The sequence below is a fragment of the Eubalaena glacialis genome, chromosome 12, assembly GCF_028564815.1.
Source record: "Eubalaena glacialis isolate mEubGla1 chromosome 12, mEubGla1.1.hap2.+ XY, whole genome shotgun sequence".
NCBI lineage: Eukaryota > Metazoa > Chordata > Mammalia > Artiodactyla > Balaenidae > Eubalaena > Eubalaena glacialis.
The window spans coordinates 27075021-27196916 of NC_083727.1; the positions used below are offsets into that span (position 1 = coordinate 27075021).

The 121896-nt window shown below is 37.8% G+C and overlaps 2 protein-coding genes across 2 annotated transcripts; both read right to left on the reverse strand.

Moving 5' to 3' along the window:
* Positions 1-2305: 2305 nt before the first annotated feature.
* On the reverse strand, positions 2306-4594 carry SLC35D3 (solute carrier family 35 member D3). Its single transcript, XM_061207536.1, has 2 exons — positions 4156-4594; positions 2306-3135 (listed from the first exon to the last, which is right to left on the reverse strand). Exons 1-2 carry the CDS (start codon positions 4592-4594, stop codon positions 2306-2308), a joined length of 1269 nt encoding a protein of 422 aa, XP_061063519.1.
* A 7487-nt stretch (positions 4595-12081) lies between these two features.
* PEX7 (peroxisomal biogenesis factor 7) lies at positions 12082-102114 on the reverse strand. The gene is made up of 10 exons (XM_061207171.1): positions 101895-102114; positions 99915-99972; positions 98888-99038; positions 84896-84973; positions 84403-84511; positions 63687-63793; positions 61926-62039; positions 60623-60678; positions 35100-35199; positions 12082-12523 (listed from the first exon to the last, which is right to left on the reverse strand). Exons 1-10 carry the CDS (start codon positions 102022-102024, stop codon positions 12455-12457), a joined length of 972 nt encoding a protein of 323 aa, XP_061063154.1. The 5' UTR covers positions 102025-102114; the 3' UTR covers positions 12082-12454.
* Between the last annotated feature and the right edge of the window lie 19782 nt (positions 102115-121896).

Below are 121896 nucleotides of genomic sequence, written 5' to 3' on the forward strand. Positions count from 1 at the left end.
CCCCCCTCATCCCTCCTACCATAGGTGTCTGTGATGGTTACTTTTCTATGACAACTGTCTAGGCTGTGGTGTCCAGTTGTTTGGTCCAATAGTAGTCTAAATGTTGTTGTGGAGACACTTTTAAGATATAACTAGTATTTATACTCAGTAAACTTTGAGTAAAGGAGATTACCCTCCATAATGTGGGTGAGCCTCATCCAATCAGTTGAATGCCTTAAGAGCATAGACTGAGGTTTGCCGAAGAAGCAATTTTGCCTCAAGACTGCAACATAAAAGCCCTACCTGAGTTTCCCACTTGCTGGCCTGTCCTACAGATTTTAGATTTGCCAACTCCCACAGTTGCCAATTCCTTAAAGTAGATAGATAGATAGATCTTCTAGGTTCAGTATACACACACACACACACACACGCACACACACACACACCTTCTTGGTTCTGTTTCTCCGGAGAATTCTAACTGATACAGTGTCTCCACAAGTTTATTGACAGAAAAGAGTTAATCTTTTTGTAATAAATGGAAACCAACAGTTTTAACCAAAAGGAATTTTTTTTTTCAGTGAAAAACAATCATTTTATCTATTTGCCTGATAGTGGACTTAACAAAAATATATATACTTCATTCAACTTCGCTGCTTTTCACTAATAATTCTCAGCTTCACAGAGTTGCAGCAGGATGTTGCCTTCTGGCATGCTGGCATTACAATTAATGCTTATTTTGAAAGAAGTCAGTATAACTCTAGCCAACCATTTCTAACTGCAGCCAAATGAGAGCTCCTACATCTTAAATGGCTTGTAGAGGTAACTATGAAAACCATCAACTGCCATGAAAACAAGTAAACCAGAACCAATCACAAACCATTACAATGTCACTTAACCAGCTTGTGGAGACAAACTGATGCCTCTGCTTTTTGCTCTGTTTTGATTTTTGGAAAATAAAGAAAAATAAAGGATGCCACCATCTGAGAGTCTCAGAAATATGCTGGCAAATAATGTGTCTTCACCCTCCAAGAACCTCTCCGGGAGAGGGCTGACCGGAAGACTTCCCCCTCGCTGCCCGCTAATATTATGTCTCAAACTCTATGTTAACTGAAGTCGGCTGTGGATGGCTTTCATACTACAGCATGAGGCAGGACTTTATTTTACTTTACTTTTCCTTGACTGGAAAATGAGAGTGCTTTTGATGCTGTTGTTGTTTGAAACCAAACTGCCATGCTAATTTAGGAAGTTCCTGATGGGATGGGCCCTGCTTCCCAGATACTAGACACCACCATGGAAGGCAAACACAAGCCACACAACAGCCAGAGAACACAGATGTGTCTAAAACAAATTTCTAACATTATCCCTTTTAGCAGAGAGACTCATACTTTATTTTGACAAATTTAAGATAGAAAAATATCATAAAGTGAATATAGCAGTTGCTCTTTTTGTAACACGGTTTGGATGTGCAGTGCAACTTGAAAGGCCTAGCTTAACAGAACAGTCTCATTTCTGTTTGGGTTTCAGTTAATACTGAATTATACGTCAGCCGTTGCATTTACTTGAGAGAATACTGGACACAGTAAAACTGTTTTTTTAAAAAGGTTATGGCATTCAATAATAAATATTATAAAGCATGAACCAAAACAACCTCTCAAATTGTTTTTATAATTACTAAAAGCCAACTTTAAACTTCATGATTAAAGCTGAGGATTCATAGTTTCAAAATAGCTTTAACATTTTCTACCAATATATAATAGAATAATACAATAGTAGAGCACTTATATATTTTTTAAAAGTGAGGAAATATTAGAGGAAACATATTTCAGATGACTATAAACAGTAAACATCAGTTCAGTGTATTTAAAAATGTCATTTCAATAATATACTCTTCCCAGCTGGCCATAAAAACTATAGTTCTAACTATCATCAAAAAGGTGCCCCTGCATGTAATCTTTGAGTTTACTAAGCGCTGCCATCATTTCTACACTCCATCTTTGTAAGGGGTGGTTGAAGGACTCTTGGTACGTGCAGATATGTGGTTATGGTCATAATGACAAAAAATGTGCCAGGAGTCTGCAGCCAGAAACCCTGCCTTAATTTGTTAGTCACCTTCACATTCTTTTGTCTCTGTGATGCCTCGGCTAAACTCGCGCTAAATAATTCACACGCCCTTGCTAATTTTGTTGCTGTCAGGCGTTTCAGCTTCTGTCTTTGCCTCCCTTCCCCACTCCTCAAAGCAAAATATTGGGCGGCTCCTCATTAAAATATGTCATCTCTAACATAGAAAATAAGTGTATGTACATATATACATACATGCATTTCCTTTTCAAGGACTGGGTAGCTCTTCATTTTCTATCAAATAATCCTTTTTCATATACTTGGCTCCCCTAACTAACCTCCACACTTCGAGGTAAGTATCCTTTAATGACCTCTTGCTCACTTCTTCAGGGCTGTCTGAGATCTGCGAGCTCCCAGCCACCAGCGGGACTCCTCTAGGGCTGCCCCTCGCCTCTTGCCCACCCTGCTGAGTGGAGCCACCTGCTGCCTTCCCACCTTCTGACCCGCCATTTCCACCCTCCGCGGGCAGCTCCTCCAAGCCGAACGGCAGCTGGTCTCCACTTGGCTGCGCCTCCTCTCCCCCAGGCTGCGTCTCCAAGTCCTCGTAGTTGCTTTGCTTTCTGGTTTCCAAAAATTTGGCCACGCAGTAAATGATGGAGCCCAGGGTGTTCACCACGACTCCGGCAATGAATAGAGAGGTGGGCTCCACATCGCTGAAGGCCACCATACCCACCGTGATGGTGGCGATGCTCTTCACCACCCCCACGAAGCTGGTGGTCACCGCTGAGTTGATGTAGGTGCAGTGCAGCGTAGTGAAGTTCATGGCACAGCCGATCAGGATGCAGGCCACGAAGATGCACACCATGGCCGGGTCCTTCCAGCCGGGGAAGGTCCAGGCGTGGATAGAGTCGCTGCTGGCGAAGGAGAAGATGACCAGCAGCGGGGTGGCGGAGACAGCGATGACGTACTGCGCGGTGAGCGGCCCGTGCTCCGTGTCGGCGCTCGCCTTCTGGATGAGCACCAGGTAGGCGGCGTGCACCAGCACCGCCAGCACGCCCGTTACGTACCCGATGGGGTCGCCGGTCAGGTCGCCGGCTCCTGGAGCGCATCAAGAGGACGGAGGAGCCAGGGCAGGAAGGAAAAAGAGAAGACACCGGATTGGCAAGGGTGGGTACCCACAGGGGCAACGGCGTCGGTTGGAAAGTAGACAGGGTTCGCGCCCCAGCTCTACCCACGCTTATCAAAAGGAAAAGCCAAGTTCAGTCAATGCCCAGTTCGAGGCAGGAGAGGCGCGCCTTCCCTTCCTTATCCCCGGGGGTCTCCCGTCTACCTCTATCCAAGACAGAGGCCCAGGACAGCGCAGATGCCCTCGGGGTAGGCGCTGTGGCTTCCCGAGCTGGCACGGATGTCACCCAGGCACGTGGTACGCCTGTCGCCTCCGTGGGGCACCAGAGGAGCGAGCGGGTCCCGGCTAGTGGCTTCTAACCGCGGGCGGGCTGGGAACCGGGCGAAGAACGCCCTCCCCTCGACCCTCGAATGAAGGCATCCCGCTTCGCCAGCTCCCATCTCGCTCAGTCCTCCAAGCCCGACCCGCACGGGTGTCAATCCAGTTGCCTCTGCCTCGCGCCCGCAGCCCCCCGCGCGGCGCCGGAGATCCCAAGCTAGCCCCGGGGCTTCAGCTTGGCTCCCGTCGTCCCTCCCTACTCCGGCCCCGAGTGACCCAGGGAAGTTCACGGCCCCCTCCTTCCGTCTTGGTCTGGGGACTCTAGCTCCCAGGCTCAGGCGGCTCTCCCACCCCTCCCGGAGGAAGGAACGAATAAAGGGGGAAGACGGAAGGGGGAGGGCGAGAACGGAAGGGCGATACGGAGTGAGACGGGCGGGGGTCGGAAGCCAGGACGGGGGGGGAGGGGGCTCTGAAAGGGGGAGGCCGGAACCCTGGGGAAGGCTCTGCTGGGTCTCAGAAGTACCGTTTTCGAGCCGAGCGACCACGTTCAAAGCTTTCCGCCTCTCTCTGCCTCAGTCTCCCCATCTGGAAGTGAGCGCTTTGCCCTAAGTGATCTCCGCGGTCTCTGACTGCTGGGGTGGGGCGTACCGGGGGTCCGCGCGGGTCCCGCTCACCTGCCAGCGCCGCGCCGCAAGTGGTGATGAGCACGGCCGCGAGCACCCCCGGCGAGGGCGCGCCGTTCTTGAGCACCAGGACGCCGATGAGCATGGTGACCAGGGGCAGGCAGCGCTTGAAGACCACGTACATAGGCAGGCTGAGGCCGCGCAGGGACCAGAGCGTGAGGCTGGACTGCAGCGTGGAGAGCACGGTGACGCCCGCGAAGGAGCGAGCCAGGCTCAGGCCAAAGGGGGGCACAGCGATGAACCCGAGGCGCCGCAGCAGCTCCAGGCTCAGCGCCGCGGTGGAGCTGGTCAGGCACTGCACCAGGGTCAGGAAGGTGAACTGGTAGCGGCTGATGAGGAACTTGAGCAGGATGTTGAGGGAGCCCGAGAAGACCCCGTGCGCGATGGCCACCGAGATGCCCAGCACGCGGCCCCGGCACAGCTGCCGCATCGCGCCTGCCCCGCCGCACCCGGCGGTGGTGGAGCTCCGAGACCTGCGGAAGGAGAGCGGGGAAGAGAGCCGGGAGGAGCGGAGCGAGGGCGGCAGGGGTGCCCGCCCAACACCACGGCGAAGGGCAGGGGGCGCCGGCTCGGCTGAAAAGGGCAGCTCCAGCCAGGCGTCCTCGCGGCTCTGCGGCTCCGCGTCCGACTGCCCCGCAGCTCCGGGGAGGCAGTGACGGGGGCGGGGGACTCCGAAAAGTGGCAGGGGTGGGGGGCTGGTCTGAGAGGAGTGGCGGGAATCCTAGCGACAGCGATTTGTAAGTAGGTGACGAGCTGCGTTGGGTTGTGTCCCGCGCGGTTTCCCCGTCAGGGAGGACGCTCTGCGGTTGGAAGCCCCGGCAGCGGCCGCAAGCGGGACCGGACCTGCGCCCCTCGGGCACCTAGCACCCACCCGGGCGGGCTCTCAGGGCGCGGTCCGCTCTTCTCCCGCATGGCCAGCGGCTCCCGCTTGTCCTTGCTTCCCGGCTCCGAGCTGAGGGGCGCGGGCTGGGGGATCACGGGCACAGCTAAAGATTTTAGAAACAACTGCGTTCCACGGTCGGGCACCGTTCATTAGCCGCAACAAGTGACGGCTCCCTCAGGCCCCTTCCCCCTGAGCTGCAGCGGCATTTCCACCCACGGTTCCTCCCGGCGCAGCCGCGGGACCCTGTTCAGCTGCCGGCCAGGGAAGGGGGAAAAGGTCGGTGCCAGCGGGCTGCGGGGCTCCCGGACGCTCGGGCGCCAACGCCCCAACATCGAAGGAGCCCAGGGCCCCAGGCCGCCGCCGGGACGTGCTTTATTTAGAGCGGGAAGCTGGTCCCTCCCAGTCCCGGGCGACACGCTCTTCTGTCTATGCGCCTGCCGCGGAGGGACCTGGAATTACGCTCGCGGCTAGGGGCGGGGGGAGGTTCCCGGGGGCGCCGTGGCCTCGCGGGGCAGCCGAGCCTGGGGGCGGGGGCAGGGACACCTATTCCAAGTGAGGCAAAGATGTGAAATAAGCAAAACAGCAGAAACTAAGTCCAAGTAGCCTCTACTAGTTCCGGAGGATCGCCGGGGCAACGGTTCCCAGGGGCGAGCGGGGAGAGACTGGCCGCTTTGGGGAATGGGGTGTGGGCGGAGGCAGGGGAGGGAGGGCGTGGTCCCAGGGGCGGGAACCCGGACGTAGAGCCGAGACTGGGTGCAGCTTTCTCTGGATGCCCTGGAACCGACCGCCACCTGCGGAACCGTCACGGGCCGCTTTGGGGAGGACAACCCCTACCTCCTGCCTCCCCGGCCCAGGGCATGTCTGTCTCCCACAGGACTTGTGAACTGTTTACTTCTTACTTGGCTAAGAGTAAAAAGAATGAAATTCTTATTTTCTGAAGGTGCAAGACTTCTGTGTCCCTACGATCTGAATTTCGTTCCCTGGAAAGTAATGTCCGGACCCGTAAACTCGGTAGCAACAGCCGGTTCGCTCAGTAGAGGTCACCACTAAGAGTCAGCACAGTTTAGTTTTCGCGCTGCTTAAAAATTACCGGCTTGGCCAGGGTTCGGGAGCGAGGAAGAGAGAGCGAGATCGCTGCGCCCTACCTCTCTTTTCCTTCACTTCTATTACCCACCCACCCCGACTGGGATCCCAACCTTCTAAGCACCACATTGCCCTAATACACACGGTACATTTCCCTACTAATTCTTTTGTTTTCTCCTCCATATTTTCACTTCTGTGCTAAACGCAACGCTTCCAGGCCAGATGTTGAAGCCGCGATTATTATTGCCGCAGCAGCAAAATAACAGTTTACATCGGGGATTGGTAGCATCACTGCAGTCCTTCATCTGGGTCAGCTTTGTGTGTGCTGGGAGCTCACTTTGGTGGGAGAGAGCTTGGTCTCGACCAATCCTCCTGCTGGTATGCCCAGGGCCTAGTAGGGCCCCCAGAGGTGGGCACTCAAGAAAATGCTTGCGGAATGGCCCCCTGTGGCAACTGGAAAGCATTATACTGAAAACTGTGCTTCCGGTTCCCTGGGGAATTCTTGGGTTTTGTAGCTACAAGCTATGGTTACACTCTACTGGCTATTTCAGAGACTCTGTTTTTCACGTGTTGATGTTCTTCCTTTAGAAAATAATGAGGTTTGAAGCAACAGTTGAAATTTATGTTTATATGTGTGGTATAAGCATATATTCATAGTACACTCAGATAAAAACTTTGAAAATTAATTTTTTAAAGACAGCATCAGCAAATAACACATTTCTACTTCTGGGGACTGTTCCAAGTAAAGAATGGTTGTTTTAAGCCATATTAAGTGAATATAAAGAATTGTCTGCACAGACCTAGTTTTGGAATGATTCATTTCTGCCAGCAATTATAATTGCTTCCATTTGTGATACTAACATTAGGTAAAAGATTTGGGGCTGATTCAGCTACCTTGCCCTTCTCATTTAGGCAAGAATATTTAGCTTAATGTTTGAAACCTACATTGGCATGAAACAGTACATTTTATCCATTTTACTGCATATAATTTTTTCCATTAGGGCTTTCATTTAAAAAAAAATTTAATACCATCTCCCACACCAGTTACTAGATAATCTCCTAAAAGAAAAATGGGAAATCTTCTAAGGGAAAATGGGAAAAATAAGAATACTATGTTTAGCAAGGTTAATTGAACACGAATGTAGATCTGAAGGTCAAAAAGCTATTGGACCTACTGGTATCAAGGGTCAAGACTCAACCTCTATTACCTTTGGAGCTACACAATAAATTTTGATGGCATTAAATAAATCCTTTAGTTCATTCATTCAACAAACATATATAGAGCTACTATTTTGTACCAGGCGGTCTGTTAGCCACAGAGGATTCAAAGACGAGCACTCATCTTAGTCCTTAGGGATTCACAGGGGGAGGTGCGGCAACACAATGACACTCATGCAACAGTGGGGGCTTGTGGCAGAAACAGGAGTGCTGAGGAGGGCAATAACATCAGCTTGAGAAGGGTATCAGAGGAGGATTCCTGGAGAAGGAAATATGGTCTTAGTTCATTATTTTAATTGTGAAAGTAATACATGCTCATTATAGTACATAAAAGGAAAACAAACTTTGTAAGCAATAAGTGAACATGCTGTCTTCAGTATTCCCCACCCCCAGACCCACTACACGGAGCTGGATACTGTTAAGAGTTCGGCGTGAACCTTTCAGTTTTTCTTGTGCATATATGTATACATACATAATTCTCCCTTTAAAAAAAAAATAAAATTAGGATATCATACACATTTGTCTATAAAAGCATATTGTGGTAACCAGCCTCCAAGAGAGTCCCCAGAGATGGCTGGCTTCCTCATATTTACACTCCTGTTAACCCCTCCCATGTTGTACAACAGTCGGTCTGAGTAACCAGTAGAACGCAGCAGAGGTGATGGCGTCACTCCTGAGATTAGTGTGCAGAAGACCGAGGCTTCCATCTTGAATTTTCTCTTTCTCTTGTATCATTCAGTCTGGAGGAAAGCCAGATGCCATGTTGTAGGGACACTCAGCCAGCCAGTGGAGGGTTCTACACAGTGAGCATCTGAGGCCAGCTAACAATCACGTGAGTGACTTTGGAAGCTGACCCTTCAGCCCCAGTTGAGCTTCAGATGTCTGCAGACCTAGGTGACGGCTTAACTGCAATGTCATGAGAAAACGTAAGCCCAAACAATGCAGCTAAACTACTCCTGGATTCCAAACCTCTAGAAACTGTAAGATAAATAAATGTTTGTTTCTTTAAGCTGCTAAGTTTTGGGGTGATTTGTTACACAGAAATAGATAATACACATATCAGTAACAGTCTGTTTTTCCAGGTCAGCACACAGAGTTCTACCTTATTCTTTTAAATGACTGTTCTATCATATAACCTTTCTTCTCCAGACAGGCGTCTAGGTTTTACCAAACACTGATGTAATGATTACCCTTGGAAATTTGTTCTTAGACACTTCTGTAAGGATTTGGTGGGTACAGGCAGGGAATCCTAAAACTGAAACTGCTGGGTCAACGGCTAATTTAAAACCTTTATTGCCAAATTGCCTTCCAAAAAGGTGTATAACAGTACTTTTGCTTTAGCCAATATTGGATATTATCAATATTTTAAATGTCTGCCAAACTAATAAGCAAAAACATTCTTTGTCATCAATGAGACGAAGTTCAACTAAGTATCCTTTTGAAGTATATTAAATATTTGTTTTCCTATTGATATCCTTTGTTGCTTTTATGTTTGGTTGTCTTCTTAGTGATTTTTAAGAGCTCTTTATAAATTCTGGATATTAAATCATTTGTTACGTATGTTGCAAATATATTCTTCCAATATGTCTTCTTTTAGCTTTGCTAAGAGTGTGTTCTGCTATTTTAATTTTTGTGTGTTGTCAAACTTTTTCTTTAGTCATTTCACATGACTTTCAAATAAATGATGGGTAAGAATTTGCCAAGCCAAGAGCAGGGTAATGCAGGCACATGGACTACCTTAAGCTAAGATAGAAATGAAAACCTGCATTATTTACACAGGGAGTTTGTGAGCACACTGGTGTTGCTGGAGCACAAAGTTCGTGACAATGTGGAGAGAAGCAATGCTGCAGAGAGCGGCAAGGGCTAGCCCCAGAGGACTTTGGCTGCCTGGTTAGTGAGCTTGAACTTTTTCCCGTAGACGATCCTATAAGCAGAGAAAAGTTTTACACTGAAATTGATGTAGTCAGATTGCATTTCGGATCAGCTTCTGGCAGCTGTGTTGAGGAGGATGGCTCCGAGGGTACAGAACTTGAAACAGACACAGCACTGAGGAAAGCTGCTGTGATCGTCCAGAGAAAAGCTAATGATGGCCTGAACGAGGGCAGTGGTGTTTGGATTGAGGGGAAGAGACAGAATGGAGAAGTATTTAGGGTGTGAAAGGGATAGGACTTAGTGACCTATTTGATGTGCCTTGGACTTGAGAGGTGGGAATAAGGAAAGGAACAAGGATGGCATTTAGGTCTTTAGCTTGAGCGCCTGGGTGGACAGTATTGACAACAAATGAAAAAAGCATGTGCAGGAGGAGCCCATTTGGTGAGCAAGATGAATTTGGTTGAAAGAAAATGAGTGCAAAGGCTGAGGGAGACCCAAGTGGGGAAGGCAGGAGATTTGGGAGTAGTCAGTATGGAAGTCAAAAACATGTAAGCGGATTATCTCTTTCAAGAAGAGGCCAGTTAAGTAAGAAATTAATGAGTTCATTGCTGGAAGAGCCAAATTATAGCTAAGATATACAGAGAACACTCACTGCCAGAGGCAGAAGGGACAGCTGGCTCTCAGCCCGGGTCTCCCTGGGGGTGATATACCTTAGGGTCACCCCAGACCCAGGGTCAGCTTCTTAGCGCTTTAGACTTGGAAACACAATTTTGCCAGTTTTCTCAGGAACGATCAGGATCTAGTCACCAGAATGTCCCACAGCTTTACTATTTCTCAGTGGACCAATTTCTGTTATTCCTAGGAAAAGGTGGCCACACGGCAGGACCAGATCCAGTCATAGCAGATTTCAAATTCCAGCTCCATATTTCCTGGCTACTATGACTCCCGAGAGCCTTCGTTTCCTTGTCTGGAAAATGGGAGGGCTTCCTTGCAGGGACGTTATAAAGATTAAAGGGGATTAGATACAGAAAGCATCTCACGTAATGCCCAGATCACAGAAGATGCTCAGTGACCTGAGCTCCCCTTTCCTGCATCCACTCCTCAGTGCTGTGTTGTCACTGCAGGTGCAGGAGGAACTTGGGGAGGCAGGCAGGATGAAACCCAAGAACTCAGTTGCCAGGAGACAAATTCTAATTTTCCCAACTAGAAGAATGAGGACTGGTTGTCCTCTAACGTCCAGAGGCTGCTCGGTTTGTGAATTACCAAGAATTCAAAAATCGTGTGCATTCCCTTTCAGGACACAATCCAGCTCCTTTTCCTCTAGTTTGCCAATCCTAGCTCAGGGAACTCACTGAAGAAATGTTCACCCACCCTCCTTCAGATTGAGAGACTCCAAGCACCTGAGTTAAGCATTATGAAGTTAGGGTTCTAAACATCTCTAACATCCCTGAAATAGAGGGGAAATAAATCAAGAGAAATATTAGTTTTTAAATCACAAGTATTTGTTTCAAATGATACATGGTAGATTATTTTAATAAAATCTCTTGCATTCTAAAAGAAAAATAAGTAATTTCATTTCACTGTAAATATGATCTGGGTTAGGTATTTTAAAAGGTCTATTATAAATTCTGCCGATACAGAGAACATTCACTGCGAACCCACTTTTACTGAACTGCATGCAACACAAAGCAGCTCTATGAACCAACCTAATCATCGTGACACATCGCAGGATGTGTTTGAGCACCTTGTTCCTTACACGACATTCATGTAAAGCAGTGTCCTCTCTGTGGGGGCCTCTCAAAAACAATTAGCACTGATTGGTCTAAGAACTGAAAAGAGTTATACTTTCTGTGAGACCATCATTCATTTGACAAATATTCATTGAGCACTTTCTATGTGCCAGGCATGGTGCTAGGGCCAAGCCAGGGACTAGGACGAAGTCCTTGCCCTCAGGCCTTGGGCAGCATTGTGTACTTGACCAGACTTCCTCATTTATGCTGCCAGTAGCAACTTTCTAGGACTTTAAGGCATATATTTTCAAGCCCACTCCTGGCTCCACTTTATGTCTCGTTTTGTTCTTGTGGTCTTGTTTTTGTATTTTGTAAGCTGTCTTAATCTTTTTTCTGTAACAAGTAAACAGGGAAATATGTAAATTAGACAATATACATATATTTACATTTATTTTTGTTCTGATTACTACAAGTATATTTTGCTCTTTAAAAAAATCTCAAAAACTTGTTAAAAATTTAATGACAATTTTTGCCATTTATAACACATTTTATTTTAATATTATATAAAAACATAAGTGTTATGCAAGGTTGTCTATTCTACTAATTTTTCCCTTTTAACCTAATTTTTTATAGGTCATCACACCTAAAGGTTTTTCAAGACTTAGGGAGGTAGTAAGGAGGGTTTATAGCATTATTTAGGGCTTTCATTACTTAGTTTCAAGGGTAATTGCTTGAAACCTTGGTGGGACCTAAGACTTTTTGCCCAGTGACCAGTTTTTAAAAAATTTGATTGTAGAGAAATAGGAAGAGAGACATAGGGTCATGGGTATAATACCTAAAAATATTTGAATAAATGTAAAATATATGTAAGCTCTTAACTCTCTGAATCCATGTTCTTAAAGCATGACAGACACCAGTCCTTGAAAGAATCTCATTCATTCCGTGTGTCAAGCACACAGTAGATGCTCAATAAATAACTGCGGAATAAATCAGTGATTATTAGAGCCCTGTTACTGAACCACAGATATATCTATATTATATAGTGTTATATATATATACCATATTAGAAAAAGTAACCTTGTTGGGGGTGTCATAAAATCATAAATGATCAAGGGATGCAGTTTATTGTGATTTTTATCAACAGCAGTGATTATATTTTCATCAAAAATATCAAATTAAAAATGAAATATATCACTATCAATATAATCTATAGATCTCTCATATTTAATCCATTTTATACTAGAAAGGTTATATTTTAATAGACACTACAAGATATACCATAACTTCAATATTTCTTAGGATTTTAAGAAATATGGCTTATGTACCAGGCTTAAATAGTGAGCCAAAGTCTTTATCAGCTTCCTCAAAACTGATTCCAGAATAAATTTTTAAATTTTGAAATCTGAATAGTATATAAAAACATAAACTCTATGTTATCAATCATTTATTTCCTATTAAGCAGTTCTTCAGTCATATCCTTTGTTTCTGAATGGAGTAGTTTATCTCAAGCAGGCATGGTAAGACAAATAGGATCATATATCTTTATTGTTTCATCCCAAGCACAGTCAGCCACCTGAAAACAAAAAGGAAACATAATCTACAAATGTTCAAAACTGGCAGAAAAGCCTAAGTCTTTTAGAGTGTAAGTAGATCATCCACCAGGGAACATCTCTTTAAATAGGAAGTACACAGGGACACGTTTTTGAAAAAAGGTCTATTTTCCCTTTTTAAGATACACTTCGGGGATTGGTTCCAATTGATTGAAGTTGCCTGTAAGGATTTCCTGCCAGAGCTACATAATTCCCTACAGGTCCTGAGATAAATGCTGAGAAGATACATTCCTAAACTGTGAACCAAGGCACCATACTAGCTATTGTGGGGATAAAAAAGGAGGAAAAGTATAGCTCTTGCCTTCAAAGAATGGCTCATTCAAAACCAGAAGCGGAAAGTGCTCTAATAGAGAGTCTCAGGAGAGGAACTCTTTAAATCCAACTGGGGCAGTGTCAGAAGATTTCACAAATGCCGTGGCATTCACACTGGCCCTCTTTAGGGGCAGACATGGCAGATACGGACATTCAAGTCCAAAAAGTCACATAAAAACATGAAGGGAAGATAGTTCATGGTGCTCAGGAACTGTGTGTTAAAAATTTGGTGAGTGTAGCAATGTCTCAGGGTATAAGATTACTATATAAAATCAATCATATTTCTGTATACTAGCACAAAAAAATTTTTAAATTACAATCAAAAAATTCATTTACAATAGCATCAAATAACAAAATACTTAGTAACACATTTAACAAAAGATATGCAAAATGTCCACACTAAAACACGGCTGAGAGAAATTAAAGAAGGCCCAAATAAATGGAAAATATACCATGTTCATGGGTTCAGTATTTAAGAAGTTAATTCTCCCCCCAAATAATTTATAAATAATTCATAATCCCAGCAGGCTTTTTAATAGAAATGGAGAAGTGACTTTTAAAGTTTAAGTAGAAAGGCAGAGGACCTAAAATAACCACAAAAATCTTGACAAAGAACAACAAAGTTATACTACTTACACTGTCTGACTCAAGACTTATCATAAAACTACAGTAATCAAGACAATGCAATACTGGAATAAGTATATACAAGTAGGTCAAAGGAACAGAACATACTCAGGAAGAGACCCCACACTTGGACAGCTGCTTTTCAACCAATGTACCAAAACAATCCAACAGGGAAAGAAAAGTATTTTCAACAAATGATGCTAGAACTGGATGTCCATATGGAAAAAAATGAACTCAACCCCAACTTCACACCATAAACAAAAGTTCATTTGAGATGGATGGCCCACAGACTGAAATATAAAAGCTAATGGTATTAAGCTTTTAGAAGAAAACACAGGAGAATATAGTCTCAATCTGAAGGTAAGTAAAGATTTCTTAAACAGGAAGCAATAACCACAAAAATTAGATAACTTAGACTCAATCAAAAATAAAACTTTTGCTCATCAAAAGACACTGCTAAGAAACCGAATAAGCAAAACACAGAGTGGGAGAAAATGTTCACAAAACATATCTCTGGCAAAGAACTTGTATCCAGAATATATAAAGAACAACTATAACTCAATAATAAAAAGACAACACAAATAAAAAATTTTTTTATTAAAAGATAAAAAAAGATATATGAATGACCAATAAGCACATAAAAATATTCACCATCATTAGGCATCAAGGAAATGCAAATAAAAACCACCATGAGATACCACTACTTACTCATGAGAATGGCTAAAATTTTAATTTTAGATAGACAATATCATATATTAGCAGGGATGCAGAGCAGCTCCAACTCTCATACCTTGCTGGTATAACCACTCTTTGGAAAACTGCCCATTCCTTATAAAGTTAAACATATACCTAGTGATTCCATTCCTAGAGGGGTTTCCAACAGAAATGAAAACATCTTCACAAAGCAATGTATGCAAGGATGTACACAGCAACTTCATTCACAATACCGCGTAATTGGAAACAACCAAAAGACAGACAAAAGAATGGGTAACAAATTGTAGTAAATTCACGAAACAGAATGTTGCTAAGCAACACAATGGAGGGAACTACTGATGGGCACGACAACGTGGATGAATCTCACAGATAATAAGTGGAGTGAAAGAAGCCAGAAACAAAAGAGTACATTCAGGAGATTCCATCATGTAAGTTCTAAAACAGGTAAAACTAATCTAAGATGAAAAAAAAAAATTAGGGCTTTGGTTTGTTTTGTCTTTTCAGCTGGAGGGAGGGATGGAGCCAGGGAAAGTCTGGAAAGGGGTACAAGGGAATTTTGGAAATGTTTTGCAAATGTTTTGTATTGAGATGGGATGTAGATTACACGAGTGTATCTGTCAAAAACCTATATCTAAGATTTGTACATTTCACTGTATGTAAATGATACCTAGAAATAGTAAGAATAATAATGACAACCACAATAATAGCAATAATAATAATAATAATGAATGAGGAGTGAGACATGAGTAGAGGAATAAACAAGAATGTTGATAATTGTTGAAGCTGGATAATGGAAGTGCATTATCCTATTGTTTGCTTTTTATACGTTTGAAATTTTCCACAATAAAATAAGAAGAAGAAATGAAAAAATGTAGATAGTAACATGAAGGATGAAGTAGCAGGAGAGGGATTTGACCAAAGTTATTTGCACTGTATTTCCCGTCCTTTAATGGTTGCAAAGGCTGAAAGTTATATAAGTAAACTCACAGTCCTGGTCCATCTAATTACCTGGCTGTCACTACAGAACACAGGAACTGCTCAGATTAATCAGAACATACTAACTCCTTATCATTCATTAACAATACCTCAGATCAGAATCCAAGCTAGAGAAAGCATTAGAGACCTTTTAGTCAAACTTTTTTACTTTAAGCATTAAAAACCAGACTCTTCAAGATTTGGTTGCTACCCACTTCTTTTATTCTCACTGCACCAGGCTCACACACTCAAATCCTGGCATCTTGTTCATGCCTCTGTGCGCTTATCCTCTCACTGATCCCCTCCCCTGAATAACCTCTTTCTCCTTCCCTTTCCCTCTGCCCCTCACCTTGTTTTGCCTGGAGATGACACCTCTTTTGGGAAGAATCCGTTTAAGCATTACCTCCTCTGTGAAGTCATTCATTGTACCTATAATAATCAGCTGTGCTTATTTATTGACGCATATGTCTTCAGCTCTTTGAGGGCATGGACCATGTCATGGTCCATGTCATAACAATGACTCAATGAGGATTAGCTCAAAGAATGTATTTTATAGATTAAGACTGCAGAGATTAACTTTTTCTCATAACCACACTAGAGCAGCAGAGTTGGAAGCAGAACCTAAATCTGTTGAGTCTGTCCACTGAAAACAGTGCCTCACAAAAGGCCAACTGACCCTCATCTGCCTAATCCTGCAACTGTAAATTTTTATACCACGGAATACAAAGATCATTATATAAATTTATCCGTCTCATCCATGTATATTATTTTCCAAGTGCTGGGCCTTTCTGTATGTTAAGTGTCAACTATTATGGAGAAGAGAATCAGAGAAATGAGACTTAAGCTTCTAATATAAGGTATCCGTAAATTACCTTTCTGAATCCCTATTTAGCACCCTTCAATCCAGCTTCTTAATTACTCAGAACTTATAACTAACAGATGTCAAGGCCACTGAATCAGCAAATGTTCATAATTCTATACCACATTAATTGGTCATATGAGAAAGACCTAAAACTGCAATGATACAGAATTATGAATAGACTGACTCAAATTAATGCAAACACTATTTCTCCATTAACTAATTAATTAAACCCCATCTAGTGTTATAAGTTTTAAAAAGCTAACAAATAAAAAAATAATAATAAGGTAAGGAGCACTTTAGTAAACTAACAATGCAGCTCCAGATTCTCTAAGGAAGGCACTGTAGAGACTTCCTGGTAAAGAAAGGTGACCGTGTGGTCGCTGTGGGTCTGGGGTTAGGGGGCACTCGTTAATTACCATCACCACTCCAATGGCCTTAAAGGCATTCTATAACTTAGGGTAAACATGGGGCTTTTTCTTAATTTCCCATACTACCTATCTGAGGCCAGCCTAAAAGACATTTAAAAACAAAAAAAGACTTTGCTAAAACTAAGGGTTAACAAAAAGACCAAAAAATAAACAAGCAGATGACATGATGATAAAAAATCTGCTTTACTGGATGAGATCCACTCATTGTTTTAGCTTGCCAAACACAGCAAGGGATCTTTCCCAGGTCCCATCCTGCTTCTCTACAACGAGCCATCTTTCCCTCCCATCCCCGGGAATGCACTCCTGCCATGAAGACTCCTTCAAGGCCAGACTCAGCTAGAGAATGAGAAGACGATAACAGGATATCTCCTTTCTCATCTACCGAAGATCCTCTTTCTCCATTTCAGTCTCCTATATGAGGACTCATTTCTTTGCTCCTTACCTTGTTGTCAAGAAAAACTGTGAAAGATTGCAATCAGCAAAAAGATTGCTAGGTGTTCTTTCAGCAGAATGCTGGCACTGTCCTAGAGCCCCACAGGGTTACCTGATTCTATAGGGGTCTATGCCTTCCAATGTCTTTGACTGGATTATTTTACAACTCTAAAGTTATAGAAAACTGATAGTAATCAAATGATTCTCAGCCATTAAAATTGCAAATGAAGGTTGTCCTGTGGAGACGCAACCGATGCCTCATCCTGTCTCCCAAGAGATGATTCTAATCATTAAATGTTACTGCCTTATAGATACTGACCAGTTCTGCACCTATTAGTAAATTCATTTTCACATTCAGCAATTGCCTATATGTGTTTTTTCTTAGGCTCCTTTGAGCTAGTTGTAAAATCCTTCACAAGTTACATAAGGTCTTTGACACATGTTCATGCTATATTTGTATGAGAGCCATGACTGCCATTTTGAAAATTATCCTTTAACATGGCCACAGAAAAGCCATTTCATTAAAAGAACACACATGAAATGGGGATAAGGGGCCGATAATTATACTAGGAAAAAGAGGCTAAGAATAACTGCTAAAATGGGGTATGAAACTGAGCTCTATCTCCACCTTCTGACAACAAAGCTGACAAATGCAAACAATAATGTAAGATAAGCAAATAGCATAATAAATTTACCAGTTCATCAGGGGAGATAAAGTTTTTTCTAGAACTTGACTATAAGAGAAATATATAATAATATACCTCCACTACAAAAAGCATTAAATACCAAAAGAGTGGATTTACAAGAGATACACGTCATTCTTCACATGGCTGTTTTTAAAATAAACATCCCAACCCTCAATTAAGACAAAAGCATACTATTAAACTGTAGTTTCCTAGAGGCATTTCTATTGGGCAGTAGTTCTCAAGCTTTGGCGTGCATTAGAATCACCTGGAGGGCTTGGTAAGACAGATGACTGCCATCCTCATAGCACTGGTCCTCAAGGTGTGGTCCTGGGAGCAGCTTCATTGGTATCACCTAGGGCTGATCTACAGCCTGGGGTCTTTAAACCAAGGTCCACATATGGGCTTCAGAAAGTCCACAACGCAACATTTTGTGGGCATATACATTTTGAGGGCAGGGGAGGGGAGAGAAAATCAATCATTTCCTTCAGAGTCTCAACCCCTGGCCCTCCAAAAGTTAATCCAGAGCATTCTCCAGCTGAGTATTATAAATACGTAGGGAAGATTCTAATATGCAGCCAGAAATGAGAACCTCTAATATAGAACCCCTGATATACAGTCCTCCCTTAGTATCTGTAGGGGACTGGTTCCAGGACCCCAACACACACCAAAATCCATGGATGCTATAGCCCCTTATATAAAATGCTGTAGTATTTGCATGTAACCTATATACATTCTTCCATATACTTTTAAATCATCTCTAGATTACTTATAATGTCTAATACAATGTAAATGCCATGTATATAGTTGTAAATACAATGTAAACGCTACAGAAATAGTTGACAGTGTGTGGCAAATCAAGTTTTGTTCTTTGGAACTTTCTGGAATTTTTTTCCCCTAATATTCAATCTGCAGTTGGTTAAATGTGTGGATGGGGAACCCATGGGTACAGAAGGCTGACTGTATATCAATTAACAGGACTTTTGTCCTGTGCACTAACCTGGAGTTCTTTGGGAGTACTTTATGTGCAGGAATTTTTTGTTGTTGACTAAAAAGAAATTTAGCATTATTCAAATAATCTTCTAAAGGAAAATTTCTCTTCCTTTCTTGAGGAGAAAGAAGAGGTTAATTTGCCACTAATACAATGGAAAACACCTTGTGCCATATTTTCACATTTTAATTTAGAATCTAAGCTTCAAATCTGGTAGGTTGATATGTGGTAGGAAGACTGTGAATTGGGAGGAGGACTAAGAAAGAAGAAACATGACTGAACTATCTTTAAAGAAAAACACTAGTCCTACCTGAAGTGTTCTTAACCAAAAGTTTATGTAGCTTCCTGATCTTATTCTATTGATACATAAGCAAGTATCCAGAATTTCTACTTAAACGCATTAGAAAATTTTATTACCCATTTAAACTATGGTTAATAACAATATTTTTATTTTACTCATTTTATTTGAGATTTGTACCCTGGTGAGTTCTAAATGGGCTAAAACCCACAGGGCCAAATTAAGGAAATGCAGATTTTTAAAAAATCTGTTCTAAAGGGAACAAATGGAGCAAAATCTTTCGGGCATCAGAGCTGAGCACATTACCACACTTGCACAATAAATTAGGCTCTATGCTTTATGACAACTAAGAAGAAAGTGACAGTATTCTGGGCAATATAGCTTCTGTTTTCTAACAACATTCACATATGGATGTAAACACTTTTGTACAACTAAACCTAAACAGGATCTTTTTAGAGTCAGTGATTACATATCTTGAGCAAATCTGTATTCCTTGTGTTTTGTATATAATAAACCTTTAATAAATGTTTGTTGAATAAATAAATGAATGAATGAATCCATGTATGAGCAGTGATTTTCCTCCTCCAAAGATTTTCTTGAGTAGAGCCTCAAACATGGTAACGAGCACCTAATCAGGTGTGAGGTCAGAGATCTGGGTAAAGGCAAAAAGTTTTATAGGATTTGGGGGATAAATGGAATTTCTGAGCACCATGAATACAGGTATACCTCATCTTATCGTGACTCGCTTTATTGTACTTCGAAGATACTATGTTTTTTATAAATTGAAGGTGGCAACCCTGCATCAATCAAGTCTACTGACACCATTTTTCTAACATTTGCTCACTTTGTGTCTGTGTCACATTTTGGTAATTCTTGCAATATTTCAAGTGTTTTCATTATTACTATATTTGTTATGGTCATCTGTGATCAGTGATCTTTGACATTCCTATTGTAATTGTTTTGGGGTGCCACAGCTGTGCCCATACGAGACAACAAACTTCATCAATAAAATGTTGTTTGTGCTCTGACTGCTCCACCAACTGGCCGTTTGCCCCATCTCGCTCCCTCTCCTCAGGCCTCTCTACTCCTAAGACAGGTCAATTAACAACCCTACAATGGCCTCTAAGTGTCCAAGTGAAAGGAAAAGTTGCATGTCTCTAACTTTAAACCAAAAGCTAGAAATGATTAAGCTTAGTGAGGAAGGCATGTCAAAAGCCAAGACAGGCCAAAAACCAGGCCTCTTTCACCAGTTAGCCAAGTTGTGAATGCAAAAAAAAGAGTTCTTGAAGGAAATTAAAAGTGCTACTCCAGTGAGCACACGAATGATAAGGAAGTGAAACAGCTTTATTGCTGACATGGAGAAAGTTTTAGTGGTCTGGATAGAAGATCAAACCAGTCACAACATTCCCTTAAGCCAAAGCCTAATCCAGAGCAAGGCCCTAACTCTCTTCAATTCTAAGAAGAAATGAAAGTGGTGAGGAAGCTACAGAAGAAAAATTTGGAGGAGCAGAGGTTGGTTCATGAGGTTTAAGGAAAGAAGCCCTCTCTATAACATAAAAGTTGAAGCAGAGGGTGCTGATACAGAAGCTACAGCAAGTTAATCCAGAAGATCAAACTAAGATAATGAGGTGGCTACACTAAACAACAGATTCCCAACGTTTAGACTACTAAACAGGCTATTTTTGGAAGAAGATGCCATCTTGGACTTTTATAGCTCAAGAGGAGAAGTCAATACCTGGCTTCAAAGCTTCAAAGGACAGAATGACTCTCTCATCTGGGGCTAATGTAGCTGGTGACTTTAAGTTGAAGCCAATGCTCATTTACCATACTGAAAATCCTAGGGCCCTTAAGAATTACGTTAAATTGACTCTGCCTGTTCTCCAGAAATGGAACAACAAAGCCTGGATGACAGCACCTCGGCTTACAAAATGGTTTGCTGAATATTTTAAGCCCACTGTTGAAAACTACTACTCAGAAAAAAGATTCCTTTCAAAATATTACCGCTCATTGGCAATGCACTTTGGTCACCCAAGAGCTTTGATGGAGATGTACAATTAGATTAATGTTGTTTTCATGCCTGCTAACAGAACATCCATTCTGCAGCTCATGGACCAAAGAGTAATTTTGACTTTTAAGTCTTATTATTTAAGAAAAACATTTCATAAGGCTACCATAGATAGTGACTCTTCTGATAGATCTGGGCAAAGTCAACTGAAAACATTCTGGAAAGGATTCACCATTCCAGATGCCATTAAGAACATCCATGACTCATGGGGAAAGGTCAAACTATCAACAAGAATAGGAGTGTGGAAGAAGCTGATTCCAGCCCTCATGGATGACTTTGAGGGGTTGAAGACTTCAGTGGAGGAAGTAACTGCAGATGTGGTGGAAACAGCAAGAGAACTAGAATTAGAAGTGGAGCCTGATTGAATTGTGATTCAATTGAATGAACTGCTGCAATTTCATGATAAAACTTTAACGGATGAGGAGTTGCTTCTTATGGATGAGCAAAGAAAATGATTTCTTGAGATGGAATCTATTCCTGGTTGAAGATGCTGTGAAGACTGTTGAAATGACAACAAAGGATTTAGAATATTATATAAACTTAGTTGACAAAGCAGCAGCAGGGTTTAAAAGGATTGACTCCAATTTTGAAAGAAGTTCTACTGCGGGTAAAAATGCTATCCAACAGCATTACATAGTATAAGAAGTTGTTTGTGAAAGGAAGAGTCAATCAATACGGCAAATTTCACTGCTGTCTTATTTACGAAATTGTCACGGCCACCCCAGCCTTCAGCAGCCGTCACCATTGAGATAAGACCCTCCACCAGCAAAAAGATTACAACTCACTGAAGGCACAGATGATGGTTAGCATTTTTTAGCAATACAGTATTTTTAAAATTAATGTATGTACTTTTTTTTAGAGCTAATGCTATTACACACTTAACAGACTACAATAGAGGGTAAACATAACTTTTATATGCGCCAGGAAACCAAAAAATTTGTGTGACTCACTTTATTGAGATACTCGCTTTATTGTGATGGTCTGGAACCATACCCGCAATATCTCCGAGGTCTGCCTGTATTAATTAGAGGTTTCATAGGGAGCTTTCTTTTATGTCCCAGGAGCTGTTAGTAAAATACTCCTCTGCACTACGAAGCTATCTAAAATATAATTCACATATACATATATACTTATATTCATCCATTTATTCAATAAATATTTGCTGAGCACCTCTTCTGTGTCAGAAGTGTGCTGGAGATATTACAGTAAACAAGATGGTCCTCGTCTCTGTCCCCACAGATCTGGAGTCCAGCAGAGAGATGAATAAGTAAATAGACACCTACAGTGCAGAGTGATGTGAACAATGATAGAAGAATGACAGGGTCTAGTAGAAATAGGAAAAGGATCACTATAACCAAATGTGAGGAAAGTGGATGCTTTCAGGAGGACATATTATCTTAAGCTGTGGCTTAAAGAAGTATGCCTAAGCCAGAGAGCCTTTGTTTGTGGGGCAGGGATACAATGGAGAGAAGGAAAGTGTTCTAGGCAGTGGAATAAATAAGAATAAATGAAGACCAGAGAAAGAAAATACCATAGGATATCACTTACATGTGGAAACTAAAAAATACTACAAATGGGTATACATGCAACATAGAAACAGACTCACAGATATAGAAAACAAACTTATGGTTACCAAAGGGAAGAAGGAAGAGAGGAGGGACAAATTTGGAGTATGGGATTAACAGATACAAGCTACTACATATCAAACAGATAAACAACAAGGACATACTGTACAGCACAGGGAATTATACCCATTATCTTAAAATAACCTGTAATGGAATATAATCTGCCAAACTACTGAACCACTATCCTATACACCTGAAACTAACACAATATTGTAAATCAACTACACTTCAACAACATAAAAAGAATAAATGAAAAACTAAAAGTTCTAGCTTAAAGGTAACTAAATTGCATTATAAGTCCTCTGATGAAACTCTTGATCTTTTGAGAAGCTTTTTTCTGGCTCCTGTCTGACTCCCGTCTAGGGTTTCTTGAAGGCTGGCTGCCAAGGCCTATCTTGTGTGACCCTCTCCCCTTGCGGTGACTGTGCATGTGGACACCACAGGGTAGGAGCCTCCAGTCTCTACGTCTTCTGCCCAAGGATATTCAAGTAGAAAATTGATTTCTTAACCTGCAAGCCCCCACTGCAGTACATTTCATCCCTATGTCCTCTAAGTTTCCTTTAATCTGAGATCAAAACGCAAACCTTTTCAATAAAACTCAAAATGAAAATTATTGACATTACAGGAAAAATGGTTTGTCAAAAAGTTTTATACTTCTTTGTTTAGTGTAAAGTTTGAAGACAGGATCAGTCTTTTTCATTATTATTTTTAAAAGCTGCTATTTCCTAGGGTAGTGGAAAAACTGAATAGAAATTTATTATCTATCACTATAGCCTATTAATTTCTGAATACAGCTATAGCATATACATCATGACATTGTTATACATGGAATGCTTGAGAGCAACTGTATTAAACAAATATTTTACCATTTCCTATGTGCAAAGTATTGGGCTAAGTTCTACAGTAGACCCAAGGGTATTAAAGAAACAAATCCAGTCAATAAGGAGTTTATAATAAAAATTTATCACTGATGGATCAAATAAGACTTGTTATAAAACATCCTCAATAATAACGATCCTATAAATGCAAATTTTGGAAAAGGAAACATTATAATGAAAATATCAGACTTTAAATACATGTATAATTTAGAAAATGAATTTATATTCCTTAATTTATCAATTTTCTCCATTTTATTAAAATGTTTACATATGCCACTGATAAGGTAACTTACTTCAAATGATTTAATATGGCTGTTAACATAACAAAGAAGCCCTACAGACCCATTAAGAGATTTACTTTATTGACAAGTTTTCCATTTCCTATTAATCATTATACTCCTTTCTCTCAATTTTGTGGACAATTGCTTTTGCCCTTGGTAAACTTGTTCAAACTACTCTAATTACTTGTATGACATATGACCTCTTTAGCAAAAATGAACAAGAAAAATAAGCAGACGGATGTAAAGAGAATGAAAGAAATCACAGAGAGTCAACTCTAAATTTTGAAAAAGCAGCCCAGACATTATGTTGCAATGTATTAAATAACGGGCTAAAGAAAATACGTCTTATTTACTCAACCAGCTTCCGGAAGGAAGTGACTACAGAGAAGAACGTGGTTTATTATGTTAATCAGTATGGAGTTTAAGTAAAAGTAAGGAAAGTGTTGACTAATATACTAAAAAAAAGGTCTTTTCATTCATTCACTCATTCATTCATTCATTCAACATTTATTTAGTACATACATATCAGGGAGTTTGCATAAATTCACTATGTAACTCCTGACACATGGCTGGCACTCGAATATTTACTGAAGAAAGAAAAGAGAAAGGAGAGAAGGAATAGAAGACCTTGTCCAGGACTTGGAAAGGCAGAAACACTTTGCCCAGGCAGAAGTGGAGGACAGTGAGGGAAAAAGTGGCAAACACATGGAGATCACAAGTAATAAAATATAATTGGTATGAAACAGGGAGATTCCATAGGATGGTTGAGAAATAAAATTAGAAAGCAACATAGATTATATTGAGTCTTGAAAGTAAGATTAACAGTTCAGACTCTACTATGGAGGTAATAAGCTGCCTCTTGAAAGGTTTCTGAGAGGACATGATGAGGGTGACAATTTAACTATGTCGATTTGTAAATTAAAACCGGTATGTAAGCAGTATGGCAGAAAGTTAATGGTCAGACTAGTTAAAGAGCAATCACAGGAGTGACTGACCATGCGTTCCAAAAAGAGAAAGGCCTGTTAGGAGGCAAACGTAGTATCTTTATAAGATGAGAAAGGCCTAAAAAAATGACAGCCGTTAAGAAAAAAAAACGTGTTCTGTTGCAAGAACATGATATGTCTGTTCATTTATTCTAGTCTTTTTTAAAAGTCCCTTAGTGAAGGTATATAATTTTCTTTATCTAGAGTCCTGCACATTTAAAAATTTTTATTCTTCTTTGTATCATACATACACACACATAGTTGTTGCCATGTAAAAGTAATTTTTGCCATTTTATTTTCTAACTGATGATTACTGGTATCCACATGGTATTCATTTTTGTATATTTTTATTGACCTTCTTATTGAACACTTATTTTTAATAGGTTTAAAGTTGATGTTCTTGGATTATAACATTTGACAATAGTATGAAGTACAAATAATGATAAAATTTTCTACCTTTTAAAAATATTTATATTCCATTTTGTTTTCTCCTATTACTAATTGGCTACAATTTTTAGAACCATGTTGATTAACAGTAATAAGGGTGGCAAACCTCATCTTGTTGCTGCCTTTAATGGGGCCATTGATATATTTCAGGTCAAGGACTAACAAAATCAGACTTGCATTATGGAGAGCTCTCCCCATAAGCAGTGCTGAGAAATCAGTGGAATGATGGAAAGAGCTTAGAGACCAGTTAGGAGATTACTGCAGTCATCCATGGCAGAGATACTAATAAATGCTTATCTAAGGCAGTGGAGCTAGAATAGTATGGTCCACATTTCAGAGATATTGGTGAGGAAAACTTCATAAGCTTGATGCCCATTTGAATTTAGGGATGCAAAGAGAAACAAGAAAACTAGTATGGTTTCCCAGGTCTCTAGTCTGGCCCCATCATGCAATCAATTGACCACGTTAGGAATACTGAAGGATAAGTATATAATAACATCTATTGAGATCACACAGTAAAGGCAATAGGATAAATGGGTCAAGCATCACTAACATATAATTAAACGCCAGCTTCAAGAAGAAGATGCATAAAAGTTAGAGGACTAAGACTTGTATATTGGAGAATATCTGCTTTTGGAAGGATGGTAAGGAAGAAACTGGCCTAAGAGATGGAGATATTTAGCAAACAGGTAAGGAAAACTGCTTAGCATGGTTAGCATTAAAGCAATAGGAGGGGAAGAGTTTTCTTTTAAAAAAATTAACATTATATAGCTAAAAAAAGTCTGAGAAAAGGCTAACTTGGTTTTCAGGAGCTTTTACTAGTGACCTTTTGGGGCTTAACTTCAATTGAATGATGAAAGGAAGACAGATACAGGGGCTTAAAAGAGAGTGTTGACTTTGAGAAACTAAAAGCAACAGGTAAACTACTGATTCTCGATGTCTAATAATCGATGAGAAACTGAATTTACTGGTAGGGAGGTAAGACAGTGGAACCAAGTGAGTTTTGAAAATAGAGAAAAGAACTGACTGATGGTCTAAAAACAAAAAACAAAACAAAACAAAAACCGGTGGATTATTGACCTGGATGAAGAAGCCAATGAGAAAATTAGGAACCTAATGGAAAGGGGAAAAAGAGAGATGGAACATAAATATTTTGAGGTGATAGAGCTGGAAGAAGATATTCATTCTTGTCTATTTTAACAATAAGGTAGGAGGTAAGGACAAATGTCCGGAGTGTTAATGATACTGCAGAAGGTTGAGGAACGACATTGTGGAGAGTGGGTTACAAAATCAAAAAGACTTCAGAGGTAAGCTGAGTAGGACCAAGAGCCCAAATGAAGTTTTTTTGAAAAGTAGCTTGTTGTGTGTCAAGTCTGCTGTTTTTTAAGAAGCAATGCTCTATAGTCTAGAGAAAGAAAAATGAATAAGAGAGTAAATGACTGATTCAGGAATGGGAGCCCAGAGGCAGCAGAGGCTAAGGCGTCAACAATTTCAGAAGCTCTCACTGCAAGGGCAACTCATGCAGTGCAGGGGGCAGTAGACACAGGGTTACACCAAGATCCTACGGAGCTGGGCCTGGGGAAGGTTTTATGGCTGGGGGAAAACAAGCATTTGTTATACAGTTTTAAGCTAAAAATTACACAATTATGAAAGCATCAAAGAAGAAACAACAGAGACTAATGCCTGAGGACACTGGGTGCTTCTGGCATGTGTTCTTTTCAACTCCAAAGCTAGTCTGTGACAGATGCAGAAAATATCACCTCAGATTAAAGGTGAACAGGACATATATATCCTAACTACCAATAATGCTAGCCATCTTCAAAATCTGATTTTCCAACCTCATACTGAGAATTTTAAAATATTTTATCCACTGTCAACCTTTAAACCTGATATCTAAGATTGTGGGAATAGGGATTTGAATCAAAACATGAGCTGAATTTTTAAATGATACCCTAATATTTTTGTTGTTGTTTCTTTATTATTTTATTTTAATTGAGATAGAACTGCCATATTACATCAGTTCCAGGTATACAGCATAATGATTCTATGTGTGTGTGTGTGTGTGTGTGTGTATATATATATATATATATATATATATATATATATATATATATATACACACACACACACACACACACACACACACACACACACACATATTGCTAATTTTTTTTGCTAAAACATCAATAAAGTCAAATATACTTTTAAAAACACACCTACAGAACTAGTTTAAATCACAACCAAATCTAAGCATCTTCCACTGAAACAAAATGAAAAGGAGAGTACTTATCTTTGGGAAGGAGAAAGGGGTATAAGATTTGGGAGGAAACATGAGTGGGCTTTTTGGGATGCTGGTAGTGTGTTCCATACTTAACCTAAATGGTAGTTACACAGGTATAGTTACTTCTTGATAACTTACTGAGTTGCACACTTAAAATATGTGCATTTTCCAATATGGGTGTTACACTTCAAATAAAAATTCCTAAAAAAGGGCTGAAAAGAAACAAGTTAATATGGTATAATAGAGATTCTTTCTAGAGTGGCAAAACCATGGGTAATCTTTTTTCTTTCTTCTAAATATAATTTCCCAATTTCATCATGGGGAAAAAAGATAAATTTATTAAACACATAGATGAGATGTCTTGGAATGAACTAATAATGCCTACTTTAAAGGGGATTTAAAAGAGAAATAACTATCTTCCAAAAGGAATGTGTAATGATATATAAACCTGTACCCAGCTTATACATACTAAACTAAATATCCATGAGCATTCAAAAGAGCAGAGTTGATACTGCAGAGCACAAAGTCAGGGATTCTAAAAATACATTAATACAGAAAATCCCAATTATACAAATGGACATATTACAGGTCTAGAATCATAAGCCTAAAAACAGAATAAAGGTTTCCAATACAGAGATAATAAGGATAAGAAAGAAAAGAGAAAATGCCAGGACTATACAAATCAAGATCAGAGGGAAAAAATTCAAAGAAAATTTTTCTGAAGTGAAAGATGATTTCAGCCTGGTTAACAAGAGGGCACAGAGTATTTCTCAGCAATTATCCTTAAAGAATGACCCCAGACACTTATTTGTCAAGTTTTAGACCTTTAAAGACAAGATCTTACACTCTGTCAAAAAAAAAGAAGGTTATAATACAAGAATGTCTTTGGATCTCATTTTTCAGATCTCTAAGAATGGAGAAGCTAAAAAGAAAATTATAAATATAAAATTATAAATACAAGAAAAATCTATTTTAAGACAGGGAATATATTAAGACACGGGAGCCCAAAAGTAACATCAGCAAAGTCTCACAGCTGTTAAGATCACCACAAGAGATGACAAGTTTTTGAAAGCAGATGGAAAGGTACTTTCTAAGAGGTGAGAGAAAGATACTTTCTAAGAGAATAAACTATGAACAAAGAGTGAAATTAAATTAACATGCAACCAGTAAACTTGAATACATACTTGTGAGAATAAAGGATAAATATTATATGTCAAAAATAACTTAGACTACCAACTATACCAACAAAAGGTTAATGTGGTAGATTTTAAATGGCTACAAATTCTTTGCAGCTACTCCCAACAAGAGGTGGAGTCTCTCTGTCACTCTCTGAATCTGAGCTGGCCTTGTAACTTGCTTTGCCACAGAAGGAATGTTGTGTGACTTCAAAGTCTAGTCCTGAAGACACCTTGCAGCTTTTGCTCAAGGTTTTGCTTAGCAAAACCTGGAAAGCTACAACTGTTAGGTGAAGAAACCTGGACTTATCTAGAGACACATGGATCAGAAGACAACCAGTGCTACACCCTACACATCTATGTGAGGCCATCTTAGACCACCCAGTCTTGGTTAAGCCACCAGATGACTGGAGCCACATGAGACACCAACAGAGGAACTGCTTGGCTGAGTTCAGCCCAAATTGTTGACTCACAGAACTGTGAGCGAAGAAAATTGTTGTTTAAGCCACTAAATTGTGGGGGAGTTTGTTATATAGCAATAGACAACTGAGATAAAATAAGTGAGAAAAATATAGGGAGATGCACTAAGAACTTGATTCTTATTTCCCCTAGAAAGGAGTTTAATGTTACTTGGCAAAACTATACATTAATAATAAAAATAAATGTTTGGGTTAAAATGTGTTAATGTTAAATATGCTTTTTTAAAAAAAACATATTGGTTGGGATCATGATCTTAGTTTGAAAGGAAAGTTTAAAGTCCAAGACACAGTATAAATAAAATGGAGAAGAACAGGATAAACTAATCACTGAAAATGTTATACAGAAAGTAACCAAATCCTAGAACTTGGAGTCAGAAAACCTCTTCTTCAAACCCCAAATCTGATAGGTCACTAAATATTGACCTAGTCTTCTCAAAGTCCCTCACATATCTATCACTTTTCATGTCTTTTAATTTCAGTGTTTAGACCATTTACATTTAATATAATTGTTGAAATGGCTGGATTCAAAGGTTTCCACATATAAGATCATGTCATCTGAGAAAAGATATAATTTTACTTCTTTCTTTCCAATTTAGACGCCTTTTATTTCTTTTCCTTGACTAATTGCTCTGGCTAGGACTTCCAATATTATGTTGAATAGAAGTGGTAGAAGTGAACATCCTTGTCTTATCCCTGATCTTAAAGAAAACGCTTTCAGTCTTTCACCAATGAGTATGATGTTGGCTAAGGATTTTTCTATGTGGCTTTTATTATGTTGAAGTAATTGATTTTTAAAATAATCATCTCCACCGTTGGCTTATTAATGAAAGCTTTTTTAAAAATTTCTTAGAGGTTACCATAGGGTTTACAATATACATCTTGAATTTATCACAATCTACCTTCAAATAGTATTTTATAGCACTTCACATGTAGTAATGCCTTTACAACAGTATACTTCTAACTCCTCCCTCTCTTCCCTTGTTCTATTATTGTCCTACATTTTACTTTTGCATATATTAAAAACCTTACAATATATTGTACACAAACGTACTGAATACAATACTACTTTTGCTTTAGGCAGTTAATTATTTTTCAGAGTGATAAAATTAACTTAAAAAGTGTCTTGTACATTTACTTCATTTTTGCCATTTCCAGAGTTTTTTTTTTTCTCTCTCCTTCTTTCCCTCCCTTCCTTTCATCTTCCTTCCCTTTCTCTCCTTCCTTCTTCCTTCCCTCCCTTCCCTCCTCCCTCCCTTCCTCCCTCCCTCCCTCCCTTCCTTCTTTCCTTCCTTCCTTCCTCCCTCCCTCCCTCCTTTTCTCTCTTTCCATAGTTTCATGTTTTGGTCTGGGCTTATTTCTCTGCACAGAACTTCCTTTAACATTTCTTACAGCAGAGATGTGCTCTCAGCTTTCCTTTGTCTGAAAATTTCCTTATTTTCTCTTTATATTCAAATGGTACTTTCACTGGGTATAGAATTATGGGTTCACAGTTTTTTCATTCAGTACTTTAAAAAGACATTTCATCACCTTCTGGCCTATATGATTTATGACAAGAAGTCTGCTGTAATTCTTATCTCTAGTCTTCTGCATATGTTTCTTTTTTCCTCTGTCTGCCTTTAAAATTTTCTCCTTATCTTTGTTTTTTAGCAGTTTGAATATGGGTATGCCTTGATGTTTTGATTCTTTGTTTAAATCCTGCTTGGGTTTCTCTGGACTTCTTGGATCTGTGGTTTCACAACTTTTACTATTTTGGAAAATTTTCTTTTTTCTTTTTTTTGGCCATGCCACACAGCTTGCAGGATATTAGTTCCCCAACCAGGGATTGAACCCAGGTCACAGCAGTGAAATCACTGAGTCCTAACCACTGGACCGCCAGGGAATTCCCTGGAAATTTTTCTTTAAATACTTCTTCCCTATTCTCTCCTTCCTTCTGGACTCCAATCTGATATTTTCCCATAGTTCCTGGATGTTCTGTTCTCTTTTACTTCCCTCATTCTTGTTTTCTCCTATTGTTTCAGCTTGGGTAGTTTCTAGTGACCTATCTCTAAATTTACGGATGAGTATATTGAAGGACTGTATCCCTTGTACTGTACTTCTAAAGTTTTTCTATTTTCATTTGATTCTTTCTTATATTTTCATCTCTCTGCTGAAATCCCTCATTTGTTCACACGTTTTTCACTTTTTCCACTATATCCCTTTCGTATAGCAGCTGTGTCTTCTTCCTGTGCTTTGTCACAGGTAAAATAGTCCTAGTGTCCCATCTCTCCTTAGAGGAAGGGGTCTGTCTCTCTTTGGATTTCAGGCTACTTGTTTTCCCTGCCACCTCAGCTCTCTGATGGGTTCACAAAGTTCTGATTTTATAGTTTATCTGCCTTTTTTCTTATTTTTACAGTGAAAAGATTTTCATCTTTTTACATTTTAGGAAAAATCAGAACTTCTTCCATTCTATCTCTCTTTTTTTAAACAGCTTCACTGAGGTATTGGGTTGGCCAAAAAGTTCATTCAGGTTTTTCAGAAACAACTTATGGAAAAACCCAAACGAACTTTTTGGCCAACCCAATATAAATTAAATACCATAAAATTCACCCATTTTAAGTGTACAATTCAATGATTTTTAGTATCATTACACAGCTGTATAACTATTACCACAATCCAGTTTTAGAACATTTCCATCACTCCCTAAAGACCCTTTGTGTTCATCTGCAGATAATTCCCATTCTCAGCTCCTTCCCCAAGTAACCACTAATCTCCTTTCTATCTTTATAGATTTGCATTTTCTGGACATTTTATATAAACAAAATTATACAATATGTAGTCTTTTGTATCTGGCTTCTTTCACTTAGCATAATACTTTGGAGATTCATCCATGTTGTAGCATTGGTATACCACATTTCGTTTATTCATTCACCAGTTGATGGACATTTGGATTACTTCTACTTTCTGGCTATGAACATTCACATACAAGTCTTTATGTGGACATATATTTTCATTTCTTTTGAGTATATATCTAAGAGTGTAATTGCTGAGGTGTATGGTAAATTTACATTTAACTTTTTAAGAAACTGTCAAACTTTTCCAAAGTGATGGCAACATTTTATATTCCCACCAGCAGCATGTGTGATTTTCTCCTCCTTGAACTACTGTTTTCTTTGAACTTCAAGGATACCATACTTTTATAGTTTTTCTTCTACCGCACTAGTCATTCCTTCTCAATCCCCTTTGCTGGAATTCTCTTCTTTCAGGCTTCTAGCTTTTTCTGAGCCTCTTCTTCCACATATTCTCTCCAGATAATTTCACTCTGCCCCCAAACTTTTAAAGCCATTTATATGTTAAAAATTCCCATATTTGGGGCTTCCCTGGTGGTGCAGTGGTTAAGAATCTGCCTGCCAATGCAGGGGACATGGGTTCAAGCCCTGGTCTGGGAAGATCCCACATGCCGCGGAGCAACAAAGCCCGTGAGCCACAGCTACTGAGCCTGTGCGTCTGGAGCCTGTGCTCCGCAACAAGAGAGGCCACGACAGTGAGAGGCCCGCGCACCACGATGAAGAGTGGCCCCCGCTCGCCAGTTGGAGAAAGCCCTCGCACAGAAACGAAGACCCAACACAGCCAAAAATAAATAAATTAATTAATTAATTTAAAAAAAAAATCCCATATTTGTGTCTCTAGCCCTAAACTCTTCCCTGAGGTGGACAGCCTCTATCAAACTGCCTATCTCCATTTGAATGTCTAACAGGAGACATTTGAAACACAACTCTTGATTGTTCCTATTTGAAGTTCCTTCCTCTTCCCCTATCTCACCTTGTTTTTCAGATCCAAATCCAAATTGATTCTTCTGTTTTTCTCATAGCCTATTTCCAATCCAGCAGCAAATCCTACAATCACTATCTCCAAACTACTAAGTTGATCCACATGAAACATCCAGCAATTTATTCTGAATCTTTCCATCTCTACATCTCTTAGATTTTAAGTCACCATTGTCTTTTGCCTGATTACTCCAAGATATTCCAATATGACTTCCCCGCTTCCAATCATACCTATGGTCTATTCTCCCACAACAGCCAGAATGATCTTTAAAAACACAAATCACTGGACAGCCACGTGCAAAAGAATGAAACTGGACCACTATCTTACACCATACACAAAAATTAACTCTAGGACTTCCCTGGTGGCGCAGTGGTTAAGAATCCGCCTGCCAATGCAGGGTACTCGGGTTCAATCCCTGGTCTGGGAAGATTCCACATGCCACGGAGCAACTAAGCCCGTGCACCACAACTACTGAGCTTGCGCTCTAGAGCCCACGAGTCACAACTACTGAGCCCACATGGCACAACTACTGAAGCCCACATGTTCTAGGGCCTGCGTGCCACAATACTGAAGCCTGTGCGCCTAGAGCCTATGCTCCGCAACAAGAGAAGCCACTGCAAAGAGAAGCCCATGCACCGCAACAAAGTGTAGCCCCTGCTCACCAAAACTAGAGAAAGCCCGCGCACAGCAACGAAGACCCAACGCAGCCAAATAATAATAATAATAATAAGCGTTGGTGAGGATGTGGAGAAAAGGGAACCTTTATACACTGTTGGTGGGAATGCAAATTGATGTAGCCACTATGGAAAAAAATACTGGAGATTCCTCAGAAAATTAAAAATAGAACTACTATATGATCCAGGAATTACACTTCGAGGTACTTATCTGAAGAAAGTGAAAACACTAATTCGACATTTGGCTCTCTCCAAGACCTGGGTGAGGAACTGCCATGTGTCACGGAGGCACATGTGTTGCCTCAGGCCACAGTCTGGGGATCACAGAGATGGGTTAATAGAAATATACGAGAAGGAAGATATCTATTTAGGGTCATTTTTTGGGTATTGCCATATTTCAATAGGTACATTACAACTTTTTTAAACTGGGATAGCAAATGGGTATAATTATTTTATTAAAAAATCATTTATAATAAATGTTTTTCTCAGAAAAAGAACTAGTACATTTAAAGCACATTGTATACACATTAAAGATAATGCCATTTCACCCCTCACTATTTCAATTTGTTCTCTTCTTAGATGCTGTTAAGTCATTTTCAAACAATTATTCTAATGTTAATGAGAATATTCTAATGTCTAATGAAAATATTTTAAACTCAGAATTGTCTTGAACTCCTAAAATAATAAGAAACCCATGTATTCACTTAAACTTAAGAATACAGTATTGAGAAATGTAATTTGTTTTTTGTCTAACTTCTAAAATTTATCATAAATGCATAACTTCTTAGTCATACTGTAGAATTTTCACATATTACTTTGTTCCATTGATATGTTGGTGTTTTCACATAGTCTGTATTATAAAGTATCTTATCACTCAACATAGTCCAGTGTTTCTGACCTGAGTTTACAATTTTCAAAACTGAAACTGCTTTTTTAAAAAACCTGAAAAATATTTAAAATCTAAAATATTGACTCTGAAGTCCTCAAGAGAAAAAAAGGGGGGAAATATGAACTTTAGTAATTAAAACAGTTGCCACTCTCCTCTACTTTGTTCTTCATGTAAAGCCTCTCTTCCATCGTGGGGTGTGGAGATGAGGGTGACAGTCCTGACAGGGAAATGACCTGCCCGTCACCTCAAATGCTTAGTGGGACAGCTGAATCCAGGACCACACACTCTTGACTCCCACCAACCTCTGGGGACAATCCTTCCTCATTCCATTCTTCTCTTGTTACCCACTGGAAGAGGTCTACAATGTTAAGCACAATACTTTTGGGGAAGTTTCCTTTTCCTCTCAGACAAGTCAATCTCTCAAAAGGAGAGAGGTATGCCAAGTTTCTGGATACCTCTTCTTCCCTAGTATTTCAAATGCTCAAGTTTATACAGCAAAAAAAGATCAGGTTTATTAAGTAAACGTACTTTGCCCTGCCCTAAAGGCAAGACTCTTGCTCATAAAAGCAACACATGCCACATGTAGAGGTATTTGTAAACTGTATGGGTAGAAAAAACATGAGGAGATTGATCCATTACCTGAGTAGGACTCTGAAGACTTAAATCTAAACCACAAGTAAATTCTGTATGATGTTCCACTGTTTCAAGAAGAGGGTCAGGCTTTGAAAAGTTCCAGAATCTGTGAACATAAAGAAAAAGAAATAATTTAAATATTAAAACTACAAAAAATTTTATCTAAGAAAAAATAGATATTTAACATAGCAGATTTCATCAAAACAGGTTCAACCAATTCATAAATGCAGAGCCCCACTACTAATCTACATTTAAAAATCTAATAAAGAAAAGAATGTGCTCTTTTCTACTGTATATAAAAAGACAAAAACCAAATGGAATTATTAATCAATCTACCCTTGCAAAAGTTTATTATATTCCCATTAGCATACTTTGTAGGATGGAAGCTTAACAAGTTTTGGTTGTTTGTTTTTTTTATATAGTACAAGGACATTTGAGATGAGAGACACTAGAGTTTTTTAGCAACTTCTAAAAGCATTCATGGCTATAAAATAAGGATATTGGATTACATGAACTCTAACATTTTGTGTTTTTAAATAGTACTTCATTTCTCAACAACTGACATGAAAAGATTGCAGGTTTAATTTACATTTCAACAGCAATTCAAAGTCTTTAAAAAGAATCTGTTCTCTTATGAAAATCTCTGCAATTCTGAAACTACCTTTTTTCTGAGGCACAGCCTTTCTTATAGAGTCCACGTCAATGTAATTTCTAGCATAAAGAAAAACTGAAATATGTTTTCCTGGGCCAATATTAAGTATTCTATTTATCCTCTATAGACTGGGAGTGGTAATATTTATCATAATATATCTCTGATTTCTACTGTACGGAGAAGAATTTGGCCCTATTTTCAATGCACAAAATAGTACTTTATGTCTAAAGCTTTATTTGCTCATCATCTTTATTATTTGACTCTAAACACACCACAAAAATGGCATATTCAGAATCATAGAGTCATATCCAATTCAGCTTCCCTAATGATCTACGACATGGAACACACTGAAGATTTAGCAGATCTCTTTGAAAGAGAGTAAATACACAGAACCAACAGTCAGTTTGTTTAACCTGGTGGTATTATTTCCATAATAAATACAGAGTCGGTCTCATTAAGTTTGAAAAGGATTGTTGCTATGGATAATCCACTGTTGGGTACCAGAGAGACAATGAATAAATAGCTCATTTATCAGATTACTGAAATCTACACAATATGTAAAGAGAGTGATTTTACTTTTGAAAATTTTCCTGTCCAAACAAATGAGGGAACAGGCTGCAGTCTCTCTCAGAAATCATAATAGCGGTCTCCACTGTCTTTGCATATTTGTTCCTTTGGGTCTAGAGACAGTAATTGTACTGAAATCTAATGTTCCAGATTTTGAATAACCAAAAGTAAATATGTAATTGTGTAATTTCATTCCTGAAACATGGTTATTCACTGATTTGCATTATTTGAAACAATAATCAAATGATTTTGTATATACCCACTTTGTTCCAAAAAATATTCAAAATGGTTTTTAAAATATGCATTTAATATGGCAAAAATATGTAAGTTAAAGGAAAAGTAAGGATAGTAAAGTAAATTCAAACCTGCAATGAGACTGGTAAACAAAAATATATTCATGAAGTTGTATATATTTGACAGGGAGGACCTTGAGACGCTAAGCTTTCCATCAGCCAAAGAAGAAAGGGAGACACGATCAGGCCCTGAATTCATAGTGTCTACATCTAAATTGCTCTTGGAAATCTCAGAAGGAAATTCATCCTTGGGAGTTCACAGAGAAGAAACCCTATGCTTAGGTAATGAAGAGCATCCTCAACATCTCTTAAGGAAACACAGAGATGTTGTTTCATGGGCTGTTACTCATGAGTCAATGGCATCACCCCAAAGGGTAGTTTAGCAGAGTCCTTCTATGGGAAGGTCAATTTAATCCAGGTATCAGCTCTCTGACTTCATTTGGGATTTAGATTTTATTTCAGTAGAATGGGTTACTCTTTAGACAAACCATAAAGACTGGTTTCTTTTAGAATCTTTTAGGGACAATAAAAAGCAACAAGGATTCATTTATACCCTCCTGACAAGTTCCTAGAAAACAGTTTTTGTTATTTTAAGCCAGTTAAAGGATAAGGCTGCACTGAGGACAGGAGAGGTGGGCCTTATGAAAATTAGGTTACCTAATGAGGACACATGTGTGAAACCGTCCAACTTTAGCTTGAATAAGTGTGATAGGGAAAGTCACACATGCAGGAGAGCTGAAATTCTACTCAAAAAGTCAATTTGAATTTGCGCTAATACATAGCTTAATGGGCAGTCACAGCCCCACCCAGTTCCACACCACAGATTCATACCATCCTAATTTTAACATAGGAAAAACTATCAAGTATTTATCTGCATTTTGCAAAAAAAACTCATCAAACAAAATGCATGCTAAAACTCTAAGGTTAGTATTTGGTGAAGGGAGGGCTAGTCTAGTGAATGCCATAAAAGTGCTATTGGTTATGATACCATTTCATAGCTCTGATAGAAACTATGTAATATACAAAGTGTATATTATGCTGCAAAAATGATGGGAGGTTCATTCCCAGCAGAATAGCTGACTAGGTGCCTAGACCAACACTCTTACTGAAAAAAACCAAAATCCTACATAATACAGAAAAACAAACACCACAAAAACTTCACAGAAGCATCAGTGAGGAACACGCAGGTAAAATCTATGTGAACACTGAAACCCAGAGGAGGACATGGAACATGAATCCAGCTGTTGCCTTAGAGGGTGTGTGAAATAGGGAGAACCCGAGCTTCAATTTTCTCAACCTCAAAGGGAGGAGCCAGGAAAACCAGAAAAAGCAATATTAATATTAATAATTTTCAGTAAATTAAAATGTCTTATCAAAAAATATCAAGTTGAATACAGTAAATTGCATAAGCTAAATAAGTTGAGAAAACCAAAAGCTGAGCACTATGACTATAAACTATAATTTGTTTTTTAATCATAAATGGCCTTTTCAATAAATAACAAAAGAAATGTATGTCTTTCTTTCCTCATTCCCACCCTCCAAGGGCAACCACTGTTAACAGTTTGACATGTACACTGCCAGAATTTTTTAAATCTATCTCCGTTCAAGTTCCAACAGGAAGGGGTGAACTGTAAGGAGGAGGCGAGTTTTTCTCCAGGTTTTCTCACGATTGCAATTAAGGGAGTGGGCAAGGTCTCTCCTTGCAATCTTCCTCTGGACTCTAGGGCCCCAAAAGTTCTATATATCCGAGAGCCTTCATGCACCTACCACACAAGTAAAATAGGCTCCTTTTAATATGGGAGAAGTCAGGCTACATATATCATTAAGTGGTCAAATAAGGCACATTATTTTTAAGTGAAATGTTTGTTTTGGTCCAGCACATATACTACTTGGTGCCTTTTTGTCTCTTTGCTGATGAAATCACTGACTATGTAAGCTCTCTCATGGGAAGTAAATATACTGGACAGGCCTCCAATGATTAAAAATATTACAGAACTGTAGGGACATTTTTCATTTAAATTGGAGATGGAAAGAGAGAAAAATTCATCATAGTACAATGTCTTGGTTGAGTTCCTTTTTGCCTTCTGACTGCACAATTCTTGAACAAAGCAAGCATGTAGCACTGTGTCAAATAAAACACCAAAATTATTTCAAAAATTAAGCTGAAATTACTTTTTACTTGATTAAAATGTAATTTAAAATCTCTATACTAATGCTTTTGAAATTAAGCCTACAGGTGAATTCAGCAGAGGGTTTAAAATATTTTTCAAAGTTCTTCCTTTTTCTTTCCTGTTTTCAACTTGAGTTAGTTATTAACTCTTTGTGAGTCTTTCCTAACTACCAGAAAAAGATGGGAAAATGTTTTGGCAACTTTTCAATGCCTTACATGTACATTAATTTAAATCGGTTATTAATTAGTAATCAGATAGTAATTGTGAGGTTTTTGTTTTCACACTGCTCATAATTTAATTTTTTAGGGATCAGAAGGCATTTTAGGTCCTTTATTAGTAACTCATAGTCATCTAGTGTTTTTGAAATTTTAAGCAAATTGCACCATTGTAATTCCCTCTGTTTGCACTATGTGGGTCCAGCACTCTCTAGAGTGATGAGCAAAAATGTAACAACAGCTTCTTTTCTCATTATTTAATTACTTATTCATTCAACAATTTATAAGCCCTAGAATGTGTGAGGTATAAGCACCAGAAGCAAGAGAGACCTGGCCTCAGCCCTTCCACAGCTCACAGGCCAGTGGGGTAGACTGACATTTTTTTTTAATCACAAAAACACAAATGTAATTGCAATTGACAAATGCCCCAAAAGACAATGCAGAAGGATGTAAGAATGAACTCCCAAGGAAGTGACACTGAGCTGAAATCTGAAAGTTGAGGAGTTAGCCAGGTGGAAAGCAGAGAAAGCAGCTTGGATTTAAGGTGGTAACAGTGAAGATTAAGAAAGGTTCACGGATTGGAGATAAATTTAGGCAGAAGAATCCACAGGACAGAAGAAATCAAGAATGATTCCCATGTTTCTGGCTTCTATCGTAATACTTACAATGCTTCCATGCATTTATTTACTTACAGATCTATTTTCCTCTAATAGGCACTAAGCTCCTTGAATTCAGGGACAGTATCCTATTTGTATCTCTCACATGTATAAAAGTATCTGTCTGACACATGGACATCCAAAGAATATTTCATGAATGGATGAATTAAAAAATTAAGTGAGGATATTAAGGACAAGATAGATAACTAAGGCCAACCTCACAAATAAGGTAACTTTTAAATCACCTTTTGATGTGGTTCCCAAATGATGGACCAAAAACTCCTTATACCAGACATTCAGAAAATACACATTCCCCAGCTTTGCTGAGGAATTTTTTCCTGAAAATTCCAATTGACTGGGTCTGAAAGGAATCCAGAAAGCTTTTCGCAGGAAATGTTGATGCTCAACCAGCTACGTTTGGGAATCACCATCCAAAGCAGTACTTCTCAAACTTAACTTATTTCAAGATACAGATCTGATAAATTCCCATTAGAAACAGTAGTGATTTCAGGCAGAAGGTGAGGCCAATAGGGCAGTGGTTCTCAACCTTGACTATACTGGAATCAACTGAGAAACTTTAAAAAAATACTGACCTGTGACCACTATTCCTAGAAATCCTGATTTAATTGGCCTGGGGTGCACCACCGGCTTCGGGAGGTGCAAACATTCTCCAGGTGATTGTAATGTGCAGCCCAGGTTGAGAACGTCTGACCTCCATGGGGGGCATTACCCATTAATTGAGAATCACTGATCTAGACCAGTGGCTCTCAAACTTAAGTTTGCATTAGAGTCACCTGGAGGGCTTGTTAAAACCAGATTCAGAAGTTCTGGAGTGTGGCTTGAGAATTTGCTTCAGAAACAAGTTCCCAGGTGAAGCTGATATTGCTGGTCTTAAGCCCACACTTTGAGAATCACTGATCACTGGTGGTAACAAATTACTGGGAAGAATTTATTAATAACCTGTTAGTGTATTAACAGCTGTTAGTTCCAGCTTACCAATAATAAAGAACAAAGACGATCCAAAACTGACTCCTTCACTTTACCCAATCCATCCTCAGCAACAAAGACTGACACAGTTTACACAGTGCTTTCTCATTCTCTTGTACTGCTTTTGATCAGCACAAAAACTTTTCAAGGTAGATATACAGGGTATAATTATTCTCACTTCAGAGATGAGGAGAATATGGTCAAAGAAATTAAGCAATTCATGGTGACATAACTAATTAACAGCAGCCCCAAGGCACGAGACACTACTGGCTTCAAGTCCAGTACATTCTACCGAAAGATGCTCCCATTCCCTTTTTCTCTAGGCCTGGGCCATGCCAGGGAATCTGGAATATAGCTGGGAAGGATCTGGGACTCTTCAGGTGGTTTTGATTAACATCCTGAAAATTCAAATGAACTGGACCAAGTCAGGCTTCCCCCAAACTCCTCAAACTCCATAGAAAATTTCATAAACCAAAGCCCACACCAAGACTCCATTAGCCTGCCAATTTACATTCAAAACCAATACCCCAAGGAAATCATGAATTGGAATAAATCTGCATTCCCATGGCAAGAAGCATAGGAATCTTCCTTTCTCTCTTCTAATATTTTTGTATGTGCACTTACTGCATCCTCTCATCTACCTTGCTGTCTCTTCCTAACTTAGGTACCACTCAACTGATCAGCTCTTTTTGTAACCTCAGAGATTCCCATCCTTTTGAAGTCACAACCCCCTGAGTAGAACACATGAAATCATGGCCTTATTATTTTATCATCTGTATCACTTTTGGAGGGGATTAAAAAAACAGAAATTGTAGACTATCAAAACAATTTTTTAAAGAGGTAAACTTCCATTAATTAATTCAAAAATGCTTATTGAGTGCTAATGCTCATTTTATTTGAATGATTAGACTGGAGAGTTATTTGTGTTTTCTGTTTGTTTTTGGAACTGGTAATAACAAAATAAAGTTTAAAACAGAAAAATACTAATTGCCTGCTAAATGAAGAATATATGATTAATTTTGAAGAATTACTTAACAATTTTCACAGATGACTTTTCAAACACTGAATTACAGCTATCCGGAAACCATATTTACAAACTTTCAGGGTTAAATATGATAAAATTCTAGACTTAAGCTTCTTTATCTAAATGAATTAATAATAATATTTCAATTAAGACTTTAATTAGATCAGTATTTTAGATGGGCTGACTCTACTTCGTCACAATAAACATTAAGCCCAGGAACCATACAGCACAAGGCCTAGAGTACTTTGGCAAATTAAAGAAAACCATTAGCTGATGGAAGGCTTGTTCTGGAAGTATTTATGGCTGCGATCCATAGGGATGCAGATGACTTTCTGAAGAATGCCACACCTCAACAAGAGGAGATAAAGGAAAAAAGAAAAACTCACACTGGGTTTGTTTACTGCTTACGGGTATAAACTGAAGAACCATGAAATAATTTCGCAGTAAAGTTCCAAACAAATATCTGACTAAAAAAGAAACTAACTGAAAAAGAACGCTATCTACTCGTGAAGTAGTATCAGTATCTCAGGGATAAGAATAGTCTAGGTACATCTCAACTGTAACTGGTGCCAACATGTAACTACCTGGAACCGAAGAGCATTTCACAGAAGTACAGACAATGACGTGATTAACGTGATCAGGTGAGGCTCCAGTAGAACCTCACTCCACACCTCAGTGCTGAAGAACACTGAACTCACAGCAGCCGCCTGCCTGTGCTCTGGTCATTGATTAGCTCTATCACCATGAAATACTTAATGTCTTCACCTCAGCAGCTAAGCATTTGTGAATAAACCCACTTGGGTTATCAGGCTGTGAAATGTCTGCACAGATTACAAGGATCTCCTTTGTTGAACAACTCTCTCCTCAGAGGAGGATGGATACAGTGAAGGGGGTGAGGGGAAGAAGACAGACACAAATAAGGGTGGGACAGAGAAAAACAGAGACAGAGCAGACCAAGTAATTCTGTTTCTTTTCCGGTGATTGGACATGAAAGCTTAAGGGAAAAACAGGAAAAAAAAATCAGTCTGCAGAAAGAGGAGGAATGATGAAGCAGGCATTTGGAGTAAAGCAGTTTCAGTACTTTCCTTAGGTTCTGCTACACTCCTACCCTTGGACTCTGAGGGATCCCATATTTTGAGAAATATTCCCCTTTTCTACTGAAGCTAGTTCAAGATGGTTACTGTTTTACACACACATGCGCGCGCACACACACACGATCTAATTGTGAAGAAAGAAAAGGGACGCTGCTGAGTTTTGTTTAAGATGAAAACAGATTAATAATTGGTTTTTATTCTCCATATAGTTCATTCTATTAGGTCAAATCTCTAAGAATTCAGTTTTAGAACATTTAGTATTCCCACATTGTACCCTGGGGTTTCAGGACAGCCCTCAAGGGTGAATTATTTATCCCTGAGTTCTCAGGGGACAGAGTAAACTACTAACAGCTGACAGGTAGTACCCCATTGATCTAAATAAAGAGACTATGCATGCAAGTCACTAAGAGAGGAAAACACTGAGGTTCCCTGCTCTATAACTTTTTTTAAAAAACCATAACTGCACAGATTAGAGTCCATTACTTCTACAAGGTTCATGACAAAGAGCAGCCGCTTCCTGCTGTACCTCCTCAGCCCTTCACCTCAGAGGCAATCACTTTAAATTCTTTTAGCTGTTTCTTCTGATATTTTAGTCCATATTTTCTAAATAATACGCACACATAATTCATTGATTATTTTCATTTTCAGATTTTATCTTCTGACTTCCTACTATGGAAGATGAGGCAAAGCAACATTTACATTAGATGTTGTATAAATATATACAGCAAAATCCACTCAGTTGCCTTTTGACACTGCACAACAGACTTTTTAAATTATAATGCAAATTAACTGACAAAATCCATAAATTTTCTGTTGGAACTAATCAGCACAATTCAGAGTTCAAAGCGGTGACTTCTACTGCATTAAGCTAAGGCTTAACATTCCTCACTCCTTTTATTTATTTATTTATTTATTTTTACAGTTTCCCAGAGTGGCCTTTTTCTTTTTTTAAACATCTTTATTGGAGTATAATTGCTTTACAATGTTGTGTTAGTTTCTGCTGTATAACAAAGTGAATCGGCTATATGTATACATATATCCCCATATACCCTCCCTCTTGCGTCTCCCTCCCACCCTCCCTATCCCACCCCTCTAGGTCGTCACACAGCACCGAGCTGATCTCCCTGTGCTATGCAGCTGCTTCCCACTAGCTATCTATTTTACGTTTGGTAGCGTATATATGTCCATGTCAATCTCTCACTTTGTCCCAGCTTACCCTTCCCCCTCCCCGTGTCCTCAAGTCCATTCTCTACATCTGCATCTTTATTCCTGTCCTGCCCCTAGGTTCTTCAGAACCATTTTTTTTTTTTAGATTCCATATATGTGTGTTAGCATACGGTATTTGTTTTTCTCTGTCTGACTTACTTCACTCTGTATGACAGACTCTAGGTCCATCCACCTCACTACAAATAACTCAAATTCATTTCTTTTTATGGCTGAGTAATATTCCATTGCATATATGTGCCACAGCTTCTTTATCCATTCATCTGTCGATGGACACTTAGGTTGCTTCCATGTCCTGGCTATTGTAAATAGTGTTGCAATGAACATTGTGGTACATGACTCTTTTTGAATTATGGTTTTCTCAGGGTATATGCCCAGTAGTGGGATTGCTGGGTCATATGGTGGTTCTATTTTTAGTTTTTTAAGGAACCTCCATACTATTCTCCATTGCAGCTGTATCAATTTACATCCCCACTAACAGTGCAAGAGGGTTCCCTTTTCTCCACACCCTCTCCAGCATTTATTGTTTGTAGATTTTTTGATGATGGCCATTCTGACCAGCGTCCTCACTCCTTTTAGATCTATTTCTTCATGTGCTTGCATTAGGTTTTGAATTAGACATGGATTTGATGTGATTCTTAAAGAAAAATGTTAGTACTAAATAATTCTGAAAAATGTTCTGCAGTTATAAATCAAGGTATTTAAAATCCAAAGTCTTACACATTTTTTCTAATTAATGTATGTGGTTTCATTTTATAGGAAATTATTTTCATTTTTCACCTGGCATTTAACTAGCAAAGTTATGCTTCACTTCATCAAAAGATATTTCCAGTATGAGAATAATTACCTTAAGAATTTTCTAATTTAAACAAGTCAAATGGAAAAAATCTTTGCGGACGTATCAACGAACTTGGGAATTACTGGTTCATACCTACAAATATCTTAACCATTAGGAATATAAAGCTTAAAGAGATTTAACAGCAAAGTGCATATTACAATTGATTGTAGAAAAAAATAAAAATATCTTTCTGTAACTTTAGTTAACAATTAGGATACCAATAAAAGATTCCAAGTTTTGTTCAACAGTAAAATTTTACAATCTAGTCATTACTGACTTAAATACAAGAGAACAGCAAGTTTTCTCCTTGAAAAATATCATTTTATCTCAGTAGGACTTTCCGTTTTAAATTTGGTTTTATTAATTACTACTTCAAACGTAATTAAAGTGAAAACCTCATTTAAATACAATCTTTTGCAGGCCTTTAAGATCAGAGTGACCAAAGGATATCATAAATTTTCATATAATTTAAATTCACTTATATTTATAAACAATTATTTAGTATATCCATGCCCCGGATGCCAGGGACAAAACAAGGAAACAGATAAGTCCTACCCTGTAATCAGGCAACATGCTTTATTAACATATTTGGTACTAAAATATCCTTGCAAGAATTAAACAAAGGTGTGAATGCAAATGTTCTCATTGTTAAAAAAGAAACCAAAGACGACTACATTAAGATGCTTTCTTAATATCAGTGATGAGGTTTACTGAACCTTTGCTACAAAGCAAAAAATGTGATAGAGTTACAAAGACATTTGTATCTAAGATCTCTGAAAGGCATGGAACATTAAACAACTCTTGGATCATTTTAAGAATACAGTGGTAGTTCCCACAAATATTAACAGTTAGTATCATATCATTAGCCACACAATTTCTTGTGGTTTGAAGAACAAATGTAGAGGAATTAAAAGCAACTATCTTAAAAGATGAAGTAAAATGATCATTTGAAGCCTGCACAGGAGCTCACATTCAGCCACATTTCTTATCTATTTACTTTAACTGACCTTTTTTTGTGAGTAAGGGGGACTAGGTAAAGTTGAAATGAAAGGTTTGTGAGACAGAGTACATATTCAGCTATACTATCTGTTTACTTTGGCTGACCTTTTTTTATGGGGAAGGGGAAGAAAAAGAAGTATCTGCTCGTGGAAATCTCTGTGCTAATAATCATAAGGATCAAAAAAAGCCCATCATGCACACCAAAGTAAAGACACTTACTGTATAAAGGCAAATCCCACGAGAGTAAATGCGACAAAGATAAAAGGTATTTCTGTGTCTGCTGCTTTGTTAGGCTTCTAAATTTACTACAATCCACCTAAAGGCCATTTTCACACTTATGCAACATAATAAAGCTATTTATCTTATTTTACAATTAAACATTATAATTAAATATCACATTTAATAATTAATTTAAAGGTATTGATAGTAAGAAACATTTTCAGCATCTTATTTTACATGAGCAAATACAGCTTATTTTTCTCTCAAATGTTTTTATTTTAATTACCAACCCACAGAAAAATTCAAAGAATAATATACTGAACATCCATATACCCTTCATCTAGATTTACCAGTTGTTAAAATTTTGCCACATTTGCTTTATCTTTCTCTCTCTACACATACGCATATAAAATAATATCTGCTGAGCTATCTAAAAATAAACTACAGACAACATGACTTGAGTCTTTTAGTGATTCTGCTTGTTTTCAGCAATTTCGATCAGAAATATAAGAGCCCTAGGCTTACAAGATGTTTTCAGGTATCAAGTAACATAAAAAGACTGGAAATAGAAGATCTAGGTTCAAGTTGGCTCTATGTGACATCAGCCAGTCTTTCTCTCTCTCTGAGTCAACTGTCTTCTGTATAAAATGAGCACACGCCCCACAGTAGTGTTATGTGAAAATATAAGTTAGACCCAGGTAACCAAAACTAAGAAGTTAAATGTAAGAACAGATATTGATGTGGAAGGATTTTTGGCATAATAAAGACTCATCTCCTCTTGGCCCTATCCCACTCAGTGTTCCGACAGCCTGAAATCCAATCCAATCGGGGCACTTCTGACACTGGAGGAAGGGGAGCCAATTCCTAACTGTAGGGACTGTCATTGCCACTGCAGGACCTTATGCCTGGTCCCTGCCCACCAAATGCCAGTATTGTCTTCCACCATTGCCACAAAATCAAATATGTCCCCACTAAGAACTACTGAAGGTGTAACTTAAAGTGTAACTAGGAAAACATACACGTTAAGCCTTAAGCCCTTTTACCTCCATATAATTAAATGGGTAAGAATGTTCTTCTAGAAGCCCATGGAGACAATGTGAAAGTTCTAGAAATCTAAGATGCACTGAAGGGAAAAAACATTCTGCCAAGGGGGCAGAAAGCCCCTGAAAGGAGAGGAGGTAGAGAATGCTTACGTAAAGTTTACCTGGTGTATACCTTTCCTTTCCAGACATTTTTCAATGAAAATGTAGATATATGCACATATAATTACAGAAGTTTTTAAAAAATCAATAATTATTAAGATAGTAAGCATCTAGGTCTAGGGCCAGCCCCAGCAGAGTGCTGGAGCCAGCTCATTCTGGCTTGTGAGAGCTGGATGCGCACATCTCTTCCCGATCCCATGTTTACTGACATCATAACACACAGGTAGCTTGATACTGCCCTGGTGGGGGTATTGACAGCACTGAACTCCTATCTCAAACACTACACATCAGGCTCCCCCGACCCACCTAAAGAGCTGGTTGTTAAATATCTATCAGCACACCACTGGTCAGCCCTCACTGTGTTTTATGTTGAATAATAAATTGTTAATAAACTCAAATGGTGTCATTATCAGATCTACACACAAGAGAAGCATTGATAAAATACTCTTAACTTGTATTTATATTTTTAGAACTCAGAGCTAGAACTATGAATGTAAAAGTTATGTACTGGAGAACATGCTGACAACAAGTTTCACACTGTCACTAAGAAACTGAACTCCAAGGAGGCAGGGGCCAACAAAAGGCCAGGTTGAGGCTGCCTGTTTTGTTGTCGTAAAATAAAAATTATCTTACCCTTGAAGACTAGAGCTGAAATGGGCCTCAGCCCCACAGAGATGCTCTTCTGTCACCATCCATTCTGGCGATAATAATAATGACTATAGTAGCAAACACTTATATAGCATTTACTATGTGCCAGAATTTGTATATATTAACTCACCTAATCCTCACAGCAATCTTAATGCAGTAGGTACTATCGTTATCTCCATTTTACAGATGAGGACATTGAGCCACACAGTTTTAAAATAACTTGTTCAAGCTTATACAGAGAGTTACAGGCAGTCTGGCAGTCTGTGGCCCTAACTCCTGTGTTACCCGGGAATGTGCCAACCCACAGTTAGTCCCTTCAACATGTATCTTTCACTACCCCACATCTATTTTTGTGACTACATATCTCCCACTACGCCAACACAACTGACATGCTCGGGGTTCCTTTGTGTGTTTCTATTTCTCTTTAAGCCTTTGCTTTTATCATTTCCTCAGCAAGATATTCCAAACTGTCTACCACAATGGCTGACAGATAACAGCCATTCTGTAAAATATGCCTGAATTTTAAAGCAGAGTACAGCTGTACCATTTTATATCCAAAAAGGAGCTTAACAGTTGAGTTGGAAACATTAAAATTGCTGGTATGGGCAAAGAGTTTCACATCATACAAGCTGTAGATGAGTACAGTTTGAAAACATTGGAATTAAAATTCACTTCATATTTTTCTTGCCCCAAAAAAATCTGTAAGTCTAAAAAAAAAACCCTGCTATTTGGTTTATTATTACCAAAGACCACTGATTTTAAAATGTCTTAAAGGTTAGAATATTTATAAAAGTATCATGAAACAGAAGAGTGTTACTCAGCTTGAGGCTAAACTAATCGTTTTAGCTTTAGCAATTTATGAAAGTTATATCTTTATCTGAAAAATATTTGCTACAACATGGAAGAGACAAAATATTCTTCCTAATGAAGAAACATAATTATAGCAGCTTTTATTTTTGTTTGGCTGTCATATATACCTGGCTTGTCGATTTCTGCCTGTGTTTATGAAATGATCTACTTGGTATAACACCAAACACTAGCACTTAGAACTCAAATCATACTTAGGTGTGGCTGGTACAGCAAACACGGCTTGACAGAAGAAGCAGTAACCTAATGGAAAGTACATCGGAAGAAAGATAATATGCTAAAACCTATGGTGATAACATCCATAAAAGAATGGAAATAATCCACTCTGAAATATTTTAAATTTAGTACTATCTTCAGTGAAGTTTAGAAAGAACCAATGTCTATTTTTACAGAATATATTGCCCATCAGCTGAAGAGAGTTCTGGTATTTTTTCCAAAAGGTTGGAATTTTTATTTAACCTAAACCATACAAAATAATTTCAAATCTGTTTTATACATTACTTTCTAGATCTTTATTACTTACTTGATGAAGCATAATGAACTACTATACAGGTAAAGGACTTAAAGATTTTCCCTATTAGATATGATAATATATCCATGTAAAAAAATATGGAACTTGCAATTTATGAAACTAAAATATCCATCATAGTGTCGGTTTTGATATAATGCCCACCATATAAACTATTTTAAAAGCTTAAAAAACTAAACAAAATATAAATTAGCAAGTAAATGAAAACTTATATTTGAAGAGTTTACGTTACAAAAACTAGCCATACAGAATCTAGAGTGATATCTGTATAATTATCAGTGCTAAAAACTAAACAGGTTACTGTTGGTCTTACGTCTCAAATCTTTTTTGTTTTAAAATAATTTTTCTGCCACTAAAAATATCATCAATCCACTGAGATTTAAAATTCTTCAGAAGATAAATTTAACTCATATCACATGGTGTAAAAATCTACCCAAAATGCACCTTTTCTGACCTTTCTAATGAGTGGTCACCACACAAAAGTAATGAGAGACTAAACTCACACAAGGCATTAGTACAATTAAAAGTCATATTTTCAACATGTGATGAGTTACAAATATGCATACAAATACACATACATTCAAAAATTAAAGTTTTTCAAATCATTTTGTTTTCTTTTTTCTATTCATTTTCCTTTGCATAAGAAAGTCTTTGATAATCCTACATTGGAATATACGATTAGTAGCCCCAGTTACATTTAGTATGAAGGTGGAACAGTAATAGTAGCTATAATGTATGTTAAAATTAAAATCCTATTTCTGGAAGTAAAATGATGTCGCTTCTATATACTGCCAGTGAAGCAATTTGGTTTAAGTTTTCTTACTCCACTTCATACTGGGAAAATGTTTACCAATTTTGTAGGAAAAAAGGAGAACTCCAGGTTTCAGACTTGACTAGAGATACTGTTCTCATTAACTGAGACAAATAATGTAGATAAATAAGCAAGCCTTGCAGAGGGAAGGAAGGGAAGAAATAAAGAGCTCAGTGTGAGATGCTTGTTTGGACACTAGGTGCCTGCATCCAGCATAGAGCTGAATAAGCAGGCCTGAAGCTCTCAAGAGAGGTCAGAGCTGGAAAAGGCAGGTGGGCATTATCACTTAGAATGGACATGTAAAAAAGTACTAAGCCAGAGTCTGCCAAGTTTAAGGGGGAGAGAAAGAGATTCCATGATGAAGTACAAAAAGGAAGGGTCAGGGAGGATGAGAAAAAAAAAAAGAAGAAGAACATGGAATCCCTGGCGTAAGGAGTTTCAAGAAGGAAGGTGTGATCAACAATTTGAAATACAGCAGCGAGGTCCAGTACGACAGGTGCTGAGAAGTGGACTGGATGTGGTATTACTGAGGTCAATGATGGCTTTTGCCAGAACAATTTCAGTAAAGAAGTGTGGCTAAAGCCAGCTGTGGGCTTAGGAGTAAATGGACATATAGCCATAAGTGCCTAGGACTATACGCTTTCAAGGGTCTACAAAAATGTCTAAGAGCTGAAAATTAAAATCAATTTTTAATTAAATGTATATAAATTAACATTATTAACTGATAAGTTTTGTATTAAACATTTCATTCCATTTGAAAACAATTTTTAAGTAAGAGTTTTTTACTTCACAAAAATTCCTAAGTAAGCATAATAATTGCCAAGAAATCATAATCACTCATAAGTGAGCCACTCATTGCCAAATGACTTCAAAAGCCAAAGTATAAAAATCTTTTCAAGATAATTAGCCCTGTTTAATCAGTGATGTGGATCCATTTTATAGATTCAAATGATATGGGGTAAGACCTCCAAGCAGAGCACCCTAGGACTGCAGAGCTTTTATGGCCTTGGTGAATGGAGCTTAAGGCGACACTAAAAGCTTGGCTAAGAAGGAAAGAAAAGTTAAAGGAAAATACAGGATAAAGGAAGAAGTTACAGGCTGAGGAGAAAGTCAGTAGAGAGTTGGAGACTGAGGATATAACAGAGAGAAGAGGTAATTTAATGGAACAAAGTGCTGAAGGACACAGAAGTGTATGGGGTTAAGAGCACTCATGTGCAAGGCTTCTGAATAGCAGAGGAGGAACGGATAGGTATAGATTTAAATAAGTTTACAGGCTTGCAGTGAAAATAGATAATCTGTGCTTGCATCCTACAATTATTTTTTTTTAAAAGAGAGATAAGGTTGTTTGCTGAAAGTGCAGGGAATAGGGCTGGGGGGATGGTGGCTTGAGAAGAGAAGCAAAGGTTGGAAACCGAAATAAAGAATTAGCACAGTATTTTCAAGTATGTTCTCTTATGCAGTTCTTATAATCACCTTGCAAGCTTATGAGGACAGATATTACTAATTCCATTTTACATAGTAAAGAAACCTGAACTCTAAGTTATATAGAAAAATTGCCTATTTGAAGTCTTTTTCGACTATGTTTAAGATCTCATATTACCTAATTATAATCTCAATTTTTCCAAATGCTTACAAATCTAGCTGTGATGCTTTTGATCTTGTAGTATGTCATAGAACCATGACCTAAGCCATCTCTCTCTCCCCAGAAGCACTAAACATCTATCCCCCAATCTCCAGTCTTGCTCAGAATTCAGGAAAGAATCAAAGCCTAATTCTTAAAAGTGGAGAGAAAAAAATCTATAAAAATACTGAATCACTATGTTGTACACCTGAAACTAATATAATATTATAAATCAACTATACTTCAATAAAAAGTGGAGGGAATATTAAGATGCTGAGCCAAAAATTGTAATGATTTCTGAGCATAGTTAGGTACCTACAAGATTTTAGAGTACTGCAGTTTGCATTCAAAAGCCCAGTTTTAACATATTCCCGAGTTAAACCTACATCAACAAAGGTAAGGCATCTCCCAACTGGGTGTTTTAGGATACTTAAGTATATAGATAAAACAGGGAGTGGTCAGTAGAATTAAGATCATACTGACAATTCTGAAAAGAAAGAATAAGTAGTCACTAGGTTTTCCCCTTTAATTAGAAACAGAACAGTGAAATGGATTTAAGACGTCAAAAGATTAATGCTCCCACCTCAGTTGTCAAGACTTTGGCAATCAGTTTTAAACACCAGAAAAGACTTTGAAATCCGAGAACTAGATTCTATATTTGGAAATCCCTTTTGAGCCCACAGGTGACACTATGTAAGAGAGAATTCCAAGTTCACTCTTCATCTTGCTCAGCCTACCTGGAGGATCTCACATTACTGGCCATCCACATCTGGTTTACATCCTCGCCGGCAGTTTCTCTGACATACTGCAAGTTCTGGGGTCTCCTCCTGTTTTGGATGGGCTGTTCCCTTCTTCCTTCCAACATTAATTCCCTCTTGAAGATAGTTTTTTTGTTTTGTTTTGTTTTTGTTTTTTTGCTTTTCTTTCTCTAAACTTATCGCCCTTTGATTGATGCATTCCTATGGACCAAACCATCAGTAAGTTAATGGTCTTCAAAGCCATATTTACAGCCCTAACCTCCAGCCAATGATCTAGCTCCAGAGATGCACTTTGGAAAAGATTGGGGTGGGTGGTGAACAACTGATAAGTTTTCTTCCTGTCTGCCAGGTTGCCATTTTTTGGCTCCCATGCTAAAAATTCTATAATCACTCCATACTATTTTATACAGACTATTAAAGAAAAAAACTGGTTATGGTACCCTTTTAACTGAGAGCTGGAAGACAGTGTGATTATACTTCCCAGTTTGTCTGTCTGCTTGTAATGGATCAGTCAAAAAAACCAAGTTAGAGCATGTAATTTCTCCCAAGGCATTGTTGTAATTTATTGTTAGAATTACATTCTACACTAACAAAGTTACATAGCTTCTGCCATATCAAATACTGACTCAGAAGTAAAGGGGAGAGGAATTCTGGGTAGTTTGAAGCAATGAGGCCATGTACATCCAAACCTCTTAGTGTATCCTCACAAAAACCAATACAGAACAACAAAAAGAACAAATAAAACTATATAAAACTCAGGCTTCAACACATCCAAACTTGTAATTACATGTAAAAAAACAAAACAAAACAAAAAAATCCCCCAGAATCCCAATGTGCATTCTCCCATGTTCCAGATCTAAGCTTTATTAGACAGCAAGGGCAATTTAGGAAAAACTGAATAGAACAGGGAAGAGCTAGGATAAGGTCTAAAACTGATTTAGAGCCACCACCAGAAAGAAAAAGCCCATCCTATGAGTGAAAATACTGAAAAAAGCCTAGCATAGAATAGAGTACAGATTTTAAAGTACATAGGACACAAGGAGTTATTTTAGGAAGTTAATAGTTTAAGGGAAAAGAGGATTAAAAGGAAGGAAAGGTACTAATCCCAAACCATCAGTCCTGTACATGGATATGCAGAAACACATAAAGTCTTAATTTATTTTTAAAAAAACATAAAAATAAAATGGATACCATAAACTCAAACATTTCACCTGACAAAAGACCACCTCAAAAAAATAAATAGCAAAGTGTAAGAAAAACTGTAATATAACATTCTAAACTGAATTAATATCTCTAAACAAGCATCTGGGGACAGGAAGGAAAAATAATTGACCTAGATCAGTGTAGTATAATAAGAAATATATTTGATCTTGGTCCGCAGTTCCTGACACAGAGCTCCTAACACCCCTGGAAGTTCCTGAATGATAGGAATGTCTTCTGTTATTCATAAGGAGTCCCTTTGGAACACACCTGAGTTTATGCTAATGAGGTGACTTAGGATGGAGTCCTTACATAGTCTCATGTGATTAGAGGGCTGGAATTTTCAGCTCCATTCATTGAACTCCCAGAGAAGAGGGAGGGCTGGAAATTAAGCTCTATAAAAACTCTTGAACAAGATTTGATGAGCTTCAAGGTTGGTGAACTTACCCATGTGCTGGCAGGGTGGGGCACTCCAATTCCATGGAGACAGAAGCTCCTGCACTCAGGACTCTTCCAGACCTCACCCTCTGTACCTCTTCATCTGGCTGTTCATTTTTATCCTTTATAATATCTTTTACAATAAACTAGTACACACAGTGAATGTTTCCCTGAGCTTTGTGAGCTATTCTAGCAAATTATCAAACCTGAGGAGGGGCTCTTGGGAACCCCAATTTACAGCTAGTCAGTCAGAAGTACAGGTGACAATCTAGGCTTGCAATTTGCATCTGAAGTAAGGGCAGTCTAGTGGAACTGAGCTCTTAATCTGTGGGATCTGATGTTATCTCCAGGTAGATAGAATTAGAATTGAGTTTACTTTGTAGGACACACCACTGGTGTCTGCTGAGAATTGGAGAATTTCTTGGTGTGGGAAAACTCCACATACATCTGATGTCAGAAGTATAGAGCTTTCCCCTTACAATCAAGAATTCAAAAACAAAGAAAAGAAGTGGACAAAAACAGGAAAAAGTGAAATAGAGCTAACTGGACACAAGAAAGAAATAGAAGAAAAATGGCAAATTCATATCAGAAATGAAGACAAAACTACATGGTGCTCAAAGAATAAATTTACACAAAAATATAAGGACATCAAAGACAGGAGAAAAATAACCAAGGAATGAAAATGAGACTAAAAACGTGTCAGAGAGAAAGTATCTGATATAGAAGACAAGTAAGAGAGATTCAATTTATGTTTAATTGGAGTCCCTATAGGAAAGAAATGTAAATCAAGGAGTTCATATTCAGCTAAGCTATCCTTCAAGCATCGAGACTACAGAGAAATAGTTTTAAATATGCGAGAGCTCCTGAGAAGTCTGTACCCATGAGCCCTTCTTGAGGAACTTACTAGAATACAAACTTCATCAAACTAAAACATGATGAGGAAATTTTAGCAAAAAGATTGATGATGAGCATTTAATATATTTAGTTATGTATCTAAGATGAAAACAAAATTGGAAACAAGAGTGGAAGAATAATATATAATATGATATGTATTACATGTTATATGTGATATGTTCTAACAAAATATAAATAAAACAACTCAAAATTTGATGCAAAAGGGAGGGTAAAAAAAAGGAAGGTAAAATAAGCTCATCGGTTATTGTACATGCAGTAAGTAGGAGTTAAAATAAATACCATTAAAAACTCACAAACCAGATAATAAATGGTTAAATTTTTTGAAAAACAAGTGACTAATGATAAGGATAGCATTAAATCTGTATATTGCTTTGGGTTGTATGGACAATTTAACAATAGTAATTCTTCCAATCCGTGAGCACAGAACATATCTCCATTTCTTCGTGTCTTCTTTAATTTCTTTCATTAATTTCTTGTAGTTTTCAATAAACAGGTATTTCACCTTCTTTATTAAATTTACTCCTAAGTATTTTATTCTTTTTGATGCAATTGTAAATGGGGTTATTTTCTTAGTTTCTCTTTCTGATAGTTCATTATTAGTATATGGAAGTGCGACAGATTTTTGTGTACTGATTTTGTATCCTGCAACTTTACTGAATTTATTAGTTCTAACATTCTTTATGGAGTCTTTAGGGTTTTCTAGATACAATATCATGTCATCTGCAAATAATGACAATTTTACTTCTTCCTTTCCAATCTGGGTGCCTTTTATTTTTTTTTTCTTGTTTAATAGCTCTGACTAGGACTTCCAATATTATGTTGAATAAAAGTGGCAAGAGTGGGCACCTTTGTCTTGTTCCTGATTTTAGAGGAAAAATTTTTAGCTTTTTTACTATTGAGTTTGATGGCCATTCCAATGGCATTTTTCACAGAATAAAACAAACAATCCTAAAATTTGTATGGAACCACAAAAGACCCTGAATAGCCAAAGTAATCTTGAGAAAGAAGAATAAAGCTGGAGGCATCATGCTCCCTGATTTCAAACTATATTACAAAGCTATGGTAATTAAAACAGTATGGTACTGGTATTGTAAAAAGAAACAGGTAGGACTACACCAAACTGAAAAGCTTCTGCACAGTAAAGGAAACCATCAACAAAATGAAAAGGTGACCTACTGAATGGGAGGAAATATTTAAAAATCATGTATCTGATGAAGGGCTAATATCCAAAATATATAAAGAATTCACACAACTCAATAGCAAAAAACCAAACTATCCAATTTTAATATTGGACAGAAGATCAGAACAGACATTTTTCCAAAGAAGACATAGAGACAGTCAACAGGTACATGAAAAGTTGCTCAACATCATTAACCTAGGGAAATGCAAATCAAAACTACAATGGCTGTTATCAAAATGACAAGAAATAGTTACGTGTTGGAAAGGATGTGGAGAAAAGGGAACCCTTGTGCACTGTTGGTGGGAATGCAAATTGGTGAGGCCACTATGGAAAACAGTACAGATGTTCCTCAAAAATCTTAAAATAGAATACCATATGATCCAACAATTCTACTTCTGGGTATTTATCTGAAGAAAACAAAAATATTAACACAAAAAGATATATGTATCCCCATGTTCCTTGCAGCACTATTTACAATAGTCAAAATATGGAAACAACCAAAGTGTCCATCAACAGACAAATGGATAAAGAAATTGTGGCATATGTATACAATGGAATATTATTCAGTCATAATGAAAGAATGAAATTGTGCCAGTTGCAACAACATGGATGAACAAAAACAAAAACAAAACAAAACAAAAAACAAGTTCACAGATAGAACAGAAGATTGGTGGTTGCCAGAGGCAGCAGATGGGGAGAAGGAAAAGTGGGTGAACTGTTTGGGGTTTTTTTTTTTTTAAGTTTAAATAAAACAAAATAAAGGGAATAAAAGCATTACAAAATTTATAAGACCAAAGGAAACCACTGAAACAAAGAAAAAAACTTACCTAAATATAAATTTTTTAATAAAAGAGCAAAAAAAAACCCCAAAGCACAACAAAAAATACACCACACACAGAAACAATGAACAGAACATAATACACATAATAATCATAACATAAAAGAATATGACAGACTTGCTATCAAACACATTTTATCAAGAAATATGAATAGGTTAAACTTGCATATTATAATAAAAAGATTTTTGATTTAGCTTGCCAAGCAAAACCCAAATATATGCTCTATATGAAAGACATACCGGAAACAACATGGTTCAAAAAAACTAAAAATAACAGTATGGAAAAAGGTATACCTGGAAGATGGGAACAATATGAAAGCAGGGGCAATGATACTAATAAGAGATAAAGCATAATTAAAACTAAAAAGCAATTAACTGTGTCAAAGAAAGAGTCTCTTTGATGCTAAAAGTCTCAGTTCACTAAATGTATGTTGTAAATATCTATGCACCAAATAATACAGCATATGGCTTTACGAAGTCAAAACTAGAAGAGATTCAGGGAGACATAGATAGAAGCCCACTGATAATAGGAGATTTTAACATTCCATTCTCAGTACAAAATGGATTAAGTGGACCAAAAATAAGAAAGGATACAGAAGATCCAAATAACATAATCAATTAGTACAGCTTATGGTTATATATTTAACTTTACAATGTGATAACAGAGAATATACTTTCTTCTCAATTGCGTATGTAACATTCACAAAAATTGATTAGGTTTATTCATTTATTAGGTTCTCCTCCACAAAAAAATCAACATATTCCATAAAACAGAATGACTAAAAACAGTGTTCTCTGATCACAATAAAACTAGAAATTATTAACAAATTTTCAAAAATTAAAAGGCACTTTCATATGGAAATTAAATAACTTCCTACTAAACAACTTTTGGGAGAAAGATGAAATACAAATAGAAGTTACACATTTTTTTAATGATAATGAAAAAAATTATATATCAGAATTTATGAGTTACAATTGAAATGAAAACTAGAAGAAAATTCATAGCCTTAAACACTTTATTAACAAAATGAAACAATAAAAATAAGTAAATTCCCAGCTCAAAAGTTGGAAAAAGAAAGTAAGCCAAAAGAAAGTATCAAGAAGGAAATAAAGATAAAAGCAGTAATTAATGAGGTACTGAATAGAAAAACAGTAGTTTTCATTAATAAATCAAAATCTTGTATGCTGAAGAAAAAATAACAAAATAAACATGCCATTAGATAACTTAAAGTAGGAATCACATATATACAAAATCAGAAATGACAAGAGTGAAATAACCATTGAATCAGAAGAAATTAAAAAGTCATGACTCTACAGACATCCGTATAAATAAATGTGAAAACCTATAAGCAAAGGATAATTTCCTAAACTCGCATTAGAGACAGAAAGTTTAAACAGACAAATTTCCATAAAAGAAATAAAGAAAGTTACCAAGAAGTACTCCACAAAAAGAACCATTCCCGGATGGTTTCACAGGGAAAATCTACCAATGCTCCAAAAACCAAATACCCTCCATGTTGCACAAATTGTTCCAGAGCTTAGAAAATGTAGAAAAACTTCTTAATTCTTTTTTATGAAGCAATTAAAACATTGATACACAAAGCAAAAATTTTAAAAAAGAAACAGAAAAAAACCCCTATATGAACCCTGTGTGGTGTGGGATCAGAATGAGGGGTATGATTAGAGGTACACATACACATATAGGTCAATATCACCTTCAAATATTGATGTAAAAGCTCTAAACAAAATATTAGCAGACAAAATCCAAAACCACAGTGAGATAATGATACACAAAGAACAAGAGGGATTTAGTCTAAGAATGCAAGGTTGGTTCAATCCATTAATATAATACATTGTATTAATAGCTCAAAAAAAAAAATCATGATCATCTCCATAGATGCTGAAAAAGCCTTCAACAAAACTTAAGATCAATTCCTGATTCTAAAAAAAAAAAAAACACTCAAGAAAACTGGAGTTGATGCATACTTTCTTAGCATGATAAATAAATATATACACTTTGTCTTAAAGTCAGCATCTTACCTTTAACAAGGAACACCAGAGGCATTTTTACTAATACAAGAATTAAGACATCCTCTATACACTATTTAACACTGTAATATAGGTATCTGCCAATGCAATTAGATAAATCAATTAGGGGCATCAGAATTGGAATTGAAGATGTAAAACTATATTTATAGATGATATGACCACAAACTTGGAAACCCTTAAAGAATCAATGATCTTGGGGCTTCCCTGGTGGCACAACGGTTAAGAATCTGCCTGCCAATGCAGGGGTCACGGGTTCGAGCCCTGCTCTGGGAAGATCCCACATGCCACAGAGCAACTAAGCCCGTGCACCACAACTACTGAGCCTGAGCTCTAGAGCCCACGTGCCACAACTACTGAAGTCTGCATGGCAAGAGCCCGTGCTCCGCAACAAGAGAAGCCACCACAATGAGAAGCCCATGCACCGCAATGAAGAGTAGCCCCCGCTCGCCACAACTAAAAGAAAGCCCGCGTGCAGCAACGAGGACCCAACACAACCAAAAATAAAATTAATTAATTAATTAATTAATTTAAAAAAAAAGAATCAATGATCTTTAGATGGTAGAGAAACAGGGAGTCTCAAACACTGCTCCTTGGAATGGAAACTGGTATATTCCTTATGGACAGGAATTTGGTAATATCTAACAAAACTATATATATATATGTATATGTTTACCTTTTAATCCAGCAATCCCACATCTGGGAATATATTCTGAAGCTAATTCTCTAGTGATGTGAACGTATGTACTTACAAGGTTATTATTCATTGTGGCACTGTTTATTTATAAAATATTTGTAACAAGCTAAATGCCCATATGTAGGAGACTAGTTGAATAAACTATAGTACGTCTACATAATGGAGTATTATGCAGAATGAAAAAGATCTCTATGAACTGATATACAGTGATTTCTCAACTACTTTCCGAGAATTCTAGGGTAGCAAATAAGTAAATATATTGTGAATAATAAGAATCAGGAGTTTTAAATCTGGAAAAGGAGAAAAAGTAGAATGAACCCTGTGTGGTGTGGGATCAGAACTGGGGGCATGATTAGAGATACACATACACATATTAATACATAGATACACATGTGCATACACATACATACACCGTCATACATATATTCACAAACATACATACACTCATGCTGATTTTTTTCATATATAACAATCTTAGCCTTAAGATTCACATAATTAGACTGAAGAAATAAAATTTCATAATTTTTAAAGTTTAAATTTAAAAGATACTGGCTATTCAATTTATAGCATAGGAAGATATTACAAGGAACAACTGTCAGGAAAAAAGGCTTTTAAACAGAGCAATCAAGCTAACCTTTAAATAGTAAAGAATTTACTCATATATGTGGCCAGATCATAAAAACAGAAAAATATAATATTAATCTCAGTGGCAAATATTCTTATGTGCCCAGCTCAGATTATTTTTATATTAGTAAGATAACATATTATCTTTCAGAAAAGCTGCAAAGATGCAAATGGTACTTGGTATTTCACAATGAAACATATCAAAAGCCACTGTACCTTACAGTAAAATCGTAGGAGCAAGAGGCCAACACGGAAGCATGAAATGGTGAAAACTACAAAAAAAACACAAAAAACCCTTTTTGAGGTTAACTGTAATTATAACATGCTACTTCATAAGGTCATTCCCATGAACATTATAATAAATTAAAGTTCATCTAACTTAACCAATTTTGTGAATACATATTATGATTGCTATTAGCACAAGTATCAAATAAACATTTAAATATTAAAAGTTTTAAAATAATTTTTATGTTATTTGTATATCACATCTAATGAAAATGATATCAAGGTCAAAAACTGCAAATTTAAAGACAAGTAATATTTAGTAATAAACATGTTTCACCAGGCTGCCCATTGCAATTTTATTTCTTCCATGTTATTCTTACCAGTACTTTAATAGTTATATACACATAATATAATTACATCTGAATGCTCTTTATAGTTTGCAAAATACTTTCACTACATTACCCTATTTCATTCTCAGAAGCACTGTGAAATATATATAGAAAATATTTTTTAACTACTAAAATCTGTATGCCATGAAAAAAAAATCAGGGCACTGTGTCTCATACGTTGAGTTGTAACCACTAAAATTTAAAATATTAACTACAATTTAGAATTTTTTAAATAGGAATAACATAATTATCTTAATGAAAAGATCAAAAAGGTACCTTTTTATCCTTAATGTAAAAAACAAAGAATGAAATTGGGAAATGTCCCTTAATAAGATGTTTTCCACAGTGACTTAGCAAAATTTACCTAAATAAAAGCTGGGAAACTAACTTAAGTCACCTTATACCTGACAAATTTGAGGGGATCAGCAGAAAAAAGTTACCTCATCCTCTGCTGTTTACAAAGTGGAAAACTGTCTATACCCTAAACTTCTGAGAACATTCATATATACAATCATGTTAGGGAAAATAAAGAATTAACTCTCTCTCTGTGCAAGTTTCAACAAAATAAAGAAATCTTCCCACTGAATGAAAAATTGTAAAGAATATAATACTAAAAGTAAATTACTATAGTTAAAAAATATTAAAAGGAATAGTAGAATGGGGATGACAGAATGAGAAAAACATTTTATTTAATCCTAAGTACTGCTTGACTACATTATTACAATTCATTCAATAATTATTCCAGTATTTTACCCAATTTTAGCTTTCAATATTCATTATCATTCATTGGATAACAAAAACATGCATAAAAAAGAATCAATAACCCCATCCCCTAAACACCTTTTATATATACTTCATTAATTATATTTTTGTTCTATGTATAAAAAGAAAAGATAAAAACTTACTTTCACTCTCCTAATAGCATAGGTGTGACCAAGAAGTTCAAATACTGGTTGTTGTACATTCCTCAAGTCCCAGCCTCTCAAACTACAATCAACTGCCCCTGTCACCAGCAAATTCTGAAAACAATTCAGGGAAAAGTAAAGTGTGACATCTTTGCAATTAAGCAGTACCCAAGCTTTCCTACTAGAAACAGTGTCTATTTTCTGGTATTTATTTAATCTGATCCCAGGAGTCATTCTTGAAAAGTTATATAACATTATAGAAAGGAGTCAAAATATACATCAAAAAGCAAAAACTAGTAGGACTTGAGAGAAAAGGAACTCAATATGCTTTAGGCATATGATGGAACACTATACACAACAGAAAAAGGCATAGTCTCAAACAGCATTGTAGATTTTCCAATCTACTTTTAGGAATATTAATAAGAACATAAGATTTTAAAAATTATACCTGACAAATGAGCCCACCTTTCTTTTCAGCATCCTCTGAGGTTTCTACCAAGAATTAAAAGGCAAGAGGCCTGCTAATTTACAAATATATGAAAGTGCAAAGTATAAATAAAATTTTTATGTTTTTCTAATTCTAAATCAATCACTGCTCTCAACTCTCATGGGCCATGTCTTAATATAATATGTAACACTATCTGAGAATTTATGCAGAAAGTGGTAAGTCTCCTATCTAGTCAGGTTTTATAAATTCTGCTATCTAGCACCCTAGGTGAACCCAGAGTTCATGGCTGAAGAGGCCAAGAGCTGCGCCCACACTCAGCCCCATTCCACATCAACCAGGGCAGTAATCCATTGTCTGAATGTTTTCCGCTTCAATATAAGCTCATCTGAAAAAAAGCTGCAATGATTTTTAAAAAAAGTTTTAAACTACTCTGAAGTATATATCAGCAACTTTTTTAGAATTCCCAAAAGTATAACACACAGTCCACAATTTCATTTTCCTATTTGGAAAATTCATGAGAGTGATTTGAACTGTAGTCATCAGCACTGAAAATTTTATTAAAATCAAGTATTATTTTGAATATGTTCTACATTTTTTAAATCTATTTTATTTCTTTCTATTTAAAGAACTCAGCCGATAAAATGTTCTCTTAACCTTCACTGATTACTTCAAAAGTGGGAAAAACAAGGCATATGTTATACTTATTTGTCATAGTCAACAGACTACTTCAGGTACATAAATATATTTAAACAGCATATCAACACATATTTAATCCATTTCTATTTCTAATTCATATGCTCATATGGTTAGCTGAAGCTCTGCAAAAAGTTACAAATGGACACTGCTATCTTACAGAAACATGAAGCTTGGTTAGGCTTATAAGGGAAGATGAAACAGAAAATTCTAAGAACTGATGGACTGTCAAATTAAAAATCAAGTTACAAATAGTTCAGCAGCCTCACTAGCAAGATGAACAAGAAATGAAAGCAAAAGATGATACAAATTGGCAGGGTTAAGAGCAATAAAGTAAAAAGTTAGGTAACTTGTAAAGCAGTTTCCCAAATAAACAAGTAAGGCTGCACTATTGAACTTTTGAGAATTTGTTTCTTATTCAGCCTGTTTTATGTGCACTTAAATCCAATTAATGCTAATGCAGGTCACTCACAATCATCAATTAGAAACGAAAGGGGCTGAATTTAACTTAATGATCCATAAACACTATCAAAGTCCACATAAACAAAGATAAAATAAAATCTAAAACATTTCAACATTAGGAAGGGCTCAGCAGCTCAGGATAGAACCAGACAGGGTACCTCATTGTATTTACACCAGTCACAACTCAGAATTTCTGCCTGATGTGCTGGAACCACAGTTCTGACTCCTGTTGTCTTCACATCCCAAATTCTCAAAGTCTGATCGCCTGGTGAAAGAGGAAGACTTGATCACTTTCCATCACACCACTTGGATACTCGGTACCCATGACAACAAGTCAGGGGAAAACACACCACTTTCACTATCAGGATACTGCCACCTATATATCATATACACATATACACTGTTTTTGTACTATAATAATGCATAAGACCTACTAAAAGTGATGAACTACAAAAAAATAAGGCACTATGATAATGTTTTCAGCTCTACTCAAAGCAGGAAAATCTAAATCTCACACTAAGACAAACATAGCAGTGATTAAACACACATCCAGTGCATTTTTCTTCAGGATAGGAAAAGGCCCTGAAAATCTTTGTTTCTTGTAAATAAAGTTAGCACCCTATACCAGCATATTCTATAAGAAACAAAATGGTAATAGTTTTACTGTTAAATGTGTGCAAAATCTACCAAGTTGAAATGGATAATTTTCAAATCTTAGCTTTTACATTTATTACATTTTAAAGGGCCATCCGAAGGTATATTTTTCACCTTGGAAAAAACAAGTTGAGAAAATTTGTCATTATACTCTGAATTACTACAAAAATGATTATACTCTGAATTACGCTGATTACTACAGATAATACTCTGAATTACTACAAAAATGATTTATATCATATAGCTGCACGAAGTCAACCCTGATTAAATGTTTTACATGCTGTTTGCCTTCAATTGTGTAAACTATGAGGAAATAACAAAATGACCAGATGAAAAACCCTGAATATATGTATATCTACATCAAAATTAAATTACAAACAATAACTGATCATGTGAGAAAGCTAGTTCAGCTTAATGAAAAAAAAAACAATGTGATAGCAGGCATAGTCCTGATTCCATTTAGTAGTTGTGTGACCCTGCACAAGTTATATAATATCTCTGAGACTGATTCCTCATTTCTAAAAAAGAAACAGAATGACTACATGCAGGATGGTAGAAGAATTTAGTGTAATAAAGTTTCTGTAAATCGTTAGCATGGTCTCTAGCATATAGTAGATACGCTAATATGTGGTATATAAAAATGCTAAATTTTAGGACTTCCCTGGTGGCGCAGTGGTTGGGAATCCGCCTGCCAATGCAGGGGACACGGGTTCGAGCCCTGGTCTGGGAGGATCCCACATGCCGCGGAGCAACTGAGCTCGTGCGCCACAACTACTGAGCCTGTGCTCTAAGACAGCCCATGAGCCACAACTGCTGAATCCCACGCGCCTAGAGCCCGTGCTCCGCAACAAGAGAGGTCACCGCAGTGAGAAGCCCGCACACCGCGGCGAGGAGTGGCCCCTGCTCGCCGCAACTAGAGAGAGCCCGCACGCAGCAACAAAGACCCAACGCAGCCAAAAATAAATAAATAAATTTATTAAAAAAAAAAAAAAAGCTAAATTTTAAAAATTTCCTTTAGTTACCTACATACAATTTCCTATCATCCCAATTCTAAATCATATGTCATTTACCTAAGTTCAAGAGTTTTAGACCATTTTTTTCTGATTTCTTTGCAAGTTGTTTAAGAAAGATAAGAATTAAATTGCTGGTGGTAATGAAATGTAGAGGTTAAGAATGGGGGCTTTGGAGCTCCAGAGCTTGGTTCAAATCCAGCTCAGTCATTTGGTAGCTGTTGACGTTTAGTCAAGTTACTTAACATCCTGGATTCTTACTTTCCTCACCTATGATAAAATATCTGTCTTATACAGACCCACAGACGTGAAGGACAAATTAGTGGTTACCAGTGGGGTGAGAGAAGGGCAGAGGGGCAATATGGGGGTAGGGGATTAAGAGGTACAAGCTATTAGGCATAAAATAAGCTACAAGGATATATTGTACAACACAGGGAATATAGCCAATATTTTATAATAATTATAAATGGTGTATAACCTTTAAAAATCATGAATCACTATATTGTACACCTGCAACTTATATAACATTGTACCTCAACTATACTTCAAAAAAAACCAAAAAAAACAAATCTGCCTTATAAAGTTGAAACGAGATAAAGTTTTAAAAATAAAATAACAAAACATAACCATGATTAGAAGTCATTCCTGTCCCTATTAATAACATGAATAAATAATAACTAATATTTATTGAGTGCTTACTATATGCCAAATGCTGGTCAGCATTTTACATCTACAGTCAGTCCTCCATATTCGTGGGTTCCAAATCTGTGAATTCAGCAAACCATGGGCCAAAAATATTCAGGAAAAAAAAATTCCAGAAAGTTCCAAAAAGCAAAACTTGAATTTGCTGTGCTGGCAACTATTTACACAGCATTTACATTGTATTAGGTATTTTAAATAATTTGGGGATGATTTAAAGTATACAGGAGGATATGCATAGATTATATGCAAATATGACGACAATTTATATAAGGGACTTGAGCATCTAGGGATTTTGATATCCTGGGAGAGTCCTGGAGCCAATCCCCAACAGATACCAAGAGATGAATATATTAACTTTAAAAACATCACAACAAGTGAGGTAAAAATTTTGATAATATAAAAAGTAATTTTTGTAGTAATTTACAAATGAGGAAACTGAAGCACATGGAGCTGAAGTAAGTCAACGGAGAGGAAACAATGGAATCAGGGCCTAGAATCGGAACCCAGGCTGTCTGGCTTCCTAGCCTGTGTCAACTATAACTACACAACGTTGCCCCCTAATGTTGTCGGAGGAGAAGTGCCATGTGATCAATGTTGGCGAAACCTTGAGGAATTATTCTTTTAATTTATACATTAATTATTTTATAAATTGGGGAAAATTTTAATAGACACACACACATAACATTCTGTCATATTTGCCCCACAATTATTTTAGAAGTAAAAGTAACAAAACACAACAGTGTTGAAACCTCTACTGTATTTCCAACCCCATTCCCCATCCTCCTTGCCCAAGGCTACCACAATGCTGAATTCGGTGTGCATCCCTGTAGTTTGTGCTTTGGTAATACTTCTACAACATTTTTATGTATTCATAAATATGTACTATTGTTTGTGTGTGAGATTAAAATTTTTTTTATTTAAAAAGCATCATCCTCCTACTTTACAAAAGGTTGGAAACCACTCTGATAGAAGAGAGTGACTAACGTTTTTGAATCTAGCTAAGGATAGTGGGGATGAGACGGAATGATGAGTTTGAAAGTACCAAACGGAAATGGTTCAGAATTGGTATAGACTAGAGCTTCCAACATTTCAGGGGTCCTAATAATCATCACTGTCTGTGGTCTAGCCACCAGTCAGTAGAATTTCTTTCAGGAGTCTAAGTAGCTTTGATTAAATGATCTTTCATGACTTTCCCTAACCTTCAGAGTTTACAGCAGGGTGGTGTGGATGTCCAGAGTTTGGTCTGCCCAGCAACACCCTTCCAGGAACAGCACCCTCTTTTCACCATGTGATTCCAGAAAGACCTATGGCTCAACACAATCGACTGGCCAAGGCCAGTCATACTATCTCATTTTCTGTCCCTGCCACAGCTGACAGGTCAAAAGTATCTACTTGGGATTTTTCTGAAGTATAACTGAAAAAATAATGTCAGTCCCTCTCTCACAGTAGAATTTACAGCTTATAAAATTGAGAAGCTGCTGGTGGCCATGTGTTTCACTGTATGGAGAAAGCTGGCCTGCAGAGTCAAGTCAACAAGCAGAGAAAAGTCCAGGTTAGAGACAGAGAATGTGTCCGGGGGTCATTTAAGCATCCCTTCCCCTTCTGGGGTTGCTTTTCAATAAATTCTACAAAGACCTAAGATTGCTCAAGTTCTACCACCTGTAGGCAAAGGCAAGCCCTTATCATCATGCAAGCAGTGAATGGAATTCACCTGAAGCTTCAAACTCTATAAAGCCTAGCCCCAGAGAAAAAGATTTCGATTTGGCACAAGGCTTCCACTAACACATAGGAAATATCTAAATGATGTATACTAGCTTTCAAAAATTTATATGTAATATCAGGTCTGAAATCATAAAGTCTGCTATAACCATGACTAAGCTTTGTTTAAAGTTCAATGAGCTTGTGTTCATCCTAATAATTACATTCCTAATAATTACATTTTATGGGTGTATGTGAATGCTTTAAAGTACCAAAATATTACAATAAACGTGGACTAGGAGATTAAGAAACAACTAGTAATTCCAGCAACAATATGGATGAATCTCACAAAACATAATGTTGAGCAAAAGAAACTAGACATGAAAACATAAAAACAGGTAACATTAATCTATGTTATTACAAGGCAGTCAGTAGTCACCCTCGAGTGGGGGGTCGGGTAATGACGGGAAGGATGCGAGGGAGGCCTCTGGGATGCTCTGTTTCTTGATCTGGGTGCTGGTACACAGATGTGTTCATTGTGAAAATTCATCACATGCTTAAGATTATGCACTGTTCTGTATGTGTATTATATGATGTATTGTTATGTATATAATATACATTATATATGTGTATTTCAAATTACTCTGGGACAATATTTTGGTTCTTCACCATCATATTCAAGCAATGCTTTTTAAAAACACCATGGCTTAGGTTGTCCTCTCTTGCAGTTAATTTAAAGGGCACAAAAAAGTGAGAACTGCTCTGAAGGAGCTGAGAATTCCACTTCTGCTGCACACATTCGTCACTTCCTCCTCATCACTTTGTTTTCCAGGTAGGAGAGGGACCTTCTGGCCCACTGGTACCAGGACTCATTCAACTCTTTTAGCCACCAGGACATCTATATTTATATATTTTTTAGATTGCATTTTCCAGACAACCGGCCTTTCACTGTCAGCCAGACGTTTATCAGGGCCCTTGATAGTGCCATAGAACCACCTGAATTACCAGCTTCTCTTATCAGTTGCAGACTTGCCACTGGCAGCAGAACCAGTGAATTTAAGTGCATGATATGGTATAGGATGTGCTGGCTACTACTATGTCTAATTCAAGTTGCAGCGTTAAGAAATTGGGTAAGGAGAGTAAGTGTAAACAGTGAATCTGAAACTGTGAAGTGAAATGAGTAGAAAAAGGATGCATATTGGGCCCAAATAATTTATTTGAAATGCCAGATGCCTATCAGATGTAATATGACTTTTTTCTTAGAGTACAATGATTTTTTTTTAACTACTGGACTCCACATATTCAGGCATGGCTATGATTTACGCAATTATATGGAGTCTGTAATAGCAGTAATTTAGTTTTCATGGTTCAAAAGAAAGTTTACTTCATATTAATCCTCTTTACGTAAAGAGCTCAAATATTCTTCCCTTTCATCTCACATAATTTAGAAATATGAATTCTGTACTAATACAACTTTCATGAACTAAACAAAACCAATGTCCTTAGAGAACTCTGCTAAGGAAGATCTAAATCTCTACATACTCCTCCCTTTTGGTCTGTCTTAACTTAGCTAATGATATATTTAGGTCTAGATTTGCAAATACCATACAACTTTGAAGGTAACCAGATTCTTGGAAAAACTCAAATGCTATATTTGCATATATTATCTTAAAATATAAACTGTTATAAGCAGTTGAAAGACATAATTAGTTATACGTGTGCCACAGGATTCGACATAAAACTATGTCTTGACTGCCTATCATACAAGCTTCTACCATTTGTAATATTTGTGAAGACAAATATTTTACAATACTGGGTTTCTCAACCATGAATTCTGCAGTTGAAACTATTTTTATGCAAAGATTATAGTACGTTTTATAGCAAGCTCTTGTCTGTAAGCAAGAAGACAAAGTAAGAGAATTAATTGATAAAGACCATAATATAACTCAAACTATAACCGACAAAACTGAGGAAAAAAACTAAAGAGTTCTCAATCCAAGGAAACCACTTCCTCTCTGAATTCAGCACTGAAACCATTCTGTCAGTTTTTTTTTTAAAGAGATGAGTATATTTCTACTAAAACAAACATGCAATTTCCATTACATCAACAGAAATAAGCTATTTATTTAGGCATCTGAAACAGAGTGACACCATAGACTAGTACAGTGCTTTCCAAATTAGGCTGATCACTAGACTCAGCTGGGGTGATTAAAAAATATACTTCTGGGGCTTCCCTGGTGGTGCAGTGGTTAAGAATCCGCCTGCCAATGCAGGGGACACGGGTTCGAGCCCTGGTCCGGGAAGATCCCACATGTTGTGGAACAACTAAGCCCGTGCGCCACGACTAGTGAGTCTGCGAGCCACAACTACTGAAGCCCATGCACCTTGAGCCCATGCTCTGCAACAAGAGCAGCCACCGCAATGAGAAGCCCGCGCACCACAACAAAGAGTAGCCCCTGCTCGCTGCAACTAAAGAAAGCCTGTGCACAGCGAGGAAGACCCAACGCAGCCAAACATAAATAAATACATACATACATACATACACTTCTCAGAGGTGTCCGATTCAGTAGGACTAAGATGAAGGCTAGAATTCTGTTGTTTTTTCAAGCTTCCCAATGACTCTGATGGTGGGCCAGGTTTCAGGATCACTGGACTAGTACGTTATTACACAAGCATGCATTCCAGATTCTACCTGGAGGAAGTTACTCTAAAATTCTGTTCTCAGAGTTTTAGTTTCTAGATAAGCACTGACTCTTAATCCTTACAGCACATACGCATGCAAGGGCCATTCAGATCTTCCTCAAATATGCCCTGCTCTCTCCACATCCCCTCCCTCTGCTTCCCACTTCTCATCTCCTAACTCTTACTTGTTCATAAGGTAGCAGTTTAAACACTATTTCCTCAGAGAAGCTTCTCCGACCAGCCAACTTTGACAAGCTCAAGAATCCTTTGTTACGTTTCCACAGAATTCTGAGCACACAGGTTAATCATAGGAGGCACCACTCAGAGAGCCCTTACTCTGTGCCAGGCACTGTCCTAAGCCTTTTGCTCATACTAATTCACTTAATCCTCATCAAAACTCCACGACATGGGTATTATTATCACCCTTATTTTTTAAATGAGGAATGAAGAGACGGAAGTTAAGTAGCATGACCAAAGTCACGTAACAGTGGTGAAAGCAGAATTTGATCACAGCGAGCCTGGCTGCAGGGTCCATGTCCCTAACCACTGTGCTGTGCCCTCTTCCGCAAAGAACTTCATGCTCCTGATCGTTATTGTTGCTAGGTTTTTTCTTAGCATCTCTCTTTCCCACTGGACTATACACTCACTGTATCTTCAGTGCCCAGACAAAGGTGGACATTCACTAAATATATGACTGACTCACTGACAATGTCCCTGTCAACAATCAAAATTAACCTTAAATACGTTTTAAAAATTCTGGTAAGATGGTTATTCCCGTATATTATATAATAATAATCAAAAAATTTTAGTGTTTGCTTGTGTAAGGTGCTCAGCTATGTCAAAGAATATACATGCCCTATAGGAAATATACGAAAACAAGTCAAGCAAAGAAAATATGCAAAGAAGTGCATTGTACACAGCTTGGTAAGCAAATTTTCTTATCTCTCTTGAAATGGCAAAGGCACAATGAGAGCTTTAGAGCTTACCCCAACTTTTACTATGCCACAAACCCTCCTTTTGTAGAGTGGAAGAAAAACTTTAAATCTTTTCAACTTTATTAAGTAGGCTAATATTGGAAAAATCATCATGAAGAAATATTTCAGGAAAATGTCAAATGCTTGATAAATAAACCTTCCACTGAGTTTCCAAAATCATAAAATCTGGCAGAAAATGGCTTTACTGTATTCAATTTTTTTTTAAGGAACATAGGTTACAGCTCACAGGTCCAGTGCTAGGTTTTTGTCAAATCCCTTCTGATTTATTCCAAGCCTTGGATGTGCAGACAATTTAGTTCATATTGACCCCCTATCCATCTTCTTCACCTAACCAGGATTCACTCTTGCCATTCTCAGTGTATGTCGCTGGGTTCCACCCTCTCTCCCATTTCCCATTCTCAACTGCAGGAGCTGAGCCAGGCCCAAGCCAATCAACACATTACAGCCTCGTCTCCCAGGCACAGTGATTAGTTTAGGAACATCCGCACAGGCCATCAGAGCCCATGAGAGAAAATGAAACATTTTTAGATGTCTGAAAAGGAATCTCCCACTTTCTCCTACTGGACAGAAACAAGAAAGGATGCAGGGGCTAGAGCTACTGCCATCTTGCTATCACGTGGTACCTGATACTGAAACCAACTTAACAGAACACAGAACAAAAGAGAGAGCAAGAACAGTCTTTGAGCCCTACATCCAGCTGTGTGTACACAGCCAGGTGTAATTCTGGACATTTCAACTATGTGAGCAAATAAATTACCTTCTACCTTAAGGCAGTTTGGGTCAGAATTTCTTTCACTTTCAACCAAAGACGTGCTGGCTGGTATGACCACTATTTACATTCATTTTTAATATAACACATGAAGGTAATGTCATTAAACTGTCTTTTTATTCTGTTAAAGCAAATGGACATTCTGTTGATAAAAGACTCTTTTTATATACTATCTATTTACAAAGTACAGATACTTAAGTTTTGTAATTATACTGCTAACTCTCTACACAGTCTTTTTCTGCTATTCAGTCTCACACACTGAATATTCTATATATAACATCCAGAGTCAATATTATGTATACTATGCTACACAAAAGGCCAATGTAATACAAAGAAGTGTGTGTGACTCAGCCTGAATAAAGGGCTAATATGTACAATTCTGCCTGACTTTTATTTATTTTTAACATCTTTATTGGAGTATAATTGCTTTACAATGTTGTGTTAGTCTCTGCTGTATAACAAAGTGAATCAGCTATATGTATACATATATCGCCATATCCTCTCCCTCCCACCCTACCTATCCCACCCCTCTAGCTGGTAACACAGCACCGAGCTGATCTCCCTGTGCGATGCAGCTGCTTCCCACTAGCTATTTTACATTTGGTAGTGTATATATGTCAATGCTACTCTCTCACTTCGTCCCAGCTTACCCATCCCCCTCCCTGTGTCAAGTCCATTCTCTACATCTGCATCTTTATTCCTGTCCTGCCCCTAGGTTCATCAGAACCTTTTTTTTTTTTTTTTTTAGATTCCATATATATGTGTTAGCATACAGTATTTTTCTCTTTCTGACTTGCTTCACTCTGTATGACAGACTCTAGGTCCATCCACCTCACTACAAATAACTCAATTTCGTTTCTTTTTATGGCTGAGTAATATTCCATTGTATATATATGCCACATCTTCTTTATCCATTCATCTGTCGATGGACACTTCGGTTGCTTCCATGTCCTGGCTATTGTAAATAGTGCTGCAATGAACACTGTGGTACATGACTCTTTTTGAATTATGGTTTTCTCAGGGTATATGCCCAGTGGTGGGACTGTTCGGTCATATGGTAGTTCTGTCTTCAATTTTTTAAGGAACCTCCATACTGTTCTCCATAGTGGCTGTATCAATTTACATTCCCACCAACAGTACAAGAGGGTTCCCTTGTCTCCACACCCTCTCCAGCATTTATTGTTTGTAGATTTTTTGATGATGGCCATTCTGACTGGTGTGAGGTGATACCTCATTGTAGTTTTGAGTTGCATTCCTCTAATGATTAGTGATGCTGAGCATCCTTTCATGTGTTTGCTGGCAATCTGTATATCTTTTTTGGAGAAATGTCTATTTAGGTCTTCTGCCCATTTTTGGATTGGTTGTTTGTTTTTGTGATATTGAGCTGCATGAGCTGCCTGTATGTTTTGCAGATTAATCCTTTGTCAGTTGCTTCGTTTGCAAATATTTTCTCCCATTCTGAGGCTTGTCTTTTCGTCTTATTTATGGTTTCCTTTGCTGTGCAAAAGCTTTTAAGTTTCATTAGGTCCCATTTGTTTATTTTTGTTTTTATTTTCATTTCTCTAGGAGGTGGGTCAAAAGGATCTTGCTGTGATTTATGTCAGAGTGTTCTGACTATGTTTCCCTCTAAGAGTTTTATATTGTCTGGCTTTACATTTAGGTCTTTAATCCATTCTGAGTTTATTTTTGTAAATGGTGTTAGGGAGTGTACTAATTTCATTCTTTGACATGCAGCTGTTCAGTTTTCCCAGCACCACTTATTGAAGAGGCTGTCTTTTCTCTATTGTCTATTTTTGCCTCCTTTATCAAAGATACAGTGACCATATGTACGTGGGTTTATCTCTGGGATTTCTATCCTGTTCCATTGATCTATATTTCTGTTTTTGTGCCAGTACCATACTGTCTTGATTACTTTAGCTTTGTAGTATAGTCTGAAGTCAGGGAGCCTGATTCCTCCAGCTCTGTTTTTCTTTCTCAAGACCACTTTGGCTATTTGGGGTCTTTTGTGTTTCCATACAAATTGTGAAATTTTTTGTTCTAGTTCTGTGAAAAATGCCATTGGTAGTTTGATAGGGATTGCACTGAATCTGTAGATTGCTTTGGGTAGTATAGTCATTTTCATAATGTTGATTCTTCCAATCCAAGAACATGGTATATCTCTCCGTCTGTTTGTGTCACCTTTAATTTCTTTTATCAGTGTCTTATAGTTTTCTGCATACAGATCTTTTGTCTCCTTAGGAAGGTTTATTCCTAGGTGTTTTATTCTTTCTGTTGCAAGGGTAAATGGGAGTGTTTCCTTAATTTCTCTTCAGATTTTGCATCATCAGTGTATAGGAATGCAAGAGGTTTCTGTGCATTAATTTTGTATCCTGCTACTTTACCAAATTCATTGATTAGCTCTAGTAGTTTTCTGGTAGCATCTTTAGGATTCTCTATGTATAGTATCATGTCATCTGCAAACAGTGACAGTTTTACTTCTTTTCCGATTCGGATACTTTTTATTTCTTTTTCTTCTCTGATTGCTGTGGCTAACACTTCCAAAACTTTGTTGAATAATAGCGGTGACAGTGGGCAACCTTGTCTTGTTCCTGATCTTTGAAGAAATGCTTTCAGTTTTTCACCACTGAGAACGATGTTGGCTGTGGGTTTGTCATATATGGGCTCTATTATGTTGAGGTTGGTTCCCTCTATGCCTACTTTCTGGAGAGTTTTTATCATAAATTGGTGTTGAATTTTGTCAAAAGTTTCTTCTGCATCTATTGAGATGATCACATGGTTTTTATCCTTCAATTTGTTAATATGGTTTATCACATTGATTGATTTGCGTATATTGAAGAATCCTTGCATTCCTGGGATAAACCCCACTTGATCATGGTGTATGATCCTTTTAATGTGCTGTTGGATTCTGTTTGCTAGTATTTTGTTGAGGATTTTTGCATCTATGTTCATCAGTGATACTGGCCCGTGGTTTTCTTTTTTTGTGACATCTTTGTCTGGATTTGGCATCAGCGTGATGGTGGCCTCGTAGAATGAGTTTGGGAGTGTTCCTCCCTCTGCTGTATTTTGGAAGAGTTTGAGAAGGATAGGTGTCAGCACTTCTCTAAATATTTGATAGAATTCGCCTGTGAAGCCATCTGTTCCTGGGCTTTTGTTTGTTGGTAGATTTTTAATCACAGTTTCAATTTCAGTGTTTGTGATTGGTCTGTTTATATTTTCTAGTTCTCCCTGGTTCAGCCTCGGAAGGTTGTGCTTTTCTATGAATTTGCCCATTTCTTCCAGGTAGTCCACTTTATTAGCATATAGTTGCTTGTAGTAATCTCTCAAGATCCTTTGTATTTCTGCAGTGTCAGTTGTTACTTCTCCTTTTACATTTCTAATTCTGTTGATCTGAGTCTTCTCCCTTTTTTTCTTGATGAGTCTGGCTAATGGTTTATCACTTTTGTTTATCTTCTCAAAGAACCAGCTTTTAGTTTTATTGATCTTTGAAACTGTTCCCTTCATCCTTTTTCGTTTATTTCTGCTCTGATCTTTATGATTTCTTTCCTTCTGCTAACTTTGGGTTTTTTTTGTTCTCCTTTCTCTAATTGCTTTAGGTGTAACGTTAGGTTGTTTATTTGAGATTTTTCTTGTTTCTTGAGGTAGGATTGTATTGCTATGAACTTCCCTCTTAGAACTGCTTTTGCTGCATCCCATAGGTTTGGGTCATTGTGTTTTCACTGTCATTTGTTTCTAGGTATTTTTTTATTTCCTCTGATTTCTTCAGTGATCTCTTGGTTATTTAGTAGCACATTGTTTAGCCTCCATGTGTTTGTAGTTTTTACAGTTTCTTTCCTGTAATTGGTATCTTGTCTTATAGCGTTGCAGTCGGAAAATATACTTGATACGATTTCAATTTTCTTAAATTTACCAAGGCTTGATTTGTAACCCAAGATATGACCTATCCTGGAGAATGTTCCATGAGCACTTGAGAAGAAAGTGTATTCTGTTGTTTTTCGACAAATAAATATCAATTAAGTCCATCTTGTTTAATGTGTCATTTAATGCTTGTGTTTCCTTATTTATTTTCATTTTGGATGATCTGTCCATTGGTGAAAGTGGGGTGTTAAACTCCCCTACTTTTATTGTGTTACTGTCAGTTTCCCCTTTTATGGCTGTTAGCATTTGCCTTATGTGTTGAGGTGCTCCTATGTTGGGTGCATAAATATTTACAGTTATCTTTTCTTCTTGGATTGATCCCTTGATCATTATGTAGTGTCTTTCTTTGTCTCTTGTAACAGTCTTTATTTTAAAGTCTATTTTGTCTGATATGAGAATTGCTATTCCAGCTTTCTTTTGATTTCCATTTGCATGGAATATCTTTTTCCATCCCTTCACTTTCAGTCTGTCTGTGTCCCTAGGTCTGAAGTGGATCTCTTGTAGACAGCATATATATGGGTCTTGTTTTTGTATCCATTCAGCCAGCCTATGTCTTTTAGTTGGAGCATTTAATCCATTTACATTTAAGGTAATTATCGATACGTATGTCCCTATGACCATTTTCTTAATTGTTTTGGGTTTGTTTTTGTAGATCTTTCCTTCTCATGTGTTTCCTGCCTAGAGAAGTTCCTTTAGCATTTGTTGTAAAGCTGGTTTGGTGGTGCTGAATTCTCTTAGTTTTTGCTTGTCTGTAAAGGTTTTAATTTCTCCGTTGAATCTGAATGAGATCCTTGCTGGGTAGAGTAATCTTGACTGTAGGTTTTTCCCCTTCATCACTTTAAATATGTCCTGCCACTCCCTTCTGGCTTGCAGAGTTTCTGCTGAAAGATCAGCTGTTAACCTTATGGGGATTCCCTTGTATGTTATTTGTTGCTTTTCCTTTGCTGCTTTTAGTATTTTTTCTTTGTATTTATTTTTTGATAGTTTGGTTAATATGTGTCTTGGCATGTTTCTCCTTGGATTTATCCTGTATGGGACTCTCTGCGCTTCCTGGACTTGATTGAATATTTCCTTTCTCATATTAGGGAAGTTTTCAACTATAATCTCTTCAAATATTTTCTCAGTTCCTTTCTTTTTCTCTTATTCTTCTGGGACCCCTATAATTCGAACGTTGATGCACTTAATGTTGTCCCAGAAGTCTCTGAGACTGTCCTCAATTCTTTTCATTCTTTTTTCTTTATTCTGCTCTACAGTAGTTATTTCCACTATTTTATCTTCCAAGTCACTTATCCATTCTTCTGCCTCAGTTATTCTGCTATTGATTCCTTCTAGAGAATATGTAATTTTGTTTATTTTGTTGTTCATCATTGTTTGTTTGCTCTTTTGTTCTTCTAGGTCCTTGTTAAAAGTTTCCTGTATTTTCTCCATTCTATTTCCAAGATTTTGGATCATCTTTACTATCATTACTCTAAATTCTTTTTCAGGTAGACTGCCTATTTCCTCTTCATTTGTTTGGTCTGGTGGGTTTTTACCTTGCTCCTTCATCTGCTGCATATTTCTCTGTCTTCTCATTTTGTTTAACTTACTGTGTCTGTGGTCTCCTTTTCGCAGGTTGCAGGTTCACAGTTCCTGTTGTTTTTGGTGTCTGCCCCCAGTGGGTGAGGTAGGTTCAGTGGCTTGTGTAGGCTTCCTGGTGGAGGGAACTGGTGCCTGTGTTCTGGTGGGTGGGGCTGGATCTTGTCTTTCTGGTGGGCAGGGCCGCATCCAGGAGTGTGTTTTGGGATGTCTGTGAACTTAGTATGATTTTAGGCAGCCTCTCTGCTAATGGGTGGGGTTGTGTTCCTGTCTTGCTAGTTGTTTGGCATGGGGCATCCAGCACTGGAGGTGCTGGCCGTTGGGTGGAGCTGGGTCTTAGCACTGAGATGGAGATCTCTGGGGGAGCTCTCGCCTATTGATATTACATGGGCCCGGGAGGCCTCTGGTGGTCCAATGTCCTGAACTCGCTTCTCCCATCTCAGAGGCTCAGGCCTGACACCAGGCCAGAGCACCAAGACCCTGTCAGCCACACGGCTCAGAAGAAAAGGGAGGAGACTTCCCTGGTGGTGAAGTGGTTGAGAATCCACCTGCCAGTGCAGGGGACACGGGTTTGAGCCCTGGTCTGGGAAGATCCCACATGCCGTGGAGCAACTAAGCCCGTGTGCTGCAACTACTGAAGCCCATGCACCTAGAGACCAAGCTCTGCAGAAGAGAAGCCACCACAATGAGAAGCCCATGCACTGCAACGAACAGTAGCCCCTGCTCACTGCAACTAGAGAAGGCCTGTGTGCAGCAACGAAGACTCAATAATGAAGACCCAATGCAGCCAAAAATAAATAAATATTTTTTAAAAAGAAGAAAAGGGAGAAAAAAGAAAGAAAAAAATAAAAAGAAATAAAATAATAAATAAAAAGAAACAATTATTAAAATAAAAATAATGAAAAAAAAAAGAGAGCAACCAAACCAATAAACAAATCCACCAATGATAACAAGTGCGAAAAACTATACTAAGATAAACATAAAAATCAGAAACAAGTCAGTCGCAGACAGCAAACCCCAAGTCTACAGTTGCTCCCAAAGTCCACTGCCTCAATTTTGGGATGATTTGTTGTCTATTCAGGCATTCCACAGATGCAGGGTACATCAAGTTGATTGTGGGGATTTAACCCGCTGCTCCTGTGGTTGCCCAGAGAAATTTCCCTTTCTCTTCTTTGTTCGCACAGCTCCTGGGGTACAACTTTGGTTTTGGCCCCGCCTCTGCATGTAGGTTGCCCTCAGGCATATTTTGGGAAGTCTGAGGTCTTCTGTCAGCACTCAGTAGGTATTCTGTAGGAGCTGTTCCACATGTAGGTGTATTTTTGATGTATTTGTGGGGAGGAAGGTGATCTCCACGTCTTTCTCCTCTGCCATCTTGTAGGTCCCCCCTGCCTGACTTTGTCACTATCAGATTTTACCTTTGGTCATGGTCAGTAAAAGAACAATTAAAAACAAAGAAAGATAATTTGGGGGCCTTAAATAATAATACAAATTAATAAAATTACATGTAATAGTAAGGTAAAGGAATTTTTAAAAATCTATCAGTAATTTACGGTTTTATTTATTAATACTTTTCCAATTTATACTCATTATTAATTCTAGTTTATTACAAATGCTACCAATTAGAGATCCTAGAAGACATGTCTTCACTGCTTCACTAGAAGGGAAGTATGTTTCAGTTCATTCTGAAGATGGATCTATTCTATACCACTAATTCCTTCCAGAGTTTGAGGCAAATCCTTTGAAACTGTAGAATATAAGACCAAAGGGCATCCCTACACTAAGAAAATGATGTTAATGTCAAACTAATTCACATCCTTACAAGAATTTTAATTGAACTTGTACTAACAGTCTCTGTATTAGGGCTTTTCACCAATAGTAAAATTATAAAATGTTCAAATTATAACCATTATGCTTAACTGCAGTCATCTTGCAGATCTGATTCACTATCAACATGAAACTCATTAGCATTTCCATTAAAAGCATAAAAATGACTAACTCAAGTTATATATGCAGGCTAAAGGGTTAGTTAATTCAAACAAGTGTATTAATATTGTTATCATTTACTTAATACACACCCAGCCTTATGGCTAGTTGTGCCACAGAAAGACTGAAAAAAAATCAAAGAAGAAATTTAGGCTTGGAAAAGGAAATATGACAAGGAAAAATACATTACCGGTCCCATGCCCAAAGACTTGATATTTCAGAAAAGATTTGGTTCAAATTATGGACTGAGAAACTACAACTTACACAACTTAGAAATTTTAAAAATAGTAGTAATAATTTTATCAGTGTACCTTTCTTCATTCTAGAAAATACTATTAATTTTAATCAGCAAACAAAACATTTTCTGAGTTATCTGAACCTCTACACACAGAAGTTATTGTAATTCACTATTATCTTAGGATCTAAAAAATTGCTTAATCTAAATGGGACGTATTTGTCTGTTCACAATTTACCTGGAGGTTTCCACTTCTGAGGTTCTCCAACCTAGTCATACTTCAGAATTCAGGGACATTTGGTCATTTTTAAGTTTTAGAATTAAAAAACATAAAAACAAATAGAAAGGATTTCTGTGATATTATATTTCCTGTGGAACCCACTCAACATAATTCAACATCTCAGGGCATTGATTTAGCTTATTAGCAAGAAAGGAGCAATTATCCTACTGATTGCCTGTCTTCAGATGCTAGATAATGAAACGAGGAGACAATACAGGAAGCACTCTTCCCCTCCCCTGCTATAGTGCCTTCTCTCCTCCCCTAAATAACCACACTGTGCAAAAGACCTTCCATCCCTTTATCTCCCCTCAAGACTTATACCAGGGGTCAGCAAACATTTTCTGTAACGAGCCCAACTGTAAGTATTTTTGGCTTTGAGGCTCATTCAGTCTCTGTCATAACTACTCAACTCTGCCACTATAGCATGAAAACAGACATAGACAGACAATATATAAATGAATGGGCTGACTGTGTTCCAATAAAACTTTATTTACATAAACTGCCAGTGGGTCATTTGATTTGAGGGCAATAGTTTGCCAACTTGTGCTCTATTCTAAGCTTTCTTCTGTTTAGTCTTTCCTGGGTGCTCTGATTTACTGCATGGCTTTAGATCCCATTTATGAGCCAACGACACAATTTTTATTCATAAGGCCTGATTTCTCAGCTCCAAACTCCACCTGCTCTTGACAACCCCACATGTGTGTCCCACAGGCTCAACATGCTCTAAAACTAACTCAAGATCTTCATTTTCAAATGTATTTATCTCAGTTATGACATTACCATCCATGAATTTGTCCTTGCCAAGAATCTAGGACTTACTCTTTATTCATCCCTCTCCCACCTCTTCCACATCTTATAAAATCATCTCGAAATACCACTCAAATCAGCCTACTTTATTCCATCCCTTCTGCCACTATCCTTATCCATGCCTTCATCTCTCTCTTAATTGTTTCTCTGCATCCACTCTTGCTCACCTCCAAACTATTCTCTACACGACAGCCAAAATGAGTTTTTAAAAATGCAAGCCTAATCATATCACTCCCAGGCTTAAACCTCTTCAATGTCTTCCCACTGTCCATAGGATAAAATCCAGAGTCTTGAATCCAGCCCACAAGGCATGATCTGGGCCCCTGCCTGTGATCCTGACCTCATTTTTACTACCCTTTTCCTCTTAGGCAACAGTCCCTCTGGCCCTCTTTCAGTTTCTCAAACGCATCAAGTTCTTAATTTTGAATATACTACTCTGCTTGGAATGTTCTCTCTTGCTATGCCATCTAAGGCCTCCCACTTTTCACTGAGCCAACTCCTTATTCATCCTAAATGAAAGTCAGAAAACTATCAAGCAAAAAATTGATAGTTTTGACTACCAAAAAGTTTCAATGCTTATACAGTAAAAATTAAAATATAATAAATAGGTTAAAGGACAGAAAAAAATTGGGAAAATATTTGTAACAGACGTAAGATACAGAGAACTAATTCCTAAATATAAAAAGAGCTCATACATCAATACAGAAAAACAACAACAAACAGCTCTCAGTAGAAAAACAGGCCAAAGACATGAACAGGTGACTCACGAAAGAACAACTACGGCAGCCAGTTGACATACTGAATGTGTTCACTAGCCCTAGTAATCAAATACACAAATCAAAACAACAATTAGTTGTAATTTTTCATTCATCGAATTGGCAAACCTCTAACAGATGGAGGAGACACATCCATTTACCATTTCAAGGTCCAAACCTTAAAATAACTGTTGCCTTGACACTATCAGCATTCTCATTATCAGAATAAACTGACATCATCTAGACCGGGAAAGTTGTTATTGTTTTGTCTAATCTATAAGGTGTTGCTGCCCTGAAATAAACACATTGGAAAATAACAAGTGTCATATAGATTATATTTATGTATACATTTTCCCAAATGGTCTAATTGAATCATTCCTCACATTGGAATACCCTGAGCAGACACCAGTTTCTCCTTCCCAGTATGTGTCTCCTGAGGCAGATGAAAGTGACTCAAGAAGGCAGCCTTAGAAAAGCAACTCTGCCCTTGCTTATGCCAATTAAATTGCTCACCTTTGTTTTATTTCTATGCTTTTTACAGCTTTAATGGCACTCAATACATTATACAAATTATCTAAAAGAAAAGTGAAGCAATATATATTAAGGTATCAGAGATTTTAGGAAGGAAACAGTATCAGAAATCTTTCTTTAGCCAAATGTTTGTTGGTGGTATATCAAATAAAAGAAACCTGTTGTACCTCTTTTTCTACTTTAGATTTGTTTTAATTTTATAAACTTAAATATGTAATATAAATGCATATGTATAATTCATAATATATAATTGGGACATGTTCTCTTCCAACAAGTGTATTTAAACCTATAGTCTAAGAACTCTTTCTGAATGGTGGTATGATTCAGTCAATTCAGCTGTAATACTGGACTACAGCTACTAAGAAATCTCCACAATCAAAAATTGTTCTATAATAACAATGTTTTCAGTGGTGAAAGCGAATTTGGGACAGGAGATTTTCTGACTCAAAATTACAAAATTATTTTCCTGTACAATTTCAACAACGACAAAAGTTTTATACCTATAAGCATGTAAAACCTAACATCACTAAGCAAATTCAGCCTTTAAAGATATCTGACTTTTTCCTGAAGAATATTCCCCATTAATATTTTTAATTTTTTGAACATATATTCTGGAATGAGCATAAGAATTTTTATGGAGGAATACAAGCAAATGTTAACAGTGGTTCTATAGGAGGAGGGGAATGAGCACTTACTTTTTACTTGGCATGTTTCTGTGTTGTTTGAATTTCTTTACTACGTATATGCTCAAACAGGAATTATCGAGATACCATTTCTGTTTTCTCTTCATAAATTTATTTTTTGAAAGTTATAAAAGAAGCAAGATATAAAGAGTGCTGATATTATCTTGTCAATCATCACAAATATTTATGATTAATTAACACATTCTTATAACTGTTACTCAACCTTTGTTCTGATAAACAAACCAAAAATAAAGCCATCTAAGCAAAGCAGCTCAGTAGCTAATAAAAGGAGCTAGACTGGTTCCCAACTTTGAAAGATTTATAACTGGTTATGATCTGCCTAAGACAGACCATTAATAATTAATTAATCATTAATTAACCATATTTATTCATTAATAGTTGTGCTTATAAAATTTACAGTATGAAAAGTCATACTGTGGCAGATATAATATCACTGAGAATTAATATTCCATATCCTTAACCACATGAATATAACCTCTAAATGCCTTCCAACATACTGTTTCCCCACTGGGAATGATTCTACCTTCTAACCATGGGAAGAAGGGAGTGTTATTCTTGTTATCTCAGCTTCTTCTCCCCATCCCCTTATGGAAGGACCCTTCCACTGAACTTGTTCATGTAAAGTCAGGACAACAGAAGGGTGACAGGATAGACTGGCAGAAAGAAAAGGTAAGAGGAGGAAAGTACAAGAGCTGTGAGGGCAGGGTTACAGGGTGTGAGAAGAAGGTAAATGGCCAGGGGAGACCCACTCCAGAGCAGCCAGTGGCGAGTGAAGATGAGGACAGCTATTTAAATGACCATTTGGCAGGTGGACCAAGCTGTTTTAAATGGCACTGCAGAGAAATTGTGCAATGTTTCTCTCCAAATTATATATAAAGTAGATTGTTCAGATTATACATGATTTAGGAATCGGCCAACAAACCAAATTTGTAAATCCTTATGCAAACAGTACAAAGTGTAATTTTAAATTTCTATAAAATGACTTTTCTCTACAAAAAACATAGAGACATATAAATGTAAGTATCCGCTTTATCTTAGAATTGCTGACATGAATCAAAAGTAAACAGTTAGGAAAAAAGATCATACCAAACATATTCTTGCTATGGCTTAGTGGCAATGAATTAAAGAGACTATCCCTAAAAAGAAGGTAAATATCAAGCAAAGGAGGTTGACTGTGTGCTAGACATTTTACATGTTTCCTTATTTCATGCTGACAACAACCCCGTAAGTTAGACATTCTAAGCCCCATATTACTGATGCGAAAACCCATCGCATCACCCTGACGCCCCACAATCGGCCACTGAAGAGAGTTTCCAAATTCAATCAAGTCTGATGCCAAAGCCCTCACTTTGTCCCTTACCTCTCACCTCACCAAAAAGGCACATGTTAAGTCAAAGGTTTAGAAGCAGGCCGGGATAATTCTTACCTAGAGACTGAGAAAGAATGAAATAGTCTCAAGAGTTCAAATAGGAATGTAGTCCCTTTTCTTCTCCAAATCTAAGGTACACAGTGCCACCTACTGGAGAAAGTGAGGCCACCATTCCCTACAAATAACGCTTTTGGTAAATGAATTCTTTACCTGAGGCTGAAGCAAAGCAACCAGGGATGTGGGGCGACCAGATCGTGCTATAAATGACACTTTCATGGCCTCTAAAGGTGCACAGAGACTTTCCAACAGTTGGATCCCACTACAAATAAATGAATAGATCAATTACTTAACAGAGGCAAATTCATTATGCTTTATATATACAATATATATGATATACCATATATATGTATTTATATACACACACAATATACATATATATCTCAAGGATTTCTTTAAAGTCTATTTTTATATAAAGCAAGATGGTATTTAAGGGGCCAAAATAATCAACACTGAGCTAATTATTAGTTTATAGCTAGAAGATTAGAAAATTTTAAATTCTAATAAATGCTTTAGTATATTTTTTGAAAAGAAAATTAACTGCCTAACTGAAAAGCAATAGAAGTATGTTCCAGAAAAGAAAAAACTTCAGTGGAAGCTTTGAGGAAGGGAATATTTGGTTTTAAATACAGTAATGTTGACATACCAGTTTGATAGTTTGATCCCATGAGCCAGACACCACAAGCTGTTCACATCTGGTTTGACTCCAATCAACACTGTACACCTAAAAACATTTAAAAGTGTCATTTAGAATGCAAAAGAGCATCAAGTTCAATATTACATTTATCTGTTTGTAACAGTGATAGCCAGTTAGAACAACTAATTCACTTCATTGAAACATCAAATAAAGTCCTACAAATCTCAATATGGTGTCTGAGAAAGGGAAAGGTCATCTTGCCCGTTCCTCCAGCCTTACCCTTAACAGATAAGACTCCATTCTACTTTAGCAGGATCCTACAGAATGTTTCCAAAACCTTCTTCACTAAAACAAATTATACATATTTTTAAACCTACCAACAAATCACTGTTTGCAGCACCCTGAAGAAATGTCAGAGCAGATTAGAAAGTTAGTCATCTAAAAAAGCTTGCCAGGTCAATGTTTATCAGAAAGCATTAAAATTCAATTAATATCCCTTTCTGGCCTTTCTTTGAAAAAGCTTAGCGGAATGACGTGATACTTTCAGATCTCTTGGTAAACAGCTTTAGTTATCCAATGCTGCTCTCAGTAAACCACCTCAAATGAATTATATGAAAACTTATGGAAATACTTTTAATTCTGTTATTTGATACAACAGATTATATACAGATCACTACTGGAAGCTAAGTTCAACCAAATATGTGTATAATTAAACTTTACAAAAGTAGTCCTGCCATGGACCTGAGTATGCCATTAAATGTGATCAGCCAGCAGGTTATTTTGAATCTAAAAACTCTACCATATTTATGCAGGAAGCACGACTGTCTGGGGTTTGTTGTGGCTTAAGTATGGATTCCCTGTTCTCTACTGCCTAGTGCTATGCCTAGCCATGTTGGAACCTGAGTTTAAAACAAAAAATAATTAGTAATACCAATTATGTCCTTACTTAAAACTTTGATATTTTGTTCATCGTAGATTTTTCTTACATTAATTTTGATTTTTTAAATACTGCATTAAGAGATTATTTATCTTGACTACTGAGCTTTTGGGGCCCCCTTAAATTATGTACTTAAATTATGTACTAAGGTGAGTGTTTCACCACCCAGTTCTGGCCCTGCTGCGGCCCATATTCTTGCACAAGAAAGAAAAGCAGTTGGAACACTAAAGAAATCATGATCCAGCAACAGAGAGTAGCTCATAAAGTAAACAGAAGGGTCAGCAAAATCCAAAGTGCTGCTGCAGCCATCTGTCAGTTATGGATGGAAAAAGATAGGCTCGGAAGCAATCAGGGAAGAGCTTGAGACCAAAAGCGGTTGATTTTACCCTCTAGGCCAGGGCTCAGCAAGTTTCTTCTGTAAAGGGCCATATAAATATTTTAGGCCTTAAATATTTATATAATAAATATATTAATATATTTATTATATTCATAATAAATATATTATGGGCCATTTGGTCTCTGTCACAACTACTAAACTCAGCCTTGTAGAGCACAACGTAGCCATAGATGATACTTAATAAATGGGCATGGCTGTGTTCCAATAAAGCTTTACAAATCAGACAGCGGGCTGGATTTGGCTCTGGCCCACGAGTAGTAACTGGCCAACCCCTGCTCCAAGCTGATGTGAACAGTCAAAAATAACCACAATAGGAAATCTTTATTGAGCACCTACTGTTTGCCAGATGTTGTCATAAGCACTTTACATATTTTATCTCATTTCATCTTCACTTCTGTGAAGTAGATACCGTGCCAAGGCCCAAAGAGGTTAAGTAACTTGTCCAAATTCCCACAGCTAGTAAGCTGCAGAGCTGAAGTCTGAACCTGGGCAGCCTAATCGCAGAGTCCACCTTTAATCATGATGCTAGGCTGTCTCTACAACATGTTGCATGAAGGCACTTTAAAATGGAACTTTTCAGTGACCTTGCGCTATGATATTAAGGAAATAAAACCCTGCCCTTGTTGGTATCACCCTTCACTGGAGCTCCATTTGGGCCCAGACTGATTCCATTTTGTTTTCATGAATTATCCATACCCATATTAAAGCCCCTACCTATCTATCCACTTGGTGAACCCCCGCTCATCTGTCAAGACTCAGCCCCTTTAAATCTTCTGTGAAGTAAGCCTCCCCTGATGAACCCCTCAAGCATCGAGGAGTCAGATGCTTCCTTCTGTGCACTCCGACAGCATCTTACACCTACTCTTAGTTCAGCATTTACCATGTTTTACTAAATTTAGTGTTAAATAACTGCCATACCTGCTATATTTTGGAAGAACCATCATAAACAAAACCATCTTGTTTATGCTCATTGCAATATGATAGGCACTCAAGAAACTGAGTTAAAATGATTTAACCAACCAAATTTATCTCCACAACCTGCGCTGTTGCTAAGTAGTTATAAAGAGCTACTGTTTTCATTTCAGAGGATAACTGAACAAATACAATTAAAAGACAACATCATTAGCTCAGACTCCTCTACCTCTACACATTTCCAACATGACAGAGGACTTGAAACCTGACAACTTCTCACCTTTTAAAACTGCAACAGCCTCCGCGGGCTCAGAGAGAACCCAGCCCCAATGAGAACAAAAGACACGACGTAAGAAAACTATGCTGATACCAGGGCTGCTGCCAGCTCTTCTATGTGACTCATAACAAAGTGGCAAGCATCAGGGTCTAGGACAAAATCAAGCATAGGATATACATGGTGAGGTTAAAAACGGGATAAAAAAGAAGGAAATAGGGCTTCCCTTGTGGCGCAGTGGTTGAGAATCTGCCTGCTAATGCAGGGGACACGGGTTCGAGCCCTGGTCTGGGAAGATCCCACATGCCGCGGGGCAACTGGGCCCGTGAGCCACAATTACTGAGCCTGCGCGTCTGGAGCCTGTGCTCCGCAGCAAGAGAGGCTGCGATAGTGAGAGGCCCACGCACCGCGATGAAGAGTGGCCCCCACTTGCCACAACTAGAGAAAGCCCTCGCACAGAAACGAAGACCCAACACAGCCAAAAATAATAAATAAATACCACTTCTGTGCAACTCCATTTCTATTTAAAAAAAAAAAAAAAAAGAAGGAAATAAAGGTGACTCAATCAATATATACGTTTTGTTTGTTTGTTTTACTGTGTTTAATATACTAGGACATGGGAAAGAAACTAACAGTATAAGCCAGGATATTGAGTTTAAAACACAAAAACCAAAACTGTAGACCATAAATACAAAAGCTGGTAGGATGGAAAATTCAGCTTGATGCCCAGAAGAGAGGTATCCTAGCAGGGCCCTGAGGGCTGGCTAAAATGTCAATAGCAGAAAGCAGAGGTGAAAATAGTGACCAGAAACTCCCCCAAAGACATAAATGGGGACATAAAGCACCCTAGGGATTAGGACTAGTGAACAACTGCAAGACAACACCAAGGTTCTGTGCCTCAGAACTGTCAGTGACGGTGGCATTAACAAAACCGGAAGACTGGAGGAAGGGAGATAATGTGTAATTTTAGACACAGTGAGTTTGAGGTGACAGCCTGACAGTCAACTGGAAATGTCTAGGAAGAACAGGGTTTGGGCATTAACCTCAAGCCCTGAAAAAAGTTTACAACCAGAGAGATGTTTGGGAGACAGCTGAAAAGGGATGACTAGATTCCATTATCCCAACCTCAAGTCAAATAACTATTCAATACATATTTATTAAGCACTTACTATGAACAAGGCATGTGGGAGGGAGAGTATAGGGTTAGACAAGACAGATAAAGCCCCAGCCTTCATGGGTCTTATACTTTAGCAAGGGAAGATAGGCTGTAAGTATAAATACACAATTTCAGGTTGTGATTTTTTAAAAACTACTAAGAAAAATAATGTAAAGTAAGAAGACTAGAAAATAATAACAAGGGCGGGAGACTAGAAAGCACATCTCACATTAGTCTACTCTTACATCTTTTCCCTATTCCCAATTCCCCCCTCCACTCCCACTCAAATAGTGGACACGGGAAATATAAAAAGAAGAGAGATACACAGCTATGCTTTAAAAGCAGGGTCCTCTAAAGGCCTATCTTAATGAAATTACTCTTGGTAGTGGTGAAGAAAATTAATTGGGAAACTACACAAAGAAAAAAGAAAAACACTGAAGAATATTTTGTGCTGCTTTATGAAATCTGAACTTCATCAGAACCACAGTTTGAGGAGGACAAATTTTATTACTGAATCCAATTCCCAAAGAGCTCATTTTTAATCTACTGTACAGTGTTGCCCTTTTTAAGTTGGTCTGTTTAATTAAAAATCATCAAATAAAAACTGTGTCCAGAATGTTCATACTTATCTCTATCAATACAAAGGAAAGGGACACTGACTTTTAATTACTGAGCGACTAGAAAGGGCTACATATTTCTTTTAATGTGAAACTTAAATTTTTTTCATTATAGATATTTTAAAATGCACATAAGAGTAGAGAGAATAGCATAATAAATCCCCAGGTATCCATCACATACCTTCCATAATTATCAATATTTTACCCACCCTGTTTCATCTGTTCCATTACTTACTGGAGTATTTTAACATCAGACCATTTCACTCACAAATACTTCAGGAGAAAGAATGTTTTCACCTTTTACATGAGCACAAGGCCATTTTCACATCTTAGATTAACAACAGTTCCTTAACATCATCTAATACTCAGTCCATATTCATATTTCCCTGATTGTCTCAGAAACATCCTTTTATAGTTGGTTTATCTGAATAGGATCCAAACAAAATCCATATTTTATACTTAGCTGTTATGTCTCTTAAGTTATTTCTAATCTAGGAAAGTTCCCTTTCCCACCTTGATTCAGGTCCCCCTACCCCACCAATGACATTTACTTGTTGAAGAAACAAAGTTGTTGGTCCTATGGAATGTTCTAAATACATTCTGGATTTGGCTAATTGTTTCCTCATGGTGGTGTTCAACTTTTTCCTCTACCTTTCCTATTTTCTTTAAATTGGAAGTTAGATCTAGAGGCTTGATTTGATTCAGTTCAATCTTTTTTTTAGCTTCCTATTGTATTAGGAGGTGTGTAATTTCTGGTTGATCCACTTTTAGTGATCCTAAGATTGTTCATAAGATGGATCACTCTTAAATTAATGGTTTTAGCATCCACAGATAACCCTTGCCTAGGGTCATTATTTCATTAGGGGCTACTAAATGGTGATTTTCTAATTCTATTATTCCTTCTACATTTACTAGGTAGAATTCTATTACAAGAAAATTTCCGCACCAACGATTTGATTACCCCACAGTGAAATTCATACAGGAAAAGAAGGATAAATGCCTTGATTCTTTACCTTTATTTATAAATTCATGATCAAAAACTTTAAATGGATCAAATATCTTTTTAAAATTTTCAGGAGATTAACCAAGATGGCGGAGTAGAAGGACGTGCTCTCACTCCCTCTTGAGAGAGCACCAGAATCACAACTGGCTGCTGGACAATCATTGACAGGAAGACACTGGACTTCACCAAGGAGGATACCCCCACGTCCAAGGACAGAGGAGAAGCCACAGTGAGACGGTAGGAGGGGCGCAATCAGAGTAAAATCAAATCCCATAACTGCTGGGTGGGTGACTCACAGACTGGAGAACACTTATACCACAGAAGTCCACCCACTGGAGTGAAGGTTCTCAGCCCCACGTCAGGCTTCCGAACCTGGGGGTCCGGCAACGGGAGGAGGAATTCATAGAGAATCAGACTTTGAAGCCTAGTGGGAATTGATTGCAGGACTTCGACAGGACTGGGGGAAACAGAGACCCCATTCTTGGAGGGCACACACGGAATAGTGTGCGCATCGGGACCCGGGGGAAGGAGCAGTGACCCTGGGGGAGACTGAACCAGACCTACCTGCTAGTGTTGGAGGGTCTCCTGCAGAGGCGGGGGCTGGCTCTGTTTCACCGTGGGGACAAGGACACTGGCAGCGGAGGTTCTGGGAAGTACTCCTTGGCGTGAGCCCTCCCAGAGTCAGCCATTAGCCCCACCAAAGAGCCCAGGTAGGCTCCAGTGTTGGGTTGCCTCAGGCAAAACAACCAACAGGGAGGGAACTCAGCCCCACCCATCAACAGTCAAGTGGATTAAAGTTTTACGGAGCTCTGACCGCCACAGCAACAGTCAGCTCTACCCACCACCAGAGCCTCCCGTCAAGCCTCTTAGATAGCCTCAACCACCAGAGGGCAGACAGCAGAAGCAAGAAAAACTATAATCCTGCAGCCTGTGGAACAAAAACCACATTTACAGAAAGATAGACAAGATGAAAAGGCAGAGGGCTATGTACCAAATGAAGGAACAAGATAAAACCCCAGAAAAACAACGAAATGAAGTGGAGATAGGCAACCTTCCAGAAAAAGAATTCAGAATAATGATAGTGAAGATGATCCAGGACCTCGGAATAAGAATGGAGGCAAAGATTGAGAAGATGCAAGAAATGATTAACAAAGACCTAGAAGAATTAAAGAACAAACAAACAGAGATGACCAATACAATAACTGAAATGAAAACTACACTAGAAGGAATCAATAGCAGAATAACTGAGGCAGAAGAACAGATAAGTGACTTGGAAGACAGAAAGGTGGAATGCACTGCTGCGGAGCACACTAAAGAAAAAAGAATGAAAAGAAATGAAGACAGCCTAAGAGACCTCTGGGACCACATTAAACGCAACAACATTCGCATTATAGGGGTCTCAGAAGGAGAAGAGAGAGAGAAAGGACCAGAGAAAATATTTGAAGAGATTATAGTCGAAAACTTCCCTAACATGGGAAAGGAAATAGCCACCCAAGTCCAGGAAGCGCAGAGAGTCCCATACAGGATAAACCCAAGGAGAAACACTCCGAGACACATAGTAATCAAAGTGGCAAAAATTAAAGACAAAGAAAAATTATTGAAAGCAGCAAGGGAAAAATGACAAATAACATACAAGGGAACTCCCATAAGGTTAACAGCTGATTTCTCAGCAGAAACTCTACAAGCCAGAAGGGAGTGGCATGATATACTTAAAGTGATGAAAGGGAAGAAACTACAACCAAGATTACTCTACCCAGCAAGGATCTCATTTAGATTTGATGGAGAAATCAAAAGCTTTACAGACAAGCAAAAGCTAAGAGAATTCAGCACCACCAAACCAGCTCTACAACAAATGCTAAAGGAACTTCTCTAAGTGGGAAACACAAGAGAAGAAAAGGACCTACAAAAACAAACCCAAACAATTAAGAAAATGGTCATAAGAACATACATATCGATAATTACCTTAAATGTGAATGGATTAAATGCTCCAACCAAAAGACACAGGCTTGCTGAATGGATACAAAAACAAGACCCATATGTATGCTGTCTACAAGAGACCCACTTCAGACCTAGGGACACATTCAAACTGAAAGTGAGGGGATGGAAAAAGATATTCCATGCAAATGGAAATCAAAAGAAAGCTGGAGTAGCTATACTCATATCAGATAAAATAGACTTTAAAATAAAGAATGTTACAAGAGACAAGGAAGGACACTATATAATGATCAAGGGATCAATCCAAGAAGAAGATATAACAATTATAAATATATGTGCACCCAACATAGGAGCACCTCAATACATAAGGCAACTGCTAACAGCTATAAAAGAGGAAATTGACAGTAACACAATAATAGTGGGGGACTTTAACACCTCACTTACACCAATGGACAGATCATCCAAAATGAAAATAAATAAGGAAACAGAAGCTTTAAATGACACAATAGACCAGATAGATTTAATTGATATTTATAGAACATTCCATCCAAAAACAGCAGATTACACGTTCTTCTCAAGTGCGCACGGAACATTCTCCAGGATAGATCACATCTTGGGTCACAAATCAAGCCTCAGTAAATTTAAGAAAATTGAAATCATATCAAGCATCTTTTCTGACCACAACGCTATGAGATTAGAAATGAATTACAGGGAAAAAAACGTAAAAAACACAAACACATGGAGGCTAAACAATACGTTACTAAATAACCAAGAGATCACTGAAGAAATCAAAGAGGAAATCAAAAAATACCTAGAGAAAAATGACAATGAAAACACGACAATCCAAAACCTACGGGATGCAGCAAAAGCAGTTCTAAGAGGGAAGTTTATAGCTATACAAGCCTACCTAAAGAAACAAGAAAAATCTCAAGTAAACAATCTAACCTTACACCTAAAGAAACTAAAGAAAGAAGAACAAACAAAACCCAAAGTTAGCAGAAGGAAAGAAATCATAAAGATCAGAGCAGAAATAAATGAAATAGAAACAAAGAAAACAATAGCAAAGATCAATAAAACTAAAAGCTGGTTCTTTGAGAAGATAAACAAAATTGATAAGCCATTAGCCAGACTCATCAAGAAAAAGAGGGAGAGGACTCAAATCAATAAAATCAGAAATGAAAAAGGAGAAGTTACAACAGACACCGCAGAAATACAAAGCATCCTAAGAGACTACTACAAGCAATTCTATTCCAATAAAATGGACAACCTGGAAGAAATGGACAAATTCTTAGAAAGGTATAACCTTCCAAGACTGAACCAGGAAGAAACAGAAAATATGAACAGACCAATCACAAGTAATGAAATTGAAACTGTGATTAAAAATCTTCCAACAAACAAAAGCCCAGGAACAGATGGCTTCACAGGTGAATTCTATCAAACATTTAGATAAGAGCTAACACCCATCCTTCTCAAACTCTTCCAAAAAATTGCAGAGGAAGGAACACTCCCAAACTCATTCTATGAGGCCACCATCACCCTGATACCAAAACCAGACAAAGACACTACAAAAAAAGAAAATTACAGACCAATATCACTGATGAATATAGATGCAAAAATCCTCAACAAAATACTAGCAAACAGAATCCAACAACACATTAAAAGGATCATACACCACGATCAAGTGGGATTTATCCCAGGGATGCAAGGATTCTTCAATATACGCAAATCAATCAATGTGATACACCATATTAACAAATTGAAGAATAAAAACCATATGATCATCTCAATAGATGCAGAAAAAGCTTTTGACAAAATTCAACACCCATTTATGATAAAAACTCTACAGAAAGTGGGCACAGAGGGAACCTACCTCAACATAATAAAGGCCATATATGACAAACCCACAGCAAACATCATTCTCAACGGTGAAAAACTGAAAGCGTTTCCTCTAAGATCAGGAACAAGACAAGGATGTCCACTCTCACCACTATTATTCAACATAGTTCTCGAAGTCCTAGCCACGGCAATCAGAGAAGAAAAAGAAATAAAAGGAATACAAATTGGAAAAGAAGAAGTAAAACTGTCACTGTTTGCAGATGACATGATACTATACATAGAGAATCCCAAAACTGCCACCAGAAAACTGCTAGAGCTAATTAATGAATATGGTAAAGTTGCAGGATACAAAATTAATGCACAGAAATCTCTTGCATTCCTATACACTAATGATGAAAAACCTGAAAGAGAAATTATGGAAACACTCCCATTTACCATTGCAACAAAAAGAATAAAATACCTAGGAATAAACCTACCTAGGGAGACAAAAGACCTGTATGCAGAAAACTATAAGACACTGATGAAAGAAATTAAAGATGATACCAACAGATGGAGAGATATACCATGTTCTTGGATTGGAAGAATCAACATTGTGAAAATGACTATACTACCCAAAGCAATCTACAGATTCAATGCAATCCCTATCAAATTACCAATGGCACTTTTTCTGAATTGGGCGATTGGTATTGACATGTATACACTGATGTGTATAAAATTGATGACTAATAAGAACCTGCAGTATAAAAAAACAAACAAACAAAACAACTAATACTAAACTTTCATTGGGTTATTTGTATGGAAATATGTTAATATAAATGTTTCAGACATTACATGAAATTTCTAAAAATCTTATATGTTCTGGCATAATGTTATAAGTCATAATCCTAGTTATTACTTTAAAATGTATATCTCAGAAATAACTAATTTTCTTGTCAACTGCATTATTATGAACTTTCATCAAATCTTTAACCGTGGTCATTTTTAAGTCTTTTGTCATTTACAGACAGTTCTGGGTGTACTCTGATGCTTTTGCAAATATGTTCCTATAAAAGGGTTTCATCTTCAAGAAATTCATGGAGAAGACTCTGACAAGTACAGGTTTCTGGTAACTGACTGTACTGCTGAACTGAATGAATAAGCATTTTCAGAACTCTAATGAAAAACTGATAAACTCATAAAAGTGCTAACAAAAGATCAAGATGAAAAAAAAATTAATTACATGGGACTGAGTGAACTGATGAGAATGAGTATAATTTTTGTGACTTTCTGTTTGAATTAAAAAAAAAAAAATCCCACAAGGACTCAGAGGCAAAGAATATACAAATCAATTTTCACTGCAAAGTAAAGGAGCTGTTACAGTGGAGGATTACTGGACTGAATGTCAATATTATGACATAGGATGAGTGTGTTTCGTGTTTGGTAATTGCAATCATTGTTGCTTTTGTTGTGGTCATCCATGTACAATGCTTGGTGTCAGTCTATTTATCTCTTGTAAAAATAAAATACAGTGTGTGTGTGTGAATAAAAAAGAAAATTTTCAGCAAACTGATAAGCCTGACTATTTGACAATGAAGACAAATTTTAACTATTTTTAAAAACTGTAATAAGAACACTGAGAATTAGATGCTGAAATAAATATTAAACTGAGTCTGTCATCTTAAAGTCACTTTTAACTCACTCTCAACAGCACAGTGCTATAAGCCATGAAGTCAGAAACAAAATTCTCAATTACTTTCTTTTTTCTCCTTCTTGCTGAACTTTTTAAAATTTTCTTATTCTTCCATTCTTATTATATATTCAGCAGCAGGCTAAGCTGAAGGCATTTTATGGGGCTCAAAAGACATAATGGCCTCTGCAGTTAAATAATACAGAGAAGAATCCGATTCCTGCTTTGATGCTAAGTTTAGAAGCCATGCAAAGCGACTCTTTCTTTCATTTCACCAGGACCTTTATTCCTTAAGGCCTAAAATATATCTAGGTCTTGGAATTTTCCTTTTTGCTTCAGTAACTACTTATCTGACTATCTGAAAACTGACTGTTGGACTTTATTCAACACTATTTGTTGAATATTCAACAAATATTTATTAGCTCCTCAAAACTCTATTTGACCTTAAATCAATCCTTTTAAGTGTTTCTGCATATTTGGTATAAGAGACAAACTTTAAATAAATCCTGTATTTCTCTGTAATGAAAAATGCCAAGTATTTGGGATTATAATACTGAGCTTTAGATTGATCACCAGAAATTCTTTCTCTTAACAATCTCATGGAGGACAACCTTTCTGAGGGTCCTACAGTTCTCCACTCGTCATCCGGCTTGGTGTGGTTTGACTTTTACTAACAATCGTGAGAAAGACAAGAAGTTATATTGTGGCACATAGTGATGGGGACTCCCCAACCACCAATCTCCCTTTCTCCTTGCTCACAGAACCCCAGTTTTGCCCTTCAGGGAAAGCTCTGTCCTTTCCTCATCCCAGAGGTGAATCTTACTTAGATGTAAGTACGAGTGGTGACTTGTTTCCCTCACAAGTGACAGAGTTACGACTGGCCATGTGATGAGATGATAACTGGAACTATACGGAGCGTTAGAAGAAAGAAACCCACTGCGGAGAGCAGCGTGGAAAGGCAGCAGAAACCTGGGCATCTGACGACACCGCCAAGCCTAAGTGAAACAAACCTGGACCCATTCCCAGCTCCATATCCTTGGTTATGTGAAATAAAAAACTCAGATCGTTGAAAGCACTTTTTGTTTGGTTTTCTCTTATGGTAACAGCCAAGGCATCTAACTGATACAAAACGCTTATCAAAAATTGCATTTGAAAAGAAAACGAGGAAGGACAACCTAGAACAACAGTCTGAAAAAACAAACAATAAAATAAGTCTTCAGTTCAAAAAACCAGTTACATAATTATAGAATGATGTACACCACTGGTTTAACAGTAGTACAAAGATCTTTACACGTGGACTGAAAGTAACCCAGCACTGCAACGTGGCTGAGGAAAATGCACAGCCATGTTAGGTAATATTATTAGAACTAGAGGCTCAAGATCATGGTGGCGAAGTCATATAAAGCTCAGCACTAATAAACACATTTCTGGAATAAATTAGGTTTACAACATTAAAAGCAACACTGTAAAACAAGAGATTACCCAACGGAGTTTACCAGGAGGGTGAAAGATATAGAGACCATGTAACCTGAGGACAGGTCAAAGGAATTACAAATGTACAGTCTGGAAGAGGGAAGACTTACAGGGGGCATGACAGCTATTCTCAAGGATTCTCCTGGAAAAGAGGGACTGGACTTAGTCTCACCATGTCAGAGAAAGGAATCTGAAGCAACAGTTCGTTGATATTGAAGGTAGATTTAGGCCTAAGAGAGCAATTATCTAACCAATAGAGCAATCAAAAAGTCAAATAAGTTATCACACGAGATAGTGAAATTCACTTTCACTGAGCTGAAGTAAAGACTGCGTGACCATCACACGGAACATTCTCGAACAGTATTTTCCAGAGTAGTAGCAGTACAAACACCATTGGTTGTACAAGAGATGATTTTAACTGGTACATACATTTTATTTTATTCGTTATATATTTATTTTACCATACATGAAATAAATGTACATACTAAGCTATCAATTCCATGGTTTCATGAATATGTGGTTTTAGAATAAGTGAAATAACTATGTAAAGTTCATTTAAAGAAAAACATTAAATCAGTATCTACCATTTAACAAAACTGGATATATTATTTTATGATTTGTTAGCTACAGCCCTAGAATTTATATAGATAACCAATACAAGGCCCAAAGATTTAAGAAAAAGAAAGAAAACTTTTGAGAGGAAAAATATTTTTAAAAAAGAAAGAAAAACATTAAGTTAATCATAATATAAGTGGTATAAGAAAATGGCAAAAATCATGAAGGTACCACAAAAATGTCTGAATTTTGGACATGCTGCTTTGTGGGGATTTTTGCATTGAACATGCTGAAACTAAAGCTCCTCCTTTACCAAAGTTGTCTTGGTATTCAGTGGTTCTATGAAAACATGATCATTTATAACTACATTTATTCAAAGAGCCTCCTTTACAATAAAATGGAGGAACTAAAATTTTCTATTATTTTCAGTCAGATCTTAGAGATATTCATTTTTAATAGCTAGAACTATAAAAATGATGTCTAGAATCCTCACATAACCAGTCTATTATTACAAAAGACTAACATTCTTGCACCTAATAAGCATTTACTGAGGTCTTTCCATGAGCCAGGCACAAATTTGAAAGTAAATTTGCAAGTTTTCATTTGAAGCATCTATTGCTACCTTGAGAAAATTCTTAAAACGTTTAAGGTAAAACACCAAAAGAGAATGTCTTCACCATCATGTTCATGAAAAGTAAATATGTATTTTAATATGACTGAAGGCCAAACTATTCTCTATACACACACACAATATCTAGCACATGTAAGAGATTTAGTTTGTAAACTTCTTCGGTAAGCTCTGCCTTTTGGTCAGTATTTCAAGCTCTTGCTTCAATATATTCTGAAAATCCTTAGGAATCATAGTGAAGTCCTAAAGGCAATCTTATGAAGTCTCTGTGAAAAGCCCACCTACCTCTATCTTAAGGCAGTGTATGGAGGCATATCCTTCCTTACAGCGTAAAGAAAGCGATGCGCCTCTGGAGGAAACGGTGCCACAGTATACTTCCTACCGGAGGCATTTTTACTGACTAATGAGAAGCCTGACCTTTTCTTCTTTCCCAGCTCCTTAGGCTAAAAGGTACTTTATGTTTGAATAATCAAATAACAAGTGACATCTAACATGTACAAGAAACACTAAAGCTTAAACTTCTTGTCCCCTGAAGACATTTCCCCATGTTTCCACCCCCAAATGGATTTCAACCAAAGAAAAACAATCAGCCCAGAAAGATTCCCTTCCTACCTCCTGAGTGTGCTCCTTGTAGACCTGCAGTGGCCCTGCGGCTCTGGCGGTGTCCCAGAGCTGTAACGAGCCATCACCACTACAGGTGACCAGGATGTGCTCATTGTTCTCACTCCAGGTCACGTCAAACAAACCATCGTTCCAGTCAAAGCTACACCAGGAAAATTAAAACAAAAAAATCTAGTTACATAGGCAGCTGAACATAAAATAACAATCGTTTTTTTTTTTTTTTTACAGTTTATCACCTATTTTAACACACATTATCTCACATGGCCTTCACAAATATGGGAGATTTGTAGAGCAGGCACTTGCCAGATTCAGAAACAACTTCAGAGAGCTTAAAAGAACAGCCCAGTCATACAGCCAGAAAACTGCACAGCTAGGTTGAAATCAGGGCTCCCAACTAGAAATATGGCACCATTTACATGAGGACATGCTGCCACACCTGGGTGCTCACTGCTTTCTGTGTTTCATAGGAGGGAAGAACAAGCACTTGAAGATACTAATTTAGATCAATAATTGCAATGTTTCCCAAAATCTTTCACCTGAGCTATCAGCAGGTAGTTATTTTCTGATGGAATTTCCTTTCCTTTCTCTACCCTTGACTAACTCTGATGGAGACGTTAATGAGTCTAACAGTCACACAGACAAGACAGGCATGGAAAGAAGAAAGGGAAAGAAGCGATAATCCACAAAATGGATAATTAGTTCCTGAATGAGTAAAGCTAAAGTACATTAAGAAGAAAGCAAAGATAGGAATGTCAAACAGTATACCAACTAGCTCACATTTTTTTATGTTTAAGTTTTACAATTTATAAGTGAATACTAAGAGAGAAGAGCTTTAGAAGAAAAGTGACATAATCACAAGTTCATGGCAAAAATAAGCTCTATACTATGCAAATCCTGAAGGTTCTTTTATACTGCAAATTAAAACATCTTATTGATCACAAAGATTCAAAACTAATTCTATTAAGGTCTTAAAAGCAATAGAGAACACATATAAGTTTAATAGTTAGAGTCATCTTACCTTCTAAAAAGCCTAAGCCCAGATTCATTTTGATCCAGTATTAGCAGGGTTCCACAGCCTAAGGAGAAAAATGCTGAGGTCATGCTGTTGAACCTGCTGGGGGACCATGTCAAGGCAAAGAGGTATCAAGTACTGAGTACCTAATTTTACAGTCACAAATTTCAAGTTACTTGAGGCCATGTATACAAAATGATCAGGACTCTGTCTCTGTCTGTCTCTCTCTCTACACTGTGCTTCACTAAATATTAAGCTTACCATCTCACCTATGCTTGGAATCCAGACACAGTTCTAACAGGGGACAGATATTTAAGTGCATACTCTATGGCCAGGCAGGATGACAGGCACACAAAACTCCCAAACAGGTGTTATCATCCCTATTTACAGGTGAGAAACCTCAGGCTAACAGACCCCAGGGATTGTGTACCTTCTACATCACACTGCCTTCACAATAAATCTACAGTACATTCTGGGACTTCCCTGGTGGCACACTGGTTAAGAATCTCCCTGCCAATGCAGGGGACATTGGTTCGATCCCTGGTCCAGGAAGATCCCACATGCCACCGAACAACTAAGCCCGTGCACCACAACTACTGAGCCTGCGCTCTAGAGCCGGCAAGCCACAACTACCGAGCCCGTGCACCTAGAGCCCATGCTCCACAAGAGAAGCCACCGCAATGAGAAGCCTGTGCACTGCAACAAAGAGTAGCCCCCTCTCGGTGCAACTAAAGAAAGCCCACGCACAGCAACGAAGACCCAACGCAGCCAAAAATAAATAAATAAATAAATTTATTTTTTTAAAAAAAATAATAAAATAAAGAGTACTGGTTCCATACTTTAAAAAATAAAATAAAATAAATTCAGCATGGAATTTTAAAACAAAATGCCTAGTGGAACTTACCACGTACTTGGCGGTAAAATGCTGAACACAACATATCATTATCTACCAAAGAGGAATTATTTTACTAAAGGATCAGCATATTTTAAAAGTTATATTTGTTATTGGGTTGAAGAAAAAAAACTATTAAACATGACTGACTTAAAAAAAAGTATCAATTCCTCTTAAGGCGTTTTTTTTAAGGATCTAATTTAAAATATCATTACAAACTCACGAGTCTTCAACCTAAACGGTAGGCAAGTATTGTAAACCTGAATTTGCAACCACTAAAAGCTAATGGTGAAAATATTAAGGCAAATATTTCTCTCCCTCTCAGTTTTAGAAATCACTAAATCACTGTAGGACCCAACAAAAAATACTGTCGAGAGCTGACATTATGCAATGAATTTTTTCATAGACCTTCAGTGCGCATACAACAGCTACGAGATGAATTAAAAGAAAGCCCGTAAGTCAAGAATAGAACCCCGCCTTTCAACCTAGTCCAGGACCAGAGACCATTAACCTGAACCTCTTAACTGCCTGCAAATGTTTGTATTCCTCCGGAGACAAGAAAAAGCGAGAAAAGAACGTGATCAATTTCGTGTTGGCACTTGCGGGGAAACTCCTGGCGTCTGCTCAGGAGCATCCTTAAGACGCACAGCCGGAATGCAGCCTGTGGGGAATGTGGTCCAATTAGCGGGTACTGGGGTGACCCTGCAGACCGTCTTCCAAGAGCTGTTGGTCCCGTCGGACCGGTAGAAGGGGCCCCACAGGTTCAGCCCGCTCTCGGCAGGGCCACGTGTACCTGGAGGGGTGTGTGTCACTAGGGGCGACGGTGTCGGTGCGCTCTAAGGCATAAGGACTAGGGGCACTAGGCATCTTCCACACGCTACTTCCGCACTGTAACTGGAAAAGATGATGGACTCGACTCTAAACCAACTCCCCACACTGGACAAAGGTGGTCAGGGAGCCAGGCGTTCCTCGCTTCCCCTGGTGTTCTTTTCTGGCGCCGTCTACTGTCGGAAGTGCTTTTGGACCACCAGAGGGAGCTGGAGCTCGGCTGGAACCCGCCCCCGCCCCGGCGGCTCAGCGCGGCCCGGCCTCACCCGCGATGCCGTAGTGCTGCGCGGTGGCGCAGGCCAGGCGGCCCGGCAAGTACGGGGAAAACTCGGCGGCATAGCCGTGGCGGCCGGGCACCCGCAGCGTCCGCACCGCTCCGCCACGCGCCGCGCTCATCCCGCCCGCCGCCTGCGTGCCTCGCCGCCCCAGCCGCCGAAGCCCTTTCGAGTTGGAGGCGGACCGTCCGGACTCGCTAAGAGATATTAGAGATCCTAGCCGCTGAGACGGAAGTGAGGACACCGGGTGCCCTGAATGCTAGGTTTCGATTGGTCCGCAAAGGAAAGGGAATTGACTCTGACGGAGGCCATTTTTGTCTTGGGCAAAACAGATGCTTGGCGCCCGCTGTGACGAAGTAGACGTGAGGGCAGTATTTCTAGAGTTAGGTGGTGATTCTGACACCTTTTGTTTTTGCATATCAGCCTGCACTGCGGGCTATCTGGTTTTTATTAATCTATTGACCTTTTGAAAGACTGGCATTAGGAAATGTGGCTGATGATTACAAAATGAGACAAGTTACAGCAAAGTCTGAAACCATGCTGCGAGTCCAAAAGGCAATTGAGCGCCGTGTTGCCCGAGGTAAATTGAAGCAAAGTTAAATCAGCGGTAGTCAAGCTAAGGAAAAAGACATCATAAGAAACTAACTTTAAAAAAATTTTTAATTCTTCCTATATTTATTGTATAGTAGTAAATGCTCAGATGCCAGAGCTGAAAACGAAGGCTCCTTCATCCATTCAAATATTTACCAGGCATATACCATGTAGAGGGTGACCATATATTGCTTATCTGCCAAACAAGACCCTTTTGAGAGTAAAAGAGAGTGCAGTTAATAATTAAGCCAGGTCAACAGGTACAAATCTAGTCATATGGCCACTTTATACACCAAGTACAGTGCTAGGCACTGGGGATTCAAATGCAATAAGATATAGTTTGTGTCATCAGTTAAGTGTAATCAAAAAACTGTAGGTGCTATGAGAAATATATAGGGGCTATTTTTAAAAGGAATTGTCAGTGCTGGAAGATGGGGGATGGGAGAAAAACCTTCAGAAAGCAAGTAATGTTTGTGTAAATGATGATAAGGTTTTCTTTAAATAGACAAGGAGATGGAGGTCATTATAGGAGCAGGAATAACAGGAGACCTAAAACAGCATGACCCATAGGAGATTGTGGCTGCCAGGTATCAGCCTGCCCAGATGAAAGGGGTATGGTGAAGAGTATTGGACGGAGAGACTAGAATATTGTATTGGTTCATGAAGAGTCTTGTGTGCAATACCAAGGGAATTTGACTTCTACTGTAATGTAAACAATGGGGAACCATCAAAGTTTTCTAATGTGAGAAATTAGATGACCAAGTTTTCATTTTAAAAGATCTTCTGGCAACACAAAACTGGAGAACAGAGATTGGAAATGGGGAGGCCAGTTAAGACTTTAGCAATAGTTCAAGCAAAAGATAAGAATTTAAACAAAGATTATGGTAATGGGAGTGAAAAGAGTCACGCTCTACAGTATTGTGAGATTTACCCCTAGGAGGCCAGCCAGTTTCTCACAGTAAATATCAGGAAAAAACCACTTTGTGCTTCCTGCAGGGGGAAGAGAAAAGGAACCATTTTGAAATAAGCCAGTGCATTCTGTTCTTCTTAACAAGGCCTGGTCTCAGAGAAAACTAGTTAACCAGAGCCTAACCTAGTAGGATATTTTCAGAGCCTAACTAACCTGAAAGTTCCCTTGTGCCCGTTTTCAATCAAACCCACCCCTACCCCCTGATCCACCAGTGACCTGGTTTTTCCTGTTAAGGACTGCCTGAAATTCCAGTACTAGAAATGTATTCCCCGTGAGTTTTTTAATTGATTACTTGAAGATTCCGCTTTTAAAGGCAAGTAGGCTATAGGACAAAGAATACTGAGGTTCAATCTCAATTTGCCCTTTACTTTTCAGTAGTATACTTTCCCTAGATTCTTGTTTCTTCCTATGTAAAAAGGAAAGGTTTCAACTGAATCAATCATTTCTAGCCAGGAGGTCTTGAAAACTATAACAGAATTAGATAAACTAATCTAAATATTTCAAAAGCCAAACAGGAATTGCACATTTATAATTCTGCATCAAAAGCCAGCCTGAAATTCTAATTTTCTTTGTTTTTAGGCTGAGATTATATGAATGCAGTGTGGTTACACTCATTCTCTAATGTTGATATTAACTTCTGATTGATTGCTTATGAAATCGTAATGTTTCTGGAGCTCATGGAGGAAAAAACTTTGAAAAGGTTTATAGATATTGAACAGGTTGATCTCTAAGGTTCTGTGCAGCTGAGAGGATTGAGGAATGTAGTTGCTGGCTGTCATGCACACCTTATTGGGATAATTGAAAACTATGAATAGTAGTTAGATAAAAACTATTGTATCCATTTGTGTCCCAAATTTGATGACTGTACTGTAGCTACATAAGAGAATGCCCTTATTCTTAGGAAATACTTAGGAAGTAATACAAGGTAAAGGGAATTATAAAAGGATAACTCTTCAAATGGTGCAGAAAAAATAAATAATATAGACAGGCACAGTAGAGAGAAAGAAAACAAGTGTGGTTTAAAATGTTAAAAATTTGGTAATCTGGGTAAAACATATATGGGCACTTCAAGTATTATTCTTATAATTTTTCTGTAAGTTTGAAATTATTACAATTAAAAGGTTTTCTTAAGTATATGATTAAAGATTTTACTATTTCAGACTTTTCTGTGTCCAATTAGTTTGAATTAGTAAGAAATGGCTCTAATTTGTTAAGTAACACCTGGGGGGCCTGTGAAAAATTCCTATACTGATGCCCACATAGTCCCTATGGGTGCATCACATACCAGAAATGTCTGTTGTGTGATTCTGCTGGGATTTCTGACTTCTATAGATTTGAGAGCGTATGTCTGAGAGGAAAAACAGAAGTTTCCTCCTACCTAAGTCTAGAATGAAGCACAGCTAATCAAGTGGAAATGTCAATGGGGAAATCCAGGTCAACTATAATTCCCATCATGACTAAGTGGCATAAAGACTCAGAATATGGTGACCTAGAGCTGACCTCAGGGAGGAATCACAGTCAGATCAGGATCGCTCATTTCCAGGATTCTTTGTAAGGTTGACTCGACAATTCATAAATCTTACCATTTACAATGAACACAAACCTAGGTCACTATATACATTTCATTCTCTCAGACAAATAACGCACAATAGTACCAAGCTATTTCTCAGGACTGTGTATGTGTTTATATATTCTTAAGAAAGATAAGTTCAGATAGAGAAACAACTTACCAAGTACGAAAGGAATATACATGGTCATCTTAAAAGTGAGTATCAGACATTAAAAACCTAGTATGTTCATTACCTGCCTTCGATTTCTTAGCTCTGGAAAATAGCATATTCTTCAAAAGCTATCATTTTCATTAACTAAGAAGTAGAAACAGCACTGATTTCCTTCAAACCTGTTCAAAAAGGCAGGCATGCTTTCATGTGAAAGAGAAATCTTAGAAGTTGTCTGGCATTCTTCTCATAGTCCCCAGACTGCGTGATGTTTTACAGTACAGCATCATTCACAGCAAAAACACACAAAAAAAGTGGCTGCATTGTGAGTCAATTCATTGCAAATACTGATGAATACAAATTTTAGCTCGGATGTGGTTGACGGTATGATTCTGAGCAAATAATTTATCTCTTCGAGCCCCAGTTTCTTCATAAAATAGAGCTTCTGAGCAGGGCAAGCAGAGCAGTGAAGGATCTGGAAGCTATATGACTTAGAGAATTGTTAAGAGTACTGGGATACCACTACACACCTATAAGAGTGACCAAAATCCAGAACGCTGACAACACCAAGTGTTGGTGAGGATGTGGAGCGGCGGGAACTCTCATCCATTGCTGGTGGAGTGCAAAATGGTACAGATACTTTGGAAGACAGTTTGGTGGTTTCTTACAAAGCTAAACATACTCTTACTATACAACCCAGCAGTTGTGCTCCTTGGTATTTACCCACAGGAGCTGAAAACTTATGTCCACAGAAGAACCTGCACATGGATGTTTATAGCAGCTTTATTTATAATTGCCAAAACTTGGAAGCAACCAAGATGTCTTTCAATAGGTGAATGGATAAATAAGCTGTGGTGTATCCAGACAATGGAATATTATTCAGCACTTAAAATAAATGAGCTATCAAGTCATGAAAAGATATGGAGGGACTATACATACATAATACTTAGTGAAAGAAGCCAATCTTACTGTATGATTCCAACTATGGCATTCTGGAGAAAGCAAAATTATGGAGACAGTAAAAAGATCAGTGGATTCCAGGGGGTGGAGATTGAGGGGGTTGGAAAAGATGAATAGGCAGAGTACAGAAGGTTTTTAGGGCAGTGAAAATATTCTGTATGATTCCATAATGATGGATACATGTCATTATACATTTGTCCAAACCCACAGAATGTACAACACCAAGACTGAACCCTGATGTAAACTATGGACTTTGGGTGATTATGATGTGTCAGTGTAGGTTCATCAGTTTTAACAAATGTACCACTCTGGTGGGAGATGTTCATAGTAGGAGAGGCAATACATGTGCGGGGTCAGGGAATGTATAGGAAATCTCTGTACCTTCCCCTCAGTTTTGCTGTGAACCTAAAACTGCTCTAAAAAATAGTCTTAATTTTACAGAAAGTCTGGTGCATTAAAAACAAACTTTAAAAAAAAAAAAACTTTAATGTTCTTAAGTAAATTGAAAAGTTTTAAAATTTAATTTTATTCTCCACCACTCTTCAGAGAGAAAACTTTCAAAAAAGCTAAAAAAGAAAATAAAATCTCCCCTCCCCCACCTCACTAACACGGATTGCCTACAGATTTCTTCTGAAAGATTCTTTTGTTCCCTACACCCACTAACTTTTCTGGGTGTTCTTTAATGCTACCCCCTACGCAGGAAAAGTCTTTGCTTTCTTATTCCGCAAGCTCTCTGTCCTCTTTCATATTCTCCCTCAAGGTTGAATACTTCCAGAAATTCTAGCTCATCTCTAGAACTTAACTTCTGAATATGAAAAGAACATGCATCTAATATCATTTTTAAGAATTGTAATTGCTTTTCTTATTTTCTCTTTTTTTCGGGGGGGTTGTGCAGGTCATATCCTTTTTATGACAAGTTTAATGAATAAAATATTTATAAGGATAATGATTATTAAGGTTTTTTTTTAAAATGGAAACAGCAGTGGACTGAATGTCAGGAATCTTTGTTTTATGTTTTGGGACACATTGCTTTACATTTTGGTACTGTCTTTCTCAGGTGTAAAGTAAGTGTGATAGATTCTGACTCTTTTTCTCTCTTAATATCATGACTCCAAGACTTGTCTTAAAGAAAAGTGATTGTAAATGAAGGTTTTTTTAATTCAAAGTAAGACTACCAGGCTGTAGCCATACTTTATTCCAAAACTTGGATTCTATATTTCATAGACAACAGAATAACATTTCCTGTTAGAGGTGAGTTGATTTTAGGTAGCATCACAACCCAAAGCTTGATTCAGAAAGTAAATATTGCTGAAAATCATGCTCCTCAAGAAGAAGAAATTGTGCCACAAAATTAAAAGAAACATAAAATGACCTTGAGTTGGTTTTCTTTAAAATCTTACTATTTGTTTTTAAGATCTTTATCCAAATATTAAAAATATGCAGATGTTTTCTTATATGTACATTTTACAACTGAGAAAAATAATACATGCACATGGTTAAAAAAATTATTCAAGAGTATATAATGAGAAGCAGTGTCCTTCTCACTCTAACTTTTCAGTGCCACTGGTCAGACAGCAATATAGTGTTTACTAAAAAAAATAAAGTGCAGAACAGGGCTTTAATATGCCACCATTTGTGTTTTCAAAATGTGTGTATGTGTGTAGATGTCCTGTTATTCAATTCATAGAATATCTCAAAAGAAACACAAGGAAACTGGTAATAGTGGTTGCCACTGGGAAGCAATAATGGAGACACTAGGAGACAAGATGGAATCAAGACTTGCTAGTCACTGGATATTTTTTTAAACCTTTTAATTTTAAATCATATGCACTATCAGTTAAAAATTCCCACAATATATCTTGGAGACCATTCCATAACCACACACAGTTTTAATCCCATGCTTTTTAACAATATAGAAGTTTCTTAATTTACTTGAAATTATGTATATTCAGTTTTACCCCAAATAATATTGATGAGAACAGGCTTTGGAACTAAGCAGATCTGGGTTGAAATATGGGTTCCACCCTCTCAGTTCAACTGTGGGCAAGCCACTTCAATTTTCTTCTCTGTAAATGGATATAATAATAGCCTCTAGGGCTGTTGTAAGGATTTAGTGATCAGTTTATGCAAAGGGCCTAGTGTTATGCCAGGCACGTAGTAAGCGCTCAGTGAAGTTTAGATTTCTTTCTCTCTTGGCTTTTTAGTCATTTGAAAAAGTTAGTTAAATGCCTGAAATAGAAAGACAAAGGTATGTTGTTATTGTTGTTATTAACTATTTCTGTCTTTGTATTCGTAGTAGACTTCTGCTCTGAAGAAGTAAATTCTGAAGAGTAAGTGTTAAATTAAATGGGATCTAAGACCATGTACCCTTTGAAAGGAAGCTTGTTTTTTTTATTTTTCAGGTAGTTAAATGAGGGAAATGAGAGTGCATGGAGCAATTATCCAGTCTTATAGTCAGTGAAGCTATCCAATTTGAATAATTTAGGCCCAAAATGAAGAAGCAATTTGAGACATTAAACTAACATATAGCTTACGTATTTCATCTACTGCGTTGCCACAGTTATCAAGAAATGATGGTAGAGCATAGCTCTCTGTGTTACTGTTTGTGGTGGTCTGAACTGTGTTCCCCCTCCCCCGACCCCCAGTTTATATGTTCAAGCCCCAACCCCCAATATGACTGAATTTGGAGATAGAGCCTTTATGGAGGTGATTAAGGTTAAATGAAGTCATAAGGGTGGGGCCCTAATCCAAAAGGATTGGAGTCCTTATAAGAAGAGGAAAAGACTTGAGAGTTCTTTTCTCTCTGCGCGTACACAGCAGGATAGCTGTGTGAGGGTACAGCAAGAGGGTGGCCATTTACAAGCCAGAAAGAGACCTCTCACCAGAAACTAAATTTGCCAGCACCTTGAACATGGACTTCTAGTCTCCAGAACTGTGAGGAAATGAATGGCTATTGTTTAAGCCACCCAATCTGTGGTGTTCTGTTACGGCAGCCTGTGTAGACTAATATACTACTGAAGGAATTTCCCCCCTGTCAAGACATCTGGAAAATATGCTGTTGCTTTTGTTGATATATATGCCAATCGTTCAATCAAAAGTGTTTCTAAGACAAAGACAAAAACAAAAACAAACCAGAGATAGTACAAATTCAGAATTCTTTCAAGAAGTTATTTACTGTTATTCTAGCAGTTAAATAAAATGCTGTGACAGTAATTGAACTTAATCACTGTCATTTTACAAATTAGGAAACTCAGGCCAAAGGAAAGGAAGTCGGCTCTTCCACAACTGAGCCAGAACTGAGCGTATTCCAGGTGCACAGAGCTCTTACCATTACACCCACTACTTTAGAGCCACAGGTCTCTTCCATTCCTGGGGCTACAGGGCATGGTAAAGAGGAGAGGAAGGGAGAAGCTGACTGCACTCTCACCTCCCCGCTTACATCATTAAGAGGTCAAAGGTTTAAGGACACACACTCTTTTACCTGAACCAAATACAGGACCTCTCAGAGGAGTCCTTTTTTTTTTTTTCTCTTATTTAGGAAATCAGGGAGATCTTTTTGACTCAGATTATAAATACAGTAAGGAATCGGCAGATTATTTTGAGAACTAAGGATAGTGGATTTCACTCAGTGAAATGAGTGACAGCCCATACCCCCACACTCCTTAATAACTGTCTAGGTGGGATAATCACTGTAAAAATTTAAAGATGGGTAGAAGTCTAATATTTAAAGTTAGGTTTTATATATATGATTTTTTACAAGGGTAAAAACAGCCCCCAAAGTACTACATATATATGATGAGTCCCCTTTATGATGCTCTAAAATTTCTCCTTGTACATCTGTCTATCCATCTATCTACCTACCTACCTATCATCTCTCTGTTTATAGATACATACACACACATGCACACGCATTATATTGAAGATTAAGATATACGTGACAAAGACTATCGCTTATCCAACATCCATTCTCTCCTTCTTTCCTGGTAACAAAACCTCTAAATTGTTGGCTGCGTATACTTGCCATGTTTAAAGCTAGTTTCCAGGCTCCCTAGCAGATATCCCTTCTCTAAGTGGACATAATTGGGCGAGGCTTCTAGGAAAGCTATTTTAAAAGAGCTGATTAGCATGAAGTCATGGTCTTTTGCCTGCACTCCCCTCCTTCCTGCTGCCTGGAATATAGACATGATGACTGGACTACATCAGCCATTTTCTGAGTATGAGGTGATCCTGAGGATGAAAGCTATGAGACAAGGCTGAGAAAGAACGAATAGTGAAGGAGTCAAGATCTTTAGTGACAGTGGAGCCACCAATGGAGCCTTGGACTGACTAAATCTGGACTTATTTTATATGAGAGAAAAAATTATATTTTGAGCCTCAATTATTTCAGATTTTTATTATATGTAGTAACTGGAGTATATGTTCCATGAGGGCAGTAATCTTTGCCTGTTATGTTCAATGGTGTATCCCAGGGACCTGAGATACACATTCAGGAAATATTATTATTGAGCGACTGCAGCGTAATACAAGCCTAAACCCTCACTGTATTTTTTGTAATAGTGCAAAGAGTAAATTAGGAAATTTCTGGAGTTTTTCGCAATGCTAAAGAGAAGTTAAGAAAATACTGAAGTGAGCAAACACAAAACAGCTGGAACCTTGGCCAAGAGTGGTACAGGAAGATTTCCAGTCTAAGCTAAAAATAGTGTGGTCTCTCTGGAAAGGACAAAGGCTGGTTCCAACTGGGGTAAATTGTTTATGATAATCCTGACCATGAAAAAATTCGGAGCGACTCTGAGATATTAGCCACTCCTTCCCTAGTAATACGTGACTACAGCATTGTAGAATACTGTAGTTCATCCCACAGGCTAGGTTTTCTAGAATAAAAACAAACATATACATAAATAAACCTGCTCCTATACTGGATTTTAGGCACTTGAAGTCAAGTCCAGGTCTAATTTGTTTGAATCTCCAGAATCTTAAAGAATGCTCAATGTACAGTAAGCCTTCCATAAATGTTTGCCAACTTGAGTTGAATTGGAAAATTAAGGAATAAGAGAGACATGAAATATTTCTTATCTTCTCCTATCTCTCCCTTTCCCTCTCTTCACACCTCTCCCCACACCTGTACTCTCCAAGTGGAGTCCAGCTTTGCTAGGTGTATGGATGGAAGTAGAGTCAAAGACTGCCTGAAACTCCAGTACTAGAAATTTATTCCCGGGCTTCCCTGGTGGCGCAGTGGTTGAGAATCTGCCTACCAATGCAGGGGACACGGGTTCGACCCCTAGTCCGGGAAGATCCCACATGCTGCAGAGCAACTAAGCCCGTGCGCCACAACTACTGAAGCCCACGCACCTAGAGCCTGTACTCTGCAACAAGAGAAGCCGCCACGATGAGAAGCCCGCGCACTGCAACAAAGCGTAGCCCCCGCTCGCCTCAACTAGAGAAAGCCTGCATGCAGCAACGAAGAACCAACGCAGCCAAAAATAAATAAATTTATGTATTTATTTATTTTTTAAAAAAGGAATTTATTCCCTGTGACTTTTAAAATTAATTGAAGATTCCTCTTTTAAATGCAAGTAAGCTATGGGACAAAGAATACTGCGTTTTAATCTCTATTTGCCCTTTAATTCTCAATTCCATACTTTCCCTAGATTTTTATTTCTTCCTCTGTAAAATGGAAAAGTTTCAACTGGATCAATAATTTCTAGCTAGGAGATCTTAAAGACTACAACAAGATTAAACTAATCTAAATATTTCAAAAGCCAAACAGGAATTGCACGTTTATAATTCTGCAGCAAGGGCCAGACAAAATTCTAATTATCTTTGTTTTTAGGCAGAGGTTATATGAATGCAGGGTGGTTACATTCATTCTCTGATGTTGATATTAACTTCTGATTAACCGCGTATGAAACCATGACATTTCTGGAGCTCATGGAGGAAAAAACTTTGAAAAGGTTTATAGGTATTAAACAGGTTGATTTCTAAGATTCTGCACAGCCAAGAAGACTAAGGCATAGACTTGCTGTCTGCCATGCACACCTTATTGGTACTCTTCTTTCAGCTTTATTGAGGTGTAATTGGTAAATAGAAATTGTATATATTTATACATGTTTCGCTATCATTGTGAAATGATCTCCACAATCAAACTAGTTAACATATCCATCACCTCACATAGTCATGTGTGTGTATGTGTGTGTGTGTGTGTGTGTGTGTGTGTGTGGTGAGAATACTTAAGATCTACCCTCTTAGCAAATTTCAAGTATATGATACGGTATTGTTAACTGTAGTCACCATGCTGTACATTAGATCTCCAGAACTATTCATCTTGCATAACTGAAACTTTGTGTCCTTTGACCAACATTTTCTCATTTCCCCCACCCCATCCCCTGGTGACCACCATTATACTCTGTGCTTCTATGCGTTCAACTATTTTAGATTCCACATATAAGCAGGATTATGTAGTATTTGTCTTTCTGAGTCTGGTTTATTTCACTTAGCATAGTGTCCCAAATCACAGGCTTTCTTTCTTCTTTAAAACTGAATACTATTCACTTATTGTGACTTTTAACAGAAGTCTTGAAGAGGAGGTAAGATACCAGGTCATTCAAGGTCCAGCAGAGAGACCATTTCCAGCGCTTAGAACACTTAGAGCATTAGCAGCACTTATACAGAGCTCCCTTTATGATTATAATATGCTTGTCTACTACTTATCCTCATTATCATTTCAGGGTATTTGGTTTTTCACAACTGAGACAGAAACTGTTTTCATCTAAACATTCATTAAACCGCAGAATTGTGTAACTTCTAAACTTGGCCAATGCTGTGGAAGACTAAAATAATGTAGGTAGACATGGCTAGATGTCAGGTTTATGTAAGGATCTACAATTATATTTAAATTGTTTTGCTTTTATAACTGCTATGGTGACCTCAAAAAGACTCTAATTGCAAATATTTACCAACCCACATCTTTATTAAAACTAGTTTATCTTTCCCATGGAGATAGACAGGAAGTAAAATAATTGAAATGCATGGTCTTTCCACCCAGGTGAATCCAATTATCCAAGGTAAATGAACAGGTTGCTATGTTTAAGGCTGCATATGGTAGTTATAGGAAAGAATTCCAGAAAAGGATGGGTATTTCTTTTTCCCTTTTAGTTCTGTGCAGCATTGTGCTGGGCACATAGGAAGCCTTTAATCAATGTTTGCTAGAGGGTAACATAATCATCATCCAAACACTTTAAGCATTATCTTCGAATATGAAGGATATTTGGACTAATGTACTGTAAAGTCTCTTCAAGCTCCGAGAGTCCATAATTGTGGGCTAATTGTCTATATTACTCATTGTTCATCACTAACCACTTGTATATCACTTAAAATCTTGTAGGAATGCAATATGATACAGTCAATGTGCAAAACAGTATAGCAGTTCCTCAAAAAATTAAACATAGAATTACCATATAATCCGGCAATTCCAATTCTGGATATATACCCAAAAGAATTGACAAACAAGTATTCATACACCCATGTTCATAGCAGCATTATTCACAATAGCCAAAAGGTGGAAGCAACTCAAGTGTTCACAGACAGAAGAATGAATAAACAAAAGGCGGTATATACATACATACAATTCAGCCTTAAAAAGGAAGGGACTTCTTGGGACTTCCCTGGTGGCCCAGTGGTAAAGAATCCACCTTCCAATGCAGGGGACATGGGTTCGATCCCTGGTCAGGAACTAAGATCCCACATGCCGTGGGGCAACTAAGCCCGCGAGCCACAACTACTGAGTTCACGCGCCTCAACTAGAGCCTGCGTGCAGCAAAACTACAGAGCCCACGTGCTCTGGAATCCGCGCACCACAACTACAGAGCCCACACGCCCTGAAGGCTGTGCACCACAACTAGAGAAGAGAAAACCCATCCGCCACAACTAGAGAGAAGCCCGCCCACCACAAGGAAGAACCCACTCGCCCCAACGAAAGATCCCGCATGCCTCAGTGACGATCCCACGTGCTGCAACTAAGACCCAACACAGCCAAAAAAAATTAAAAGAAAGAAAATAAAATTAAAAAAAAAAAAAAGGAAAGGACTTCTGACACATGTTACAACATAGATGAACCTTGAGAACATTATGCTAAGTGAAATAAGCCAGCCCCAAAAGAACAAATATTATATGATTTCATTCATATGAGGTACATCAAGCAGTCAAATTCATAGGGACAGAAAGTAGAATGGTGGTTGCCAGGGGTAAGAGGAAGGGGCAATAGGGAGTCTCTGCCATTTCTGGGTCTGTTGCTGCAACTGATTTTTTTCCTTGTTAAGAGTCACATTTTATCATTTTATATTACATGTTCTAGTTGATTGAATGTTATATTTTTGTTGTTTTTCTTTAGATATCAGGTTTTTTCTGACAAGCAGTTACCTACTTATGGGTGAACTTTCTTGTTTCTAAGCTCATTTAAGGCAGGATTAGGGTCTTGTATACACATTTCTAGAATTCTTTTTCTGTATAGCATCCTGTTTCACATTCTAACCACCTAAGCTTCCCCAAATTCCAATCTTTTTATCTTCATGTTAAGATACCTGGCCTCTGTTGGAGTTCTCCTTCCTTACAGCACTGTACAGAAAATGCCTTCTGACAGAAGTCACCTCATTCATTTCCCTTTTTTCAGGGTTCCCAGTCGTGTACTGCCTGTTGTCTAATACCTGAAACCATAAGCAGTAGACAATTGTATATCATGTGTTACATTTTATTAAGAAAATGAGACATATACGTGTATGTATGAGTTTATATTACAAAATTCAGTAGCAATATAACACATTACTTAAAAAAAATTATTTCTTGAATTCACCTGGGATTATCATCCTAGTGAAAATAACCAGAAAACTAGAAAAAATGGTTATGGTTAGAGATAGTCAACATTCCTTTTTATAGCTGCATAGTACTCCATTGAGTGACTATATCATAGTTTATTAAACCAATTCCTGACTTATGAACACTTGGGTGATTTTCAATCTTTTGCTATTGTAAATAGTACTAAAATGAACAGCCTTTAAAAATGTCTTTCATAATTTCACCAGTGTAACCTCAGGATACATTTTTAGAAGTAGAATTGATTGGCCAAGGGTCAGTGAGTACATACTTTTGCTAGATATTGCCAAATTTCCCTCTGCAGGTATTTTATCATTGTTTTATTCCACCAGAAATGAATGAGTGCCTACTTTCTTATAGTCTCACCAACAGAGTGTGTTGTCAAAGTTTTGGATTTTTGGCAACTTAGAAACTGAAAAATGGAATACTACTGAATTCGAATTTGCATTTATCTCATTATAAATGAGGTTGAGCATTTTTTATATGGGTAAAGGACACCTGTTTTTCCATGTTTATGAATTGCCTGTAGCTTTCTATAGCTCATTTTTCTATAGGATTTTTAGTCTCTATATTTAGAAACTCATTTTATGAGCTGTGCTATCAGCTGCAGGTATTTATTCCCAGTTTGCTATTTGTCTTTCTAGTTTGTTTGTGACATCTTTTGCCATATAAAGACTTTTTATTTTTATGTTATCAAGTTTATCTATTTTTCCTTTTTAGTTTTTGAATTTTGAGTCATAGCCCTGAAAGTTTTTCTCGCTCCTAAGCTGAAAAGAATATACCCATATATTTATTGAGTACTCATATTGTTTCATTTTTTATAATTAGATCTCATATCCATATGGAATTTTTCTTGGTGTATGGTGTGGGAAATGAATCCAATTTTATCTTTTCCATATGGCTTTGCAGTTATTCCAACACCACTTTTTTGAAAGTCCTTTTTTTCCATTACTCTAAAAGGTTGTTTTTATCTTATACTAAATTTTCCTATGTAATTTGATGTATTTCTGGATTTTCCATTCTGTCTCATTGATTTGTCTATTTATTCATGAAGTAGCACTATTAATTTGAGAAGTCTTATGTCTTTAACAACTGTAATGTCACAGTTATTTTCTGTGACAAAGAAAAAGTCACAGATACTGTTCCTGTGGAGCGACCTCAGCTGTTTTAGCTCCTGGCCTTTGAAGGCTTTTGGTTTCTGCCTTTTCTGAGCCTGGACGCCAACCTTGCATTGATGCATGAGCCCCAATATCCTCATAAAAAATTCATTTTTTGGTTTTGGTAGTCAGAGTTGGTTTCCATTTCTTACACAAAAGCTCTTACTGTGGCTCTATCTATGTATTGGCCATGATTTGTTTATCTAGATTAAAGGGATGCCTTTAACAGTAAGAACGTTAGTCGAAGTGAAGGAGGAAGAAGGGGACATGTTGATGGTCTGGGAAATGGTGAGTATGTGCGTGGGACATAGAACAATACTAAATAGATGGGGCCTTGGTCTTCCTTTCACAAAAAGTGAAGAGAACCATTTCTCTGCATTAAAATTGCTTTAACTTATTAGGACAGAAATAGAAATGAAAATGTTGGCAACTATACATTTAAAAGAAGCATATCAAAGATTACATCAAAAATCATTCCAGCTTGAGGAGACCTGAGAGGCAACAAGATCACTGCTCCTTCCCGAGGCCAGGCTTGGAATCTTACAGAAGCATCTTAACTTCCTTCTGGGTTTAGCTACAGGCCTAAACTTCTACAGCAAGCCATAGTTTTCTTTCTAAAATATAGATGGGGTCATATTACTCCTCTGCTTAAAATCCTTGAATGCCTCCTTTTCTTATAGGATGAAATTAAACTTGACTTTCATGAAGATGCTTCAAAATCCGGCCTCAGCCTTGGTTTCCATACTTTCTTAACAACTACCATATCAGACACACATCCTAGTAATAGTAGTAGTAGTAGCAACAATAGAGCAGTTGTAGTAGTATAAGTAGTTTTGTAGAAATAATTGTTACTGACCTGGGTTCTTGGACTCTTTAGAAATTGATAAGAGGCCAGGTGAGGGGAGGAGCTGTGGGTTAGGCCGAGGGGTGGCTTCGGTGGGCTGCCCACCCCCTTGCTGGTGCTGTGTGCAGGCATCACACGCAGTACATTGCTTTTGCTTCCGGCACCTCAGAAGTGTCAGTTGCGTTTTGGTCTTTTTGTATTCTGTTGTTCATAATATGCCCCAACTGCACATGCTGGGCATGCATACAATTATTTTTAGTCCCTTACAGTGTCTTTGTATTCTGTTGCTCGAGGAGATGTTTGTCCAGGTGCAAGCACTGCAGCAAAGGGTCTCAGGTCCCAGGTCCCAGGTCCCAGCCTGTCTCATAATGAGTAGCAATAGCTAGAAGTGGCGGACTGTAAGACCATAATTTCTATGAAACTATTACTACTATGACTCTTTTATGTGTATTGGTATTTGAACTGCTTGCAGTTTTCTAGAATTCAACATACCAATTCGTGTCTGTACATTTTTGCATGTTTTTGCATAGGCCACAATTTCTTCCCATTCACCTGGACTGATATAGCTCCTCCTCCCACTCTTTCTGTACCTATTCTATCGCAGCTCGATCTCTTTACACATCTGTCTCTCCAGGTAGGAGTGAACTCAGTTGAGATCATACTTTATTGTTTAATACTTAAAGCTTAATGTAGTGCTAAATGAACGAGTACAAATCCTTTGAAGTATTATGGCAAATCCCTTTCTTTCTATAATAGCACTGTCCAGTAGATTTTCTGTAATGATGGAAACGTTCTACACATGTACTGTCCAATAAAGTAGCCACCAGCCACATATGGCTACTGTGTACTTGAAACATGGCAACTGTGCTGAGAAATTAAACTTTAATTTGATTTAATTTTTATTAATCTAAATAGTCACATTTTATTTTTTTAACTTTTACTTCCATCATTTCCTAGACCTCCTTGTCGTTTATACTTAGGCTTAAATATTTGCCAAATGAAGATGATTCAAAATAAGAAGGTGTATGGTAAGTCTGCAGCAAAACACCCAGGTGAAAATATTTTTGGTCTAAATATTTTAACAGATTGGATTCCATCATAACTTTTGCAGGAGTCATTCAATATAATGTATACTTAATTCAATGGAGTCACTTATTCCTGAAATTTTATGTCTTTTCTAAGTAAGGTACTATTTTTAAATGGTTTAGAATTTATGACAATCTCTTTAAATGCTGAAAATCTTAGTACTTTTGTAGCTGAACTCCAGCAATTCTGTCCATTTTTTTTGTGTGTGTGTGGCATCATCTCTTTTTATTTTTTTTGTTGTTTTTTTTCTTAACATTTTTATTGGAGTATAATTGCTTTACAATGGTGTGTTAGTTTCTGCTTTATAACGAAGTGAATCAGTTATACATATACATATGTCCCCATATCTCTTCCCTCTTGCATCTCCCTCCCTCCCACCCTCCCTATCCCACCCTTCTAGCTGGTCACAAAGCACCGAGCTGATCTCCCTGTGCTATATGACTGCTTCCCACTAGCTATCTATTTTACATTTGGTAGTGTATGTATGTCCATATATACACTACCACTCTCTCACTTTGTCCCAGCTTACCCTTCCCCCTCCTCGTGTCCTCAAATCCATTCTCTAGTAGGTCTGCGTCTTTATTCCCGTCTTGCCCCTAGGTTCTTCATGACCATTTTTTTTTTTTAGATTCCATATATATGTGTTATCATACGGTATTTGTTTTTCTCTTTCTGACTTACTTCACTCTGTGTGACAATTCTGTCCATTTTTAAGCATTTATTGAGTCACTTAAAGATGAAAAGAATCCCAAGAATAAGATCTCTAGATAACAAAATTGCTTTATCAAATCCTATAGGTATTTTGAAAGCCTCCTGTTCTTAACCTTATTTAAATCATATCTCTGGGGTTAGGGGTTGGGGGGAGGGTCTCTATGTGTGTAAAATTCCTCAGGTGAATCTGATCTGCGCCCATGGCTAAGTACCATTGCTCCAGGAGTTTGCTGAAGCAGGTGGAGGGAGAATTAGAAGCTAATATATAAGCAAAGGAACCTGGTTCATCTTCCAGGAGCACAGGTTTTTCTCGGAGAATTAAGAAATCCAAAACATGATTTTGTATTAAAACAAATTAGCATTAATTATGAAATAAATGGCAAACTTCAAGACAAAACAAAAGCATCAAACAAACACAAACCACATTCACCCTTGTGGACTTTAGAAACACAGCTACTGTACACAGCTTCCAGGATAAGAAGAAAGAATGGTCTTTTGACATGATATTTCAATTCCAAATTTGGCAGATAGACTCTGTCTTAACTTCTCATCACCCTTCTTTTAAACTTCATGCAGCTTTAAATGAACTGGTTGTATGTCCTCACACCACAATGAAAAAAGCAGGTTGTTTGATATTTTCAGATGCAATGGTCTTATCCTCCCATTATAATAAGCAGCACAAGCTCGGGATTGGAACCCTGGTCTTGTTACTAACTCCTTGCCTGACATTGGGTAACCTTTTTCCCCTGGGTTCCTGGATTTCTCATTATAAAGATGGGAGATGTGAGATATGCATAGAAAGCAGTTAGCATGGTGATGGGCACGTGTTATTTTTTCAAATGGAAATGGCTCTCAGACACATTTGATCATGTTATTACTAGAAAATGAACTTAGCATCAGTTACAGTGGTAGTAACTTACTTGTGCAAAAATTAAAACGAGTCCTTTGCTTGCAGAATTTCCCACCATCTAGATTTTACTCATTGCATCTCCGGAGTATTTTAACCTGTTTTTTGTTCTTTGTATTTCCTGGAATTAGTTGTTGAATCTCAGCTTTGGATTCCAGGGCTTTGATGAGATTCATGCCTACTGTTTTGGGTATGACCACCTCATAATTGGTGGTCTGTTTTCCTATCAGGAGGCATATGATAAATCTGGTTGTCTCTCCTTTAGTGATGTTAGTAACTATTGATTATCCATACCTGGATCCAAATTCACTGCGTTGCAAAATGGTGATATTCTAACTACCTCAGACTCTTTATATGTATTAGCTGAAATATTTCTATAAAGATAACACTCCTTCATCCACTGTTTGGTTACCCAGTAGTATTTTGATTCTTTACACATTTCAGTTCAGTGTAAGAACAGGTATCCCTACTGAATTCTTAAATGAAGCACATGAGGGCTTTAAAGGATTTTCAATTTAACTTAATTCAACACTTTATTTTATGGATGAAGAAATAAATTCAAAGAGGTTAAATTAGTTTTCTAATTTCTAAAGGCTCATTGGTAGTTATTAGGGTCTCTACAGGAAACGGGATAATGTGAGGTGGGTTTATTTACAAAAAGACGAATTGCAAAGGTATGGAGGGGTTATAGGGAAGTTTTAAGGGATTGTGCAGTAACTTGGAGCCAGCAGTTTCAGAGCCATCATCATTTCTAGGTGCCAAAGGACAAGGTGAGGGATGAGTATGAAAACCTGTACTTCCTTTAGGATCTGCCACCTTGAGAAAAGCAACGACTTCCTATTGAGCAACACAGCCAGCCTGAGGTGACTCATGAGCCCCAGTATTTGTCCTTCCTCAGAACCCCTGCTGGACTCCCCATTGACCAAACCCAATTCGTAAACAGAAAGCAAGGAAGCCCACTGATTTAATTCATACAGATTAGCCTCCGGAGGCAGAGACTATGGGGATATGAATGGAGAGTGGATCTGGAGGGGAGAACTCAGGAACAGCAGGCCAAGGCAGGATCGGATTCGTATTCTTGTTCCTACTCTACCATTCCACCATGCACTAAAATGTTTGTCTACATCCACGGATCTTATATTTGTAGAAATAATTCACGGTCCAGGATGATTTGTCTTTCTCTGGAGCGAATTTTGTTTGTTGAATGCCTGGAGTTACCTTAATCCAGTTTCAGGGTTTGAGACTTTTTTCTGGGTTACTCATACGTTTGGAAGGAAGAGTTGCTATCCACGAAAGGGTCACTTTGCGTCCAATTCACACCTACTTCTAGACTAGACTATAACACCCTTACTTTTTCTTCATCCTTTGAGGTGTCAAAAATGCAGTTCAGCCTCCCAGTCGCCTAATTCCCGTGCACAAAAGTTGCCAGGCCCAAAGCAGCCTCAACTGTAGGCGCACCTTCTGAATCCCATTCCTTTCTTTCAGAAGCTGGCCAGATAGTTCCTCATTGTCTCATTAGTTCTTTGATGCCTTTATTTTAAATTTTAAATTTTGTCCAGCCTTCTTAGTCTTCTTTAGTGAGAGGGTTGACCAGTATTACCTAATCAGTTGTAATCAGAAGCGGAAATCTCTCCCTTATATTTCTCTAGCTCTTTATCAGGAAAATTCTTTGCCCTACCTATAGGTGTTCTCAAAGGTGTCCCCAGGGCAATCTCTAAGTGGAAGTGCAATGGACTCTGAGGGAGGATATAATTTTGACTAGTAAACTTCAGTTCTGTTGCCATGCCTTTTTAAAGTGTAAAGATGTCACAGACTATTTATGAAGTTATAATTCTATCATTCATTGACTGTGATTTAATCTTTGCCAAAAGCTTCTAGGGAAGCCTGCTTTTGTGGTAAGGATCCAAGCAATATGTTACTTCTCTATTTCCTTGAATTCTTTTTTTTCCCTGATGCGGAATGCCAAGTTGTGAGCTTTCAATGAACAATATAATCCCCTCAGTTCCTCTTTTTTATTAAGTTAATATAACCAGAAAGCATTGTATCTGACATATTATTTTAGATTCCTCTAAAATAATGCCTTCACTGAATTAATATTTAATATCAGTTTCTTGGTTTTAAAAATATTAAATCTAAATTTGAAGAACATATATAATTTTTTTACAAATCCATATTCAATTGCAT

What these genes read in the sequence shown, in the direction of transcription:
- SLC35D3 (XM_061207536.1), bottom strand. Translation starts at nt 4,594, where the DNA reads ATGCGGCAGCTGTGCCGGGGCCGCGTGCTGGGCATCTCGGTGGCCATC. An exon ending in TTGCGGCGCGGCGCTGGCAG is followed by an intron (nt 3,136 to 4,155) that starts GTGAGCGGGACC and finishes GATGCGCTCCAG; the next exon opens with GAGCCGGCGACCTGACCGGC.
- PEX7 (XM_061207171.1), bottom strand. Translation starts at nt 102,024, where the DNA reads ATGAGCGCGGCGCGTGGCGGAGCGGTGCGGACGCTGCGGGTGCCCGGC. An exon ending in TTGCTTTGCTTCAGCCTCAG is followed by an intron (nt 63,794 to 84,402) that starts GTAAAGAATTCA and finishes CTCTTTCACCAG; the next exon opens with GCGATCAGACTTTGAGAATT. An exon ending in GTCTTCAGAGTCCTACTCAG is followed by an intron (nt 12,524 to 35,099) that starts GTAATGGATCAA and finishes TTTTGTTTTCAG; the next exon opens with GTGGCTGACTGTGCTTGGGA.